The sequence below is a fragment of the Pan paniscus genome, chromosome 1 (genome assembly GCF_029289425.2).
Source record: "Pan paniscus chromosome 1, NHGRI_mPanPan1-v2.0_pri, whole genome shotgun sequence".
Taxonomy (NCBI): domain Eukaryota; kingdom Metazoa; phylum Chordata; class Mammalia; order Primates; family Hominidae; genus Pan; species Pan paniscus.
This window is the reverse complement of record NC_073249.2, coordinates 48,034,596-48,142,390: the sequence shown is the minus strand read 5'-3', so window position 1 is coordinate 48,142,390 and position 107,795 is coordinate 48,034,596. Positions and strand designations below refer to the sequence as shown.

General features: G+C 49.4%; 1 protein-coding gene across 1 annotated transcript; it reads left to right on the top strand.

Annotated features, from left to right (window-relative positions):
- Nucleotides 1–43,135: 43,135 nt before the first annotated feature.
- On the top strand, nt 43,136–92,798 carry PKP1 (plakophilin 1). The gene is made up of 14 exons (XM_003823039.5): nt 43,136–43,729; nt 53,756–53,859; nt 72,995–73,389; nt 76,376–76,520; nt 77,395–77,602; nt 78,443–78,620; nt 80,089–80,203; nt 81,800–81,955; nt 82,832–83,008; nt 84,244–84,397; nt 84,757–84,943; nt 85,559–85,643; nt 88,567–88,673; nt 89,879–92,798. Exons 1-13 carry the CDS (start codon nt 43,528–43,530, stop codon nt 88,639–88,641), a joined length of 2,181 nt encoding a protein of 726 aa, XP_003823087.4. The 5' UTR covers nt 43,136–43,527; the 3' UTR covers nt 88,642–88,673; nt 89,879–92,798.
- Nucleotides 92,799–107,795: the final 14,997 nt, after the last annotated feature.

Sequence of the window (107,795 nt, the reverse complement as noted above, 5' to 3'; positions counted from 1 at the left end):
TGATCCTGCCATTATGATGTTAGCTGGTTATTTTGCTCGTTAGTTGATGCAGTTTCTTCCTAGTCTCGATGGTCTTTACATTTTGGCATGATTTTGCAGCAGCTGGTACCGGTTGTTCCTTTCCATGTTTAGTGCTTCCTTCAGGAGCTCTTTTAGGGCAGGCCTGGTGGTGACAAAATCTCTCAGCATTTGCTTGTCTGTAAAGTATTTTATTTCTCCTTCACTTATGAAGCTTAGTTTGGCTGGATATGAAATTCTGGGTTGAAAATTCTTTTCTTTAAGAATGTTGAATATTGGCCCCCACTCTCTTCTGGTTTGTAGCGTTTCTGCCGAGAGATCAGCTGTTAGTCTGATGGGCTTCCCTTTGTGGGTAAGCTGACCTTTCTCTCTGGCTGCCCTTAACATTTTTTCCTTCATTTCAACTTTGGTGAATCTGACAATTATGTGTCTTGGAGTTGCTCTTCTCGAGGAGTATCTTTGTGGCATTCTCTGTATTTCCTGAATCTGAATGTTGGCCTGCCTTGCTAGATTGGGGAAGTTCTCCTGGATAATATCCTGCAGAGTGTTTTCCAACTTGGTTCCACTCTCCCCTCACTTTCAGGTACATCAATCAGACATAGATTTTGTCTTTTCACATAGTCCCATATTTCTTGGAGGCTTTGTTCGTTTCTTTTTATTCTTTTTTCTCTAAACTTCCCTTCTTGCTTCATTTCATTCATTTCATCTTCCATCACTGATACCCTTTCTTCCAGTTGATCGCATTGGCTCCTGAGGCTTCTGCATTCTTCACGTAGTTCTCGAGCCTTGGCTTTCAGCTCCATCAGCTCCTTTAAGCACTTCTCTGTATTGGTTATTCTAGTTATATATTTGTCTAAATTTTTTTCAAAGTTTTTAACTTCTTTGCCTTTGGTTTGAATTTCCTCCTGTAGCTCGGAGTAGTTTGATCATCTGAAGCCTTCTTCTCTCAACTCGTCAAAGTCATTCTCTGTCCAGCTTTGTTCCGTTGCTGGTGAGGAACTGCGTTCCTTTGGAGGAGGAGAGGCGCTCTGCTTTTTAGACTTTCCAGTTTTTCTGCTCTGTTTTTTCCCCATCTTTGTGGTTTTATCTACTTTTGGTCTTTGATGATGGCGATGTACAGATGGGATTTTGGTGTGGATGTCCTTTCTGTTTGTTAGTTTTCCTTCTAACAGACAGGACCCTCAGCTGCAGGTCTGTTGGAGTTTGCTACAGGTCCACTCCAGAACCTGTTTGCCTGGGTATCAGCAGTGGTGGCTGCAGAACAGCAGATTTTTGTGAACCACAAATGCTGCTGGCTGATCGTTCCTCTGAAAGTTTTGTCTCAGAGGAGTACCCGGCCGTGTGAGGTGTCAGTCTGCCCCTACTGGGGGGTGCCTCCCAGTTAGGCTGCTCGGGGTTCAGGGGTCAGGGACCCAGTTGAGGAGGCAGTCTGACTGTTCTCAGATCTCCAGCTGCGTGCTGGGAGAACCACTGCTCTCTTCAAAGCTTTCAGACAGGGACATTTAAGTCTGCAGAGGTTACTGCTGTCTTTTTATTTGTCTGTGCCCTGCCCCCAGAGGGGGAGCCTACAGAGGCAGGCAGGCCTCCTTGAGCTATGGTGGGCTTCACCCAGTTCGAGCTTCCTGGCTGCTTTGTTTACCTAAGCAAGCCTGGGCAATGGCGGGCACCGCTCCCCCAGCCTCGCTGCCGCCTTGCACTTTGATCTCAGACTGCTGTGCTAGCAATCAGTGAGACTCCATGGGCATAGGACCCTCTGAGCCATGTGTGGGATATAATCTCCTGGTGCGCCGTTTTTTAAGCCCGTCGGAAAAGTGCAGTATTAGGGTGGGAGTGACCCGATTTTCCAGGTGCTGTCTGTCACCCCTTTCTTTGACTAGGAAAGGGAACTCCCTGACCCCTTGTGCTTCCCGAGTAAGGCAATGCCTCGCCCTGCTTTGGCTCGTGCATGGTGCGCGGCACCCACTGTCCTGCACCCACTGTCTGGCACTCCCTAGTGAGATGAACCCGATACCTCAGATGGAAATGCAGAAATCACCCGTCTTCTGCGTCGCTCATGCTGGGAGCTGTAGACTGGAGCTGTTCCTATTCAGCCATCTTGGCTGCCCTCCCCTTAGTTATCTTTTGACTTGCAATTTTTGTTGAAATGTCAGCTATCATTCTTATCTTTGTTCTTAGGTGCAAAAAACACTTCTCTCTGCTTTTTAATATTTTCTCCTTATCAGCAGTTTAATTACAATATATCTTGGAGGGATTTTCTTTATGATTATTCACCTTGTGGGGTTGTTGAAAGTCAATTGACCATATGTGTGGGTCTACTTTTAGACTCTTTATTACTTACTCCTGTTCTATTTTCTGGAAAACTTTGTATAGAGTTATGTTATATCTTCCTTAAGTGTTTGGTAGAATTTCCTGATAAAACCCCTGGGCCTGGGGTTTTCTTTGTTGGGAAGGATTCGTGGGTTGTAATTTTCATCAAATTTAGAAATGTTTGGCTATTATTTATTCAAATATTTTTCTGTACCTCTACTTTTGTGGCTCCAATTTCACTTAGGTTAGAATGAGTGACATTTAAACACAACTCATTAGGGCTCTATTCTTTTTGTTTGTTTGTTTTTCATTCCATTTTTCTCTGTGCTTCAATAGCTATGTATTGAAGTTCATTGAATTTTTTTCTTCTGCAGTGTCCAAACTACTGGTGATCTCATTTTGTATGTTTTTCATTTCAGATGCTGTATCCTTTAAATATAGAGATTTAAAGGTATGTATCTTTTGTTTCTCTTACCATATTGACGTGTTTCTACCTTCTTGAGTTTATGGAGCACATTTTTAACAGTGGTTTTAATATTCTTGTCTGCTGATTCTACCATCTCTGGGTAATTTCTGGATATATTTATTTTGATGGATTTTCTCCTGGTAATGGGACATGTATTCATCATTGACATGCCTGGTAATGTTTTATTTTATGCCTGGCATTGTGCATTTACACTGTTATATCTTTGATTTTGTTGAATTCCTTTAAATAGTGTTGGTCTTTGTTCTGGCACACAGTTAAGCTTCTTGGAATCAGTTCGATCCTTTAAGGCTTATTTCACCAAAGGTCCTACTTCACGTCCCTCTACCCCTTTCATTAAAATTGATAAACTCGAAAGTGTTGATGATGGCACAACACTCACTTGACACTCAGGATTTGTGCTACCAGTTAATTTTTGGCCTCTGAGGATTTTCCTTTCTTTCTTGCAATCTCAGCTATGCATTTAAAATTACATTTAAAAATATTTTATCTAGCATTTTTTAGGTGTTTTGCAGCCCTGGGTTTTCAGGATATTTTTTTCCATTATATTGCTAGAAATAGAAGGCTCCTAACCTATCATGTTTGTTAACTTAACCTATGGTGCTTTTTAGTAAACAAAAATCATTAATTTGGATGTAGCAAAATCCATTATTCTTTTTCTTTATAGTTTGTGCGTGTGTGTGTATATATATGTGTGTGTTGCAAGGGAGTTTTGTTTAAGAAATTCTTCCCAACCCAAAGTCACAAAGATAACCCACTACATTTCCTTCAGTTGGCTGTTTTACCTTCACATTTAGGTCTTTAATTTGTTTGTAGTTCACCTTCATAAATGGATTGAAGTAGAAGCTCTCTTTATTTCTCTCCATTTAGTGATCTAGTTTTCCTAATGCTATTCAATTGTCTCTTCTGTTAACACCGGAGAAAGTTCTCGTATATAATTTTGTATGTTTCCGGTCTCTGTATTCTGTTATTTGGTCCATTTCCTGTTTCCACATCAGTAGTATAGTGGTGTAATTTTTAGTATGACTTCGTGTCTGATAGATTAGATCCCTCTTTTGGGTTTTCTTTTACAAAATTAGCATGGCTATTTGTAGAACTTTATTTTTTCAATATGGACTTTAGTATAAGTTTGGGTTTTAAAAAATACTGCTGGAATTTTCATTGAGATTACATTGATTTAATGTAATCAAAGGGGATAATGGACAAATTTACAATATTCAGTTATTCTACTGATGAGTGAGATTTAACCTCTTCACTTATTCAAGTCTTTTAAAAGACTTTATTAAATGTCTTTTATTAAATGCCCTTTATTAAATTTTACATTTTCCCTACGAATGTGATGTGCATCCTTTGTTAGAGTAATTCCTAGCTACTTTGTAGCTTTTGTAACTACTATGAATGACATTCTATTGTCTACTCTATTTTTTAGTTGGTTATTGATGGTGTAAAACAATGATATTGATTTTTTAAAAGTTAATCTTGTATTCCGCAATTTTGCTGAACTTATTCATTATAATAGTTTGTTAAATCTCTTCAGTGTCTAAATATTTTATCATATCATCTGCAAAAATACAGTTTTATTTCTTCTCTTCCTGTTTTTTACACCCTAATTTTCTTCACCTATTGCATTGACTACTGCTTCCAACACTGTATTGAAGTGTTGCGTGGATAACAGGCATCCCTGTATCGTTTACCATGTTAAAGGAATGCATCTACTGTTTCATTATTTGTCTTTTCTGCGTATTTGTCTGTCTCTCCAGCTAGAACATTAGCTCCGTGAGAGTAGGTACTGGATCTTATTTGTTCTTGTCTTCACAACTTTTTGCTCAGTCCCTGGCATATAGTGAGCTCAAATATTTTTTATTACTTGTCAAGATGTGATCCCTCCCAATCTCTCAAAAGGCCCACATACAGAGACAGCATTACTCACATATCTTATTCTCTCTTGGCTCTAATTTATAAAAAGGAGAGAGAGTTTAAAGAGAGACTATGAGGCAAATGTACAGAAAATGAAATAAATGTTTGATGTAAGTGCAATTTTTAGTCATATTTGGTTGAGGAAATCTACCAAATGCCATATGGATGGAGAGAAAGACTTTATTCAAACAAATAAAAAATAAAATGCTTAGTTTAAAGGTGAAATAAAGATAGCTTTTTGAGTAAGGACGGAAATAGTACTTGGATAACTGATCAACTAGTTGGGAAAAAATTAATTGGATGCTTACCTCATACCATACACCATAATACATTTCAAATGGATTAAAGAGAGTTATAAAACATGCATATATAAAAGTAAAAGAAAAAAATCTAAGTTATTATTTATTTCATCTTGGGACTGGGAAAGGGCTTTCTGAGCCCTTTACATCAAAGACAAAAATTTTTATAGAGTTGACTGCTTAACAAAATAACTTTTGAATTTTAAAACGACCATAAACAAAGTTAAAAGACAAATGAAAAATTGGTTTAAAATTTTTACAACGTATATGGCAGTCAAATTTTGATAATAAATAGAGTTCTCATAAGTCAATAAGAAAAGGACAACATTGTAATAGACAATTGTACGAAAAGGAATCATGGAGTTTATAAAAATTATGAAGCAATGTATTGCAATTATGTGCCACTTGTCACCCATCAGTTTAGCAAGAGTTAAAGAATTATAATACCTAATTTTTCAGTGTATCAAAAATATAAACTTTCATATACTGCTGTTATATAAATTAATAGAATATATCTGCAGGAAAATTAGTTAATATATACCAAAAGCCTTAACATGTATAGATCTCTTGGTAATACAATAATTTAACTTCTCTGAATGTATTATTGTGAGGGCAAAAAAGAGCTGAGAGAATTAACCAATAAACTGAATAATTTTCACTCATTAACTTCAGATAGAAGAGAAATGATTCTAGAGATAAGTTCTGAGAAGCAAGAAAGAATGATCAGTATAGATATTTTAAAATAAAAAAGATATATAAAAAGTCCATACATTTGGAAATTCAAAAGCATACCATTGAACAATTAATTACACAAAGAAAAAATCATAATAAAAAAGAAAATATATAAAACTAAATAATAAATTTTAAAACTACATATCAAAACTTGTAGAATCCAGTGAAAATAAAATGTAGAAGAAAATTTGTAGCTTATATGCTTACTCTGAAAAAGAATAGAAAGGTTCAATACTAATAAGATAAGGATCCATGTCAGATACTATTTTCCAGACTCCCACAATCTGCTATGATCATGTGACTGAGCTCTGGTCAAGGGAATAAGGACAGAAGCAATGTGAATAACGTTACTTCCTGTACAAGCATCCATTCTTTCTCTCCTCCTTCAGCTACCAGCTGAATGCAAAGCATCTTTTGTAGGACTCTGCAATCCAGAGTATAGTGGAACCAATTGATGAAAGCGTCTCCAGTTCCTGAGTGACTTTGGGTGGAGCAAGATACTCCAGAGCAACCTACATTGGACTGAGATATGAGAAATAAACTTTTACTGTATTAGACTACTGAGATTTGGAGGTTGTCACAGCAATTAGCATATCCTAACATAGAAAATAACTTTTTAAAAATGAAAAAAAAAACCAAAATAAATGTAAAAGAACTTAGAAGAAAACAATAAAAGGCAGCAATTAATGATTTTAAAACACATTATAGAGTGGATAATCAAACTCAAATATTGTCTTTTTGAAGTGGCTATTAATATTAACAAATGTGACACGATTAATCAAAGAAAAAAGAGGTGTCAAATATTATTAAGAATGAAAAAGAGGACCCCTTACATATTCAGAAGAGATAAAAAATACTATTCAAAACAATAGGTTAATGCAATTGAAAAGGTCAATGGCATGTGTAAATTTCTAGAAAAAAAATCATTTACCAAAACAGACTCAAGAAGAGAGAGAAAACCCGAATAGTCCTATATTATCAAATAAATCCCACTGGTAGTTAAGCATTTTCCCACAAAGAAAACACAGCCCAAAAATCTGATAGGTGGAAAGTTCTTCCAAATGTTTGAGGAACATTTACAATCTTTACAAACTTTTCCAGTCCATTCAGTTCCTGCTATGGACTGAATGTTTATGTCCTCCCAAAATATACATGTTGAAGCCCTAACCCTCAGTGTGATGGTATTTGGAGATGAGGCCTTGGGAAGGTAATTAGGGTTAGATGAAGTCATGAGGGTGGGCCCCTCATGGTGGGATGAATGTCCTTATAAGAAGAGACACTAGAGAGCTTTCTCTCCCTCTCCATGTGCACACACCAAGGAAAAGCCAGGTGAGTGCACAGCAGGAAGGGTGCCATCTGCAAGCCAGGAAGAGAGCCTTCACCGGGAGTGGAATAAGCCGGCACCTTTATCTTGGACTTCCTGGCCAAGAACAAAGATAAACAAATTTCTGCTGTTGAAGCCACCCAATCTATAATATTTTGTTGTGGCAGCCTAAGCTGACTAATATACTCCTTCATTTATGAAATGAAATTAGCCTAATATTGACACTAGAATCACAAGGAGAGCACAAAGGAGAAAATTTACAGGCTAATCTGATTTAGTAATATAGATGCAAGATCTTTAACAAAATTCTTAACAAATGTCAGTGAATTGAATTCAGCAAGAAGGAAATATGTTTAACATCATGACCAAGATAGATTTATACCAGAGTTGCAAAATGGGGTTAATATTAGAAAAATGATTAATATAATTCACCACATTGATAAAGGAAAAAAAGCATACAATCACCTCAGTAGATGTAGATAAAGGACTCAATAAAATTCAGCATTCAGTGAGAGGTAGTAGCGTGTTATAAGAGGGACTCTGGAGCCAAACTGCCTGGTTTCGAATGCTGATTATACTGTGAAGAAACTTTATAACCTTCAGCAAGCTATTTAATCTCTCTGAGCTTCAGTTTTGTTTCTTATCTATACAGATAAAATTAATAATAACTTCTTCATAGGTATTACCTATGAAGTTGTGAGGATTAAAATAATTTACATATGTAAAGCATTTAGAGCAATCTTTTCTGGTAATACATGTTTGCTCTTACATTTGTGATTTTAAAAAACTGTTAGTTAACTAGAAAAAGAAGGAAAATATCCATAACCCTGGAAAGAGCATCTAGAAAGACCTGCAGGAAACATCATAATTAATATTGGAATGTTGAAAGCATTCTCTTTAAAATCAGAAGCAAGACAAATTGTTACTGTCATCATTTATAGAAATTATCATTGTACTGGGGCTACTAGTCAGTGCAATGAACATGTAAGAATTGGAAAGAGAGAAGCAAAGCTGGCGTTACTGCAGATGATAGAATTGCCAACGTAAAACTGCCAAATAATCTATAAATTATGAAAATTAATGAAACAATTTAACAAAAGTTCTGAATAAAATAATCTACATTTAAAAATTATTTGTATTTCCATGAACAGCTATCGTCAATTAGAAAATGTTACTTTAAACAAATATCGTTTTGGATAGCAACAAATATCATTTTGGATAGCAACAAACATATGAAACACCCAGAAATAGATCTAAGAAAAAGTGTGCAAAAACTACACGAAGAAATTATGAAACTTTATTGAAACAAATTTTAAATGGCATAAATAAATGAACATGCTATGTTCCAGGATAGGAAGATAATATTTCAAAGATGTTAATCGAGTCTGTAGATTCAATGTATTTCAATAAAAATCCCAATGGGGTTTTTCATGCAAATTGACAAAGTGATTATAAAATTGATGTGAATGAGCCAAGAATCAAAAATAGTGAAGACATTGCTGAAGAAGGAAAAGGAGGGAGAAAATGTGCCCTACTAGAATTGAAGACTTATTATCTCTATAGTAATTAAAGCAGTGTGATATTGGTGTATCAATAGACACATAGAATAGTAGAAAACAATAGACCCACGCCTATTTGGAAACTTAATCCATGACACAGTGGTTATTACAGGTCAATAGTTTAAAGATAAACTGTTTAATACGTTGTTCTGGGATGATTGGTTATCCAAGTGAAATTGAATCCCTACCTTACACCACATACAAAAATGAATTCCAGATGTATTAGACATTTATACATAGGTGGCAAAACTATAAATCTTAGAAGATGCTATAGGAAAATATCTCTGTTCCTCTTAGGTAGAGAAGGATTTCTTGAACAAGATTCCGAAAGCAAAGACATAAAGGAAAAGATTATAAATTTGACTATATTAAAATTAGACATGTGTTTTCATCAAAAGACAATAAGGAATGTCAAAGGATATGCCACAGGGTAGAAGAAATATTTGCCACAGGAATATCTGTCAAATTATTATACATAATTAATATTCATGAGAAACCCTTCAAATCAGTGAGAAAAAAAAATCTCAAGAAAAAAATTGGCAAAAAATGAAGACATCTCAAGCAAGAGATAATACCAGTATTGGCCCATAAACTTGTGAAAAGATACTTAGCATCATTTGTAACTCTAGAAGTGCATATTTGAGCCACAATTGTATATTTCATCTCTATTTGATTGACAAAACTTAATAGTCTGTTTACAAGTTTTGGTGAAACTGTGAAAAAATGAGAACTCTCACCCACTGATAGGAGTACTGATAGGAGTGTAAACTGGAGAAAGTCTGTCGTTACCTTATCAGGTTGACCATGGGAATTATGTCTCTTTTTTTTTTTTTTTTTTTTTTTTTTTAACGGAGTCTAGCTCTGTCGCCCAGGCTGGAGTGCAGTGGCCCAATCTCGGCTCACTGCAACCTCCACCTCCCAGGTTCTAGCGATTCTCCTGCCTCAGCCTCCTGAGTAGCTGGGATTACAGACACCCACCACCATGCCAAGCTGATTTCTGTATTTTTAGTAAAGATGGGGTTTCACCGTGTTGGCGAGGCTGGTCTCAAACTCCTGACCTCATAATCCGCCAGCCTTGGGCTCCCAAAGTGCTGGAATTACAAGCGTGAGCCCCTGCGCCCAGCCAGGAATTATGTCTTTTGACCCAGCAATTCCAATTTATGTGTCTAGTATATAAGCTAGATGATAAACTTTTGCACATGTGTCCTGTGTAAAAGAATGTTCATAACAGCACTGTGGCTATTCAATAGCACAAACTGGAAATAACCCAATACCCTCCATGGTAGAACAGATAAAAACATAAAATATAATAAAGCTTTGAAAAAGAATGAACAACTGCTTTATTCATCAACGTGAATGTATTGCAAAAACAACTTGATTGAGAGAAACAAATAACGTAAACTACAAACAGTACGAGCCCATTATATAAAGGTCAAAACTAAGTAAAACTAAACATAGTAAAACTATGCATGCAGGATGGATGCATACATAGGTGGTACAGCTATAAAGAAAAGCAAGTGGGTAATTAAGGTAGGTGTCAGGATAGTGGTTGTTCCTGAGCGGAAGAGGATAAGATAGGGGAGGAACTAAGGGGAGGCCTTTAGGGAACTGGTAATGGTCTATTTCTTAATTTCTTAATATGGGTAGTGTAACATGGAGTTTATATTATCATTCTTTAAGCCAAAAAATATTTGTTAATAAATTCTCATATGGATGATACATTTATCAATAAAATAAGTAAAAGTAATAAGCGATTGCAAAAAACACTTCTCTCCCTCCCTCTTCTTTCTCTCTTCACCTCTCCTGACTCCCCTTAACTGAATTAGATATATAATATATAGTAGTTGAAAGAGTGCTCTTGAGTGTATTAATTTAGATTCGAAACCTAAATTTATTAGATTTGATTGCAGATGTATTCGAGTTATGTGTTTTCTGTTCCTAATCTTAGACTCTGCACAGGATAAAATTTGTTACACCTGCACTGACATATAAAAGATAATATTGCATTATTGTTCTGATGACCCTTGCGCCTCCTTTGGGGACTTCGCAGGTTGGGCTCACCTAGGCCGGGTGCAGGCCTGCGCCTTAGGTTCCTGGAGCTTGGTGTTGTGGGGAGCACTGACTGGGGAGGATGTAGTTTCTGGCTCCAGACTAGCATATCCCTCTGCCCCTGTGCAAACAAGAAAGAGGATCACCGTCATCTCTGTCCTCTCTTGCCCCCACCCTCCAAACCCTAAAGACACTAAGAACAGATCCTCCTTGTGGGGAAGTCACTGTTTTCTTAGGCCAAGGAACCACTCCAGGCCTCCATTTTCTCCTCGTATAAGATTGGGCCATCCCTCCCTTACCTGCCACTTGCCATGGTTGGGTCGATGAAGTGACTTGGTGGATGTGGAGTGAATGAGAAATCTGGTGCCAAACCACCCACGGCTGGGTAAACTTCTGCGGATTTCAAAGAATTGACATCTTTCATTACGCTTGGGTACTGTATCCAGTCGCATTGTCTTAGGGAGGCTGTTCCTGGCATGCCTGTACCTCTCCGAGTGCAGCTAGTGGTCTTGGCCATCTTTGTTCCAGCCCCACTGGTCTCTTTATTGTCCCTCTCCCTGGAACATTCCTCCTCCAGATACCTGCACAGCTCACTCCCATGCCTCCTTCAGGCCTGTGTTACAAAGCACCTTCTCCATGAGGCCTTTTCTGACCACCTTATCTAAGATGGCAACCTCCCTCCCTGTCATCAATCTCTGTCCATTTTCCTTGCTTTATCTTTCTCCAAAGTATAATATCACTATATGACACATTGATTTTATTAATTTGCCTTGTATCTGTATCACTCCTGTGAGAATGTAAGATTCCTTACCTGCCACTTGCTTTTTTACAGACTTGTTTTTTCTTTTATGTTCACTGCTCTATTTCCAGTCCTAAAATAATACCTGGCACAAAACTGATACTCAAATATTTGATAAATAATGAATAGGGTAGTGTTTTAGTCTGTTCTCTGTTGCTTATAATAGAATGCCTGAAACTGGGTAATTTATAAGAAAGAAAACTTATTTCTTACAATTATAGAGGCTGAGAAGCCCACGGTCGAGGGGCTGCATCTGGTGAGGGCCTTCTTGCTGGTGGGGACTCTGCAGAGTCCTGGACCCAGGGCATCCCATGGCAAGGGGACTGAGCATGCCAGCTCAGGTCTCTCCTCCTCTTCTTATAAAGCCACCAGTCCTGCTCCTGTGATAACCCATTCGCCCACCAACCTATGAATGGGTTAACCCTTTCATGAGGGCAGAGTCCTCATGACCCAGCCACCTCTTACAGGCCTCACTTCTCCACACTGCCGCATTGGGGATTAAGTTTCAACATAAGTCTTGGATGGGACAAACATTCAAACCACAGTGATTGTAATTCAGTTATGGGCTTTGGAGTTAGACTACTGTCTCAACTCAATAAACTGACCAGCTATGTGATATTGAGCAAGTTCCTTTAACCTCTCTGAACCTCAGCTTCCTTATCAGCAAAATGAGCACAAAACAGCACTCCTTTCAGAGTTGTGAGAAATAAAGGTATATAAAATGCCTCCCATCGGGGCTGGCAGGAGAATGTGAGGTGAGTCTGCTGTGACTATACATGATTAGGAATGCAGCAATGGGGCAGGATGCTTCTCAAGTAGGAGAGTGACCCCCTGCTTTGTTGGGTTATAGGGCCCTGGCCTGGGAGTCCTGGAGCAGGAACTGGATGAGCTTCGGATGGTGCAGGCCCAGCTGGGGCCGAAGCTCCGAGAAACAGAGGTACTCAAGCAGGCACTGGCCAAAGCCCCCCCTAGAGAGATTGGCCTAGGCACTCTGGGGCAGGGTGGAGGTGCAGGGCCAGCTGGCCATGCTGCAGGAGAGGCAGGCCTGCCTAGGAGCAGGGGCCCGAGGCTGCTCAGCCAAGGACTGGACTGGGGCCAGGCATCAGGCTCTCGTCTGGTGTGCCTTGTCTAGACCCTGGCCACCAGCCTCTGGGAGACCCAGGAGATGCTCCAAGCCCTGGAGAGAGGAGTATAGGAGGCACAGGAGCCGGCTGGGGCAGAGGCTGGGGGATGTAGCCCAGAGCACCTTGGAGGTGGAGAGGGCGCTGGGCCAGGTGAGCTGCTCTCCCAGGCTCTGCAGCTACGGCTGGACGGGAGTCAGCAGGAGCTGAGAGAGGTGAAAGAGAGTATGGCAGAGCTGACAAGTGGAGGCTCTGGGGTGTAGCAGCTGGAGAACATGTGGTGAGAACAGGGGTGGTCAGTCGGACTGCATGGGGAGTCAGAAGGGTAGCCCTGCCCTGTGGGGAGGCCTTGGGTACTTCACTTAGCCACCCTGAGCCTTCGGCTTTCCTTAAATGAGATGAGATGCTGTCCTGCCTGCTTTGCAAGGTTGTGAGGATGAACGTGCTTCGAGCACTCCTAATACTGGGTGATGTATAACTGGCTCCCGCTGGGTCTCCTTCGTTGTCCTGTTGATGCTGGCGAATGTCAGCAGGCCCCTGGGTTTTGTAGGGAGGTGTATTGATGGGGCACAGGAGACCCTGCTGTCTCACTTCTTCCGTTGTGGATGTTTTCTGAGCCCCGAAGCCTCAGGGTTTCCCAAGCATTATTCTCATTAATGTATCCATTCCCTCATCCACTAGTTATGGAGTGCTTACTATGTGCCAGGTATCATCTGGGTGCTAAGAGAACACAATATGGCCTAGAGTTGCCCCCAGTTTAGGAGACACTGGCCAGTGGCCAGGCAGTTGCATTATTAGCAGGTAAGTCCTAGCTTAGATAAGCACAGGGTGCCATGGGGGTGCTTCAGTGGGATACCCAACTCAGCCTAGAGGAATCAAGGAAGGCTTCATGGTGGAGGTGGCACCTGAGCAGTGTCCCAAAGGACAAATCAGAAATTAGAGCATCATAAAGGCAAGGAGGAAGTTCAAGATAGAGGAGTCATTGAGAAGTGGGTGCTCTGGGAGAGAAGGAGGTAAAGTTCATGGCTCTTTGTCGATTGGCTGTCAGCTGAGAGGGGCAGTGGTGCCACGCCCTGAGAGATGGGAAAGGTAGAGATGAGCTCATTTTAAACACAGCATGTTGACTGGTGGGAAGTCGGGTTGGGGGATTGGGGTTGGAGATGTGCATTTGGGAGACATCACCATCCCTTTAGTTAGGAGCACGTGGGAGGGGTTGAGGTCGCCCTGGGATAGGTGCCAACTGAGAATAGGGGTGAGCTGATGGGGGGCTCCAAGGTGGACAGAGGGTTCAGAAGCAGCCCGGGGCCAAGCAGCAAGGCTGGTGGGAGGGACACCCATAGAGTGCCAAGGTGGGAGGATCTGCAGAACTGAGTGAGACGTTCTGGGCAGAGAAGGATGCACATAAGCCAAGGCGTGGGGTGATGGTGCTGCCTCCTTGGGGCACTGGAGACTCTGCCCACAGCGGCAGACCTTGGGAGGAAGTGGCTGCTCATGGGCCCAGCTCATGGAGCCCCATGCCCTCCAGCTCCCAGGCCCCTGCTACAGAAGCTGTAGGCCAAGAAGCTGGCCCAGGAGCAGCAGACACAGCTTGCCCCGCAGGGCCACTGCGAGCAGAGTGCAGAACCGGGCAGCAGGGCCACCATCCTGGAGACCTCTCCACTGCCCTGTGTGGTGACTGACCCGGATTGGGGGTGCTGCTGGGATGTAGAGACAGGGCAGGGATGGTGAGGAAGCCAGGCAGGGAGAGAAGTCTGAAGGGGCTGAGGGAGGGGAACAGCGGCAGGCAGCCAATTTCTCATGGCCACTTCATCACCCACACCACATTGTCCTCATCTGTCGAATGAGGTAATAATACCTGTATCTTGGAGTTGTTGGGATTAAATGAGGAAACACGTGTGGGAAGAGCTTAGCACCTAGCAGGTATTCAATTGCTGTCAGGCTACTAATAGGCTATTAGTATTAGGCTATTTCTAATAGCAGTAATAACAGGCTTCAATGCCAGGTTGCTAGGAATTTAAATTCCCCGGGGAGCAAGACGTTGGTCCTGGAGAACAGAACCCAAGGGGGAGGAGGGCTCTGCTCCTGTCTCTTGCCTGGAGGAATCCAGTCCTTCAGTCCTACCCTACCCCCTAATCAACAGCACTGTGTCTCAAAGGACCCAACTATGTTGGGAGGTGGGTCAGGGACTCTCCTGCCTCCATGGGGACTCTTCCTGTAGCACCCAGGACCACAGACAGTGCAAGAACCCTGGGCCAGGACACCTGGCCTCCGACCTCAGCTTTGAGAGGCTGGCAAGTCCCTGCCTCATCTGTGCCTCTGTTCACTTCTCTGTGCATGAGAAGGCTGGCCTAGGTGACTCCCAGGCTTCCTTCCTGCTTGTCCTGTGCTTCTGACACCCTCTGGCCACAGTGGGGCTGGGCCTCCTCCCTCCTCCTGGCATTCTACATGTGTCCACTCCCCAGATTTGCGCTCTGCTGCCCAGGGGAGGAGAGCACGGCCTGGGCTGGGGCGGGGGGCAATGTATCAGGCACCTTCCCAGGATGCCTGTGATGTGGATAACAGCGGGCTAAAGCCAGGGCTGGAGAAGGACCCCAAGCAGCAGCCTCTCCCCTCCTCTATGGGAGGCAGGAGAGGCAGAGCTTCTGTCTTTAGGTGGACAGGGGGTGCAGGGATACAAAATGTGTGAAAGTAAGTGTGGGGCCAGATGCCATGAGCAGGTGGCGATGGACAGTTACAGCAGGCTGCACACTGAAGTGCTTAGGCATTTGGAGCATCTGCTGCATGCCATGTGCAGCACCGGACCCAGGGTACAGCAACATGCTCCCCGTGAGGCTTCCCAGAGGGCTGACTGTACCAGTCAAACTAGTACCTAGTCCATAGAAAGTGCTGGGTGCTGTGGGGCCATATAACACGGGGACCTGAGCAGGCCTGGACTGAGGCCTGGCGGGGCAGAGGCTTCCAGGCTAAGCGGTGAGGGGACAGCATTCCAGCGCGGAGAGGACCATGCAGTGGGAGGCCCGGGAGAGCACCTCTGATAGCCAGAAAGAAGCCCGCGGGGACTGGAGTCCATGGTGCATGGGGAGTGAGAGGAGGGCTTTGAAGGCTGCCTTCCAAGGGGAAGCCAGGGGCTTTAAGGAATTGTCAGAGGTGCTTCCTGGAAGGAGGAGAGGTGGGGCACAAAGGAGTTGGAGCCTTGACCTGCAGTCTGTGAGGGCCCATTTCAGACACCACAGTCAGAACTCAGGGTTTCATTTAATACTTTCCTGTGGGAGCTGCAGCCGCTCAGCCAAGCCCAGCCAAGCCCAGCCAAGCCCAGCCCTGCAGGCAGCAGCCTGGACCTCTGAGCCCAGGGCCCAGCTCCAGCTCGGGAATGCATGGGATTGCCTGGTCTGATTCCCCCAGGGTAGAGAAGGCCCGGACAGAGAAAGGGCCTTGCCCTGAGTCCCACGGTGAGTTAGTGCCAGAGCTGGGCTTAAAAACCAAACTCCTAATTTACGTTCTTTCCACTCTCCCCATCCAAGGCTAGCACTTGTCCTGGGATTGAGGCTGTGGACTCCACCAGCCTCTGCTGGGGGAAGCTCTGGGGTTCCTGGATGCGTGGTTCAATGCAGTGTCATGTTTACTAGTTGCGTAGCCTTGGGTAAGTGACTTAACATCTGGAGGCCAGCTCCTCATCAGTAAAATGGAGATAATAGTAGACCCTCCCCCAGAGCACTGTGCGGGTTCAAGGTCACTCCGCATCATGGTGCTGCTATTTCCAGATCTCTTCTCACACCCCTGGTGGAGGTTAGCATGGCGTGGCTCTCCAGCACACCTAAGGAGCAGCTGTGAACACTGTGGCTGAATCAGTGAGGGCCAGCAACATAATGGCCAGAAGCCCCAGGGAGAGCAAAGCAGGGGTTGAGTGGGTGAACAGAGCTGGAGGGAGCAGGAGAGGCCTGGACCCCTTCCCAAGTCCCTGGGGTCAGCCTGCCATCCCAGACATGACCACCAGGTGGCACCACAGGCTTTGCGGCGGGGCCGGAGCCTGGGAAAGGACAGTGGGCCCTTTGAGACCTCTGGGGACAACCTGGGGCAGGGAACAGGTGAGTGGGGTGGAAAGTGGGCTGGAGCTGGAGTGGTGGGCGCCGGCAGGCCAAGTCTCTCTGGGAAAGATGGCATGCTGTCCCCAGCAGGCCTGCACCTGGCCCCGGGTGAGGGGTGCCTCCTTCTTCCCCTCCTCAGTGTCCTCCATGGTCCTCAGCCCGGGGTCTTCTGGGTCTTCTGGAGGTCAGGACTCAGGCTCTGGGTATCACGGAGGGTCTGCATAGTGGAGGTCGGTGGGGCGGGCCCTGGGAAGCCCCGGGGTGTGTGTGAGGGAGGGGCTAACTGGCCCTCGGTGCCCCAGCCTGGCGCCACCCTCTCTCTCTTGTGCACCCGGCCCGTTTGGCCTCCTCACCCCACTCCCCACACCCGCCGCCGAGCAGCAGCCCCTCTTTCCGCTTCCTTCCCTCACGGATGATGGCGGGATTCTAGACTCCCTCCTCCTCCGCCCCTGCGGGACCCTGGGGACAGAGAGGGTGGAACAGAGGCCGGGCCCACACATCAGACCTCACCTCTTCTTCCCTGGGTCCACAGCTGGGGTTCTCTCTGAGAGTCAAGGAGAGCATGGCAGCTCCCTCAGGACCTGTCTTAGATGACCTGGACAGGACCGCAGAGTGTCCCATCAAGGTACAGGAGCTGAAACAGAGGACACTGAGGCCAGGAGCCGGCACTGGGCTCTCTGGCAAGACATGCTCCTTGGAAGACGGCGTCGGACCCTTTCCCTCCACCCTGCAGCCCTTGGCAGGGGAGCCCGTGGGGGTAGCCAGGAGAGAGGAGAGCGGCCTCAGGGGCGCGGCCTTGGCTGCTGACAGCACTGTCGCACTCCTAGGACATGTGTCCTGGGTGAGGCGCCTGGGATATGGGGCACAGGCTCAGTGAGAGGCCCCGAGGGAAGGGACAGGCTCTCTCCTCAGCAGTTGGCTGCCGCTGATGCTGCAGAAGCCGCCAGGCTGGAAGGGGCTGGAATCCAGCTACTGGGGAGGGCTCCTCCGAGCCCTAAGTGATGGAGTGAGATGGAGTGATCAAAGAGTGATGGAGTGAGATGGAATGATGGAGTGTTAGAGTGAGATGGAGTGATCGAGGAGTGATGGAGTGAGATGGAGTGATTGAGTGAGATGGAGTGATGGAGTGATGGAGTCAGATAGAGTGATGGAGTGATGGAGTAAGATGGAGTGTGGAGTGATGGAGTGAGATGGAGTGAGATGGAATGATGGAGTGAGATAGAGTGATGGAGTGATGGAGTGCTGGAGTGAGATGGAGCGATGGAGTGATGGACTGAGATGGAGTGATGGACTGAGATGGAGTGATGGAGTGATGCAGTGAGATGGAGTGATGGAGTGACGGAGTGAGATGGAGTGATGGAGTGAGAGAGTGAGATGGAATGATGGAGTGAGATGGAGTGATGGAGCGAGATGGAGTGATGGAGTGATGGAGTGAGATGGAGTGATGGAGTGATGGAGTGAGATGGAGTGATGGAGTGAGATGGAGTGATGGAGTGATGGAGTGAGATGGAGTGATGGAGTGAGATGGAGTGATGAAGTGAGATGGAGTGATGAAGTGAGATGGAGTGATGAAGTGATGGAGTGAGATGGAGTGATGGAGTGATGGAGTGAGATGGAGTGATGGAGTGATGGAGTGAGATGGAGTGATGGAGTGATGGAGTGAGATGGAGTGATGAAGTGAGATGGAGTGATGAAGTGAGATGGAGTGATGAAGTGATGGAGTGAGATGGAGTGATGGAGTGATGGAGTGAGATGGAGTGAGATGGAGAGATGGAGTGAGATGGAGTGATGGAGTGAGATGGAGTGATGGAGTGATTGTCTCACCCCCTCAGGCTGCTGCCTGCTGTCTCCAACCTCCACTTTTGGGGAGTAGGGTGCCCTGCAAAGCCCGGAACCCTACAGCTAAGGCCAACCCTGCCAGCCTGCACTCTCACCCCCAATGGTTCTCTGTGGAGCTCTCGTCCCTGTGTGGACATCCCCCTTTACCCAGGAAGCTCAGCCCTGTCCCTCTGTTCCCCTCCTCTTCTCAACCCATGAGTAGTTCACAGCCCCAGGGGCCTGTTCCCCACTCTTGAGGTCTCTAGAGCACCCTCGTAGCTAATGGCTGGGCTGTGGAGGAGACACATCCTAAGGCAGAAGCCCACCCTCCTCGGCCACTTCCCTGTTCTGAGGGCCACTCGTATATTGGCTGAGGAGTAGTTCTACCGTCCACAGCGCAGTGGACTTTGGGCGCCTCCACCTGGTGCTGAGTGCCCACGACCGCTCTGCTGTCCCATTCATCTCTGATGTTGGCTTCAGCCGGTGCAGCCCACTCGTAGCCCAAAAGCTGGAAAAACGTGTGTGTTGGCCTGGGAGCAGTGGGCACTGGGCGAGGTGTCAGGGCAGAGCTGGAGGGAGGCAGGGCTGCAGTGGGGGGCAGTGGCGGTGGCATGGCACTGCACAGCACAAAGATGGCCCTAGAGGCTCCAGGCCAACCCTCTCCTGTTTCTAGGCTTGCTGCTCCCTGACACTGGGAAGAGGAAAGGCCCCCAGTTCTGCTGACCTTACCGTTTTCAAACTCCTTCCTGACAATTGGAGGAGGGTTTTATTTTTTTAATGATTAAAAAAAAAATCAGTGAGTTGGTTCATATTGGCTCAACCTGGCAGTATCACGGGCACTGCCGAATCCTGAGCAGCCCCAAGAGCTGGGGACTGCCTTGGGCCACTCTGCTCCTTCTCTGGTGGCTTTCCCCCTAGAGGTCGACAGCGTGAGCCTCCCTCCTGGAGCTGGGGGAGGCTGGGCTTGGGAATGTTACCAGGACAGCTCAGCAGGGGAAGATGGCAGGGGCCAGTCATGCCTCGTCATGGCAGTTACAAGGTTAGGGAGGGCAGAAGGCGAGTTTGGCCAGGGAGGCCTGGGTGGGGGAGCTCTCACCTGTTATAGGTAAGAGGGGTGTGGCCTGGTTGTTTGGGGGCTGCGGTGGCGGATCCGCCCCTCCCCCAGGCCTGGCCTCGCCCAGAGAGCCGCCCTCTTCCGGGAACCTCCTGCTCCGGAGCCAGGAAGGGCTGCCCTTTCCCCACCAGGAGGCCAGGCACGAGCTCCACCAGCGTGTGGACCCCCAGGGAAAGTGCGCCAGGTGCCTGGGATGCTCAATGGGGGACTTGTTCCAGGACTGGGAGGCTGGCGGCGTGGGGGCTGCTGTTTCCCTGGAGCAGCACCTGTCCCCCACCCCCACCTCCCGCGTCAGTGGAGCTGTTGGCGCTTGCACCCGGCTTCCCAAGCGATGAGACACGGCTCCCAGCCAGCCGCCCCAAGCCGCTGGCGGCTCACATCCTGTCATCTGGGGCAGCTCCGCAGAGTGCTCCCAGAGCCCCTCTCTGCAAATGGCCTGTGCCTGCCCCAATTTCCCTCTGCAAGAGAGAGGCCCGTCGGTGGACTGGAGGGAAATGAAGCTGCGGGCGGACAGATCCTCCTCCACCAAGTCAGGGGCGTATTCTCCCAGCCTCTTCCCCAGACCCTGAGGGTGTGGCTGAGGACGGGAAAGGGACCAAGAGCTAACTGGCCTGCGCCCAGCCTGGGGGCAGGTCTTGGTGTGTCCTCCAGCCTGGAGAGAGGCCTGTGCGGAGGGAGGGTTCTGGCAAAAATGTGCACACGCAGATGGGTTCTGGCAAAAATGTGCACACGTCTGACCTGGGCTTCCTGACACAGAACCCATCCGGGCACCCCCGGGGGCCCCTGCTGGGACGGGCAGCCACACCCATCTCTCCCTGGTGTGATGGAGTCCTTTCTTTGCCTTTGTGCAGGAGGCACATACCTACCTGGTGGTCCCCACTCAAATCTTTCTCCTTCCTAGTGTCTCCCTCAGGTGATTTTTTTAAGTCATTGATGTTACATTTTACATACAATAAAATGCTCAGACTGTAAGTGTATATCTTGATGAATTTTGATGAATGTATAAAATTCAAAATACAGCACATTCCCATACCCTGAAAGTCTTTCTCTGTAAATAGTTACTTGTGTTACAATCACCTTCGCATCCCACCAGCACCTGGCACCGGGCACCAGTCTGTGCATGGAAACCCTTTTCTTGATTGACTTGCCTTCCTTGTACACAGGCACCCCTCACGCTCTGTTCCTATTAGAGGGGATCTCTGGGTACCCAGGCTTATGTTCAGAGACTTCCATGAGTGTAGGACAACCCCATTGCACTCAGAGAGTCCAGGCTGAATCCACTCCCCGTGTTCTTGGCAGTCCCTGCCTCTGAGCTCTATACGTACTCACCCCTGGCGAGATGCCTCCCTGTGCCCACAGAATCCAGGAAGGTAAGGAGCCAGGAGCTGAGTGCCCTGCCTGAGCCAGGGGTGTTGGTAGCTGAGTCTGAACTCCACCCAGGGAAGCTGTGGGGCATTAGTTAGCAGCCCCCTTCCCCTGGCACTGGAGTGAACCCGCTCGTAGCCACAGAGCTCTGGCTTCGTTGCTAGGCTCTGCACCTCCTTCTCTCTATGATCTTGGGCAAGGCCTCCATTTCCCCAATCTGTAAAATGAGGAGGTTAGAAAGAAGTGACCTCAAACTCTCAAGGCATCAGAAATTTCAAACAATGCTATTTGGAACCTGAATGCATAAAGCAGACAAAAGTGAAGCCACTCCGAATTAGGCAAGAAGGGTCCAGAACCCCACCCACCAGGAGCAACCTTCTCCCTCTTCCCCCAGTAGCTCCAGTGAGATCCTTGTGTTCCACAACACATGCTTTGAAGTTCCTGGTAGTGGGGCCTTGCCTCAGAGAGAGGCACATGGATCCCAGGCTCTGCCGGGCACCCCAAAAGACCTATCACTGTGAGCAAGGGGGTGATGGTGGGTAGGCTCTCCCTAGCATGGAGCATTCACCATGTGCCATGAGTCTTTATGACCTAATTTCATTCTCACAACCATCCCAAAAGCAGGGGTTACTACCCCATTTTACAGATGAGTCTGTACATTGAGAGAGGAGAGAGGTAGGTACATGCCTGGGATTATGCAACTGGCTGGTGGCAGAAACCCTGCGCCCTCCAGGAATGTCAGGTTGCGATGAGGAGCCCGGGAGAGTGGGCGAATCCTGGTCTGGATGGGCGTCTCTGTTGAGTTGGGAGATTTACATCACCCAGCAGTCACTCAGCAAGCATGCCAGGCATGAAGTGAGGAGTCTGTGTCATGGGAGGAAGGGGTAGTCTTTGTCCAGCAGCTGTTGTCACCAGGAAGGCTGACTGTTGTGATTTCCCACCCTCAGGACAGCAGGAGGGAGCTTACCTTCTTTCAGGAACTCTATGACCAGGCAGGCCAGCTTCCCTGGTGGGGCCTGAGAGTGGCCGGGGGAAGGGGTGGTGGAGGGAGAGTGGGGATTGGCTGTGGTGAAAGACAGGGCATTAGTGGACTGAGGACACCTGGAGTGGCAGGTGGGGAGCAGAGGACTGGGCCCTGAGCAGTTGGGAGCTGCTCTTTGGGCGAGGAGGAGCTCTCCAGGCCTCCCTGAAGGTCTCCAGGTCTCAGGCTCTTTCTAGATGAGTGTGGAGCCTCATGAGCACCAAGGAAGCCTGCTCCACTTTGAAATGGAAGCTCCATGAGGGCAGGGGCCCGCCTGGTCCACTTGCCACTCCTCCCAAGGCCTGTTGCTGGGCTGCCATCATAAACATGTGTTGAATGAAGTTGTGGGGAGACTTGAGGCTAGATCCCCTGTCCCCAAATCCCCCAGGGCCAGGGACCCAGAGGGACCTTTTCTGTTCTATTCTCTGTCCCTCTTCCCTCCCCTTCCCGTCCCCTGCCCTTCCCTTTCCTTCTTTTTTCCCAGGTAGGGAACCTACTGAGAGCAGAGTTGGGAATGAAACCCAATTGGGTAGGGGAGTCATACAGCAAAGGGGCCTCCTGCTAAGGGCCTGGTAGGGGGAGTGGGAGGAGCTCGTGGCGGCTGGCTGGCTGGATGAATATTTCACCATGCTTCCATTGTCCACGCCAGTCTCCTTGCCATCACACTCTTGGTTTCTGTCTTGAAAATCTTTGCTGTCTAGTATCACATGTGACTGCAGAGAACAGGTTTCAAACACTTCATAGGAGAAGGATGCAAAATAGCTCAATTTTTATATTAATTACATGTTGAAATGATAATATTTTGGGGTAAATAAAACATTAAAATTCACCAGTTCTTTTTACTTTTTAAAATGCAGCTACTAGGAAATTTTAAATTGCACGGGTGGCTCACGTCATGTTTCTGTTGGAGAAGTGTGGTCGACAGGCATCTCTTTCCGTTCTCCTCTAGCCCTGGAATCTGAAGGCTCTCTCCAGCATGCAGCCCAGCCCTGCCCTCCTGACTGGCAGAAATCTGACCCAAGGCCAGGGCCTATGAACAGGGTCTGGTGAGCAGAGGCCAACTAGACCCACAGCCCAGCAGCTGGTGGAGAAACTGATCTCAGAGAGGAAGCCTGACTGTCCAAGGCCACCAGCCAGCACTCAGCTCTAACAGAGGTCAGGAGTGTGAAGGAAATCCATGACCATGACAGTAAGGAATGGGTTCAGCAGAAAGGAGTCGCCCTCACTGGGCATCTGCCGTGTCTCAGCCACCTTATCTGTGCTGTCCCATTTAAGCTCCATGACAGATAAATGGGTAGATAATATCTCCATTTTATGTCTGAGGAAACTGGGGCTGAGAGGTTAACTAACTCAGCCTGGGTCACACACCTAGTAAGTGGCAGAGCCATGATTCAAATAAAATTTATTGGACTTCCGAGCTCATACTCTTCACCTCTAGCTTGTCCCATGAGATGGTTTCAGTCTCAGAGGTGGGAGTGGGGCTTGGGAAAATTCCATCCATGGAGAGGGAAGGAATGAGCTTCAAAGGTCAAAGCAAGGATGGGGGCAGGACCAATGTTCTCCGAAAACATTCTAGGCCCTTCTATGCATCTGCATTAGAATATTCCCTGCCATTTATGGTAGGAAGGGCTGAGGGGCTTCGCTGAGGTTGCCCGGTGGGTAGGTCATGGGCGTGGACTTCAAGGCCAGGACTGCTGTACCATGACAGTTCTGCCATCCAGGCAATGACCAGTTTCAAGTGGAATATTGAAGCTCAGATACAGCAAGGCAGCTGGCTCAAGACAGAACCCTTGGGTCATGAGTCCCAAGGCTCTGAACTCTGGGGAAGATGAGGAAGACCGAGACCATTTTATTGTCACTTGCTATATAATTAATGACTTAATGACCTTTTGGGAGGCAAAAGGAGCAGGAGAGTCATTTATGATCTCTGAGAGTGTGACCCCATTTGAGATCTGAGTCTCTGTGCCCTGCAGGTTCGGTTGGGTACAGTCACCACCATGACCTTTGCCTGCTGCTGCGGCTTCAGTCTTCCTCCACCTCCCTTCTGTTGGGCATGGCATCCCCATGGAGGACGTGCAGCCTCAGCCAGGTGCTGCTCACCACTGCTGAGAGCTGATCTCCAGCGGCCAGGACCCTGTCTGTTGTGGCATGGGAGATGAATGCCCATCATTGCTCCCTCCCCTGTCTGGTCTCCTTGCCATCTAGTTCTGAAGACAAGCCTTGTTGTTTTCAAACACACAGCTACAAGGTCCCAACTCAGAACCTTTGTATGGAACCTCCCTCACTCAAACTGGGATAATCTCCTCCCCAGAGTTCTGCTCAACTGCCCTTGGAGGCCAGGTCTGAGCACTGCCAGTCAGAGTTCCCGCTGCACTCTCAGTTCCCAGAAGTGCCTGTGCTTTGTGCTTCTGTCTAGCATGTACTTCCCTTACTGACACTCTCTGGCCTCAGTTTCCTTATTCTTGAAATGGAGTACATACTTCCTACTCCACAGATCTAGGAAGATTAAGTAAGATAATTCATGAAATGCCTGTCAAAACAGATGCTCTCGAGCACTCAGCTCCAACTCCATCTCCTCCAAGCAGCTGTCTTCTGTATCTGGCCATCCCTGTCGGAGAGGGTCAACAGGTGTCACGGAGGGAGGCCAAAGCCTTCGTCACATGCCAGCCGGTGGTGCCCACCCCTTCTGCTCTAGAACTGATTTTGGACTACACTCACTTTAACCTTTCCTTTAATGTTTCTAGGTAGTGATTTTGGTGATTTTTGTCAAGTTGATACATGCTTATTATAAAACTTCAAGCAGCACAAAAATTTGCAATCACTCCAAATCCCACCACCCAGAAAAAAACAACATAAATATTTGCTAAACATCAGTCCTGACAAATTTCAAAATATAAATACAGATACATTGGTCAGTAAATAAATAATAGATAAATCATTTTATAAGAATAGGGTCATGTGTTACATTCTCTTACTTATTTTTTATAGAGACAGAGTCTCACTCTGTCACACACGCTGGGGTGCAGTGGTGCAATCATAGCTTATCACAGACTCAACCTCCTGGGCTCAAGCGATCCTCCTGCCTCAGCCTCCTGAGTAGCTGGGACTAGAGGCGCGTACCACCACATCCCACTCATTTCTAAAATTTTTTTGTAGAGATGGGTGTCTCGCTAGGTTGCCCAGGCTGATCTCAAACTCCTGGGCTCAAGTTATCTTCCCACCTTGGCCTCCTAAAGTGTTGATATCACAGGAGTAAGCCACCATGCCTGGCCCATACTTTTAAAATATGAAAACGTTAAATGTATTTGTCCTTACATATAATAGAAAAAAATGGAAGATTAAGCTGAAGGCATTATTCAATCTTGGATAAATGTTTCATAATTACATGAGACACTTGTACGTATAAGATCCCTCTATGGATAAGAAAAATCATTTTTCAAAATTGTTTTAAGAAGCTGTAGTCATTGACTTTTAAAATTATGCTTTCATTTCAGTCTGGCTGACTCCCTGCTATGAAAGATGAAATAACTAGCACCCTGTACTTCATCTCATCTCCCCTTCCCCCACCTCTTGATTTTTGTTGTTTATGTAATTTTCATTTTGTTGGGAGTTTTACATGTTTTTATTCTGCTCTGCAACAGTTCTATATTTAAATGAATGCAGTGCTCACCACCAGCCTTTTATTCTCTGGGTTCTCTGTGTTAGCTCAAATAATTCATGGTTTTCTGGCTTGTGTGTCGGATTGTGTGTTCAAGACAGGCTTATCATGTCTGAGATGCCTCTACTGCCTTTAGATCTGACGCAACTTATCTGGTATAGCATTTGTGGGTCATGCTCTTTCTCATTCAATATTTTGTGGACATTGCTTTATGTACTTGGGCATTGAATGGGATGTCTGAGTCGAACCTGAGTTTTCTCTCTTTTGATGACTTTTCTTTTCTGCCTGCACTCCTGAAAAATTATTTATGCTTTGAAGTTCAATAACTTAAACAGGATATGTCGGTGTGGACCATTTTCTATTTTTTTTCTGGTATGTCATGTGCCTTTTTTTTTTTTTTTTTTTTTGCAAATTCAGTCCCTTATTGAAGAAAATTTTTTTTCTGTGTTACATCCCTGAATATCTTTTCTGTTTCATTTATATGGTTTTCTACTTAGGGATATTAATTTTTCTTATATTGGCTAATCTTCCTTCCCTCCCTCCCTCCCTCACTTCTTTCCTTCCTTCCTTCCTTCCTTCCTCTCTTCCTCCCTTCCTCCCTTCCTTTCTTTTATCCTCCTAACCTCCCATCTTCTAATTGCTTGAATCTGTGCCTCTTTTTTTCTCTGCATTGATTATGATGGTTTCAAGCCTTTCCTTTAGCCATTCTATTTTTGGACTTGTATGTTGTTGTTTCTAACTAGTTTATTAGCTGTGTAATTGCATCTAGTTCCCAATTGTTTTCCTAACCCTGCAATCTCTTCATCTCATTCAGTTTTATAATTATCTAGTCTTTGCATTTATATAGTATTATCATACTCTGAAACATTAAACACTGGTGAGGAATTTGTTTCTGTTTTCAGCTCAGGTTTTCTTCCAGCTTGGACTCTTTCACCTGTTTTCAGGCTATATTCCTTCCTTCTTGTCCCCCTGCCTCCATAGTATATTTTCATAGTTGCTGTGCTATTTCTTTTCATATTGCTTACTCTAAGATGAACAGCTCTGTCCACACCCTCTACTTGCTTTAATATAAAGCGGATGAGTCACAGGTGTCTCGTATTGTTCCCTAGATTGCCTCATGCATGTAAGTCTTGCCTGAATGCCTGTGGCCTCCTCAGAAACAAGGAACCTGCTTCATTCTCCTCTAGCCTCGGTGCTATTCCCTGGTACATGGCTGGCCACAGGCACACAAAATTGGGTGTCTGGGTTTTGACTCTAATTGTCAGAAATTGGGGATATATCAGGTTCTTAAATCCTAAAAGGCATTTAGAAAAATAATGACAGGATTCTGAGCAGCAGTTCTGGGAGCTTACTGAGGATAAAACAAGACAAAATGTATTTAAATTACGGCAAGAGAAATAGAAATTACTCAGAAAACATCACTTGCTGAATCCAAGAGTTTACCTGCTACTAACTTATACTAATTTACAGTGGCAGAAACCTTAGGGTTATTTCCTTGAGGAGAGGGGATTTTATTTGTCTCATCTTCTGTGAGTGTGGAGTTTGCTTTGCAAAGTGCTACATCTCATATCTATCCTGTCAGGAAAAGCTTTCTGGAAAAATTCCAACAACCACCACCATTTATTAAATACCTGCTCTGTGCCAGAAACTTTATATGGACCTTCCCACTGAATCCTCTCAAATGATCCTACAAGCGTGTTTTCACGTCTCCTTTTACAGATAGGAAAACTGAAGTTAGAGCAGTTAGGTAAGTAGTCCGAGGACACAGACTGGTGAGCCTCTGAGACAGGTGCACAGACCCACCGGTCCAGCCCCGGAGCCTGTGCCCCTCCACTGTGCTGCCTCCCAAGCTGGCGTTAAGAAGGTGAAATTTAGACAGGTTTCAACAAGGCAAGGGAAACAGAATGGGGCTTGAAAGATAGAAATGAAGAAAGCATTCTAGGCTATGGGAGTAAAAGGGGTGAAATGGCAGAGGGAGATGCGAGAGAAGGGTCTGGATATATACCCCAAAAATTGAAGACAGGGACTTGAACAGAGATTTGTCCGCCCATGTTCATTGCAGCATTACTCACCATAGCCAAAAGGTGGAAACCACCCACCGTCCATTGACAGGTGAATGGGTGAACAATATGTGGTCTATCCACACAGTAGAAAAGGAAGGAAACTCTGACATGTGCTACAATATGGATGAATCTTGATGACATTATGCTAAGAGAAATATGCCAGTCACCGGAAGACAAACACTGTCTGATTCCACTTAAATGAGTTGCCTAGAGTGGTCAAATTCATAGAGGATGATGCATCAGGCGCTAGTGGGAGAAGGAAATGGGAGTTCTTTTTTAATGGCTGCAGAGTTTCAGTCTGTGATGAGGAAACAATTCTGGAGAAGGATGACAGTGATGGCAACCCAACAAGGCGAATGTACTAATGCCATTCAATTGTGCACTTAAAAATAGGTAAAATGGTGAATTTCATGTTTTGCATATTTTACTACGATAAAAACGTGTATAATTATTTAGCTACACCTGAATGCTCCTTAAAAGTTCATATTCCTGAGCCCCAGCCCAGACCTGGGTGGGCTCCTGAAATGCCCCTTTTAAAAGAAGTACTGCCAGATGATTCTCACGCTCTGTAGTTTGAGAATCATTGGCTGGAACGAAGAGGGCTGACTAGTGACAAGAAACTGGTCTGGAGGAGTATGCGGACATGGCCAGTCTTCTCACAGCAGGGGGCTGTGTCCAGCAGCCTGCAGGGACCCTGCACCACTCCACTCTGTCTGCTGGCCTTGGACCCTCGACGTGGCAGCCTGCCCTGTCTGGGATAAGCTCGTCCTCGTCGCAGAATCCTGATCCAGCTGCCTCAGCAGCAGCTGCTGCAGGGAGGGAGGGCGGTAGAGAGCTAATCCCCTCTGCTTTGGCCCAACACCGAGGCAGAGCCATCTTCCAGAACCAGATCCTACGACGGGAAGAGCCTGACAGGCCATCTGGCTCTTCTTCCCATCACTGCCAGACTCCCTTGTACCATGGCACTCCCACGTCTGGGTCCAGGATGATTCATTCTTCACAGAGGCTTCGTCCACAGGGAAGTGTCCACATGCAGCGTCTGGGAGAGGGTGGACACTGGCTGGTGGCCAGGAGGCCATGTCTGATCTTGAGAGCCAGGCTGCATGGAATTATCTGGTAAATGGGGTGCTGTCATTGTTTTTATTCCCCAGGGACCAGACCCCTCCCTTGCTCAAAAGAGTCTACTATTAGTTACCGTGGGTCCCAAACACCAGGATTCTGCGAGGCTACCTAAGTGAGAATCAGGGGCTGGAGGTCTGCCAAGACTCACTTGTCTCTTCTTTTCTCTCTGCGACTCTGCTTCATTCTCTCTTTCTCTCTCTCTGAAGCAGGGTTCTCTGTATGCCAGACAACATGGTAGACAAATAGGCTCCCCGCTACCCAGAGAGGCTCATTCCCACAGAGTCCCAATTCCATATTCAGGGTTACTGTTTGGAGCAGTTCAGGTCAGCTGGACCCCTAAAGGTCCATGTCACCATCATGGCTCCTGAATACCAGGGCACGCGCTTTCTGAAAAGGCGGAGCTAGGAAAGGAGCGGTGCTGGGAAATAAACCAGTCCTTCTGGCTCCAAGTCCCAGCTCGTTCCTCTACCCCAGGTTGCTGGGTTTTCTGTATAATGTGGTTGATGATTTTCAAATCTCTCCTGATGTAATCCAGATTTTTTTCTTCCTTTCCCTGAATTTCTTTGTGATTAGGCTAAGCCAGGAGGCTTATTGCTAAGGAAGGATATAGAAGAGGGGAAAGAAGCTTCCACCCAGCAGGAAGAAGAAGGAGAAAACCCTTTCGTAACCTGGGAGAGGGGACAGGAAAGGCTATGGGGTGAGAATAAAGGGATCAGACATTGACCTCCTCCCCTACTGTCAGGTTCACGGCAAGAGGAGGAAAGTATTGTTAGGGGTAGAAACACCCAAAGAGGTTTGGTGGGAGACTCCGGTGCAGGGGCCTTGCTCCTAGGTTCCAAGGATATAGACCTAGAAAATTGCTAGGCTCTCAGAAAAGTCTAGTGGTCTCCATGAAGCCACAAGACTCCAAAAAGGGACAGGGCAACTGATTACAAATGACCAAGAGAGGTGCCGAGGGAGATGGTCCTGAGCTCTTGTCCCCTGGCTGCCTGTGGCCTTCAGGAGGTATACAGGACATCTAGAACGTCCTGCGTGCCCCAGAGGAAGCTGCACAAGAGGCTGAAAGTGCTGACTGGCAGATTTGCCAGGGATTCAGTGATGGGGCAGGAAACAACCAGGAGGCTGCAGGGTGGCACACCCAGGCCAGGATGGAGTTCTTGTCACAACAAGGACTCGGGGCATCTTCAGGACCAGCAAGCGTGGAGATGGGGTGGGGTCTGGCCCAGACTTCAGACATGGCAGAAGGCTCTGAAAACGAAGGGCAGAGGGCAGTGGGCAGACCTCACTCTCCCAAAACCATGAGTGTGCATTTGCAGCAGGAGGCATAGGGGTGGCTGAGTGGAGAAGCCCCTTTAGATGGGCAGGGACAGTCCTATAGGCAGTTTTGATTCTGAATTGACTATATCCGCAAATCATTTCGAATGAATCCAAGAGGTTCATATAAATAATTCCTTCAGTGGGCAAGTTTGGTTTGCTTTCTACTATCGATTCACCACCATCATCAGAAAGGGGGCCTGTGAGTTCAGTAGAATTGGGTATAGACAAGAAAGCAATTTACTTTTTTTTTTTTTTGCACACTTAAGTATATTATGTAAACTTTGTGCATCCATAAACCTAAACCACACCTAGAAACCAAGAGATCTTCTAATCATGGTCAGAGACCCCTAAAGGCCTGGAGTGTGGCGCATGGTAGACCTAGGCTCAAATAGGACTTGGCTGGCATCCAGGGGCCATCTGAGCTGCATTCTGGGTCCTCCCTCTCCAGTGGCTTGGGATCTGGCCTGCCGCAGGCTGCTGTTCCTTGGCCAGGTGGGGTGAGTAATGCCTATCCTATCCTCGGACCAATGATGACAGTATAATTAGCACAAACAGCAATTAGGGTAATTGTTCTGTTTAGACATAACCAGACTTCACTGCCACGGGTTGGGAGAGAGTCTACACTTGAAACCTTCTCCAGAAGGCTGCACACTGCTGCTTCTGGTGTCACAGTGTCCACCCTGCAAGTGGCTCATGCTAGGAGAAACGATGGGATGCTGAGACAGGCGTGGGGAAAGAAAAAGCCAGTTCTTGGAGGAGTCCCCATTGTTGCCAAGGCCTGAAATGGGGGTGGGAGGCTGTGCCCGCAAGCTTACTCTATCGGGACTGACTGCTCTGCCAAACCCCAAGCACATTCAAGTGGCAGGAAATTTCCCAAGAAAAATGAAATGCACATCCCCCCTGACATGAGCCAGGTAGCCTCCCTCCTCACCCAATCAGGGCATCTTCAGGAGCAGTGAGTGTGGAGATGGGGTGGGAAGATGGCTGTGCTCCCTTGGAGCTGTGTTCACAGATTCTGCAGCAGCTCCAAGTGGAGGACCCAGGCACAATCAGGGGACTTGGGCAGAACAAGCTGCTGGTCCAGCCTCTAGGACAGTAGGAAAGTGGAGGAGCTTGAGGGGGACCTTGAGGGACCTTGGAGACCAAGTGGCCATTATGTCACAGCCCAGCAGGTGAACTCCAGTATGGGAGAGACAAAAGCAGGTAAGGGTGAAGGCATCCTCTTCCTGCTGATGGGTTCCCATCCTGCACGTGGGACCATGGTTAAGAGGAAGAATGACCACTGAGTGTCTTCATGTACAAGATGAGATGTTCTGTTGCTGCTCTCAATGATCCTGTTTTATTTAGTCCTCATAACGAGCCCATGAGGTAGGTTTTATTACGCCCATGTCACAGGTTCACCAAGACCAGGCTCTTGAACCAAGTCCTTTGCCACCAAATATCAAGTCTTAATCATATATTGGTGATCTTTTTAAAAAAACATATTTGTACAGGACTTTATAGCTTATAAAGTGCTCTTACCCATACTAGCCCATTTATTCTCCAAACAGCACCCCTGAGGAAGTAGAGATGATGACATGATGGCATTTTACAGCTCATGGTCGAGTGACCTGTCCTGAGACTTGCTCTAAGTGTGGTCAGAGGACCTGCAGCTTCAACATCTCCTGGGAGCTTGCTGGAAATGCAGAGCCTTAGGCCCTGCCCCAGACCTGCTGAATCAGAATGTGCACTTTAGCTAGATTCCTAGGTGATTTGATGTGCATTAGGATTTGAGAAGTACTGACTTAGAGCATCCAACCCCCTCATTATACAAGCAAGGAAACTGAAACCAGAGAGGGCAAATGACTTGTCCAAAGCCATACAGCAAGTTGGTAGCCAACCCAGGCCCATAACTCTGCTTTGTCCCAACTAGAGTGAGATACGAAGGACTCCTAGTGCAATTCCCTCTTTTTCTGCCTCAATACCCACCTTCTGCCCCATCAATCCTCCACCCCCATCAGGCTGGGCAGGCTGTCTGAGCCCCATTCTGACCATCTCTAAGAAGACACCACAAATCCTGAGAACTTTCTGAAAAAAAAACAAAAAACAAAAAACTAAGCCTCTTGTTGAAGCCTGGTGACCCTGACCATCAAGGGAGCTAGATGGGCCCTCAAAATTAAGCTCTTGGTCAGTAGCACTGACTAATAACTTGACCAGAGCCCTGTTCTGGCACTCTTCCTGTGCAGTACCTCAGTTTACCCTTCTGTAAAGGGAGTAACAGGGGGTTTCCCAAGGCTCATAAAACTACCTGGCGAGCTCTCAGAATGAAAGGCCCCATAGAAAGACAAAGTCCCATTATGTTTTCTTGTTATGTTTAATTGTGGCTGTGTTGCCTTTGACTACCTCAAGACATCCCATTAAGTGGGGAAGTATGAAGATGACAGCCGCCAGGGCTGAGAGTCTGGCAGTTATTAGAGGCTGCCCCCCCACCAACTTCCTGGCTGAGATGTAACTGGCTTCATAAATTCCTCCTGGTGGAACGGTGACGTCGCCCATGGCCGCTTCACTTTTCCCAGGGCTGTTGGGGCATCATTCTTTTCTTGGTGTGGAGTGAAACCAGACATAAAGGCAGGTGCTGAAGGGAGCAGGGCAGAGGAGCAAGAGATTGGCCATCCAGGCTGCGCAGGAGCCAGCTGGTCCTCACACGGACCATTGCTGAGGGACGATGTCACTCTGGTACTGCCCCCCAAGCCATTCACGAATCTCACATGCCCAACAGGCCACATGCTGAGAGGGTTTGCTGAGAGACTGACAGCTCATACCACATGACTGGGAGAGTTTCAGGGTTAATGTCGCTATTAATTCCCTAGGACTGCTGCAGAAATTAGCACCAACTTGGTGTCTTAAAACAACAGAAAAGTATTCGCTCACAGTTCTGGAAGCCAGTAGTCCAAAATCAAGGTGTCAGCCTGGTTAGTTTCTTCTGGAGGCTCTGGGCATTCCTTGGCTGTGGCAGTATAACTCCATAAGACTGCCTCTGTCTTCACGTGGCCTTCTCTGTGTCTCCAGTCTCCTTGTACCTTTCTCTTGGAAGGACTCCTGCCATTGGATTGGGGACCTGCCCTAAATCCAGGATAATCTCAACTCAAGATCCTTCCCTTAATGCCATCTGCAAAGACCCTTTTCCCAGTACGGTCACGGTCACAGGTTTTAGGGGTTAGGACATGGACATATCTTTTTTGGTGGGTGCCATTCATAAGAATCAAGTGTCCCTGAAGACTGCATTTCACAGCAGCTGTCTCCAGCCCGGAAATGTCTTGGGGCACATATGGTGTGGCATGGAGGAAAAGCAGTGGACTCGGAACATAGGAAGCACCTTTGAGGCCCAGCTTTGCTGCTAAGTGGTGGTGACTTTGGACAAGCCACACACCCTCTCTGAGCCTCAGTCCCCTCATCCTTACAATGGGATGATAACAGAATGACCACAATTCTCAAAGAATAGATGGGCAGATCCCAGGAGATAAAGGACCGGAAACTACTTGGTAGACTGTAAAGATCCAGTTATATTTGAAACATTATCATGGTCCTGTGTGCAAAAAGTTTAAAGTAAAGCCAAAATCATCGAAACCAGCAAGGAACCCTCAAAATCCTGACTGTTTTTGGAAGTCAGCATGTGATTTTCCTTTGCAACAGTAAAAACAAAACTATTTTCCATGGACTACAAACTTACCTTCCCAATTTCAGTGGTCTCCAGTATTCAAAGCCTCCTAGAAGGCCCCCAGATTCTGTCTCAACTATCACATTGCCCACTCTCCCCAACCCCTGGCCCCTGTTACCCCCAGCCTGAGTTCTGGAGCTGAGAGCGGTGAGGCAGGCATCTTTGGCCTAAGCTGGGGGTCAGAGTCACCAGGAGAACACTGAGCTGATGAGCTAACCTCTCTTGCCAATCCAATCCCAGTGATCCCTGCTTGACTGATCAGCTTCTAAGACAGTGGAGTGGAATGGGGGACAGAACCGTGCATGATAGAAGTCACCCAGGGTCTTTCTTGGGCAAAAGGGACTCTCAGAGCAGGCCAGTCAAGGACTAGGAATGGCCAACACAAAGCGTCATCACAAGGCCCATTTGGAAAGCAGGAGAGGGGCTCTTCCCAGCTCTCCCAGGCTCTGCCCAGGTTGCTGTGCCCCCTACCCTGCTCCCTTGGCAGCTGTGGTGAACCGTGGAGTGCTGAGTCTGGAGATGGCTGGGAGGTCAGAATGTCATGGAACCCCCCAATTCCTTGAGGGCTCTTCATCAAAATGGATCCAGGCCCAGCCCCAACCCCAGCAGGGCCTAAAGTCAAGGCCTGGGGGACAGCCTCTAGTAGGATGATATGACCTGGAAAGAGTGGAGGGGAGTGGGAAGAGAAAGGTGCCGAGAGAGGCATCTGGTCCCAAGAATGTCAGAACAGAATACGTAAGTGGAATGTGGATCGACTGCATAGACATTTGTTGAGCCATTCTCATATTCAGAGCACTGTGGCAGGCCTGCTGCTGAAGCCAAGAGCCCACAGTGCACCTAATCACTTAGCATGATGCACTAAATGGCAAAGGAGGCACAATTCCCTCTAAGAGCTCAAGGAAGGAGGGGTCACCCCCAGCTGGGGACATCTGGGAGGGTTGTGGGGGAGATGAGAGCATTTGATTTGGGCTTCAAAGGGCAGAGCCGTGATGGGATTCAAAGGGGCAGCGATGAAGTTGCAGCTGTGTCTGGCAGAGAGAGCCGCAAGTGACCCATGGCTCCTGACTCAAGCCTGGTCAGAGGGAGACTCCGACCCTTTGGGAGCAGCCTGAAGCCCAGGGCCTTACTGAACACAGATGGGGCAGGTGCCAGGTCCTTTGTTTGTTATTGACGATCCTAATAAGAAGGCACCTGGCAGAGGCTTTCTGCAGGAGGCCCCGGCCATAGCAATGGGGTAATGCAGACGGGAGGCTCTGCCACTCAGCAGGTTCCTGGCCTGGCCTGAGGCGCTGGAGCATCTTGGCTCACCATCGGTGGCCGTCCGTGGCCTGGCAGGCTGCCTGCCCAGCAGCTCACAGCAGAAACCCCGGCTAGGGTGCCAGCTGCCCTGGGTGTGGCTGCCCTGTCTGCAGGCAAGGGTGGGTGACTCACAAAATTATCATTGAGGCTATACAGGGCTGGGGTTGGGGCTGGGCCCGTGACTGTGAGACGGAAAGAAAGAGTGAGCACAGGGGCCTGCTCGGCGCTCTGCCACACACCCCATGCTGATGCCAGCTCTGCGGCTCCCACGGCCTTTCCCTGTGCTGCTGCTCCACCTCCCAAATACCGTCGATGCCTCCAGCACAGGGCAATGGGAGCAGCACTTACAGGAACCGCCTCTGGGATGCCTCTCTGGCCTTGACTTCCCTTTTAAGGCTCAAACTTGTCACCAAGCCCCCTCCCCCATCCACCTGCCAAGGAAGGAGGAGGGAACCCCGGTCCCCGTGTGGGGGAAGTAGGACCCAGACACCCAGGACTTTGCAAGACCACATCACCATGCCTCTCTGTACTCAGCTGCCTCTTCTGACAAATGCAGGGGCTCAAAGGGATGGGCTCTGAGGCCCCTTCCACCTCTGCAGTTCTGAAGTCTCCAAGCGTAGTAACGGCAGAGCCACAGTTGCAGACAAAAATGCTGGATGGGGAGTGAATGAGAGGCAGGGGCTATAGGAGAGAGGCTGTGAGTGGGACCCAGAGTGGGGTATGGCCCTGCTCCCAGGGGAAGGAGGAATGCTTGAAGACCCTGAGACTAGGAAGGAAGGGCATGAGCTGGGAATTTGGCCCTGGAAAATATGTCAAAAGGGGAGAGTGTGGGAGAGAGGGCAGTTCGATAGGAGGCTAGGCAGTGCTGCCAGAGGAAGGAAGAAGTCCTGCATCTTTATTAGGCACCTACAGTATATCAAACACTGTGTTGGGCATTTTATGTATAATACCCATTTATGGTCATAAGGCTCCTGTGAGATGGTTGTTACTAATCTAATGTTACAGTTGAGGAAAATGAGATACAGACAGGCTAGAGCATTTCAGATCACCCAGCTAGCAGTGGCAAAGCTGGGGTGCACCGCTTGGTCTATTGACTCCAAAGCCCCTGTTGTTTCTTTTGTTTTGTTTTGTTTTGTTTTGTTTTTGAGACAGAGTCTTCCTCTGTCACCAGGCTAGAGTGCAGTGAAGCAATCTCAGCTCACTGCAACCTCTGCCTCCCAGGTTCAAGTGATTCTCCTACCTCAGCCTCCTGAGTAGCTGGGCTTACAGGCATGCACCACCACGCCCAGCTAATTTTTGTACTTTTCTTTTTTTTGTAGACGGGGTTTCACCATGTTGGCGAGGATGGTCTCGATCTCCTGACCTCGTGATCCACCTGCCTCAGCCTCCCAAAGTGCTGGGATTACAGGCGTGAGCCACCAAACCCAGCCCGAAGCCCCTGTTCTTATTTTCCCAGTCTGTCCCATTGGGCACACTTTGGAGTCTATGTGAAATGGCTTTTGGTCCCAGAGAGAGCTGGGGGCTGAGCAGGATCCTGAGGCTGTGGCCAAGGCCTGGGGCCCTCGTCCTTCCAGGGGGCCACAGAACAGCACTGCTGGCCAAGGGGAGAGGGTGGATAGAGAGGCAGGCCCCCGGCAGGCCAGTGTTGGGAGACAGAACTAGAATTTGGGTTGGCAGAGGGGCGGGACCCAGAGCAAATCTAGTGCTGACAGCAGCCAGTCAGCACTGGGCTGGGTCTTTGCTGTTATTCATCACCTCCACCCCACCCACCCCACCCAGAGAGACCAGAAAGGCAGCTCTGAGAGCGTTCTGGTGTGTGGAGGAGCCCTAGGTGCACACCCTGGCCTCGCCCCTTAGCTGGCCTAGCCCAGCACGCCTTAGACTCATCCAAACCCTCCTTTCTGGGCCTCTGTAACCAGCCTCTTTGCTGTCTCTCTCCTCCCACTGCCAGCATGTACCCCTCAGCTCCTTCCAGAGCAGAGCTGGGTTAGTGTGAATGGGCACAGGCCAGCCTTTTCACCCCCGCCTTCATGGATAGGAGACTCATGGTCACATGCCCTGATTCTCTCACTGGGGTGCTTGCCAAAGGGCTGGGAGAGAGGCCCCTACTGTTCCCGCCCCTGCCCCAGTAGCCCCCATTTCCCTGTCCATGGCTGGGAGCCTCTCTGTGCACTGTCTGCACCTTCCAAGTGTAATGGCTTGCAGTCTGGTACCTGCAGTGGCATATATCACCCCAGGAGTCAGGCTGGGAGTCTGGTGCAATCTTGCCCTGGTACCCTGAGGGCGGTGAGGGTCTAGGATTCTGGAAGGAGTCATCACAGGGTTTCTATGAGGCATTGTTTGTCCAGATCCTTGTGAAGATGACTTCCTGGATTGATTTTTCCTGAGATGCCTAGAACAGGGCAGGGGATTGAATGACTTCTTACTTCCTGATGTACATTTCCCTTGGGAAGTGAGAAGGGCAGGTTTTCTGTGCTCTCGTGGAAGCCCAGTGGGATTGTTCCTGAGGGCATCCCTACTGGCAGGAGGTGAGGACAGCGGTCTTAATGGAAACTGGCCTTGAGAAAGGCAAAAGCTTGGCCAGGATGCCCTGAGCCCAAATCACTCCAGAGACCTGGGAAAGTTCTGGGACATGGCCTTGCTCCAGAGCAAGATGGTGGCTTTAGTTTAACAAAAACATGTATTGAGCACCTGATGTGTACCAGTGTGAACAGTGAGGAAGCAGAAATGAAAAGCACACATCCCCTCCCTCAGTCTGCTCTAGGTCTTATGGACATCTGAGTATGACAAAGTGGCCGAGGGCTATAACACAGTAGGCACCAGGCACAAAGGTCCCCAGGAGGGGGTCTTGAATTTGGTTTGGAGATTCTTTCACCAAGATAGATAGGATTGACAAGTGGCAAGAAGGCAGGAGGTGGGAGGGGCTTGTCACCCCCTTGTTTAAGACTTATCAGTGGTCTGTCATTACTCTTAGAACAAAATTCAAGAGGCCAGGTACAGTGGCTCACGCCTGTAATCCCAGTACTTTGGGAGGCCAAGGTGGGCGGATCACGAGATCAGGAGATTGAGACCATCCTGGCTAACACAGTGAAACCCCGTCTCTACGAAAAATACAAAAAATTAGCTGGGCGTGGTGGCGGGCACCTGTAGTCCCAGCTACTCGGGAGGCTGAGGCAGGAGAATGGCGTGAACCTGGGAGGCGGAGCTTGCAGTGAGCCGAGATTGCACCACTGCACTCTAGCCTGGGTGACAGAGCGAGACTCCGTCTCAAAAAAACAAACAAACAAAAAAAAATTCAGGAGTATTTTCTGTCTTCCCAGACAGAAGTTTCCAAGCTCCAGCATGATCCTGCACTGGCCAATTTAATGGCCACTAGCAGCATGTAGCTATCAAGCCCTTAAAATGAGGCTGGTATATTTAAGGAACTGAATGTTTCCTTTACACAATTTGAACTGATTTAAATAGCGGGCACAGAGATGGAACATTTTCATAATTCAAGAAAGCTTTACAGGACAGTGCTGCCTGCCTGCCCATCTTGTGCCCACCTGCCTGGTCTCCCTGGTCTGTCTGTTCTGAAGACATGCCAGGTTCATGGCTTGTACACTCACCATTTCCTCTGCCCAGAGCCCCTTCCCTCACTCCTGAGATGGGCAGCTGCCTCTCATGCTTCAAGTCTCAGCCTGTCACAGTCTGGTCACCATGGCTAAAGCTGTCCCTCTCTGCAGCCTCTAAGCCGCTCATTGTTTCCTTCATAGCATTTAATATAATTTGCAATCATTTACAGATCGACTCTTTGTCTACGTCTTTAGAACATATGCCCCATGAGAGCAAGATCTGGTCTTTTTCATTGTTGTATCCCCAGGGTTGACATGGTGATACCAGCCCCTTTAGGCACTCGGTACGTATTTAAGTGACTGACTGACAGTGCTCCACACAGAGGGAACAGCAAATATGCAAAGGTAAGGGGCAGGTGGCTGCATGGGGTGAGTGCTAGGATGAAAACAAAATAATGCAGGAGAAAAGACAGAGGCGATTTAGAGACTAGGGAGGAGGCAGTGTGAGTTCATCAGGGAAGGTTATAAGATTCCTGAGTTGAGCAGCCATTGAGGAGTCTGCTAACTGGCCAAAGGATGTCATCCAGAAAAGCTTTCACAATAGGGAGCTGGCCCCGTGGCCGCTGTCCAGGAAGTTCAGTTGCAGAGGGACTGGGCTGAATAAGATGGGGCCACCTAGCAAGCCCAGGGATCCAGGAAGAAAACCTACCTCTTCCATGCTCCTGCGGTGTTTGCGTCAGTGAGGGGCTCAGCTAGAGGTGGTCCCCTCACTTGGGGGGCTGGAAACTGAGAAGGGAGAAGATTCAGCCCAGACACTCATAGAAGCAGCAGGAGCCCCAGAGACCTCCTCTCAGCCTTCCTTGGGCTAGCCCCCACCCACTCCTGGCCCAGCCTTCTCCTTCTCTCCTGTAGAAAATAAGCTCTAGGCCAGGCACAGTGGCTCATGCCTGTAATTCCAGCACTCTGGGAGGCCGAGGTGGGTGGATCACTTGAGTTCAAGAGTTTGAGAACAGCCTGACCAACATGGTGAAAGCCTGTCTCTACTAAAAATACAAAAATCAGCCTGGCATGGTTGTGCGCACCTGTAATCCCAGCTACTCAGGAGGCTGAGGCAGGAGAATTGCTTGAACCCGGGAGGCAGAGGTTACAGTGAGTCAAGACACACCACTGCACAGAGCGAGAGTGACAGAGTGTAAATTCTGTAAGAGCAGGAACTTTGTCTTCCTCACCATTGTATCCTTAGTACCTGGGACAAGGTCTGTCACATAGCAGATGCTCAGTCAATACTTGTTGAGTAAATGAACTCATATTTCACTTTTTAACAAACATAGAGATGACAGGATATGAAGTCTGGGAGCCAGAATGTTGAAAGTGAAATCTGGGTCACACTTAATGCTCTAAGGAGGCAGCAAAGAGAATTAGAAGCCCGTTCATACTCATTCCTTTGAGGATGAAAATATACTCATCTTATTTCAGAATCAAGTCAAAATTAACTTCTTTCAGGATGCTTCCCCCTAATCACCCCCAACACCTTCCAAGCCAAAATTAACCCATATCCATTAGAATTTTAACATCTAAATATATGTTCTGACAGTCACCTGAAAGCATGCCATTTCAGAGCCGGGATCATGTGACTGTGCCTCCTTGACATCTTTTCTTCACTTTAGGAGTGTTAGCCTCCTTGCTGGTTGATTTCTGAGACAGGCCCCACATAGGGTGGGGCTCAGGCAGGCAGGAAAGAGAGAGATTATGGAAATAGCATTGGCCTGCTGGCTCAAAACCATATACCTGAGCCCCAAACCAATCCTCCCAGCCTGAGTATATCTCCCTCACCGTGGCCCAGAATGTGTAACCTGACTTCTCTTTCCTCTCCTCCTCTGTCAGAAGGGCCTGATTCAAGATGTCCTGCCCTACAAATCCCCACAATCGACAGAATTATAGAATGTTGGGGCTAGAGTGGAGTTTAGGAGCCACGAAGTTTACCCGCTCTCTTTGTAGATTGGTGCAAGGGACGGAGGAAGGCACTTGTCTAACATGAAGCTAGTTAGTGACACAACTAGATCAGGAACGCAGCTGGCCTGACTTTCATGCCCTGTGATGGGAATGGATGCTGTTAAAATACCTGTCCAGAGAAGGATCTGCTTGTCACAGAGAAATCTCGAGGCGGCAGCCTGGCACTGCCACTGAGTGTCCAGCTCTGGATTGCAGTTGCCTTGTCTGCCTGTTGCCAGCTGGGTGGCCTCATGGAACTTCAGTTACCTCATCTGAAAAAGAAGGGTGATGGTGCCCACCTCATAGGGTCATTGTAAGGATTTAAATGATGTGGTTCGTGTACAGGGCTCATAAAAATGCCTGGTTGGTAGGCATGGTGTTTGGAGGAGCATAGTAAATGCTATTGCTATCAATATGTCAAAATAATGTCAATATTAACATAGTAGAGAAGTAGCTAGAAAAACTGAACTTCATACCTGGAAACAATTTTAAAGATAATCAGTTCTGCTTCCACGGACTTGCCTTTTATAGGAAGATGAGCTACTCTAATCCCCTCCTTCAGGGCCCTTCTATATCCTAGAATAGGAAAATTATCGTTATTTAAAGATGTAATTAACATTTATTATGGCTAGCATATTAGGTTTTAGATAGGCCAAATGTGTGATACAATAGAATTGTATTTTTATATGCTGCCGTGTATACTTTACAGTACATTGGGGCCCTTATATAATCAGTGTGCACTGTACTTTAATGTCCATTTTATAGGACTTTTATAAGGGAAGCTGGATGATGTGGTAGAATGAGCACTGTGCCAGGAGTCACAAGGCCTGGTTAGGATGCAGGTTTTGCCACATATTAACTGGGGCATTGCAAGCAAGCTACCTCCTTTCCTAATCAGTGAAATGCAGTGCTTGGCTGGATGAAGTCCAAGGCTCTGTCCAGTCCTGGCGGTCTATGGCTAGAGGCAGAATCTTACAATATGAAGTGATAATAGAGGTTTACAGGGGTTTTGTACACATCTATGACATATTTTTGATCACATCTCTGGTTTACTTGAGGTCAAGTTCTTAGGAACAGCGCCCTCAATAATAAAACTGTTTCTATTGGAAACTATAATCTGCTTTACAATAATCTGCTCTGCAAATTGCTACTAGGAATACCTTCCTTGGGAAAGCTGGGGCTCCCCGCATGTGACACCCACATCTCAGGAGTTGCGTGAGTGACCTTCATGTGGTCCCTGAGACAGTCATTCAGTCTTCTTGATCCTTCCTCGACATAAAATTCCCAAAAAGAGTAGATTTCTGATTGTCCTTTCCTCTGTAGATTAGAAGAGCAAACTAAAAGTAAAGCATGTGAGCTGTGAGCGGCAGCCTTAAAGGACAGCAAGAGTGACGGCTGTGATAGTGTCACACACTGGTGGAGGCCCCAAAACTAAGAAATTGACCGGACAGCACGACTACACAGTTCAGTAATGGATGTCCAGAATGAGAAACCCAGGGCATCAAGAAGTACAGCAACTATGTTCAGTGTTGTTTGCTTTAGGAGGCAAAACAGAATGCGATACCTTTTAGAAAGATTTCCATCAAAGTAAATACTTAAAAAAAAAAAAACACTCAGCTCCTGTTACACACCAAATTCACTGATGTGGGCTCCCTCCACGCCTGGAGAGGATGCTACATGAATAAAGCTTCACTGCACATGTGTCCCCAGGGGTGAGTGTATATAGGGGAATGCACACAGTGGCCCCAGAATAATAAGTCCAGAGTGAAATTTCAGGGTAAAGCAGCTTTTCAATTTTTCAGTGAGGATCTGGTTAGGATCCGAGTTAGATTTAATTTACCTTAAATTAACTAGCATTCATGTATTCACCTATTTAAAATATTTTTTATTAAGTGCCTAATATTATGTGTGCCAGGCATTGTTTTAGAGGTTATAGTGGAGTTTCAGAGACGATCCGCTGTTCACGTGGTGTTTTTCCGGGGTATACTCATGAACAACAAATAACCACCGGTTTTACCAAGGCATACCCACTGTGTGGTCTGATATCCCAAGTCTGCTCCTTGATGTGGCCTTACTGCCCCTACCCCACTTTCTTCAGAGGAAGCTCCTTTAGAGTAGACTGGGTTACCCCCATAAGATGGAGCACTCCTTTGGAGCAAGAGCTATGGTTCTGCCATCAGCCCGGGAGCCTCCACCGCCGGGGCTGGTCTCTGCTATGACCTCAGTACAGAGGGAGATGGACGCCTGGCTCTCCTGGGCAGCCTGGTCAAGAAAGACTCCTTTCTTTCCTAGAGAGAGGTCTCCCTCGGTTCCTGAGCTGAGCACATGCTTTCTCAGTGAGCCGGCAGAACAGGACAGAGGGGCGTCTCCCTGGGGCCTCAAGGCTTGCGACGTTTCTTGCTCATGGGGAGAGGGAAGGGAGAGAAAAAAAAGAGCGAGCAGGAAGGCGCCCAGCGTCCCACACAGGGGACTCGCAGCCCTGCCCCCAAGAGCGCTGGCTCCGCAGCAGCAGTGCCCTGCAGCTCCGCGTCTGAGCGGCAGCAGCGCGCGGCCCGGTGGAGTGGGTGGTGCAGGGCAGGGGTGGTATATCCTGTCTGACGGAGGGCGGGCCTCGCCAGTGCCAGAGAGGGACGAACCAGGGTGGAAGCGCCAGGAGCAGCTGCAGGGAGCCCTCACGCGGACCACGCATTCTATGGCCGTAGGGAGCCGCTGAGAGCGAGAAGAGCACGCTCCTGCCCGCCCGCTGCACCGCACCTCGCCTCGCCTCTCTGCTCTCCTAGGCCCCGGCCGCGCACCACCCGCCTCCCGCCACCATGAACCACTCGCCGCTCAAGACCGCCTTGGCGTACGAATGCTTCCAGGACCAGGACAACTCCACGTTGGCTTTGCCGTCGGACCAAAAGATGAAAACAGGCACGTCTGGCAGGCAGCGCGTGCAGGAGCAGGTGATGATGACCGTCAAGCGGCAGAAGTCCAAGTCTTCCCAGTCGTCCACCCTGAGCCACTCCAATCGAGGTAAAGGCTCGGCCCCCGCGTGGTCCGTGCGCCCCTTTCCAGAGCACCCTGGCCCAGTGGCGGGGACCAAGGGACGCACGCATCCCCGGGGATGAGGGGAGGCGAGGGGCTGCCGGCCCCAGGCAGGGTCTACGCGCCTAGTGCGAGCAGCCGAGCTCCCAGCCGGTTCTGAGCTGGTGTAACCGCGACCCGAGGCTGGCTCGACGGCCCCACGAGCTCGATGGCGCGCTAGTGGGCAAGGATGGGTGGTTCACCGGGACACAGCCAGGAGCATGTCCCAGCGTGCCAGGAGGTTAAGGATCCCCCGCGAGCGGTTCTCCTGTCCCTGAGCTCTGGGTCTGGACGGCTTTCTCTTTCGGATGCTGCTCTAGGGATCTGCCCTGCATCCTGTCTGGCCCCGGCTGTCCTGGGGCCCATGGTCCCCGCGCTCGCAAACGGTTGTGGGCCACCCTTCACCCTTCCTGGGCTTGATCTCCTGGCCTTCAGCTGGAGGCCGATGCCCAGCGTCCAGGCCAAGGGGAACCCCTTTCCCTGTGGGGCCGCGCATGTGTATCCGCGAGCGGGGTGAGGGAGTAGCTGAGACAGGAGTGCAGCTCAGGAGGGGCGCTGCGGGACGGGGAAGTGGCACAGGGAGCAGGGACGAGGGCCTGGAACTCCAGGGCACTTTATCGAGGAGCCTCCTGAAAGAGGCTAGCCTAGTTGGAAGGCCGCCTCAGGGCCAGCGGGTCCCTTGACGACGGGAAAGGGGGTCAGGGATGCTTTCTTTCCCGAATAGCCAATGCAGAAATCCTCTTTCCCACTGGATTCTTCTTACCCCACCCAGCTTAGGTAGAAACAAGTGTCTCATGGGGAGAGTAAGGAATGGCAGGTTGGAAATCCCCCTGGGCCCCAGGGAGACCTCCAGCTGAACCCTCACGGGCACTTTTCCAAGCTGGATCCCGGGCCTGGCACCCCCTCCTCCAGCCTCTGAGAGGCCAGATCCCATGACTTGGGGAACCTGGGAGAAAGGGGCAGCACCCAGGAAACTCAAGGAGGAAGGGGCGGTAGCTGACAGGGGAGAGCTTATAGACCAAATAAACACTTTAATACAAAGGATGCCTGGTAAGAATTACACACAAGTGAGCAAAGATTCCACTTGTTTATTTATTTACTTATTTTATTTAGCTAAGTTTAGTAAAATGCTAATAAGACTTTACCCACTACCAACCAGTACAGGTCAACCAAGACTTATGTATTTAAGACAGGCCTTAGGAGAGAGTGAGGGGCAGGGGGTAATAAGGTGGAAGGAGACAAAAGAAACCAACCCTGGCCCTTCTCCCACCACACACACACACACACACACACACACACACACCTCACACTTTCTACCTGTGGCTTCTGTCCCCCCACCTACTCCCTAGCCCCCATTCCTGAGTGGCCCCTTGTAGAGCCGAGGGAAGGAAAATGGCCGGCAGAGGACTTCCTGGGCCCCAGACCTAAAGGCCTTTGCTTCTCTGTGTGCTCTTTGCCTTTGTGTGGGCTCCAGGCTCCTCTCCTCACATTTCCACTCAAGATCATGCCGCCTCCAGAGCACTTGCCTCCTTCCCTTTTATTTGGTGCCTTGGTAGGTGCCTCCTAGCCTCTTTAGAATTAGGTTTGGAAGAACAAAGTGCCCCCATTTCTGGCTACAGCCCAGAGCACAGCTCAACCTACTCTCCTCTCTGCACAAGACTTGGCTGTCCCCTTCCCACTCCCACTCCATCCCAGCCTGAGCTCTTGGCTCACAACTCCAGAAAACTCAAACCGGCCCTGGGTGCCCCAAGGACCCCTTTTTCCTCCCACCTATCGGGATATTGGCTGAGTGTCTGTCAGCAAGAAGTGCACTTTCTGGGCTTGGTCTTTGTGGGGAACTTCTATCTGATAAGGTCTCCTTTGTTCCCTCTTTGTTTTTCCTCCCAAGGTCCCCCAGGGGGCTTCACTGGGGGAGGGTTGATGCTGATGGCTACCTCTCCAGAAACTCCAAGGTCTAGCCCTGTGGGCGTGTCCCCTCTACCCTCAGACTCTGCGGAGGTTCCTAAAGGAGGCTGATTTCCCCAGAGGCATCCTTGCTGGAAGAGGCGGTTTGGTCACTTGGAGCTGGTGTTTCTGGTTTATCTGGCTTAGTTTTCATCAGATTTCCTTGTCCTCTCCATCAGAAACACCCAAGCGTCCCCTATTTGCTCTGCGGCCACCTCTACTCACTCTGCTCCCTCTTTCTTATGCTGGTTTACCTGTCAGGAGCCTGCCTTGGTTCCTGGAATGGAATGAGCTGGTAGCTGTGGAAGGACCATGCCCCAGGCGTTTTCCCTCGCCCCCTGGACAGATTCAAATTCTTGTTTAGTCTCTTCCAAGAGCAGAGTCAGTTTACCTAGGGTCTTCTTGAGCCCCTTGAATCCCATCCAAAATTTCCCTAGTTAAGAAGGGCCAACCATACCCCACAGGTTGCCTGGAAGAGTAGCCACTGCTCCTTGTACCCCAGGAAGGACAGTCAGGACCAGCCATCCTTGGTCCTGTGATAGAAGTGGCTTCTCAGTTCCTCTCCACTAGTGCTCTTTTCTCTCTTGTCACTGAGGGAGTATTGAGCCACCGAGGACTCGAGGAAGGGCCCCTGGAGCCTGTCACAAAATGCCTGTCTGCACTCATGCCCTCCCTGAAATGCCACAGATCAGACAGGCACCTTGCCCTGGTCATGAAGGCCCCGGGCAGGAAGAAGGTGGCCTCTATGGCCTGGAGACCTTGCAGAAGGAGGTTGCTCTGAACCTGCCTACCCATCTTGAACGGCCCCTGAAGTATTGCTCCCCTGTGTTTTCAGGCTGTCCCTGTGTGCCTCAGGGTGTCTGGCCTCCTTTTCTTCCCAGACTGTGTGGGAGGCAAGGGGAAACTGAGGGGGATGTCACCACCCAGCAAAATATCTTTGCCAGGGAAACGACCTCCCTGAGGATGGGGGAAGGAAACACTTATCCACCTTCCAGATCTTTATAACTTCACTTGGAATCTCTTCCTAAAGCTGAACCTGAATCTCACTTGCCCTAACCCAAGCGCTCCCCCGCCGCTGTGAATACAGATCATACCCAGCTCAGTGAAAGGAGCTTCCTTTCACTTGTCCTGTCTCCTTCCAGGGAAGTCCTAACAACACCAGCACCATTGCCTGCTTTGTCTCACTGCCTGCTTAGCCATCTGTGATTTTTTATTTCAGCCTTTGGCCTGAAATTCTCTTTCTCCCTTCTTCATAGAAGTACTGTTTCCCATCTAAAATTGCTAAGCCTCTATTTCTCTCTGATCAGAGATAGGGGCTGGAGGCAACATTGGGCCAGGGGAGGTGCCTGCTCCCTTTCTGTAGTTCCTGTGTCTATTCAGCCCTCATCAGGGGAGAGGGGGGCATGCTTGTAGGAACTCCGCAGCCTGCACAGTGAAGGAGCTCGCCTCAGGAGCCCCCACTTTGATGGCTTTTTGTATTTGTGTTTGACTATGTCTCAGCATGAGCCTCTGCCCGAGTGTTCTGCTCGTTAGAGTTTCTAGAAAGTTGTCCTTTCCTGACCACAGGCATCACTTCTGGGGTTGTTTTCTTGGGACCGAAGCTGAGATTGCAGATGGTAATGGCTATGTGTGCTTTAGCTTGTTCCATTGGCGAAACATACCAATTAAACTTCAAATGAACCAATTCTTGTTTCTTTACAATGTACCTTGGCTTGAAGTTGGAGTTTTAGCCAGAATTTCCGTTGGCCTGTTACAACACATGCAAAAATGCTGAGTATTCTAGGGTGTTTCGCAGCAAATTCTGCTTCTCTGGATCCTGCTCCTTGACAGAGATTTTTTAAAAGTACAAATTCCTCCCCCGACCCCATACCATTGTAAGTATCAATGTACCAATTGTTCTAGGTTTAGAAATCTGGGAAGCGCTTCTGCGATGGGCCATGACCCTTACAAGATGTGTAATGTTTGAACAAAATAAAATGGAGGAATGTTAGATATCTTCATGTGAAGTTCCTTCTAGGCATACGCTGGACACATGCACACACATATATACACACATAGGTCACACATGCATATATGCATGTATACACAATACACCCCACACATGAATCCACACACCCACACATGCACACACATACACACACATAACATGCACACACTTATGTTACGTGTGTGTACATGTGTGTCCTTGCAGCTGTGCTGTGTCAGGAGCCCAGCCTGGCATCTACCTGGTGTGCGATCTTGGACAAGTCGCTGCCTCTCTTTGGGTCTCTGCAGCTGTCAGAGGTTGGATTAGATCATCTCCAAAGTGCTTTGCAATGGTAACACTCTTTGGAAATAGATTTTATAACTCTCTAGCTCTGCAAACCATTTGCCCAGACTGCCAGCAGCTGTTCTGCCAAAAAGCTCTTCCCCTCAAGGCATGCCACTCATCGTGTCTCTCTTGTAAACATCCTAACATATTAAAAAGTCTTCTCATCCACTCTTCTCAAACTTGGCTACATATTGGAATCACCTGGAAATTTAAAACAACGCAAATGCGTGAGTCCCACCCCCAGAGATTCTGACTTAGTGAGTATGAAGGATGGCACGGGCATCAGGGCTTCAGAAACTCCCAGGTGATTCTCATGTGTAGCCAAGTTGGAGAAACACTGTTCTAGTCCCTGTCCTTCATTCACATAGATCCAGCATGGGGGATTACCCCTATACAATGACATACACCCATGTCTTTCTCTCATACACACACACACACGCACACTTAATGTAGGAGTTGCTGGCGAGAGCCTTTGACTCTGAACCCCACCTGAACCCATCAGCCCTTGCCCACTCTAACCCACCACCCTGCCCCCTCACGCCCATCCTGTCCCCACAGGATGCTCCCATGCTCTGCCCAGTCCTCAGGCTTGGTGGTGGCCATGAACAGATCTGCTGAAAGAGCAGCAGGATTGTGGCAGAGCTAGGTCTGAACGTGTCCCAGCAGAGCCTGAGGGAGTCACATGGGCTGGAGAGGGAGAAGAGAGAACACAGGCCACAGCAACCCAGTTTGTTTCAGCATTTCTGTTCAGTACGTACACCCAGGAAAAGGTCAAGAGCCACACCAAAGTGCCCGGTGAGGCTGTGCTGAACTCCTTGCCCTCCCCATCTCCTAGAAGCTGCCGAGTTGGGGAGGCATGTCCACGGTGCTCCCAGCAGCCCAGCAGAGGGGGCAGGAGGCTGGCCAGCCCAGTCCTCTCTCCAGGAGCAGGAACCATCCTGCAGACACAGTCCACTCCTGCCCACTCCGAAACACCTCCGAGGGTATTCTCTCAGCAGTAGCTTCCTGGCAGTTCTTGTTATCTCATTTAAATTCCTATTGCTGTGGGCCTAGCTTTTCTGGGCACCATGGGTGAAAGAGATTTCAGAGGGTGAAGTAAAGGCATTTTCAAGACTAAAAGAAAATGAGCTTCCTTTCTCAAGCTTTTCATGCTGAAGGACAGGTGGGCTTTATTCAAATGTAGAATATGCTAGAAGAAGTATCGGCCTTAAGGGAGACAGAGTCAGCAAGAATGTGTTCCAAGCAGCTTGCCCTGTGACGAAGGAGAAGGATTTGAGGGGAGGGAAAGTGGAAAAAGCGGATTTCCCTATGACCTCTGTCTGCAGGAAGGCTGATGTCCTGAGAGCCTTCTCTATGTAGAACCTGGGCCTGGGATTGGGGGTGTGGAGTGTGGATCTACCAAAGGTGAAGATTCCTTGCTTCAGGGAGCTCCCAGCTTGGTTGGGGAGACCCAGGCCCTACCTTCTGGGAGGAGTGCACACACACACACACACACACACACACACAGAGTGTACAGAAGCCACATTCCAAGGAGCCCACAAGCCAGTGCAGAGTCAGCCGCTGGATTGAGTGCTGACATGGTTATGCTGGCAAGTTTGGAGTGCTCAGAGCTGGGTGGGGTCATCTTTAGGAGAAGCTGATTTTTGTGCAAGGTTTTGAATGCAGGGGGAGGGTTGGAGAAGAAGAAAAGGATGTTTCAGGTGCAGTAAGTGTGACCTATTTGAAAGCTTGGAGGTGGAAGAGGATGAGTCATCCCTGTAAAGGCTCACCTGCCCCTACTGGAGAGAGATTTCCACTCATCCTAAAGAAGGAGCTGCCTCCAGTTTCAAAGGTTTTGAGGCGAGAAAGCTTGAGTTGCACTGATGACACAAGAAAGAATCAGCCTGTCGTTGTCTAAGGCACCAAAGGGAAGCAGTGTGCCAGGACACTGGTGACCTGAGCGGTAGATTTTCTGGGATGGTTTTACACCCTAAAACGCGGATGTAAAATCGGACGAGCTATGTGGACAGAGCAGGTTGTGTTGCTTGTATACCTGGGAAAGTGGCAGATGCTCTGAGGCACTTGCTCCTTGACCTTGGGGTTCTGTGGGTGGGCAGATGCTTCCTGAGGATGGCACACAGGTTGGGCACACTGTCAGTGTCACTGAGAAGCCACCATATCCCTGCTCATGCTGCATATACCCATATGGGGAGAAGAGGGGCAAAGCAGATGCTTAGCTGGAGGGTAGGAGTGATTCTGTGGGGTGAGCTGGGAACTAGCCCCTCCCCCATTCCCCAGGAACTAAGAATCCTCCTCAAGGAGGTGGCCTTGGGTATTTGAGAGCTGCAGCAGCCCTCCTCTCTTCCTAGTTTACCCCACTCACCAGGGACCTCTTTGAGTGGAAGGAGAGCCTGACCCCATTCTAAGCCTCTAAGCACCAGGCATCAGAGCACGTTCACCACAAGGGTTGGGCAAGGGAGAAGAGGTCATTGACGCAAAGAGCCAGCTCAAGCCAGTCAGGCCCAGACCCAGCTGGGGCAATGCCCTGAACTCAAGGTCCCAGGGAAAGAAAGACATGGTTCACACTTCAGAGAGTGTCCAAAGTACATGGTGGTGGAGACTTGTATGGGCGTGAGATGGAGATGGGAGTAGGCGTCATTCATCAGGAAAGGCTTCCTAGAAGTGCATTCTAGAGACATCGGGGACCAAGTGGAAGAGTGAGCTAGCACCATTACACTCATTAGAAGCCCATGCTCTTGCTATTGAACTTGACTTTTAGAGGGCATTGCTTACCAGTCAGACACCCCAGGGTCAAGAGAGGGAAAATCACTTTTGTTGTGGGAGCAGTACTCTTACAGACAGAGCACACCTGCCCCCAGTACTCCTTGGTTATCTGGCACACTGCGAGCTGTGATTTCAGGTGTGTGACAACTATGGACTTTTCCCCTCTCTCACCACCTCCGCCCCAAATACTGTCACCTTCTGCCAGATTAGCAGTGCAGGTAGGTGTGATGTTACCCTCATTCTCACCAGAGCCAAGCAGACCCCAACTACAGATAGGTCTTAGGAGATGCCTTCAGGAACTGCCTGGAAGGGCCTGCAGGCCACAGGTGAGTGACAGTCACACCTGCCTTTACCAGAGTTCATGCTGGACATGGGGACTGGCTTTGGGAACTGTAGGGCATTCTGGCCTCTCCCTCCATGTGTCTGTGTGTCCACTGCCACCTCCATGGCAGAGAGGCCTCTACCTTCACACAGAGAAGAGTGTATGAGAGGGAGGCAGGCCAGTGCAGGGTGTGGCAGGAGGAGATGGTTCGTCTGATGACCCAGGGGGAGAGCAGCATCATGCTGACAGGTTCTCTCCCAGAACACGGGCAAGAAGGCCCTGGTGCAAGCCCCCCGGGGCTGCTTCTCATAGCAGGAGGCCTCCCCGGTGCTCCATAGAGTTCTGTCTGTTACCACCCCAAATTTTCCACCCAGAAGCAGCTGACTGACCCACACCTGACCTTTGGTGAGAAATACCTGCTTACAGGGCCAGAGCCAAATGAACTCTATCCTATCAAACCTTGGAAGAATGATTGAAGTGGGCTGGGTGGAAGGGAGGCAGACAAGACCTGGCGGTTGGCCACCTAGGGTCCTGACTATGAGTGTGCCTGGCTGCAGCCCCCTTCCTTAGGAGCACCAGTCCTGAGTGACTGAGCCCATGAGATTGCCTCCAGCCTCTTCCTGATAAGGACAGTCTTGCCAGAGGAGTGGTTGCTGGAGAAAGGTGGAGGAAGAGCTGTGTGCACTCTACAGGGAGCTTGGAAGAAGCCAGAGGTTCAATGGGCCACATGGCAGAGTCCCAGGATGTTGCTCATAGGCGGATGGCCCTTCTGGAGTCAGGGCTGGGCCTGGAGTATAGGGGAGGCCTCTCAGAGGACCCTGAGGCAGGTGGCAAACGAGGCGGTAGTGTGGCCTTTGATGTCTGCCCTTCTTCCTTGTAAGCTGAGCTGTGTCTCTGGAGAGGAGGAGTCGGCTCCTCTGAATGCAGTCAGGCACGTGTCACTATCATCACACCACCACAGGACAGTGGAACTGTACGGGGCCTATGGGAGGTAAGAGGCCAACCCTCTCTTTTGACAGAAAAGGACACTGAGGATCAGAGAGAGCAAGTGACTTGCCCAGGTGCCAGAACCAGGACCAATATCAACACCGCTAGGCCCCACCTCAAGCTGTGGCAGACACAGCTTGAGACCCCTAATGTCCATGATGGAAGGGTGCAGAGAATCGGGCAGCACTCTCTGCTGTGGGCTGTGGGTGGTGACCTGGCGCTGGACAGGGGAGGTGGTACCAGGTGGGGATCCCTGCCTCATTCCAAAGCTGCCCCTTGGCTATTCCCTCTACTCCCAGCTGAGATTTTCCAGCCCTGCTCCCCCAGGCAATGGCTGGGGAGCCTAAGTGGGTGTGGCAGATGGGGAGGAGCTACCTTGGCCGGGTGAGATCACTGCCCAACTCTCTTCCCCCCAGACAGAGTTTCCGATGGGGGAGTCTGACCATCGCTTTAGAGAAAAGGAGTGCATATCCCTCTTAGGAGGCTCTCACTGGATCCCACTCACCTTCATCCCCCAAGGCCATCACTTAACAAGACTGTGGGCCAGGCCACGGAGCCGTGGCTTGCTCCTCGTGGAGCTCCTAGTATAGCTGAGGGAATAGGACGCAGGGCAGAATGAGACTTGGGCTACCAAGAGCAGGACAGTATGTGTTTAGAGGCAGGAGAGATTGCCTTGTGCAGAGCTGATCAGAAAGGGCTTCCTGGAGTGGGTGAGGTCTTGAGCTTGGCTTCAAAAGATGAGCAAGATTAGAAGGTAGTGGCTGAGGAGGGAAGGCAGGTTTGTCATGGAGGGAGATGTGAGTAAAGTGGTGAGCCTGTCACCATTGGCCATATTTCAAGGACAGCAGGACAGTGAACAGACCAGCTTGTGCAGAGTCGAGGCTGTCCCTTAGGGTGTCCCTGCTGGCCAGTGAAAGGGAGAGGAGGGGGTGGCCCCACTAGGAGCCCCAAATCCAGTTCTGTTTTCTGTGATGCAAAGCCACTTTGCCACTAATAACCCTAATGACACTCTGTCCTCCTGTGGAGCCTGTCATTTGTGGGTCTCCACGCACTCCGAAAACATTAATTAATCCTCACTGGGCCTTTGAGGTTGATCGCTGCTCCCCCTTCACCAGCCAGAGCATGTTAGAGGTGAAAGAATGGGAGGAAGTTTGGTCACTGGTAGGGGCTGGGCTGAGATTTGAATCCAGAGTCCTGTCCTGAATCAATCTCTAATCAGCTGTTGCTGCTAGACTGGGAATGTCGGGATCCTGCCTGTCTCCCCTGAGTGGGAATCTTATCCTTGTGGAACATGGAGTGATGATTCCCTGGGCTGGAATGGCCGTGCTCCAAGGCCCTCCAGACCAAGTCCTGACCTGTAGGTGTTAACCTACCCAAGCAGCAGTGGAGCCACTGGGCTCCCAGGAAGGGGACAGATGAGAGTTTTAGAGCTGTCCCTGCAGGAGTCTGTGGTAGCCCTTCCCTTGGTCCCGGCTGCGGAGGATGTGGAGATAGATGGAGATGACATTCCCCACCTTCTCCTCCAGGAGCTCAGACCTGGTCTCCTCCATGGGCATAGTGGACCTGGATGCAGAAGTGATGCCCTGAGGAACAGGGGTGGATGAAGATCATGGCCATCCCTGTCCTAATCCCCTCCTTTCTCCTCTAGGTTCCATGTATGATGGCTTGGCTGACAATTACAACTATGGGACCACCAGCAGGAGCAGCTACTACTCCAAGTTCCAGGCAGGGAATGGCTCATGGGGATATCCGGTAAGGAACTGCTTCCATCCTAAAAGACCTGGAGTACTTATGGGGATGGTTTGAGGTTTATAGTGGAGAAAACCTGCACCAGTTGCTAAAAAGAGTGATGTAGGCTTTGGTCCGTGAGTTGAGGCTCATCAACTCTGACTAGGTCTGTTGACTTGGCCATTGTTTCATAGGTGGCTCTCGTTTGGGCTGACTGGATATTTTTGAATGTCTCAAATGATAATATTTTAGGAAAAGCATTTTTAAAAGGCATTTAAAAACAAGTCCATTTCCCAGTAGGTCTGATTTGATCATGGATTTGGGAAATGTTTGCATTCTTGAGGTCTATTAATGGACCAGTTTAGATGTTTCTAGGAAAATCCTAAAGGGTCATCTCTGTTCATTCCGTGCCTATGGTCAAAGAGCCAAGAGAACATGTCCACTGCATTGACTCCTGCATATGACACTGCATGCTAGAATGGAGCCTCCCTGACAACCCAGACACATTTGGGTTCAAATTTTAACTCTGCTACTCACTGAGATGTGGCTTTGGGCAAGTTACTTCAAACTTTGGGACTCAGCTTCTTCACATGGAAAGTGGATATAACAAAGAACTTCTGGGGTCATTTTCAGGATTAAATGAACTAATGTACATGAAAAAAGATTACAATAATTCTTAAGATTATTTGTTAAATTAACATGGATAGAGGTTATTTTAGATCCTGTAATCCTGGCTCTGTCTGCTTTCTAAGTGATCTCAATCCACTATACTTCATCTATCCATTTACTGAACAAATATTTATTGAGCCCTAATTCTGTGACAAGCACTGCAGTAGATGCTCAGGATACAACCACACCAGCCAGTGCAGGAATTTTCTGCTGCTCTAAAGTCAGGAGTACTGGGCTAGATGACACCCAAGGTTTCTCCTAGCCTCCAAATTCTATGACTTTCATTTACTTTCGCTGATGCAACATTAGCCTGCATTATTCTTGGGAATTCTTTTGTAAGGCCCTCAAGACATTGTCAGATGGGGATTAAAGGCTGCTTTTCTGTGGGAATCTCCGGTTCTGTCTTGGTGGGGCCTTAGGATGCAGCAGCATTTGCTTTAAGACACAGATGTCTCACAAATATCACTCCTGATTGACTGTCAAAGGTCCTGGGTCCTGGGGAGAGGAGAGGGTGAGGAGTTTATGAGTTTGGTGTTCTTTTGTCATTTGCTTGATTCTTCCATTCCTGAGTTCTTTTGGGGGCTAATTTTGGAGGCTATGTCTTTCTTACATATTACAGCTTGGGGATGAAAGGAGACAATTAACTAGATTTGCTGTGAATTTACTTCCCTCGCTTTTTTCCTGATTCTTGATGGCAAATGACATTCTTAGTGCAAAATAAACCCAGCACACTGAGCCCGGTAAACTGACAGATCAAGCACAGATGTGAATAAAAGGGCTTTGATACAAAGGGTGATGACCAAATTGAGAAAATGGCTTAGGAATGCAGCATAAAGGGATTAGATGAAACCCAAGGAAGGCAGATCACTGCACCAGCAGCCAGAATGGATGATTATGCTGACAGTACAGATGGTACGTGTCTTTACTTAAATGACATTACCAGTTCAGAGCTTAGGAGGCTTAGGTTCTAGTCCTAGTTCTGCCCCTCTCTGGCTCTGTGACTTTAGATAGTTTAATTTCTCTGGGCCTCAGTTTTCTCATCCATAAAAAGGGAATGATGATACTCGTGTGTCTACTTCACTCACGGGTTGATATCAGATGACATTAACTGTGAAGTATTATCAAATGGGTAATGTAACCATGGAAATTTGTAACCAAGAACTGTAAAGGAACTCTTTCGGAGAAGGTGTTTCTAAAGAAAAAAAAAAAATCTTCATTTGGCCCATGTTGAACATTTCACTTCTAGTTAATTAACTCAGTCCTCAGTCATCTCACTAGCTTTTAATGCTCCCAAACTGTCCTCACCCCTCCCTGTGCCCATTTCCTGACAACCAGTGAAAATCTCTTTCCTTCTCCCCACCCTAAGACCCAACCCTCCTTACTCCCTCGCTGGCAGGACTGCAGACATGACTCATGGCAGGGTAGCTGCTGAGGCACGTCCCATCTCCTTTCAGTTCAGGAGAGGCTGTGGGAAGAGGGGAGAACTGAGCACACATGAAGATTTGGCAGAGGGAGGAGGCCAAGTAGGGAGGAAGTGGAATAATTGATATTGGAGCCAGACATATAATCAGATGAAACCTGGGCAAAACCAAACGGGGTCCAGACATAAGGAGAAGGAGAGCAGGCGAAAAGGCAATAGAGATCTGTGGCATGAGATAATCCTATGTCCGTGGGATTTTCCCATGGATGGTACAACTGGCACAGGACGATGTTATTCCTCCCCTCTGGTGAAACCAATATGGCAGCAGAAGGCAGGGAGGGTGGGGAGGAGGGTGTAGTTTGTCTGCACAAGCATCATCAGCATATTTTCAGGAGCTTCTGAGAGCTGATGAAGGATCATTTGCTGTAGATACTTTATATTCACTCGGTCAGCCAACTTGTATTGAGCAATTGCTGGGGCACAGCAGTGAGTGAGGTGCACTACAGAAACGCAGTTGAAAAGAATCTGACTTTGCCCTCAATGAACCTGCAGTCAAGTTAGAAGCACAGAGGTCAACAGACAAATAAGATAAAGGCATTAGTTTCTGTACTGGAGCATAACACCAATACTGCCATTGCTCAGAATATTTCTAGAACCCCTAAAATTTCAGAACTGTCTTCAGCATCAGTTCAAGAGCCAGACAAGAAAACCAGTCTCATTTCTTTATTGTCATGACCTGGGTTTGACCAGAAACAATATTACTCACTTGGAGCACCTCACTCCTCAGATCTGGCTCTAGTTCTAAATATCAAACCATTCTCAAATAGCAAAGCTTTGTCACCTCCTGTACATATCTCATTTAAATATGTAAAGGATCTGTAGGCAATTCCAAAAAGAAGGCTCTAAAAATATTTAAAAAGCAATGGTCATACCTTATAGTTTTACCTTATAGTCTATATCAATAATAGCCTTGTAATTAAAAAACAATCATCATATTATTTATAATCTGTGATTATTCACATCACAAATTGAACGTAGAGAGGCTGTCTTATAATAAAATAAAACTTAAAACAAAGATAGTGTGACACACAAAAAGCATCTAGGGGCTTAAGGAAAATAAAAGACTGCTCCAAAGAAAGTCATTGGCCCAGTCCATGTTCTGCTCTCTGCTGGCCACGCCAGCCTCCTCCTCCTTCAGGCAGAAGGATCTGCTGGAGGACAATGTTGGAACCTCAGAGCCCCACAGACCTCAGGGAGAGGAAGCAGCTGGTGAGATGGAGCAAAAGATGGGGCAGGTTTTAGCCTCGCTGCCTGGTTTCTCAGCTGCATACTCAGCTATGCTGTTCTGGTTCTCAGCACCAAACCTGTAGAATATTAGAGCCCAACACTGTTTGCATTTTACAGTTGAGGAAATGCAGGCCCAGAGAGGAGAAATTACTCCTTGAAGGCCACACAGCTGGTTACTGGTACAGCGGACTAGATCTCTGACCTCCTAACTCCTAACCTAGTGGAGTTTGTTTTCATTACCCCAGACATTTGCACTTCTTATGACTGCCATTCTGTGGGTTTCCACAATCTCAATATTTGAACGTTACAACTAAACACTAAACACTAAAGTTTAGGGATCTGCAAGACACTCATGAGTCTGAATCCCTCCATTTCCTCCCTTCCCATCCCCTCCAACCAGGCCTACTCTCACCATGGGGAGTCAGCCTAGCTCAAAAGAGGCAGGAGAGAGGCTCTGTTTTTCCCTTCCTAGACTCAGGCTGGGTTCACTTGGGTATAAGCATTAATGGGTTTCAGGGCAGGGTTACCAGATAAAATACAACAAAATACAATAATTGAGACATGTCTTAACTTAGAAATTATTTGTTGTTTATGTAAAATTCAAATATAACTACATGCCCCGTCTATCTATTTGTTAAATCTGGCAACCCTCCGTCACCATGTCTCCCCACTCATTCCTGTGATGAAAACAACACTCCTTTACGTGCTCCTCTCCTAGGCTAGGGACCCAGCAGAATTACTTTAGGCTGCAGCATTTCTGGTGAGAAAAGGAGGATTTTTGTCCCATCTTAGTTGTCCTTGTAATATATCCCTTCAATATCTTCCTCTGGGTCAGCAAAGACGAGGATGCGGGGAATAGAGAGCTGGAGCCATGGAAAGGCACAGCCCGTCAACTCCAAAGCTGAAAACAGGCCTTGATCCCATGGGTTTGTCCTCAATGAAGCTGAGGCGTGTGGACAATTTTGATTTCCAGGGAATGGTTCCAGATTAAGATGACACTCCTTTTGTCTATCATCTTCAGCTCCAAAGGGTTTACTTATTTTTAAATCAAGAAGTGCACCCTGAGCACTTCTTCTGGGAGTCCTACCAAGTAAAAAGTTCTTAGGTGGCGGATTGCCCTACACCACCCTGCTCAGGATCTAATCAGTAGAGAGGAAAACCACTGAGGCATCATCAGAGGGAGGTCTGGAACAGGGTGACCATGGTGACTGCCACATTGAATCACTCAGTTAAATCCAGCCTGGCATGCCTAAGAGTGAGAACTCCCAGAATATAACAAGGGAGAATTCTGTCTTTGTCTTGGCGTTGTCCTATTCATTGACCCCATTTCTCCTCTTTAACGCAGGACTTACTAGCAAATCTTTCTTCCAGCTTCTTCTCAGTTGTACTTGCCTAACTGATATGTCTGTATTTGACGATCCCATTGTGACAGAGTCTTGTGGACAATGTGCTAGGGGCCCTTACCCTTAGGAGAACTGATCTTGGCCACCCTAGACCTGAAGAAATGTGGATGAAGCCTCTGTTACAGATGAGAGGACTGGGGTTGCATCACACTCCAGCAGGGGATGGGAAAGCCAAGCACAGTGCTCCCCAGGTTGGTGGTTCACCCTCAGTCACAGCCATGCTAATCGAGTGTCCACAAGGGCAGAGCCATGGGCCAGGTACTGCAGAGGGGCTGCCGGGGAGAAACACGGTAGGACTCCTACCCTAGCAGCAGCAGAAACGGACTGTCCTTACCAATCCGCAGTCAACAGAGGCCATGCCCAGAGACAGCCCGGTATGGAGGAATAAGCCCTGGACTTTGGCCAGGAACTTCACTAGCCATGTGACTCTTAGTCAAGTCTGCTCCTTAACTAGCTGTGTGACTCTAGTCAAGTTCTTAATCTAGCTGAACCTCAGCTTGCTTATCTCTGAAATGGATGAAAATTCCTATCTCAAAGAGCAGTATGAAGTTTATGGATGTGACATACCAGATCAGCAGTGGGAGGCGTGGATTCCAGTCTCAGCTGGGCTGCTAAAAACTGAGGGATCTGGAGTGGACTTCACCTCTCTAGACCCTGGCTTTCTCAACTATGGAGCAAGGCAATTGGACTAAAGCACAGCCAAGGACTCACTTAGGGTTGCATGTGGCTTGAGAGCTGACTCTGAGTAGCTACAGGGAGCTAAAGTCTGTGTGCTGGTCCCTCCAGGGTCAGAGGTAGTGTTAATTCCTCCAGCCCAGATTTTTGCTTCAAGCCTACAGATGGATAAAAGCTTCTTAATTTCCTCTTTGCTTTCATCTGAGCACTCCAGCCACCAGGAAAACAGCAGTTAATTAGCCCTTGCAACAGGATGGAAAGATGGTAGGACTTCATTTACTTTAGCTTCACAGACAGGGAAACTGATGCTTAACAAGTAGCTCTGCTGAGTAACTACCCTAACTTAAAACAGACCCAACTCCCTCTTTCCAAACCATGTGTCTCAGCTCCAAATGCCACTTTCTAGGTGTATGAGCTGGGTTCCTTTGGCAGTGCCTGCCGGGCCTCTCGTCTTTTCTTGAAAAGTCCAGGTGAGGGACTGATAGTAGACCACAGCCTCCTACTCCCAGGCAGGCATGGATCCTGCTCCAAGAGGGAGCAATTGATGTGTTTGCCAACTCAGTGTCCCCGCTGCCAGCTCATGACTCACCCCCACCCAGCCCTGGGAGATAGGAGGGTCCTACAAGGGCCCCAGGCTCTCACCCCAACAAGAAGAGGCAATGATCCTACTTGCCAAGGGACAGAATGTGCCTCTGAGAGAAAATGGAGGCGAGTGAGCGGGAGCGGGCGGGCCGGCTCCAGGGGCACCCCTCCCTGTGGAAGGAGCATGCCGTGTGCTTTCACAGACAAACTGCTGCCACTGGGACACTCCCTGTATTAAACTGAAGGAGAAGCCTATGGCAAACATTGGTGTCTGGGTACTCCTTGGGAGGGGCCCTCCTTTCTAAGCCACAGTCCATCAGAGTGGCTCTGCTTCCCCTAAGAAGCTTCTGTTGCCCTTAGGGTTGGGCTGAGCTCGGGGAGCTTCCTTTCTGGGCTTGCTCTCTCCTCCATGGCAGGTGAGTTGAGGCTCTGCCTCCTGGCTGAGGACTGGGTAAGCCAGGGAGGCCCCTTTAGAGCCCAGAGAGAATGTGGAGAAAAGGAAGAAACATTGGTGTGAGGGCTGGTTCCCCGTGACTGTGTTGGGGACTCCTCTTCTGTTGGGCCTCAGGCTTATCATCAGCAAGACTAGATGGTGGCTCAGACCACCTCCTTGTAACTCTGACGTCTGGCTTCTGTGTCCCTCTTTTGGGGAGAGAAGTCAGAGAATGGCCCCATGTCAGCAGCATGGGCTTGCAAAGGGAGGAGGACACGGTTCCAGTGAACAAATGCAAGTGGTGTCCTCCAAGGGCAAGCTCCAGGTGCAGGAAGTCGGGATCGGCTCCTGGAGGAGCTGAGCTTTGAACTGAGTGTGCAAGGAGAGAGGGCTGCCCTTGGCAGACAGGATGGAGGGCAGAGCAAGAATGCCCCTAGGTCTGGACTGTGGTCTGAGAGTACCTTGCTGACTGTTCACAAAGAATAGGCATCCCCCCAAGGAGGGCAACTGGTTTCATGTTGCCAGCTCCTGAGGTCTCCTAAGCCTCCCAGGCCTTCATCACAAACTCACAACAATGCTCCTCAGGGCTGAGTGAGCACGCTGGCCCCTCCATCCTCCTGCCCCAGGGAGGAGCACCAGACCCAGGAGAGGGCAGACTCCCACCAGTCACTGTCCTGATAGTGTGGACCCTTGTAGGGGAATGGAGAGGGAAGGCCAGGGCAATTTGGTCAGGATGTGCAGGGAGACTCGTCACTGCTAAGGGACTCAGTGTGGCAGCTGCTTAGCAAGTGGGGAGCACCAAGCTTTGGCAGCCCAGGATGCGATCAGCAGCGGATCCTTCTCAGGATGTCTGCAGGAAGGAACTCCACTCTCCCCAGAGACAACAGAAGCCAGTTCTCCTTCCTTTAGCTTCACTAATCAACAAGTCTTCCTCCATCATTTCCATTCATGTTGCGTAGAGCTCTGAGTTGATGGCTAGGCTGGGAACACTTATGCTTGGATGGGCCTGGGGCTCGATTTCTTCCATTCTGATGAGATACTGTGAGGCAGACAATTCCCTGGCCACGGAGAATGGAATTCTGTCTTCTCCGGAGAAGGAAGCTTCTGGATGAGTCGGCTGTTGCTCTCTCCCCTTCTCCCCTAATATGAAACTTTAGAGAGAAGATTTGAAGAATCAAGGATAATTATAAACTTTTTTATTTTGCCCCAGCAGAAATTGGTGGAGTTTCATTTTGGGCTTTTTTTTTTCTTTTGGCCCTGACAAAAACTAATCTACTCAACCAACAAGTATTTAAAGTCCTTACGCTATAGTTGAAAACAAATAACAGACAAAACAACAGCACAAGAAGATATAATTAAAAGCTAAATTTTGCAGCACACGCTAACTTAAACCTCTCCAGGCCTCGGTTTCCTCATCTGTCACTGAAGGCGTGGGACCAGATGACCTCCAAGCCTTGCTTCCCCAGCTTCAGTTCTGAGTCTTGGACATCTGGGGAGGGGGTCTTGGGATCTGGATGAGCCACAGGTGGTGGCTTTCGAGCCTGTTTCAGCTGCGCTGTGTCCTCAGTCAGCTCTCAAGGGAGAAGTGCTCCAACCCGCGGCACCTGGTTATTTAATAATCCCTTGAATTAGTGTAGCATTTTGAACTTGTACAAACTGCTTGTGTTTTCATCTCCTGACTTGATCCTTCAGTCTTTGTGAGCTCAGTAGGTGGACCAAGCTTTGTTATTCTCATTTTATTTGTAGGGAAATCAAACCACAGAAAAGTGTAGGGGCTTGCCTGTGACCTCACAGATAGATCTGGCAGAACTGAGTCTGGACCCCAGTGGACTTTGAGCAGGGTGTGAAGAGCAAGAGGAGGGAGGGACCTAGAAGGGCAGGGGGAGAAGTGGGCCAAGCCTCTCCTGCTGGCCAAGTTTCGAAGCCAGCAAGCAGGGCATGGGATTAAGTCATCAAAATACAGTCCTGGGGAGATCTTCTGGTGCCTTATTTCTGCTTTGAGAGTTTTCCTTTTGTCACTAGACTCAGCAAGACAAATGCAGCAGAATTTCCCAAGCGGGTGGAAGAGCCGTCCCCACCCTTTGCAAGGGTGAGGCTCTACTTTCTCCCCCAGGGCCCTGGCATGTCTCTACGGAGGCCTGCCTGCCCCAGGAGAGCAAACTCAGCTGAAAACAAAATCAGATCAGGCACGGGGAGGGGACGGGGGATCTGTAGAGACACAGGTGGGGAGAAAAGCAGCTCTAGACCCGGAGCCCCTCCCCTCCCGCCCCCACAGGGTGCCCAAGGGCGAGGCCTGGAAGGGGATGAAGACAGGCTGGGAAGGAGGCTGCTTGTGACTTCAGCAAGGGGTGAATCGCAGACTGCCGAACTGCCGAACTGCCTTCCTTCAGAAGAAGCCTTACAGGGCATGCTGTGGTTGGGGAAACTGAGGTTCAGAGAGGCGAGGCGACGGCCTGAGGCTGCGCGACGGCCTGAGGCTGCGCGACGGCCTGAGGCTGCACAGCTAGGCAGGGGAGACCAAGACTGGAGCGTGGTCTCCTGACTCCTGGCTCAGGGTTTCTGGTCACACTGACACATCATGGTACTTTTGCCACTACGGGCAGTCATGTTTCCCAGACCTTCATCGTTTGCATTCTGCTGTCACAATTTTTGCAAAATCATACCAACTATTATTTACTTATTTTTAAGGGAATTACTTATCAGTTCCAGTGCACTTATTTATTTATTCATGTATTTATTTTAGAGACAGGGTCTCACTATATTGCCCAGGCTGGTCTTAAACTCCTGGATTCAAGCAATCCTCCCGCCTCAGACTTCCAAGTAGCTGGAACTATAGGCACGTGCCAGTTTTAGAGATGGGGTCTCACTATGTTGCCCAGGCTGGTCTTGAACTCCTGGATTCAAGCAATCCTCCCACCTCAGACTTCCAAGTAGCTGGAACTACAGGCATGTGCCACCATGCCCAGCTATTCCAATGTATTTATTTTGAAAGGAAACTTTGTATCACTCACCCAAATGACAAAAACCGGTATCTTTTGCCACAAATGAAGGCTAACCACAACCTTGGTAATCAATTATAATAAATAGAATAAAAACATAACATTAATTCTAGCTAGGTACTTTTACCTGGCAGAAAAGTTTTGTTTTTTTGTTTGTTTGTTTGTTTGTTTTATTTTGTTTTTTCTTAAAAACAGAGGTTGGCAAATATTAAATAAATATATTAACACCCAGCTAGACTTTCTCCCTGTGGTAATCAAAATGGGAAAAAGAAGTCCTTTCTATGAGTTTCAGTGTTAGTTATTGCTGTGTCCTTGATTTCCCTGGAGTCACCCCCCAGCCACCAGTAGTGCGTTGCCAGCACTTGGGGGAGATTCCGGGTCATATGCTAATGGCTCAGGATAATTTTCCCGAAGCAGGCAAGGTAGGAGAGCTGAGGTCCGAAGAGCAGAGCCATGAAGTAGAGCCCTCTCCCCTCACCGAGGTGACCTGCCCCACGCCTGGCTGAACACTTTTTTAACTGGCGCATTTAAGGTGGATGTTTCTGACTGAGCACCTACAGTTCTCTGGACTCACCAGGGCATGCTGGGTGCTATGCCCTGTGGGAGGATTGCCCTCTGTGGCCAACCTGGAGAGGGCCCCCAGGAAGTCCCTAAGCTTCTTTCGTATCTATTCAGCTCTCAGGAGGCCCCACAGTGCTGGGATCTGAGTTGGGGTGCTCACGGGTAGCCAGGGACCCATCCTTCCCTCCTCCTCCTTCCTGGCCACCCCAGAAGCTCAGCAAGACTGGACTAATTCCAGAAGATCCAGGGCTCAGCTTCAGGTACCAGCTTTAACACGAGTCCCTGTTTTCTCAGCCGAAGTTGTGTGTGCTCAGTGGTGCGTTTAGAGTACCACTAAGGGTGGCTGGAGAGGAACCAAACAGTCACATTCCCATCACTCACTGCACCTTCATTCTCATGGTCCTGGCCAGGACAGAACAGTTATCATGACCACAAGATCTCCTTGCCCACAGGCCTGGCATCCCTTGGGACAGATGGTCTTCCAGCCCAGGTCTTTGGGCATTAGAATTGTGACACACAGCTAAGCAACTACACACTTCTTAAATGCCTTCAAGAACCTCCCACAGTTGGCTCAAAGAAGAAGTGCTGGCACCTCCTGTGTCTAGAACCACTGGGGATGGGGTCTTCCAGGAGTCGGGGCCAGCAACTGGCCAGAGATGCTAGAGTTTCTGTAGAGGGCCCCCTAGCTATAGAGACTCTTTGCCCTGTAGGCTTTGTTTGTGTCACCAGACTCTGGTAGCTGAGTGGCTGGAAGAAAATCACTGTAAGAGACACCAAAGACCTGAGTCCTGGCTTAGGGTCTGCCCCATCTTAGCTGCGTGGCCTTGGACCAGCCTAAAGTTCTCTGAGCTTAATATGCTCACAAACAGAACAAAGCTGCTGCTCTCTGCCCTGCCACCTCATTGGCCAGCTGGGAGATAATCACAAGGTGATGAACGGGGAAGCCCTCTGCACACTGGGAAGTGCCACACCAGTGATGGTGTTCAGGATATGATCAAGCAACTTCCAAAGACCTTCCCTACCTGAGTCCACTTTGGGCATGGGATGTGTGTCCCACGTGGGCAGGTGGGGAGTGCATATAGAAGTGTGTGTCCGTGTGTGTGAGCATGCATGCACGCATGTTCCTCTTCCAAAGGTGAGATCTCTTACCCAAGCACTGAAGGGCCCAGTCAAGTGTCTCTCCCTTCATGTAAAATTCTTGACTAACAGGCCAGGCACAGTGGCTCACACCTGTAATCCCAGCACTCTAGGAGGCTGAGGCAAGAGGATAACTTGAGGCCAGAAGTTTGAGACCAGCCTGGGCAACATAGGGGGACCCTGTCTCATAAAACAGTTAAAAATCAGCTGGGCATGGTGGTGTGCACCTGTGGTCCCATCTGCTTGAGAGGCTGAGGTGGAAGGATTGTTTCAGCCCAGGAGGTCGAGGCTGCAGTGAGCCATGATGGCAGCACTCCACTCCAGCCTGGGCTACAGATCTGTCTTAAACAAGCAAACAAACAAAAACTGTAACCAGCAGGAGTGGTTTCTTTCCACTGTTGGGTCTCCAGGGACCTCTTTTCTGGGCCAGGTAAGCACCTGCCCTTCAGGATGCTGCCACCTCCCAGCCTTTGGCCCTCCTCTTCCCAGGGCTGGGAAGCACCTCCTGTTCCAGTGCGTGGGGTGGCTGGGGCCAGCCAGCCTCTCCCTCCAATTTCCCAGTATAGGGTGGGGGGCATCTGGCCCAGTGTGATCTTCCTGACCCTCAAGGGTGCTCTTCTGAGGTGCTGGCTCGTCATCCAGGACTCCAGGAGTTATTTCATATCAGAACAGCCCCCTCAGCTTTCCCTCTTCATGATGAACCATCACTGGGACAATTGAACCAGCCTCTGGGTTTGAAAGCCAGGAGCTATGACCTCAGAACATGGAGCTCCTGGAGGGCAGAATGACCATGCCTTCCACTTCTCTGGGGTCATGGAAGGGAGATGGCTGAGGGCCAGGGGTCCTCCACCACTCGGGCTGTGAGAGCTGCGTCTGAAGTGGCAAACGCCTGCCAGGGATTTCCCTTCCAAAAGGAAACAGACATGTCTGTGTATGAAACCTTAGGTTCTTGTTTCCAAACCCATCCTAGCAGTGTTCAGAGCTGAGAAAAACCTATTTCTCAGGTGTAGAGGGGGGAAGGTAAAACAGAAACATTTCGGAAAACCTGTTTTTTCCCACAGTGCAGTAAATAGGCAAGGAGCAGGAAGTGGAGACAGAGCTGGTGCAGGAGCTGGCATAGTTGCATGTTGATGGAGCACCAGGTGTCGGCTGGGCACTGGGCTGCACAAGTGCATGTTGTCCCCACACCAGGCTTAGGAACTGCCATGGACCTGACCTTTGCAGGCAGGCTTAGAGCCTGGAGCCCAAGAGTCTAAGATGCCTTCTTTATCCCAGAATTGTGGCCTCACTGGAGAAAGAAGCATCTTCCCGAAAGACCTGCAAGCTACAAAATTTTATAGGATATTTTCTACTTAGAAAAGTTGTCCTCAGTTATCCATAGACATTTGTTAATACTGGCATGATTGAAGTATGCTCACAGTTTCTGCTTTTCAAAGCTTATAAGGGATACTGACCATTATTAACCAGATCTCTGGGGAAGTCTCTACTCTGAGGATGGGCACCAAAACTTTTACATTTTTTTTTTTTTGAGACGGAGTCTTGCTCTGTCACCCAGGCTGGAGTGCAGTGGCGCAATCTCAGCTCACTGCAAGCTCCACCTTCTGGGTTCATGCCATTCTCCTGCCTCAGCCTCCCGAGTAGCTGGGACTATAGGCGCCCACCACCGTGCCTGGCTACTTTTTGTTTTTTTGTATTTTTAGTAGAGATGGGGTTTCACCGTGGTCTCGATCTCCTGACCTCGTGATCCACCCGCCTCGGCCTCCCAAAGTGCTGGGATTATAGGCATGAGCCACCACACCTGGACTACATTTTTTTAACATTTAAAAAATTCAGGTGGCAACATGTACCTGCACTGGGCATCAGGGTGTTTATGGCTTCTGCTGTGCCTTCTCTCAGTGGACACTTAGCGACTTCAGTTCAGTAGCACTTAGCAATTACCTTCTGGAGTTCTCACCTGGGTGGGCACTGCTGGTCTCGGGGTGCTGGTGATGGCATTGTGGGTGCAGCTCCCTCTGCCTTTGAGGACCCACAGTGAGGCACACCCACACACCTCCTCCAAGGCCAAATGGGATTGCTCTGTGTCCAGGCGTCAAGGCTTCTGAGCAATGGGGCTGCTCTGCCCAAAGCAGTATTCCAGGAAAAGAAAGGAGGGCCAGCCCAGGGTGGAACCCCCTGCTTCTCAGAGAAGGAGCCGTGCCCAGAGGAGTCAGGAGGCAGGGATCGACACTTCCCCTGCTGAAGTCCCATCTGTTGTGACTCAGGCCTCAGTGGTTCCCATGCTGACTCAGACTGCTGAATAAGCAGGCACCCCTACCCCTTTGGGAAGATTCTCGACCGCCTGAAGCCCTGTGTGCCCCATTCTCGGCAGCCTTGCTTGGGGAGCACCTGTGCTCTCCAAACCCCTAGAGAGGGTACAGCAGAGCTGCTAAGCCACATGCGAGGTGCCCCTTGTGATGGGTCAGCTCTGCCCAATCTCCCAGTCCTGACTGAAATCCCAGCAAGATGAACAAGGGTCGCTACATGCCTACTACATGAGAGCCCCTCATCTGGGCACTGAGTGGGGAGTGGCAGGTACTAGGCAAGTCGCAAATGGAACCTGTCTTTGAAAGGCTTCTAATCAAGGTTATTTCTCCAGCAAGCCCTCACCAGGCCTGAGAGGCACGAGGACTCCCTTTCATGAAAAGGGCCTTGGGAGATCACGCTGCTGAAGATGGCCCTGTTGGACACTGCTGGGTGTGTGACTTGGCAAGCAGACCAGGGTGTGTCTCGCTGGAGAACCGGTTTGGCCAGCCCCACCCTGCTGGCAGAAGCTTGGTTTCAAAATGGGCTAATAGCTGGGGACACAGACACTCTTTTCATCATACCCAGCTCCCAAGGAGTCCGGCAGCTTCTGTCTGTCCAGCTAGAGTTGGATAGAATTCTCTGGGCTCAACCACCCAGCTGCTTTGCTCAGGTCAAGCGGTAAAGGGAAGCATTCTGGACATCACAGCTGGACCCCATGCCGTGCACCGGCACAGGCTGCCTCACCCTGCCTAGAACGGCCCTACTTACCGCCAGCCCACTTTACTCATGGTGCCTTCTCTCTCTTCTGTACCCTGGAGGCCATGGGAACTGCAGTGCTGTCAGCATCCTGAATCTCCACCCCTAGCACAAATTCTCACAGTCACAGTCCACCTTTCACTGAGCTCTTGTTGTGAGCTCAGCCCTGTTTTAGGCATAATTAAGGGCATCTTTGCCCTGGAGAGCTCAGGGAAATGACAGAAACCTACATTAGCAACTAGAAAACAAACAAGACCGGAGGCCCCTGGCTTTAAGGGCAAATAATTCCAACTCTGGTCGTTATGGAGACAGGGCTGGGTTAGAACAGGCCTTTTGGAGATGACAGGTGGAGAAGAGGCCTTAGATAAATGTAGGATTTGGGAGGCTGCAGGTGAGGAAAAGCTGTCCAGGGTGGAGGAGCATCTGAACAGAAGCAGGGAGCCTGGGATGTGGCTGAGGTCATGGGGCAGCTTAGAGGGGTGTGCTGGGGAGGGGAAGAGATGGCTGGACAGGCAGGGTGGGGCTGGGCTGGGGAGTTTGTCTTGTAAGGAGCAGACACTGTAGGTTCTCCAGCACGGCAAGGGCTGATGAAAGCTTTCCCTGAGGAAGGTGGAGTGATGGCATCGCAAGGCAGGGACCAGAGCCCTGGGGGCTGGGCAGGGGCCAGTGGGGGGCACTGGAGTGGCCTGGTGGTAAGCTGATTGGACCCGGAGTCAGAGCCTGGGCAGTAGGGGTGTAAAAGAGGGGAGTCAGTAAGGACTCTCTAATGGAAGGACAGGAGGATGCCATCTCTTTTTGGATGGTTAGTTACTGCCCTATCCGATGATTTGGGCAATCTGGAGCTTTTCCAGCTTTCGGGGCCACTCCACACTGAATGGCTCTCTCAAGGGGCAACTGGTCATATTCAGTTCTTTGAGGCCCTGGATCTGGGGCTTATATTGCTTCACTGAGACTGTCTCCTTGCCTATAAAGGAGGGGTTGGCCTCTGAGAGCTTCCTGACTTAATGAGGGACAGGAATAGAGGGGAGCTTTCAGTGTGGGGTTGAAACACCCCCCTTCTCCAAGAAGGAAGGGGAGAAGGGGAATTACACAAGCAGGCGGCAAAGCGGGGAGTGGCTGGGGGGCTCCTAGCTAAAAGCAGCTTTTCCTGGCTCACCTCAGGCTGTGGGACCCCTCAAAAGCCCCACTGGTCTCCCAAGTGAAGAAACATGTCTCTCAGAATGCTCTGGATTTCTGTCTGGCTGTCCAGTCTAGCCTGCTGTCTGGCAGAGTGACCAACTCTGCTCTCAGGAAATTGAGTTTTCAGCCTCTGGAATGTTCTGATCCATGGGATAACCAGACAAGAGGTTGTGTGTGTGTGTCACTGTCCTTTGTATTCAAACAGCCAGACGCTGCCAGCAGATTGCTATCTGAGTGTGGGGGTGTGGCTGGGAGAGCCGGCATTGGCGATGAAGCTCTCCCACCTGCAGCGGGCGCACGTGCACTGCCCATGCATCCTCTTCTGGCTGCAGCTGCTCTCTCGGGACCTGGAAGACAGTGTTTGGAAATGTGTGGGGACATTTTGCAATGACTGTGAGGCATTACTGGCATTTAGAACCTGGAGGCTGGGGCACTAAACATCCTGCCATGCTTGGGACAGCCTATACAAAGAATTGTCCTGCCTCAGGTGCCGACAGCACCCACGTAAAGAGACACTGCACCATTCATCATAAAGCCTGGCTTCACTCGAAGTGCCCCATCTGGGCAGACCATGCTCCCCCACTTTTCTGAGACATATTTAGACCTGTTCTATGTCTGTGGGGTGAGACTAGCATGGGGCTCTGATACTGGTGCATACACCTTTCCTGGGCTGTCTTGGCTTCCTGGGTTCATCCTCTCTCTTATGACACCTGGTATCCCATTTAGGTATGTCACGGGTAACATAAAATCTCTCCTTTAGGAACCAAGTCCTAAGGCAGCCAGCCTGTGCCCAATCTAAGAGTCAGAGGGATACGATGTCCCTACCGAGCAAACACTCATGTCGTGGACTGTCCTGAGTGCTTTACTAACATTAGTTCATTGGATTCTCCCAACAATCCTCTATGTTGGCTATAATTATACTAGTTTTACAGATGGAAAAACTGAGGCACGTTGGGCTTAAGTAATTGCCCAAGGCCACCCATTGGGCAACTGACAAGGCCAGGCAGGCTGGCTCCAGAGTCTGTGTTCTTGACCTTGGGTCTTCCTCCACTTTGTAGATCTTAGCCCAGTGAGCTGGAGGAAGCACCTGGATTCCCAGGCAGTTGCTGCCATTTCAGCCTTCAAGGCTGCAGGCTTCATCCAGGTCCCAGGCCAATTTGTGCAGGGAGAGCTGGTGGCAGTTCACCTCCTCGTGCCTTGGAGGGAATCCAGGCCCCCTCATGGTACTTGGGGAGGACGGGGTCTGAGAGGAGGCTTTACTCCTGCTTGTCAAAGTGACAGCAAAGGGCCATGATGATGGGAGAGAGTCATACCCAGCTGTCCTCAGGCAGCACAGCCCACCAGCACCATGACACTAGGAGCTGGGGTGGGGTTCCCAGGAATGGGTGACGCCACTGGGGTGTGGCTGATGGTGGGAGGCTGGGAAATGCAGTCCCACGGGGACATCTCTGCCTTCCCCACCTTGCTCGCTCCCCTGCAGGTGCAGCCAATGCCCATTCCCTGTGGGCAGCCCACCCTTGCTGAGACTTGGCAAGGCTGCCAGCTGCTCCTTTTCCCAGCACAGGAAAGCAAAGCCCAAAGCCTCTGAGAGGCTCAATCAGCATGATCACATCTTTGCTGGTTTTGGGCCAGGATGAGTGTTTGGGCTTCTCATTAGGTGTCTGAGATGACGTCCAGGCATGTCGTTTATGGAGAACAAGGGTGCTCCTTGTTGCATTTCCATTTAAGGCTTAGCTGGCTCTTTGCCCTTTGGCAATGCTGGGCTTCCCCCTCCGTGTTGTCATCTGCCACCTTCCTTCCCCTGAGAGGAGAATGGAGGGTGTGGCCATTTGTAAAGGCTTTCATGGCATATTTTGCCTGTAATCTGCAGGACACGCATTCCATACCCAGATGCTCAGAAAATTGCCCAGCTCCTCTCCCCATGCCTTGTGATTGTCCATCTATGCCTCTCCCAACAACCAGACACCAATTCTCTTTGGAGTAGGTTGGTTGACCCAGTTTGGGGAAGAAAATCATGCCTGCCTGAGTGCACAGCTGGGCGTGTGGGTGAAGGGGATGAGCAGGCTATTGCCAAGGTTAACCGTCTGTGGCTTCTGAGTTTTGGATGCAACTTCTGACTGGTGGTTTGACACCCAGTCTTTCTGGGAGCTCAAACCATGGGAGTTTCCTGCTGTCTGTGACTCCCTGCAGAGATGAAAAAGGACCAAGTCGAGTGCCAGCCCCTGCCCAGCTTGTGTGGCTAGATCTGGTGCAGAAGGGAATTACCCAGTTGCCTAACGACCCCCCCTACACACACATACTCTCTCTCTCTCAGGGAGGGGCAGGGGTGGGCAGGCAGGCCCTAGGTTGCTGGGTTTGGCCCTGGCCCAACCCAGCAAAGGTGAGTCCCAAGTCAGCACCTGTGTGGAGATGTTTTTTATCATACTCGATGTTGATCCTCTACTCTAAGAACAAGTTGGAGCAGGCCAGACCCACCAGCTTGTGAGCTCCTGGGAAAGTCCTCCTTGGACAGTTCTGTTCCAGAGCTAATTCCCACCAAGTCTCCAACCTCACAGGCCCCTCCCAAGGAGGCCGACTCCCCACTTGGGCTCACACAGAGCTCATGAGGCACCTCATTGTCTGTTGTATGTTTTTGTGCTGGATTGAGCCTCTGCCCAGCTTCTCCCCATTGCCAGCCTGACAACAAAGCCCAGGAGGCCCTCCCTGCACCCCACTTTGCAGCCCCAGGCCTGCCTCCATGTGTGCACGCAGGCCCCTAGCTCACAGTCCCTTGTAAAAGGGCCCTGGGAGCAGGAATATTGTCCCTCTTTGGCCTTTGAGGTGACCTGTTACCCTTTGCTTCTTGCCCTGGAAGAGGGGAGGCAAGATGAAGAGTTTAGCAGAAAAGAACAGTAGAAAACAGTCCTGGCCAGAATAGAAGTTTCTGTGTGCTGAATATAAGGGGCCAAAGAAGGCTGGCTGTGTGAGAAGCTGCTGGTGTCTGGGAATGGCATAGGGCTTGGAGACCCAGACTCAAGTCCAGGTTTTGTCCTTTCCTCACCTAGTGACTACTAGAAGGTCACTCTTCTCTGGGCCTCCAACTCCCCCTCCTGGACTGTACCATGTGGGACCAGATCAGAGGTTGTCAAACTTTTTTGACAGCAATTCACAGTAATAAATGCAAAGGATTGTTCTGCCTCAGGTGCCAATAGCACCCACGTAAAGAAACACTGCACCATTCGTCATAAAGCCTGGCTTCACTCGAAGTGCCCCATCTGGGCAGACCATGCTCCTCCACTTTTCTGAGACATATTTAGACCTGTTCTGTGTCTGTGGGGTGAGACGAGCATGGGGCTCTGATACTGGTGCATACACCTTTCCTGGGCTGTCTTGGCTTCCTGGGTTCATCCTCCCTCTTATGACACCTGGTAGCTCCTTTAGGTATGTCACGTATGTTGCAACCCAGTACCCATACACTGTTTCACAAAACAATGTGTGACTTTACTACCTGCACTGCACTCTGATATTTTATATTCCAGGATATATTATTCTATTCCATCTTTTTAAAAATGATGGCCATAGTCTTCTAAATTGATTTTATAATCCACAATGGGTCACAGCCTGCAGTTAGAAAAGTAATATATCAGATGATGGCTCAGGTTCCTTCCACGCCAAACATTCTGGGATTCTGTGAGCGTTATTATGGGGGCTGGGGAGGGCTGTATCTCATGCCCTGATGGATCCAGGACCCCCATTTAGGAACCTTGACTGAGCTTTTCTCCCTTTCCCTGGCCAGATCTACAATGGAACCCTCAAGCGGGAGCCTGACAACAGGCGCTTCAGCTCCTACAGCCAGATGGAGAACTGGAGCCGGCACTACCCCCGGGGCAGCTGTAACACCACCGGCGCAGGCAGCGACATCTGCTTCATGCAGAAAATCAAGGCGAGCCGCAGTGAGCCCGACCTCTACTGTGACCCACGGGGCACCCTGCGCAAGGGCACGCTGGGCAGCAAGGGCCAGAAGACCACCCAGAACCGCTACAGCTTTTACAGCACCTGCAGTGGTCAGAAGGCCATAAAGAAGTGCCCTGTGCGCCCGCCCTCTTGTGCCTCCAAGCAGGACCCTGTGTATATCCCGCCCATCTCCTGCAACAAGGACCTGTCCTTTGGCCACTCTAGGGCCAGCTCCAAGTGAGTGCTGCTGGGCTGGGTTGGGGAGCCAGGAGGGCCAGTGGGGAGACACACCCTTAGCCTGACTGCACCCTGCAAAGGGCTCCTGGGATGACAGGAGAGACATAGCTTCTGTCCCTGGGGAGTTCATTGTCCCTGGTGTAATGTACTCCCTAATGGGGAGAACCTGGCCCCATGGGCCGTTGAACTCAAGAAATTCTTAGTGTGAAGGTGAAACAGACATTGACTGTGTAGGTTTTAAAGGTCACAGTTTATGAACAGAAGGAGGCTAATAGTTCCCAAAGTGTGTTCCTCCAACCAGCAACATCAGCATCACCCAGGAATTTGTTAGAAATGCTCATTTGGGGACCCACCCAGACCTATTGTCTCAGAAACACTGGGAGAGGGGCCCAGCAATGCATATTTTAACAAGCCCTTCAGTGATTCTGATTTACACTAGAGTTTGAGAACCTCTGATCTTAGGCATGTAAATCTCTGTCCATGTTCTGAAAGAGCAAAGGAATATGCCCCGGTATGGACGATGGGAATAGAATGGGTTTCAGGTTACGTTATAAGACAGGTAAATCCAAAGGACAAATAGACATAAAAACTGAGGGACATGGCCTGGGTGTGGTGGCTCACGCCTATAATCCCAGCACTTTGGGAGGCCGAGGCAGGAGCGGGTAGAGGGCGCTTGAGCTCAGGAGTTTGAGACCAGCCTGAACAACATGATAAAACCTTGTCTGTACAGAAAAATACAAAAATTAGCCAAGCATGGTGGCGGGCACCTGTAGTCCCAGCTACTCAGAAGGCTGAGGCAAGAGAATCCCTTAAGCCCAGGAGGTGGAGGTTGCAGTGAGCTGAGATAGTGTCACTGCACTCCAGCCTGGGCAACAGAGTGAGACCCTGTCTCAAACAAACAAACAACAACAACAACAACAAAAACCCTGAGGGACTTCATGGGGCTTCATGATCTACTGCTACAGAACAGAGCACAACTCCTGTGCATACATGTGGAAGGCCATCACCCAGAGGGAACAAAGGAGACCAAATGGGGTGCCCCGTTAGGAGCCATAGACGCAGAGGTGTCGTGAGTGACACTGAGCCTGCCTTTCAGGGCTGGGGGCTCCCTGAAACTTTGAACTGTCCTTCATCACCACCTACTGCTCATTGTTATTTATTTATTTGGCAAATGTTTGCCGACCATGTACTACATGCCAGGCTCTTTGACAAGTGCGGGAGACACAGCCATGATAGGGACAACCCAGAGCTGTTCTGGAGCTACACAATTAACTCCTTTTCTGAGAGCCTCAGGAGCTTCGCATTCTTCATCTTTAATCCTCACACCTGCCGCCAGGCAGGCATGAGTATTCCTGAGGAGAAAACAAGGCACAGAGCTGTTAAGTAGTTTGTCCAAGGCCACACAGCTGGCTCTCCATCCTGTGCTCTTCCCTACTGGTACCACACTGTTCTGAAAATAAGCAGAACCCCGTTATAGAGCTAGGCCTTTCCGAACTACCTGATGGCCATAAGGCATATTTAGGATGATCTGGAGAAGAACTAAGAAACCTCTCTGTCTTGGAGGCTGATCAGGGCAGCCTCTGGCTTCAGCTCATTGCCCCAACCAGAGGCCCTGAGTGGAGGTTCTAGGTGAGATACGGAAGGGATGAGTGTCAAGCCATTTTGGGGTGACATTTTACTGATGAATGCAGGGTGACATTCTCTCAATGCAGGCAGCAGTACCACTAACCCAGTGCCAGAGAACTCTGCACCTCGGGTGGTTTTCCTAGAAATGAAGTTGGGCTGCTATAGCTAAAACCATGAGTATTTACTGACCACCAGGTATGTCAAAGCATGAGGATAGGGCTCCCTCTGAATGCTGGACACGGCCAGTCACCACCCTGTGACTCTACACCAGGGGAGCTGGAGAGGTTCTTAGAAGAGGGGTTTCCCTTCCCTAGGAAGGCTTCACAGATGTGGGGCATCAGCAGGGCCAGTGGTGTGCCTTGAGGCATGCCTGAGACCTGGCCAGGGTACAGTGAAGGGGACAGTCTTGCTGGAGCAGACCCTGGATAGGGGCTGGGGAATGTTCATAGTGGAGCCGGGTTATTATGTTAAAACATATGAAATTTCTGGTTTTATGGCTGAAAAAAGGTTGACTACAGACATTTCCTATGATTCAACCTAATACCTGCCCTTGGACATCAGGCTAAGCTGTTTAAACTTGAACCTGAAGTATGGAGAAGCCGCTGATGGTTTCTGAGCTAGAGAACAACACAGTGAACTGGGTTTTAGAACCACTTATCTAGTAAAAAGGGTATGAAATTTTAGATGGGGGAACTTGAGGAAGAAAGCCAAATATGGAAGTCCCTTGCTGCCTTTAAAGTGATCAAGATCAGGAAATTGGTGGCTATAAGAATGGGAAGAAAGGCTAGATGTGAACATTTTTGTGTAAGAGCCAGCTGGACTTGGGGATGGATAAATGGATGGATAGATGGATGGATAAATGGATGGATGGATGCATGGATGGACAGATGGACGGACAGACAGACAGACGGATGGATGGATGGACGGACAGATGGATGGACGGATGGACGGACGGACGGACGGACGGATGGATGGATGGATGGGATCATGGCCATTGTCTTCCATTTTCCTAATACCAGACACAAACAAGAGAGATGGCAAGGTAGGTGGGAAGCTTCCCCTCAGGGAACAGGCAGGAGTTTTTCCTCAGTGGAGAGACAACATACCTGCTAGGACATTAACTGTGACCAGGGGCTCACTATTCTCACATGGGGCAAATCCAGTGGGTGTAGCCTTCCCTCCTCTGGAGGAGAGGAGCTGTTCCCAGGGGTATTCTCCAAGTGGGCCTGGGCTGCCTTGTTCTGGCTCTCCAGAGGGCAGATGAGGCTGTGGCAGCTTAGTGTGCTGGGAGGAATTCTGAGCCCCCTCAGCAGGGCTCCCAGCCCACCCCGTAACCACCCCCACTGCCTATTCTTCACAGGATCTGCAGTGAGGACATCGAGTGCAGTGGGCTGACCATCCCGAAGGCTGTGCAGTACCTGAGCTCCCAGGATGAGAAGTACCAGGCCATTGGGGCCTATTACATCCAGCATACCTGCTTCCAGGATGAATCTGCCAAGCAACAGGTAGCTGGTTGCATACCTTCCTCCTTGGTGGGCCTGCGCAGGGCCTGGGTGTGTCAGCCTGACTCCGCTTTTAGAGATGGGTGGGGGCATCTGCAGTTGGCTTCTCTTGCCTTGCCCAGCTGCCAGGAGCCTTCGCATTGCCCAAGGTTAGAGCTGGGCATCTTAACTTTCTGCAGAGCAAAGCCCTCTGTTTAAGTGGACATTAGGCAGGTACAATTCCTCCATTGGTCATGGAAGAGACTTCAATGCCAGCCACGGGTTCAACAGAAACCCCCTTTCTCAAATCCCACTAAAGAACATGACTGCTCCTCACCTCTCAACTCCTGCCCTCCTACCTGCTTCCTCTCTCCCACTCCCCTTCTCTCTCCAGGCATCTTACGGTAGAAAACAGGTCTGTTGATGCCTCCAAAGCTTTGCTGGCAGGAAGGACACTACAGGGTTCTTCAGTTCAGCCCAAGGATGTAGTGTCAGAAATGTGTTTCCCAGAGTCCCAGATAAGTTTGTATGCATTTCTATGTCTGTGTTCTGCTTTAGGGTTTTGAAATGTATTTACATCCACTCTCTTATCAGGTCCTCACCATCATTCTCCAGAGGAAGAAAGCAGGACTCAGGAAAGAGGAGGGACCCTAGCTGAGGGTCTCCCAGCTAGGATATGGGAGCTAGGATATGGGAGCTAGGATCTGAATCCAGGTCTTTTGCCTCCGGGTCTGGGTCAGTTATCATGACCTCACACTGCTTATTTATTTTGGTTGACTTGAATATTTCTGAACTGATAGATTTTTTGGTCTGAAAAAAAAAATCAGCTTTGAGTAGAGAATAACTAGATCAGCCTCATCTCCCTTGACCAGGCAGTGTGGCAACTCTTTCCTGGCAGGTCTATCAGCTGGGAGGCATCTGCAAGCTGGTGGACCTCCTCCGCAGCCCCAACCAGAACGTCCAGCAGGCCGCGGCAGGGGCTCTGCGCAACCTGGTGTTCAGGAGCACCACCAACAAGCTGGAGACCCGGAGGCAGAATGGGATCCGCGAGGCAGTCAGCCTCCTGAGGAGAACCGGGAACGCCGAGATCCAGAAGCAGCTGACTGGTAGGACAACACGGCCACCGAGAGCCAGCCTGAGGGCTGTGCAAGGCCACTGGCTATGGCCCCAGGCTGGGGTGCAAGCCTGTCTCTCCAGGCTGGGCCAAGACACAGCTGTGCAGATTTGGCCTGGGGCTAATATCCTGAGAGTTTCGTGACACTGGCCTTGGCCCAATTAGGGGTGTCCAGAGGGTGACCTTGGGTGGTGTGCACACACACAAGGGGTCACCATCTTTTTGAGGTTAAAGAGCAAAAGGAGGAAGGCTGATGTCCAGGCAAGATCCATATTCCACAAGCCCTGGGATTCCCAGGTGATGGAAAGAGAGTAAGACTGAGGGGAGAAGGGGTTAACAGGCCTTAAGCACCTACCCTGTGTTCAAGAAATATGGTAGGCACTCAAGGTGGGGGGCACAAGAGGAAGAGGTCACCGTGAAGACCTAGAATTGGGCTGGGAAGATCAGACCATGTACAGAGTAATGACTGATAAGTATTTCTGGCATAACTTTCAGATGGAAAAGAGACAGCGTTAGAAGATTCCAAGTGCTAAAATTTATACTAAAAACCACTGATCAATCAAACGTTTTTTGATCACTTTCCACATGCATAATTTTGGCCTTGACAGAGAACTCTGAGATGTTCCCTGCCCGCAAAGAACCTTCAGTCTGGTTGGGGCATTGAGAAATAGCCTCATGACACAGACAGACAATAGGTTCTACAGACCAGGGCTACCTGGAAAGTGACATTTCAGTAGGGCCCATTTGCCAGAGTCCAGGCTGGGGCTGTTACCTCGGTCCCTAGGGCATCCTGAGCCTGGCACAAATTGGGTTGATGGTCTCTGACCCCCAGGGCTGCTCTGGAACCTGTCTTCCACTGACGAGCTGAAGGAGGAGCTCATTGCCGACGCCCTGCCTGTTCTGGCCGACCGCGTCATCATTCCCTTCTCTGGCTGGTGCGATGGCAATAGCAACATGTCCCGGGAAGTGGTGGACCCTGAGGTCTTCTTCAATGCCACAGGCTGCTTGAGGTGAGAGAAGAGGATACATGGGGTCTTTTTGTCCCAGCCTTGGGCCCTTCCCCAGGCAGCCCCATCTCAGCCAACATTCAGCCAGTGCATAGAACATAACAGACAACCCGGCACTCCCTCTTATGGGCAGGCTCCAAGACACAGGGACTCAGGTCTTCCTAACTTCCCTGGAACTGGATAAGGCCCAGGACCCTACCACCCCCTTTGAGAGAATGCAGCGGACATTAGTCAGAAATCTGAGCTTGGAAATGCCTAGATCTGAATATCCAAACTGGTTCAACCATTTCCCTCCTCCACCCCATGAAAAAATGCATTTCTTGTGCTATCTTGAAGAGTGTTCTTTTAGACAAAAGTCTACCGATGGGTTGCTAATGAGTCACTTCCCAGCTGTGGTGTTAAAACCATTTGCCATGTTCATTGGCATGAAGATGGCACTGCTTCACCCAAAGTTGCCTAAGTTCCATACCAGGGTGTGGCAAAGCCCCTGTGGGGCTGGTGGGAGGGCTTGTTCTAGAAGCAGTGGTTTACAAGCTGGCGAAATGGGTGGGTGTGGAGGGGCGGCTGGTACAGGGCTTGGAACCCTGGAGCAGGATCCCTTTTAGGGTCTTTAATGGGGTTTGTCTTGCTTTAATGGGGTTTGTCTTTCCCAACTCCTGAGAATCCCCCCAGAGTGGTGGGTGCAGCTGGCATGTGCCTCTGTGTCTCAACTTGTGTTTCTCCCTGCCAGCCTCTGGTAGCAGCCTCCAGGAAGCAGAGAGGCTGGGGAGATGAAAAGTGAGGATAATTAAGAGTTTTATGGGGTTGATGTGCTATTGGTAGCAACAGCAGCCACACCCCACCTGCACCAGGCTGATGAGCCCACATTGCTAGGGGATGAGCCCACATTGCTTGGGAGTGAGCCTACTGCTGGGGGCAGAACACAGCTTGGGTGGAGAGGGAGCTTCTGGTGCCCAGCCCGGCCACCCCCAGCTCCACTTCTGATCCAGCATCAACAGGGCTTCTTCCTGTCCCACAGAAAGAGACTGGGCATGCGGGAGCTTCTGGTTCTTGTTCCGCAAAGGGCCACTAGTAGCAGGGTGTGAGCCTTGGGATGCAGCTGCAGAGGGACCATTGCCACGTGGAGCCATTGCCAGTTATAAAGTTACTGGGCAGAGTGAAGGAGGAGAAGAACTGAGTGCAAATGAGACCTCATTTCAGCCTCAGCCAGGGCCAGGCGGAATTGGCTAAATGGTTTCTCTTTCCTTCCTTTTTCATCTTTTCCTCTCTTCATTCCTTTCCTCCCTTTCCTCTTCTCCTTCCTTCCTTCTACCACAACTTCCAATCTCCACCCCGTCGTCTCCTCTCTGCCCTCCCCTCTCCTGCCTGTTCTCTCTCCTGCCTGTCCCCCACCACACTCTCTTGTCCCCACCTTCCCCGTTCTCTCTTCCCCCTTTCTCTGCCCTCTTTCACCCTCTGTTCTCTCCCCCAGGAACCTGAGCTCGGCCGATGCAGGCCGCCAGACCATGCGTAACTACTCAGGGCTCATTGATTCCCTCATGGCCTATGTCCAGAACTGTGTAGCGGCCAGCCGCTGTGACGACAAGGTGAGTGCATCCCCTGGTGGCACCCTGACCCCTAGGCCCAGCCCCCTCCATTTTCTGGGTGCCTTTGAGGCCTGGCCCAGTGACAAGACAGGAGCACAGACTCAGGGGTGGTAGAAGAGGCATCTGGATGCAGGGCCCAGTGGTGGCTACAGGAGTGGGCTCTGGGGACAGCGTGCCCATGCAAATCCACTCTCCCTCACTTAGAAGCGGAGTAGATGCAGCTGCTTCCCTAATCTCTCTGTTTCCCGGTTCACTCTTCACTCTAATGGAAAGGGTCATAATCATATCAACCTCAAGGGTTGTCTGAAAGGCTTGATTAGTTAATAAGCAAAACACGAAGAGGGCCTGGCACAGAGGAAGCTCCCAGCGAGCATCTGCTGGCTGTGCTTCATTGGTGGTGCTGAGGCCTGTCCTGTGACCCCGAGCCCTGCCCCACAGCCCAGAGGAATCCATACTGGTGCCCCCAGGGCTTAGTGTCCCCCCTGAGATGAGGCTGCTTCTGCCACTGCTATCTTCCCACTGCCTCCCAGAAAAGCCATTGGCAGTCATCTTGCTGCCCTCTCTGGACTTCTGGACACACAGCACAGACAAATAGAAAGAAAAAAAGTTGTGGAGGGCAGATAAACAGAAGGCTGAGATGTTCCCACCATGGCAGGACAGTGGCTCAGGAGATAGTGAGGTCCAGCAGGCTCCAGATTGCCAGGGAACGGGCTGGCATCACAGCACCTGGGTTCTCAGCACAGTTGCCGTAAGGAGGGATTTTATCTCCTGCTCCCTCCACTGGAAGCAACAGCAGGGCCACAGAGGAGAGCCTTGTCACTGGGCTGCTCAGCCTGCTTCCAAAGGGCAAGATGCTTTTCTGCTCTGTGCGCAATATCTCCAACACCTGTGTAACCCCAAGCCCTGGAAGTCAGATTCCCTTAGACCCCAGCAAGGGCCAAACATCATTAGGAGGGTAAATCTGCTGCCCCCAAACCCTAGTCCTTTGGAGGTTTGCCAAAGGAGATTGACAAAGATCTGAGCCCAGCTGCTGTGATGAAGCCCTGGGCTCCAGGTGTTGCTGTGTTTTGTGTGGACTTAGCACCGCTGACATTGACAGCTAAGGACTGGCCCCAGGAAGAAAGAATGATGGGGGCACTAGATGGCTTTGGAATCTAGAGGCATGGGGCTTCTTCTGGAGGAGTTTGTTCTGGGGGAAAAAAAAGACACATTCTTCAATATCCCAGTCTGCCCATTGGCATGTTGTCCATAGCAGTCCTACCACACACTAGGCCCTGTGATAAGTGCTTTCTCTGTATCATCTTCCGAATAGCCTAGTGAAATGGACAATTGTAGTCTCATTTTACATTTGAGATAGCTGAGGCCCAGAGAAGTGAGGCCAGTCAAGTTCATGCAGCCAGGAAATGACAGATTCAAACTCAGGTCCCAGAGGTGGCCCTGGAAGACTTCCCAGGCTGAGAGTGTGGTGGTGCCTGCGCTCATCTTTCCCGATGCAGCCCAGGTGCCTCTGCTCTCTTATTAGCTAGGGTAGGTGGTAGGCCAGGAGCCTGTCGGGCCGGGCAGAGGCTCAGGCCCATGCCTCTCTTTGGTCCCCAGTCTGTGGAAAACTGCATGTGTGTTCTGCACAACCTCTCCTACCGCCTGGACGCCGAGGTGCCCACCCGCTACCGCCAGCTGGAGTATAACGCCCGCAACGCCTACACCGAGAAGTCCTCCACCGGCTGCTTCAGCAACAAGAGCGACAAGATGATGGTGAGCACAGCATCAGCAGGGCGGGGCCTGCCCCATCAAGCACCCCACCAGGAGCCACTGCTTCATCTGCCCTTTCCTCTGGGCCCTCCTGGAGCCTGAAGCCAGCCCTAAGGGACAGGCCCATGCTGACACCTTGGCCTGGGGCTCAGGGTGCACTCTGGGAGCTGGGTAGAGGCCATTCATCTTGCACAAGATGAATGTTCTTGGAACCGTAGGGGCTCAGACCACCTTAGAGGTCAAAAACTCCAGCCTTCTGTTTGCAGGCCTTGGTCTTTCTTCCTGTATAATGGGTCAAGTCTTCCCCATCTTCTCCCTTGCCCTTGAGGATCTGAGGAAAGCCAGAACTCTCACTCTTTCTGGCCTTGGTTCCCACCATCTCCTGAGCCCTGCCAGGTTTCCCCAGAAGCAGAAGCCTACCAGGGATGGGTTGTCAGGTCTCCTTCACTGGGCCCAGCTGTGGAATCCAGGTCTCAGACCACCCTCTTTGGCCCAGGGTGGGTCAAACCTACTGTCTGAGTCTGGAAGAGGAGGAAGCATCATGATGGGAGAGCCCAAAGCAGCCCCACATATCTGGAAGGTTTGGGCCAAGGCTGCCCTGGAACACAGCTCCCAAGATGCCAGGATGCTCTCTTCTCCCACATCCTGGGACAGTCTGGGGGACCATGGCCCATTCCTGCATCCCATGGAGCTGCTGCAGTGCATAGAGGAAAGGGGTGCAGCGGGGCTGTCCTAGGCCCCCTGCCTCTGCAGGCGCTTCCTCAGCTCGCCCTATCTGGAACCACGACCCTGAGGCTGGGGGGACGGAGACAGAATGCCTGGGTTGTGTCCTCTCACAAGGCTCCCCACTGACCCCCCTGACCGGCTCTTTATCCTCAGAACAACAACTATGACTGCCCCCTGCCTGAGGAAGAGACCAACCCCAAGGGCAGCGGCTGGTTGTACCATTCAGATGCCATCCGCACCTACCTGAACCTCATGGGCAAGAGCAAGAAAGATGCTACCCTGGAGGCCTGTGCTGGTGCCCTGCAGAACCTGACAGCCAGCAAGGGGCTGGTGAGTGGGACTGTACCTTCTCTACTGCAGCAGCCCCATCCTCCAGCCACCGTCCAGCCTCTGCTCCCTCCTTTTCCCCCGAGCCTGTCCCCTGACTTCGGAGCCTCCCATGAGCAGAGTGTGCCTGGCATATGCTGGGCTCTGGGCTGGGCAATGGGGAAACACTCCTGCCCTTTAGGAGCTGCTGGGGGGTGCAGAGTGGGTGGGCCCACTGATGCTGGATTCTGTCCATGCACACACAATCCCCTTGGCCACATGGCTCCCGGTCCCCAGCTGGCCTCCTGGGCTCTGCTTGAGGTCGGGGAATGCAGTGGAGGTGTTTGGCAAAAGGAGTTTCCCATTTGTTGAACTGACAAAGGTGGAAAAAGAGGGTTTGGGGTCCAAGCAGGTCCAGAGAAGATGTGACAGAATCCATGCAGATGTTGAGGCCAAATGTATGTAGCTAGGAGGGCACAGTGGTATGGGGCAGAGCCAGAGGAAACCTGTTGCAATCAAGAAGAGTTGAGATGGGCCAGGCGGCCAATTGTTCTTCAGCTTTACTTAGGAAAACGGAACCGAGCAGCAGCAGCACTAGAGTAGACCGAGGGCAGAGAACTTCCTTGGCTGTGAGGAGAGAGGCTGGGCAGTTCTGAGAATGCCAAACCCACCTAGACCTGTTACACCCAGGATGGCTATGTTGCTTAGAGGCCTGGGCGAACTGGCCTACCTCTAGGGGACCCCAGTTCTCTCTCCATGTGGGCCCAGACCCTTTCTTAGCCCTCTTTTCTCAGGCAAGCCCTCAACAAATATGTGTTGGATTCTAAAGAGGTAGGAAAGTTGGAAGAAGATGGCCAGATGTTTAATTGACAAATACCCTTGACCATATAGTTTCACATGGGCAGATAGTGTGGGGAGATGTAATGGGGGCAGCGCTGAGACAGTGGGGTGAGAGAGCAGCATTGGACGCTTGGGTTACTCTGGAAGCTAACTCTGGGTCACTATGAGTAGGGGAAATAAGACTTCCCTCTCTCCACCCATCTGGGCTGCAGGCTGATCCAGGAGACAGGATCAGGGCTGGGAAAGGGGAGGTGCATGTTAGCCTAGGTTTCTGTAGTTGCCCACATGTGAGCTAGTGCTTCCAATGTGAAAGAGAAAGGGTTCTGGGATGTCTGCCTTTGGGGCTCCTTGCCCCTTTCTGCCTGCCATGTTGCCTGGGAAGCCACAGGCTAGCTCATCATCTACTCCTTCTCTCTTAGATGTCCAGTGGCATGAGCCAGTTGATTGGGCTGAAGGAAAAGGGCCTGCCACAAATTGCCCGCCTCCTGCAATCTGGCAACTCTGATGTGGTGCGGTCCGGAGCCTCCCTCCTGAGCAACATGTCCCGCCACCCTCTGCTGCACAGAGTGATGGGTAAGGTCCCTCTCTCTCCTCACCCTCTAGCTAAGACATGGCAGGCTCCCTACAATTCAAGCCTGCTTGAAGGTCATCCTTTAAGCCATTCCCTGGGATGAGCATTCCAAGAAAGGAAGCTGGCCAAAGACAGGTATGGAGACAGGAGCGGGGAGCCTGTCACCTGAGGGCTGGGAGCAGATCTGCAAAAGTCCTATCTGGGTCTCTGAGCCCTGAGTTGGAGCTGCCAGGAAGCCCTGAGGGCCACCTGGCTCAGAGCCTGGCAGAAGGCTATCCAAGAGTGTAGCCCCAGCGGGAACCCCTCAGCCCTTCCTTCCCCAGTCATCCTGACCCTGTGCCCCAACTCCTTCCTCTCCCAGGGAACCAGGTGTTCCCGGAGGTAACCAGGCTCCTCACCAGCCACACTGGCAATACCAGCAACTCCGAAGACATCTTGTCCTCAGCCTGCTACACAGTGAGGAACCTGATGGCCTCGCAGCCACAACTGGCCAAGCAGTACTTCTCCAGCAGCATGCTCAACAACATCATCAACCTGTGCCGCAGCAGGTGGGCGGGGGGTTGCTCCCACGGGCTGCACCCCAATCAGAGCCCCTCCTCACCCTGCACAGCAGGAAGCAGTCCCGCAGCTCTCCATGGAGTAGGGGAAGCACCCAGGGCAGGGGGAGCCAGGGACGGGGAAGGCTTGAATGGAGGAGAAGTTCCAGAAGCCGAGAGTGCGTGGAGAGAAGGGTCCAGCATCCAGGCCCCAGGGCTGCATGGAGGGAAGAGGCAACACACTTCCTGGCTGGGGGACTCGGGGGCACAAGGTCCTCAGAGGGCCAGCAGGAGGCATGGGGCAGCAGGTCCAACTGAATAGGGACTTTATCCTGCTCTGTGGGGCTCCCTCTTCCCCGGACAAGGCTGGAGACTGGAGTGGAAGAGCACTGCCCCTGAGGAGAGTCCTGGGGTGCTCTAGGTGGGCAGGGGCATGGGGTTGTGCCCACTGGGTAGGGTGACCAGGCTCACCACACCCCAATGGGGCTCCTCTCTTTTGCACACCTGAGGCCTCCTCTGAGGCCTCCCCTGTGTCCAGGCCCTGGCAGTGGGGGTGGGAGGGAAGAGGGTGTTCCTTCTCACACCTCCTGGAATCTCATCTCACAAATGCACTTCTCACCTGCCCAGTGCCTCACCCAAGGCCGCAGAAGCTGCCCGGCTTCTCCTGTCTGACATGTGGTCCAGCAAGGAACTGCAGGGTGTCCTCAGACAGGTAAGAGCCCAGGACATCATCCTCTTCTGAGATTCTTCCTGCTCATGAGCAGAGGGCCTGGCATATGCTGGGCTCTGGGCTGGGCACTAGAGAAACGCCTCTGCCCTTCGGGACAGTCTGAGAGACAAAGACAGCATCTACGTGAAAATGAATGTGATGAACATTCTGATCAAGTCTCTGGGCTCTGAGATCTGCGAGGGGTGCTGAGAACATGGAAGGCAGAGGAAATCAAGGAAATGTGTGAGAGGCCTGGGGTGGGATCCTTTAGGAGCAAACTGAAAAACAGAGTGGACAAAAAGCACACAAGTCTTTTGAGGGCATGGGGTGCACTCCAGCTAGAAAAGTAGGTGTGGGCTAGGTTACAAAACCCTTCTAATGTCAAACTGAAGAGCTTGGACTTGTACCTTTGGCACTGGGGAACCATTCAAAGTTTTGAATAGAGGGTTTCATGATCAAAGCAGCACCAAAGCTCACCCTGTGAGCAAGGAAGAGTGGGCTGAGAAGCCTGGAGGCTGCTGTCCTTGTCCTGTGGTGACCTTGGCCTCCTCTCTGTCCTCCACCCCTCCCCAGCTAGCCAGGTACAGAGTCCTCTAGGGTATAAGGTCTTGTTGTATGACATCTTCACATGGCCTCTTCTTTCCCATTCCTCAGTGATAAGCATGGACATAAAGGACAGGAGGTGGAAGAAACGGAGCAGTGGGGCTGATTAGGCTGGAGCTTTTAGCTTGGAGACTATGGTTATATTCACAAAGACACATCAGATGGGGAAAGCCTGAGAAGGCTTTTAGGTGGGAGTAAGAGGGGTCCCAATTTGGAGAGGTTGAGTTTGGAAGAATTGGATGGGAGTCCAGGCTGGAGGTGGTGTGGGCCCTGGCAGAGAGGCCAGAGCTACCATACAGAGTGGAGCTTTGTTCAGGCAGGCGAAGCCATGAGAACAGGCAAGACCACCATGGGTTGCATGTGTATGGAAAAGTCTTGAAGGACAGGGCAGAAATATGAAGACCATCTGCTGGGGACAAGAAGGAGGAAAGGCCAGGGAAAAGAGGAACTGTGCAGGGCACCAGAAGGGGCTGAACACCTGGTAAGAAGAGAAAGCTCTAAGGAAGGCAGGGCAGCAGTTCCCAGGGCTACCTAGAGGACCAGGGGATGGACACTGGAAAAGGCCCTGGATCCGGTGCTTCGGAAGTCTCTGGAGCCCTCCAGGAGCACTGCTGGCCAAGCAAGGGGAGCCCCATGGGGCCTGCTGCAGTGGGCAAGGCAGTGGATGGGGATGGATGGGGAGTTGCTGAGAGGAGATGCTGCTCCCTGCAATTTAGACTGCAGAAAAAGGAGCAAAAGAGTGGGTAAAAAGAGATCTGTTTAAAGACAGAGGAGACTCAAGCATCTCTGTCATGGGAGGAGAGGGAGTCGGCAAAGAAGGGAGAAAGACAGGGATGGAGGACAGGGAAGCCTGGGGATTGGTTGAGCAGCGTGGGGCAGAAGGAAGCCCAGCTCTTCCTCCAGCATGGCAGGGGACAATAGGGAGACTCATGAACGCATGGTGTCCAAAGATGATTGGGGAAATCTGAAGGTCACAGCAAAGGGTGGCCCTTGTTCTCCATGTGACAATCCAGAGCTCCTTTCCAACAGCACTGCATTGAAGATGGGCTTGGCAAATGGCAACTGCCAGATAGACAAAGGGAGACGAGGAGGCAGGTAAGGAGGACTGGTGAGAGCTTCCTCCCGCTGTGTAATGGTGGTCCAAAGCATTCAGCTTACCCCAAAACACAGAGTCCACCCCCGGCGTAAGACACACAGAGAATCCACTGACATCGCTCTTGGTGGGAATTCCCTTCTACACATGCCTTTGGGAACCAGCGTCCCCATTCAGTCTCCACTCCTCCCTCCAGCTATGCTTGACAACCATCCTGGGTATGATCTAGTTGGTGCTTCTGTTCCCAAAGGGCCTTCACATCCATCATGCATTGAGTTGTCACAAGCACAGGTGAGACAGGCCACATGGCTTGTGTCCATTTTGCTGAATAGGGAATCAGGGTCCAAGGAGTTTGTCTTGATTCAGTGAGTCAGGGCATGAGCCATGCTCGACAGGAATGAGCATGCCAATCTGCAGAAGAAAAATGGCGTCATGTAATACATGCCCAAAGACAGGAGGGGCAGGGCTTCGAACCAGCTGCTGTTTTGGATCCCCTATGCCATCTCCCCTCCTGTTCCCACAGGTCGGTGATGGCTGGCTTGGCTCTCAGAGCTCAGGGCTGGTAGCAGGACCTTCTTTTCAAGGGCACCTGGGCCTATTGCTGCATTCAAATCATGCTGTCCACATTCACCTGGAAGCATGTATTGGGCACCTGCTGTATGCTGGGAGAAATAACAGGAATAAGACTCACTCTCCATCCAGCAGGTGCTCAGGGGCTAGTGGGGCTGGAGGTGAAGAACAGACAAGTAAACAGAACCTTCTAGCACAGCGGCTTCTTACCAGTGCCAGCCCCCTGCTCCTGTGTTTGAGAAACAATGGGCATGTCCTCTCTGCCCAAGAGCTCTTGTCAGAATTGTTTAAAAAAAGAAAAGATAGAGATGGTCAGAGGGAAGAACAATTGACAACTTCTCTAATCTGATTTTGATTGTTGCTCTGTTTAAAAAATAATACTAGCCTAAATCCTCACGCCTTGACTCAGGTTTCTGCAAATGCAAGTAGGAAATTCAAATGTGTCAGTGGAAGTTCAAACACATTTCACCGACTCATGGAGAGTTATTATGTTTTGTTACACAGTTACTGAGGCCAGTTTTCGCCCTGACACATGTACTTAGTGATAAGAGAGAGGCTGTGTGAGCCGAGGTTGCTCTGGGAGGGCAGTGGACAGTGTCTGACCCCACAGCAAGGCCCACACAGTTTTGTGTCATTTGGTTTCTGTTTCTCCCTTTGCAGCAAGGTTTCGATAGGAACATGCTGGGAACCTTAGCTGGGGCCAACAGCCTCAGGAACTTCACCTCCCGATTCTAAGAAGAGACTGTCCAAGCAAGTTAGGCTTGCAGGTAAGAATCGCCCCACCCTCAGGGATGCCTCTGGGACCACTGCAACAGCCTCAGCCAGTCTCAGAGACAAGGGCTAGGCCTGTGCTCCCAGGGACACAGAATCATCCTTTTGCCTGGCTCTGGACAACACAAGCAGTTGTGTAGACTGTTTGGCTGGGGGCGTAGTTTGTCCCACCCTCAGGACGTTAGGGGTGTATAATGTCCTGGGAGTTTCAGAGGGGTCAGAGGGTCTGGGCAGGACTGCTAGGTACAAATGTGTGGGTTGTACACTGAACAACACAGGTGGTGCCCTTCACATGGACTACAGTGAGTTCTACAATATGGATAACTGGAGTTCTAGAATATGTCATTCTGGGCTTGGCCATACACAGCTCACTTTTTTATCCTTTTATAATTCAATTTCCAGTCTCTGCACATGCCCAGTGTGGACAAGTTTATTTCCAGCTGATGATTCTAGGCCCCCAAAACTCAGAACCAATCCTATGATGAAGGCTTGCAAACCTCAGTGTTCATTGGAATCATATGGGTTGCTTGCTAAAATGCACACACTTGGCCCAACCCCAGCTATTCTGACTCAATAGCCCTGGAGTGGGATCCAGGAAAGTCTATTTTTAAACAAGCGTCTAAAGTGTTTCTGATGCAGGTAAACTGAGAATCACAAATAGAGATACTCCAGCCAGATGTCATCACCCCTAGAGAGGGGCCTCAGGGGCAGCCCAGCATGGAGCCATCTGCAAATAGCCTGGGATCAAGACAGGGTCTCCTGAGCTAAGGGGGACCTCTTAACCAGGCTGTCTGCCAGCACCCTCCACCCCAATCCCTGGTGGGGAGAGAGGACTGTAACTTTGGTCTGGATGAAGGTTAAATAAGACTTCAGATATCCTCTCCTAGTAAACAAGCTGCAACAACTCGAAGGCAGAAAAGGGGAAAGAGATTCGGTTTGGCAAATCCTTAATGAACACCACCTTCTTTCTTAGTGAGGAACACGGTGGGCAGGGGACAGTGTGGCAGGGTGGCAGACAAAGCTGACAAGCTTCTGAATCCACAGGGCAATCTATAAATGTGTCTAGGGCAGCCTTGAATCCAGTCTCAGGCCAGGGCACACTTGAGGGCCGATGTGAGAAGAGGGTGGCAGTACAGGCTGGGCTTGTGGTGTGGAAACATCTCACTGTAAACACTAACTGGAGGACTTTCTCCTTTTCCAGGAAGATATGACCCAGCTGAGAAGCCCTCAGGCCTCACTGGATGGGGTTTTCTGTCCATCCTGTGCAGTATTTGGGAAAGTTCACAAGAAACTGAGAAGAAACCTAAAAACTGTGGATAGTGGAAATATTTTTAGATTTTTTTTTTCCTTGGGGAAACTGGCAGGCAATGGGGGTTAGGGAGGTTGGGGGGGGGCTTTCTTGAGTTAAAGGGGCTTATATGTGATGATAATATTTCTTCCTCTGAGAAATGGTATATATATGTGTATAATGTAAGTGTGTGCATGCATGTGCGCGTGCATGTGTGTGTGTGTGAGTGTCTTAAAGCATAACCACAAACTGCAAAAAGCTAGGTAAGCTATTTTGTTGCAGCTCATAAGGTGGTGAAAAGGACTCTCCTGTGTTTCTTACTCATAGGCAAGGACAACATGTGCTTTTTGGTGAGCTGCTCATAATTCCTGAAATGTGTGGTGCCAGGGCAAGGGGGCCATCACTGCAGTCAGGCCCTCAGAGGAGTCCTGCAGGCTTCCTACCAGCAGTCTCCAGGGGTGCAGGAGTAACTGGGGCTGGGCCAGCCTCCCCCCTTACAAGGCTGCTTTCCAGGAAGGGAGGTCTGGTGTATCTCATGGGAGAATCTGGTGTGTCTGTAATGTCACCCCTCCAGCAGCGCCACAAGGACTGAGGTTGGGCAGGTGTGGGGTTCCAGAGGACAGCAGGACACTCTCGTATACTTTGCCAAATGAGGCCTGCTCAGAGGAGTAGGAGCTGAAAGATGGTGCCTTCCACCCTCTTGGGCTGTGTGCCCATCAGAGCAGGCTCAGCCTGCAAAGGCCCTGCATTCAGAGGTCTTGTAATCTACTTGTTGCAGGAGAAAGAAGGTAAAAAGTGATTTTTTTAAGAAAAGCTATTTTATTGCAGCTCTTTCCCAAGAGCTGTTCTGGGAATGGCTGGTCTTCATATTCCCAGTGGAGAGGGGATCAAGTGGGGCTGGGCATATACCTATTCCGGCTTCTAGTGGGATGGAGTTGGGGTATAAAAATTAACCAGGAAGATATTTCCACCAAGCCTGCTGTGAGTCAATTGAGGGAGTGTTTGGGGTCCCAGGAGACTTGGAGGGGGGGAGTTTGGGTAGACTAGGAAAGGAAAGTGCCATATCAGGGTACCGGCAAGCTCACATCTCAGCCAGGGGCCATGCCCCACTTCCCCTGACCCCAGCTGTCTTGTCTCCACTCTGTGAAACCCACAGGGGATGTGATAAACAGGGCTATTAGGGGTATCAGCCACATCGAGCCCCCAGACTCTGTGCACTTCAGACAAGCAGCAGCAGGAGGGCTTCCGAGGGCCTTATGAGAAAACCTGTGTGGACATCCCTTGGTGTACACTAAGACAGAGCAGAGCCCAGCGCTCCCAAGCCTTCCTCCTTCCAGCCTCTACCTCCATGCTAGCACTGCTGGTGTTAGAGAGGAATTAACTTCCTGGTCTGTGCCCTTCTCTAGAAGAATGTAAGATGCTCCTCCTCCTCACCCCTTCTCAGCCTCCTCCCAAGTCTCTTCCTCTTCTGCACCACCCCCGAGTCCAAACCCACCTGTTGCCCCAGCAGTCAGGCTGGAAAACACTGATGTGGACTCAGTATGACAACTGAGATGGGGGAAGCCAGACATGTGAGGACGCTGTCCTCCGAGAGGTGTCCCCGGCTGTTAGCCAGCTGTGCTGTGGTGCTGTGGGTCTGTCATACCCTCCCTTGCTTCTGTTCACACTGGGAGGCCCACTCCTGGCTCACCTCTCCCTCTCAGGGACCCACGTGGGAGCCTGGATCCCTGGACTGTCCTGGGCATAGGTTTCAGGGGCCTCCTTTGTTGTTATCAGAACCCAGAGGAATTCTTCTCCTAAAAAATATGTATGGCATACCAATCTGTGCGGGGCAGTGTCCTAAGCACTTAGACTACATCAGGGAAGAACACAGACCACATCCCTGTCCTCATGTGGCTTATGTTTTCCTGGAGGAAAGCAGAGACAAAAGTCCTTGGCTTTAGGGCTCCCCCGGGTGGGGGCTGTGCAGTCCAGTCAGGGCGGGAGGGGAAATGCACCGCTGCATGTGAACCTTACCAGCCCAGGCGGATGCCCCTTCCCCTTAGCACTACCCTGGCCTCCTGCATCCCCTCGCCTCATGTTCCTCCCACCTCCAAAGAATGAAGAGCCCATGGGCCCAGCCCCTGCCCTGGGAACCAGGCAGCCTTCCAGACCTCAGGGGCTGAGGCAGACAGTTAGGGCAGGGCTGACTTTGGTGACATTGCCCATTCCCTCTCAGGCCAGCTCAGATCACCCGGGCCTCTGACCCAGGCCTGTCACTTTGAGAGGGGCAAAACTGAGAGGGGCTTTTCCTAGAGAAAGAGAACAAGGAGCTTGCCAGGCTTCATGTAGCCGACACACATCTCAGGATTTTAAGTCCACATTGGCCTCACACTACCAGGGCCAATGCCCAAAATAAGAAGTTCCAATTTGGGGCCAAATGAGGAAGGACACAGACTCTGCCCCCACCCTGACCCTGGGATCTCCTGTGCTAGCGGCCAATGACAAATCCAGTCATTGGCCACCAGCCACCTCTGCAGTGGGGACCACACTAGCAGCCCTGACTCCACACTCCTCCTGGGGACCCAAGAGGCAGTGTTGCTGTCTGCATGTCCACCTTGGAATCTGGCTGAACTGGCTGGGAGGACCAAGACTGCGGCTGGGGTGGGTAGGGAAGGGAAGCCGGGGGCTGCTGTGAGGGATCTTGGAGCTTCCCTGTAGCCCACCTTCCCCTTGCTTCGTGTTTGTAGAGGAACCTTGTGCCAGCCAGGCCCAGTTTCCTTGTGTGATACACTAATGTATTTGCTTTTTTTGGAAATAGAGAAAATCAATAAATTGCTAGTGTTTCTTTGAACTTTTTCGAGGACTGGATTCTTTGGGGTGCTGTTGAGGGATGAAGGGGCTACTCATTTCCTTCCATGATCTCCTCTTACCCTGTACCAGGCAAGGACTGAGAATGCCACCCGGGGGCACAGGGACAGCGCTATCCATGGACACCTGCTCTACAGCAGCACATCGAGCCTCACCGCAGCTCCATGACACTAGGATTGCTGTCCTGATTTTTAAAATAAGTGAAGCGAGACTTAGGGAAGGAACAAATACCCCCAGGGTCACACAGCTTGTAAATGTCCTCAAGCCTGAACCCATCCAGGTGGGGCATCTGTAGGAAAGAGAAATTCAAAGATGAAGGTCAAGGAGTTGGTGTTTATTTAGTTTTATTTATTTACTTTTTGAGACAGGGGTTTTGCTCTGTTGCCCAGGCTGGAGTACAGGGATGAGATCATGGATCAAAGAGGGCTCAACCTCCCAGGCTCAAGCAATCCTCCCAGCTAAGGCTCCCAACTATGGGTCTCACTTGTTGCCCAGGCTGGTCTCGAACTCCTGGACTCAAGTGATCCTTCTGCCTTCGCCTCTCAAAGCACTGGGATTACAGGCATGAGCCACTGTGCCCAGCTAGAGCTGATGTTTATTGAATGCCTATTCTACCTGGGTTCTGTATTGGTGCTGGAGGGTCACAAAAACAAAGGATGTGATGGGCCCCAGCCTCAGAAGTCTCATAAGGGAGAAGACAAACATAAGCAAACTGAGGCATGTGTAGTAAATTCCAAGTAGTGCTGTGAACATAACCACCGTGGGCCATCAGTGCCAGTCAGGGCCACCTGGGTGGGGAAGGTCAGGATGCTTGGGGAAGGGCTGAATGTGAGCTTTTCCCAATTTGAAAGAGTGGTGACTGGCAAGTCCTCTCTACTACAGCCCATGGCCCTGACCTCCTGGACCATCCCACAGTTTAGTAATGTCCAGAGAGGTCAGAGAGAAGGAGCTGTACCACAGACAAGAAGAAGATGGCCTATCTGTGGCCTGGACTGTTAAATACACGAGGCCTCGGACATCCAAAAAATGTTTTGAGACCTGAAAAATATGTATTGGCTCCAAAATGTGAGATCAAGTTACAAATTTACAATCAACAAATGTTTAGATTGCTAAGCTTTCATTGGAATATAGCATGCATGCAGAAACACGTACAACTGAAAATGCATGCAGCCCAATGAAGCTTCACAAATGAATAGCACCCAGACTGAGAAACAGAACATTACCAGCACCCAAAACCCTGCTCAGACCCCTTCAGGTCACCATCCTCCTCCCCAGGGGTAACCACTGTCCTGACTTCTAACACCGTAGATTAATATTGCCTATTTTTGAACTTTATATAAAGGAAGTCAACAGTAAGTCCATTTTTATGTTTGGCTATTTTATCTCAACAATATGTTTGCAAGATTCATTCATTCCTATTCATGTTCCTACCACTGCCATATAATAATCTATGTGTAATTATGCTACAATGCAAAATGCAATATTACATCATCGCCATTGTTACATCTATTATTTATAAACAACTGGAAACAATTTGCGGATTAGTTGTCTCACTTCCTAAAAATTCCCACATGTGATATAATTACTGGGAAATTACAACTAACAGTAAAGAAGTTCGATTTTATGTGGGACGTGGGTGCACTTAATGTGTAGGAGTGCCAAAAAGCTACAGAAGTACTAATTCAACTGTCCCTGGCCAAGTGGGTGGCAGGCCCTCTGGCCCCTTCAGAGGACTGTCTGGTGAGAGCAAAAGGGTCCAGGAACAGATGGGCAAGACCAAACTGGGAGGCACCAGGAGCAGCTGGCAGCCTAAGCTGTGGCAAGGAAAAGGTCTCATGGTGCTGGAGGCTGAGTCTCCCAGACTCCATGTCAGGCTGCCTCCAGGTCTCTCTACCCTGAGCCCTGAAGCCATTTCCTCCTGTTGCCTTTGGAAGTATTCTGGCCTGGAACCCGATTCTCTCCACAAGAGATAAAGCATTCATTGTGCATCATTTTTGGAATGCAGTGCGTTCCGTTGTCCAACACAGTTGGAGAAAAGAGTGAACAGAAGTCGTTAATAATAACAATAGTCTTTTTTACTTGAGGGGGCCACACATTAACTCCTTTTGCTTTCAAAGCCTTAGGGTGTTGGTTTGCTGTTTTGATCTTTACTTCATTCTAGTGAGACAGGCAGAGCCCAGAGTATTACATTTCAATTTATAGATGAGGAAACTTAGACCCAAAGAGAGAAAGTGACTTGCGCAGAGTCACGTGGCAAGTTTGTGGCGGAACCAAGCCTGAGACTCAAGCCTCCTGTGTCCCAGCCCAAGTCTGCTCTGGTCAACTCGCATGAGGCTGCCCAGCTGTCAAAGTGTTAAAACATGTTCAGAGAGGCCTGACACAAAGGCGATACTGTGCATAACCAAATCTTTAATGAATTAGAAGCTCACAGCACCTCGAGGCATCATAAGATTACACATCTTATGAGCTGTGGTTGCTGTGCAGACATGCCAATAAATGAAGAGTTCTGATAGATGGAATATCAGATGCCAGAAACTACAGTGTGGATCATCTAGTCTGGGGCTGGTGGTTTGGTTGATTAGAATATGGAGGTAATGAGGCCAGGGCCACAGAGTGAAAAATACCTTAAGGACTCCTGCTGGTATCCTCCACCCTAACCCGTCATCCTGCAGACCTCAGCAGAGTGTGAATGTCACCAAGTGACATACCAGTCTCTCTGGGAAGCATGTCAAAGCTGACAAGCCCCACTGATGGTGGATCAGCAGAGATATCCCATATACAGAAAGGATTTCAGGCTTCTGGCATTTCTAAACCCTCTAGTTGGCCCATTAAGAAGTTTTATGGCTGCTGAATTAATTTTTAAAATTTCTAAAAAACATTTCAGCATTTACCAAGCGGTTCTAAATCTCTGGGGTATAAATGTCACCCTCTGCACACAAGACCATTAAAATCCTGCTTTCTACACCTCTCTCAGAAAGGAAATGTCAACCAGGTCTCCAGGGCCAGTGGGGCCCATGCTGCGCCCATGCGTGTTGTTCTGGATCCCTTTAGGCTCACCTGGCTGCATTCTGGAGCCCAGAATTTTCCTGGAGGATAGCAGGGCTGTGGGGGACAACAGACAAGAACGACCACCTATTCTGCGACCCCCGTGGGGGTGGGCACTGACGTGCATGAATGACCTTCTATCTCTATCCAGATGCTGCAAAGTAGGTGGGATCATTCCCATTTCACAGATAGGGAAACTATGGTTCAGAGGTGGAGCAACTTTTTCAAGGTCATACAAATAGTAGGTGATGGATTCGGATTTTGAAACAGGTCTGAGGCCAAGGTTGGTGCTCCTCTCCCTTCTCTATAGCTGCCATCTAGACAGCAGTTGCCAACAATTAGGTTGGCTCCAAAACTGCCCTCTAATGACTCCAACCTGAGACCATGGTGCCCCTCTGAGCCTTCTGTAACCAGTGTTCGAAAACAGAACAAGCACCTGTACCCCAGACATATACTCCTCATCTTTTCTTTTTAATTCAAAAAACGTCTGGGAAAAAAATTCTTGTCCTCTTCCAAAAGTTGAGAGGTCAAGGCAAAAATACCCACACTCTGAACTGAAAAAGCCCTTTTCCAGACAGCCCATCTACCGTCCACTCTTGAATCTGAAAGGAGTCACTTCTTGCCCAATCTCTCTATTTCTTTTTCTCTTGCCAGCTCAGAGCTGGTCCTGCCTGGTCCCCTTGTCTGTCTGGTTTTGAGTACTCCTGGGGGCAGAGTCTTTATTCTTGGCCCCAACCAACCAGATCTCCCTGATGGCTGGACCACTGGCGGACTGCAGAGTGTGGGGCTGTAGCCACAGGTGCTGGGGGCTGGGAGACAGGCTGGTGGGGAACAGGCTGGCTTGGTGGCATGCTGGACCCACCATCCAGCATCTGGGATCTGCTGTCTGGAGCTGGCCTGCGTCAGGGTCACAGACTGTCGGAGTGGAATGGCCAGGGAACACCCCTCAGCGGGCGATATCCACCCATTTTCCAACCACAGAATCCTTCGGGTAAGCTACACTGGCATGGGGAGACAGAGGCAGCCCGGCTGGAAGAGACTTGGGGCAAGAGCTCCACCTGCCCACTCCCTTTCTGCCCAGGAGTGGGATCCTCAGAACCCCAGGCTCCAAGGAGCTGTGGAGAAATCGCTGGCCTAGCCCGACTCCCTCACTTTGCAGGTGAGGAACTGAGGCCCGGAGAAGGAAAGTAACTTGCAGGAGTCACAAAGCAGCACTAGGAGCAAAGCCAGGCCCCTTCTCCTACACCACCCTCTGCTCTTTCTTGCAAGTCCCCCTCCTCTTCCCACTGGACTAACTTCACCTCTGGATGCTCCATAGGCCCTGCTGGAGCCCTGATGTAACACCCGGCACCTGGTTGGTTGGTACAGCCACTTTCTGCACTGGACTATGGACTCCCTGAGGGCAGGGACCCAAGCAGTCTCTGGCACAGGGAAGGAACTGGATATTTATTCTTTTAGGTGAACAAGGAAGGAAGGGAGGGAAAGGGGAACTGGCAAATAAAAGAAGAAAAATATTTTCTTGTCTGGTATACAACCAACCAAAGAGAATGAGTAGGAACAGCCAGTGACGTGAAAGGCCAATCAGGAGAGTGTGGCATCTGGAAGACAAGGGAAGAAAGTGTGCCTAGATGGAGAGAGGGCCCAGCTGTGTGGGATGGTGCTGATGAGCACACAGGATGAAGAAACATGGGACTCTCTAAACACAGGGGGAGTTCACACACACACACACACACTGATAGAGCCCTACACTTACACACACACACAACCACAAGGCTGCTGGAGGGATCTGACAGCACCTGGCACTGTGGGCACAGAGCAGAGGCTTGGTAAGGACCAGCGTCCCTATATGATGAGTAGGGCTCTTCTTGAAGCCCTAGCTTTGGTGACCAGGACTCCACAGGGGAGAGATTGAGGCCAAGTATTCCCACCTCCTAAAAAGAGTCTAGATTAATTAGGGCCACATATCTTTGATTAAAGATCCAAGGGCTTTTGAACGATGATACTAGGCCAGGCATAGTGGTTTATGTCTAATCCCAGCACTTTGAGAGGCTGAGGTAGGTGGATCACCTGAGGTAGGGAGTTCGAGACCAGACTGACCAACATGGAGAAACCTCGTCTCTACTAAAAATACAAAATTAGCCGGGCGTGGAGGGGCATGCCTGTAATCCCAGCTATTCGAGAGGCTGAGGCAAGATAATCGCTTGAACCCGGAAGGCGGAGATTGCAGTAAGCCGAGATTGCACCCTTGCACTCCAGCCTGGGCAACAAGAGCGAAACTCTTGTCTCAAAAAGAAAAAAAAAGACCCAAGGGCTTTTGAATGATGAGACTAGGCCAGGCATGGTGGTTCACATCTAATCCTAGCATTTTGGGAGGCCAAGGCGGGAGGTTGCTTGAGCCCAGGAGTTCAAGACCAGCCTGGGCAACATAATGAGATCCCATCTCCAAATAAACAAAACAAAACAAAACAAAACAAAACAAAACAAAACACCATGAGACTGGATGAGATGACCAACGTCATGGGGATAGATAGAATAGAGAAGAGCTTCAAAGGCGGCGGACAACCAACCAAAGAGAATGAGGAGGAACAGCCAGTGACGTGAAAGGCCAATCAGGAGAGTGTGGCATCTGGAAGCCAAGGGAAGAAAGTGTGCCTAGATGGAGGGAGGGCCCGGCTGTGTGGGATGGTGCTGATGAGCACAGAGGATGAAGGCAGAGCTGACAATTGGATTCACGATTCTTTTATTTCCTCCTCTTTCCTTTCGCTCTTTTAGGTAAAATTTAGATACAGTGAAATGCACAAATCTTAAGTGTACCATTCCATAGATTTTGACAAATGCAGACATCTCTGCAACCCGAAGTTCTATCAAAATATAGAACATGTCATCACCTCAGGAAGTCCCCTCATGTATTTTCCCAGTCAACAATCCCCCTTCCCGCTAAGAGGCCACCACTGTTCTGCTTTTTTCATGACAGATTAATTTTGCCAGATTTTTAAAAAATGTAATATTTGGGAGACCGAGGCGGGTGGATCATGAGGTCAGGAGATTGAGACCACCCTGGCCAACATGGCGAAACCCCGTCTCTACTTAAATACAAAAAATTAGCCGGACATGGTGGTGTGTGCCTGTAGTCCCAGCTACTCGGGAGGGTGAGGCAGGGGAATCGCTTGAACCCAGGAGGTGGAGGTTGCAGTGAGCCAAGATCGCGCCACTGCACTCCAGCCTGACAACAGAATGAGACTCCGTCTCAAAACAACAACAACAACAAAAAGTAATGTCTGGGTTGGGCACAGTGGCTCACGCCTGTAATCCCAGCACTTTGGGAGGCCAAGGCAGGTGGATCACCTGAGGTCAGGAGTTCGAGACCAGCCTGGCCAACATGGTGAAACCCTGTCTCTACCAAAAATACAAAAAAAAAAAATTAGCCAGGCGTGGTGGTACACGCCTGTAGTCCCAGCTGCTGAGGAGGCTGGGGCAGGAGAATCACTTGAACCTGGGAAGCAGAGGTTGCAGCGAGCCGAGATTGCCCCACTGCACTTCACTGACCCAGCCGGGGCAACATGAGCAAAACTCTGTCTCAAAAAAAAAAAAAAAAAAAAAAGTAATGTCTGCAGGATCTATAGTGTATGCCCTGTTTTATTTCCAATGTTGGTAATTTGTGTTCTCTCTCTCTCTCCTTCTCTCTCTCTCACACACACACAAACACTTTTTCTTGAATAGCATAGCTAGGAGTTTATTTTTTCAGAAAACCAACTTTTGGCTTTGTTAATTTTCTCTATTTTTTTTTTTCGTTTCATCAGTTTCTGCTCTTTATGATTTTCTTTCTTCTACTTACTTTGGGCTTATTTCGCTTTTATTTTTCTAGATTCTTAAAGTAGAAACTTAGGTCATCGATTTTAACCTTTCAGGTATTTAAAGTTCCCTCTCAACACTGCTTCAGCAGCATCTCATACATTTTGACATGTACTTTCATTATCATTTCAGGAAGAATATTTTCCAAATTCCCTTGTGATTTTTTTGACTCATGGATTATTTAGAAGAGTGTTATTTAATTTCAAATATTTGGGAGTTTCTAGACACTTTTTATTTATCTCTAATTTAATTCCATTATACTCAAAGAACATTTTCTGTATAATTTCAGTCCTTTTAAACTTATTGAAACTTGTTTCAGAGCCAAACATATTTTCTTAGTGAATGAACCATATGCACTCAAAAATCATGTGTATTCTACAGTTGTTAAGTATGCACATATATTTGTTTGCTTTGTCTTCCCAGTGAATGTCCTCATAAAATGTCCCTCTGTTTCTGTTGATACTCTTTGTTTTGAAATCTGTTGTATCTGGTATTAATCTGTTCTCCAGTCTTCTGGTTACTGTTTGTGTCCTATATCTTTTGCCTTTTTTTTTTTTTACTTTCAATGTATCTGTGTCTTTATATTAAGCATGCATCTCTTTTAGATAGCAAATAGTTGAGACTTAGTCTTATTTTTCCCCATTCTGATGATCAATGCATTTTAAACAGTGTTTAATCAATTTAGAGTTGGAATAATTATTGGTACGGTTAAATTTGTCTACCATTTTACTATTTGTTATCTGATTAGTCAACTCTCTTTTTGGTCCTCTGTTTTTTGGGGTTTTTTTTTTCTTCTTTCTTTGGGGTTATTTTTAGAATTTCATTTGAATTCATCGATAGGCTTTTTGCATCTTTATATTTTTGGGGTTTTTTGTGATTGATCTAGAGATTATAATACATATCTTTACATTTTTAATCGGCTTACAACTGATATTGTGCGACTTTAAATAAAATGTAAGAATTTGGAGCCACATACATCTACTTACCAGCCCTCTTCCTTTATGTTGGAGCTGTCATTTGTGTTATATTTACATATATTGTAAATGCCACAATAAAATGTTATCATTTTTGCCTTAAAATGTCATATCCATTTGAAAGAAATTAACAGAAAAGTAGCCTTTAGTACACCATTTGCAGTGCTTCTCATTTCTTCCTAAAGATTCAAATTTCCATTTGGCATTATTTCCTTTCAGTCTGAAACACTTTCTTCATCATTTCTTGTTGTGCAGGTCTAATGGTGATGAATTCTCTCAGTTTACATTTATCTTTAAATGACTTCATATTTCAAGGCCAGTTTCTCCAGATGCAGAATTCTGATTGATGGTGTCTTTTTTTCTGTCATTACTTTAAAGATGCTCTTCCACTGCCTTCTGGTCTCCACTATTCCTGATAAGAATTTAGTAGTCATTTGTATTGTTGGTTCCCTGTCTGTGTGGTATCATTTTTTTTTCTGCCTGCTTTCAAGAGGTTCTTTACATCTTTGATTTATAACAGTATGACTATAATGTGCCCAGGTGTGGTTTTCTTTAGACACAGCTTGCTTAGGGTTTGCTGAGCTTTTTAGATTTATACATTATGTCTTTTATCATGTTGGGGAAATTTGGGCCACTGTGTCTTCAATTATTTTTATGTCTCATTTTTTTTTCTTCTCTCATTCTGAGATGCCAATTACATGTATGTTAGACCTTTTGATATTGTCCCGCTGATCACTGAGTGCCTGTTTATTTTTGTTCTCTGTTCTTCAGAATAGTACATGTCTATTGATCTGTGTTCAGGTTCCCTGACTCTTTCTCCTGTCATTGTAAATGTGCTGTTGAGCCTATCCAGTGAATATTTTTATCTTACTTATCATATTTTTCAGTTTTATAATTTCTATTAGGTTTTATTTAGTATCTCAATTTCTTTGATAACAGTTCTCATTTATTTATTACAAGCATATTTTTCTTTATATCTTTGAGCAAAAGTATAATTTCTTCTTTAAAATACTTGTCAGTTAATTCCAGTGTCAAAACCGTTTTATGATCAGTCCTCATGTATTGTCTTTTCTCTCAATTATGAGTCAGGTTTTCTTGTTTCTTACTATGTTAGTAATTTTGGATTGCATCCTGGACTTCATGAATGATACATTGTATTACTTCTGGATTCTGTTCTTCACCCCTCTGAAGAGTGTTGATGTTTTGTTTTAGGAGGCAATTAACTGGCTGAACTCAAACTTCAAACCCCGTTTCCTTTAGGGTGAGCGTCAGCTGAAATCACTGTTCAGTTCTGTTGGTTCAGTTGGGCTTCTTGGATTCTCCCCTATGTTTGCATAGTTAAAGAGTCAGTCAGAGATTTAGGCTAAGTTTATATTCAGAATTTGGGGCACTCTCTCTGTGACTCTCTCCTTTCCAATATGTCCCTCCTCCATTTTCCAGCTGCCCTAAACTCTCTCCTCTGGTTATCTAAGCCAATAAGACTACAAGCTTCTACTTGGGCTTTAAGACAGTCTGCGTGAAGCTAATTGCAGTCTGCCCTTTGATGAAAAGCTACAAAATGGAAAACTTACACAATGAAATTTTACTTATCTGAGTGCCAGCTTCCCTTAGTTTCTTCTTGCTTTTGGTGACTCTCCAGTATTTGCAGGTAGTTGCTACTTTTTGTATTTTGCCCAGAGTTTATAGCTGTTGTCTTTAGGAAAGATGACTATGATTTGCTAGAACCTTCTGATCATCAAATTTAGTGACATGGAAGTCATTGGTGCCTTGATCAGAGCAATTTTGGTTGAGTGGTAGGGGCAGAAACTTGACTGGAGTGGGTTCAAGAGAAAGAGGAAGAAAAGGAATTTTAGAGAGTGAGGACTGACAGCTTTCTGAAAAGGTATTTGTAAAGTAGAAGAGATAAATGAGGTGCTTTTAGGGAGTGAATGTGGCATAAACATAGATTTTTTTGTAAAATAAAATCATGTTTTATATAATGATGGGAATAATATGGCAGGGAAGGAGAAATCGATGACCCGAGAGAGAGGAAAAAATTGCTGCTGTGATGTAGGTGAACAGGCATAGAACCTGATCCATAAGTGGAAGGGTTGGCCCTGGCTGGGCTATGGACAGCTCAACTATGGTTCCCGAGGCAGGTGGGGATAGATGTGGTGGTGGGAGATTATTGGAGTTCTCTTTGTGATATGTCCATGTTCTCAGTGAGATCTGAGAGTGAGGATAGAGGAGGACATGTTAGACGGTGGAAGAGGGTAGAAGGCGTGAAATAGTTGAGAAGTGTAGGAAAACTAAAGAACTAGCGAAATATAGTAGGAATGCTGGGCAGCACTGAGAACCCGCTTAAGGTTGGTGGTAACGAATTTAAAGGAAGACCGGTAAGCACAGTCATGTGCTTACTCTACCCACATGTTGCTACCACACAGTGAAGAGGACTTAACCAGGGGGTTTTGCAGGCAGGTCAGTGAGGCAAGAGAGGAGCAAGGGAGTTAAGGATGTGGGCAAGGGAATGGCTATAGACGAGCCATAAACTTTAACCTGGGTAAGGAAGGAGAAAACACGAGGGGGTTGGTTGAGAGATCATTAAAATTAACATGATAGTATGAACGGATTGCAGGGTCCAAAGAGTGATTAGGGCCTGAGTACTTGAGGCAGTGAGGTGTCATTTGGAAAGTAGTGGTCAAAGAGTGTGTTGCTTGGAATTGAGAATATGAAGGAATTGTCATTATTGGTCACAACAAGGTTGACCAACCATGAAAGTAAATGGCTAAAGTGGGATAGAGGACAAAAATCTCTGGAGAAGAGATCAAGAAACCAAGAGGCCAGGATATCGGAAGGATTGTACTCAAATTTTTGAAATCATCAAGAATTATAATAGAACTAACATTGAGAAAGTGATGGTAGATTGGAGCGAAACTCTTCAGGGAAGTGACAGGAGTGCCCCAGGGGTCTATCAGTGACTGCAACAGAAGGGACAGCAGTGGGATAGTGTGATGACATGAGACACTTGTTTAACTAAACTGAAGTACGGCTCCCCGGCAGTTCCAGGCATTCCTCTATCCCACACTCCTATGATAGTTGCCAGTCAATACACAAACCATTTGGAGATGAAGATGAGCTCTTCTCCAAATACTCAGAGATAACTCAGAACAAACCCTTGTTTGAGATTAGATAGAGATGGGCTCCATACTTCATATCTGGTGGTCTGGTAGGTCTGAGCCCTGTGGACCAAAGATCCTGGCTGGTGGTTACCCAAACTCCTAGCAATGCTGGCTAGGGGGATGGGTGAGGCTTGTGCAGGGGGTACTGACAACTTGTCATATCATCAACCTACCAGCTTATCTTGAGAGGAGAGTTGCAGAGGTTGGTAAAGAGGTTGAGATGGAGTGAGAGACTCAGGTGTGAAAGAGGGAGGCAAAGGAGAGGGTCTGGCTCTTCACTACAGAGCCAGGACACTGTGTGTGTCCCTGCTGCTCATTCAGGGGAAGCTGAGTCTCCAAGAGGGGAGCACTCACACAGCAACCCTCCGGCCCCTCATGGCTGCCCCTCAGAGCTTCTACCCAGCTTCCCCACACCTCCCTGGGCCTTCCCTTCTCCGCTCAGGGCTCCACAAAGTTCTGAACCAGCCTGAGCCACATGTGTTTTGGTTCATTTGTTTTTGAAAAACAAAAGACAACGGTTAATTAAATCACCACCCACCCAGTCACCTCAGCAAGTAACTCTGGCCTCATCTTTCATTCTTCCTTTCCCATTGAGGCACCAAGTCCTGACAACTCTAAACTATTACCTCATCGCCACACCCACTACCACTGTCTACCCTGGGCCTCCGTGAGGCCTGGCCCCTTCCACAGCAATAGGCTGGGCCTCCTGGCTGGGCCCTCTGCCTCTTGCTTCCCGCCCCTTTGCCCCCAGAGTGCCTCCACTAGAGTCATCTTTCTAAATAATGCTGACTGTATCCTTCCCCTGCTTAAATGCATCACCAGCTCCCACTTTTCTGTAGCCAGAATTCTTAGACTATCACCCAAGGCTCTCCCAGGCCAGCCCCAGCCCACCTCTCCTGCCTCCTGCTGCTTCCCATTCACTCCCTCTACTCCACCCATGACTGGCATCTCCCCAAACACGATGTGCCAGGTTAATCCCACTGTCTTTGTGTTGCTTCTTCTGCCTGGTATGCCCTTCCCCTGCCTCTGCCTGTCAAAATTCTATTCATCCTTTGAGGCCCAACTGGCATGTCATCCCCTCTGTGAGGCCTGTGTGCACCTGTGTGGAGGCACGAGTCGTGCCCTGGCTTGTGCGTGTGTCTATTTTCCCCTCTGTGATAGTGACTTGCTCCATTTTTTGCCCTTTCTTCATACCTGGTACAGTGTCCAGCACAGAGCACAAACCCAACATGCGCTGAATAGAACAGGAGTCTGGGTATAGATGCATAGAATTGCATGTTGAAATGACCTTAAAAGTCTCCCAGGCCTCCCTCCCGCAGCTGACCCTTGAAGACCCATAAACCTTCTTCCACATTGGCCAATCAGCACCCTCCAAGCACCTCCAGGGGAAGAGAACTCAAAGCTGTGCTGGCCATTAGTCAAGTATCTGGTATTGCTCTGGCTTCTGGGTTCCTACAACTTCCACTCACTGGTCTTGTCTTTACTTAATGGGGCCATGGAGAATCGGTCCAGCCTGTCTTCCCCATGACAATCCTTCCAGTATCTGAACACAGCCCTCTGGTGTCTCTGAGCTTTCTCATATCCAAGCTAAGCCTCCTGAGCTGCTTCAACCATTCCTCAAGGACATGATTTAGTGTCCCTCTTGGTCACCCTTCTCTGAACATGTCTCAGATTGTCACTGTCCCTCTTAAGAACTGGAGTTCTGAATAGGTAAAGGGACATCAGTTGTAGTCTGAGTTGCACCGAGTACAGCAGGGCTGGACTCTCTCAGGTTTTGGATATCCCAAATCTGTCATCTAGGCCTGGAAATTGCCAGGTTGTGGGATCTCCAAACTCCAATTCCTTGGAAACTCAGGCAAAGGTCTGTTTTGACTGCATGGCACCCCAGATCATCCAGCACCTTCAGCCCATGGTGGATCCTACTCTGCCACCTCCTCAAGGAGGAGCAAGGAAATTGGGCATGGCGTATGTTAGTATTGGGAAATGGGATTCTCCAGAGCCAGTAGATCAGCTTCAGGATAAATTTATTCTCAGGTAAGTCTGAATGTGACAGTTCCAGCTGGGGAAGCAGCCCAGATGCCACAAAAAGTGATGCCTCAATGCAACTATCAGGAGATCCCAGATCTGCCGCAGAGTCAATGTGTGGCCTTGGAAAAACCTCCTCACCAGCTTCCTTCCTGCTGAAATGGGGGATATCTGGGGTCCCTGCCAGCCCAAATCAGACCTTCATGTGAGTTTTGTGGAACGGAAATCCCTGCCTTCACTCTGTGATTCTCAGAGCATTGGCGCTCTCAAGGTCTCCTTCTCCCATGCCCATCAGCTTCCCTAGGTTCTCAACAAGCCCCACACACTGCGCCCAGCCTGCCCCAGCTCCCTGGCTAGGACTGAGAAGCCTCCAGTTTGGCATTCCTGCACAGATTCCCACACCCTCCCCCCACCCAGCCTCAACCTCCCTGTACCAGTGGCAGGGAGCTAGAGAAGCCGTGAGTCAGGCTGTCAGAACTGGCCCTGCCAGTTCCACCTTCTGTCTAACCACAGTGTCAGCAAAAGGCGAGTTGAGATTTGGCTAGAAAACTCTGCTGCCACCATTCTCCAGGTGGGCAAGGCAAACAGAACTTCCCTGCATAAACTGAGCCCAAGCACTGGATTCATAGAAATCCTTTCCACCTTCCCTCAGCTGGGGAGGACACCTTTTACAATGACCATCAGGCCCATGGGAACTGGCAGGAACTTCCCCCTGCTGGCAGGAACTTCAACTACAGGACTAGATTGGCAGATTTGAGAGAACAAATAGCATTTGAGACTCAAAATAATAGTCAAGCCATCCAGTATACAGGAGAAATCAAGGTTGGTAAGAACAGCCTCCCCATAGACCCTGGTGAGTTGACGATGCCTGTACCAGCCCTGCCCCGCCCAGAAAGGATTTGGAAGAGAAGCCCCAGCAGATCCTCTCCAACACCACAAGACTCAGCTTCTCACTTAGAAAATGAGCTCAAGGGGTCCTGCAGCATCCAAAGAGCCTTGCATAAAATCTTAGTAGTTGCTATGTGTGTCTGTGTGTGTGTGTGTCTGTGTGTGTGTGTCTGTGTGTGTGTGTGTCTGTGTGTGTGTGTCTGTGTGTGTGTGTGTCTGTGTGTGTGTCTGTGTGTGTGTGTGTGTCTGTGTGTGTGTGTCTGTGTGTGTGTGTGTGTGTGTGTCTGTGTGTGTGTGTCTGTGTGTGTGTGTGTCTGTGTGTGTGTGTGTCTGTGTGTGTGTCTGTGTGTGTGTGTGTCTGTGTGTGTGTGTGTCTGTGTGTGTGTGTGTGTGTCTGTGTGTGTGTGTGTCTGTGTGTGTGTGTGTGTGTCTGTGTGTGTGTGTGTCTGTGTGTGTGTGTCTGTGTGTGTGTGTGTCTGTGTGTGTGTGTGTGTGTCTGTGTGTGTGTGTGTCTGTGTGTGTGTGTCTGTGTGTGTGTGTGTGTGTGTGTGTCTGTGTGTGTGTGTGTCTGTGTGTGTGTGTGTGTGTGTCTGTGTGTGTGTGTGTCTGTGTGTGTGTGTCTGTGTGTGTGTGTGTCTGTGTGTGTGTGTGTGTCTGTGTGTGTGTGTCTGTGTGTGTGTGTGTGTCTGTGTGTGTGTGTGTGTGTCTGTGTGTGTGTGTGTGTGTGTGTGTGTGTCTGTGTGTGTGTGTGTGTCTGTGTGTGTGTGTGTGTGTCTGTGTGTGTGTGTGTCTGTGTGTGTGTGTCTGTGTGTGTGTGTGTGTGTGTGTGTGTCTGTGTGTGTGTGTCTGTGTGTGTGTGTGTGTGTGTCTGTGTGTGTGTGTGTCTGTGTGTGTGTGTCTGTGTGTGTGTGTGTCTGTGTGTGTGTGTGTGTCTGTGTGTGTGTGTCTGTGTGTGTGTGTGTCTGTGTGTGTGTGTGTGTCTGTGTGTGTGTGTGTGTGTGTCTGTGTGTGTGTGTGTGTCTGTGTGTGTGTGTGTGT

What these genes read in the sequence shown, in the direction of transcription:
- PKP1 (XM_003823039.5), top strand. Translation starts at nt 43,528, where the DNA reads ATGAACCACTCGCCGCTCAAGACCGCCTTGGCGTACGAATGCTTCCAG. An exon ending in CCAGCCGCTGTGACGACAAG is followed by an intron (nt 80,204 to 81,799) that starts GTGAGTGCATCC and finishes TTTGGTCCCCAG; the next exon opens with TCTGTGGAAAACTGCATGTG. An exon ending in ACAAGAGCGACAAGATGATG is followed by an intron (nt 81,956 to 82,831) that starts GTGAGCACAGCA and finishes CTTTATCCTCAG; the next exon opens with AACAACAACTATGACTGCCC.